The 117957-nt window shown below is 43.8% G+C and overlaps 8 protein-coding genes across 11 annotated transcripts; 2 read left to right on the top strand and 6 right to left on the bottom strand.

Moving 5' to 3' along the window:
• Window positions 1–5584: 5584 nt before the first annotated feature.
• On the bottom strand, window positions 5585–9154 carry ints15 (integrator complex subunit 15). Its single transcript, XM_053883778.1, has 8 exons — window positions 9054–9154; window positions 8395–8595; window positions 7810–8031; window positions 7486–7651; window positions 7141–7418; window positions 6834–7068; window positions 6725–6764; window positions 5585–5850 (listed from the first exon to the last, which is right to left on the bottom strand). Exons 2-8 carry the CDS (start codon window positions 8587–8589, stop codon window positions 5652–5654), a joined length of 1335 nt encoding a protein of 444 aa, XP_053739753.1. The 5' UTR covers window positions 8590–8595; window positions 9054–9154; the 3' UTR covers window positions 5585–5651.
• Window positions 9155–9750: 596 nt separating this feature from the next.
• On the top strand, window positions 9751–17051 carry rgs11 (regulator of G protein signaling 11). The gene is made up of 17 exons (XM_053883169.1): window positions 9751–9892; window positions 10021–10117; window positions 10244–10294; window positions 10980–11086; window positions 11229–11280; window positions 11339–11397; window positions 11463–11539; window positions 11607–11688; window positions 12847–12915; window positions 13266–13289; window positions 13349–13410; window positions 13654–13767; window positions 14715–14830; window positions 14911–14998; window positions 15201–15339; window positions 15652–15734; window positions 16587–17051. The coding sequence occupies exons 1-17, from the start codon at window positions 9830–9832 to the stop codon at window positions 16711–16713; spliced, it is 1410 nt and encodes a 469-aa protein (XP_053739144.1). The 5' UTR covers window positions 9751–9829; the 3' UTR covers window positions 16714–17051.
• Window positions 17052–17506: 455 nt separating this feature from the next.
• Window positions 17507–23945, bottom strand: pgap6 (post-glycosylphosphatidylinositol attachment to proteins 6). The gene is made up of 13 exons (XM_053883167.1): window positions 23794–23945; window positions 23043–23226; window positions 22767–22968; window positions 22492–22619; window positions 21814–22079; window positions 21424–21743; window positions 21255–21351; window positions 19780–19894; window positions 19564–19706; window positions 19312–19490; window positions 19103–19249; window positions 18928–19044; window positions 17507–18852 (listed from the first exon to the last, which is right to left on the bottom strand). Exons 1-13 carry the CDS (start codon window positions 23852–23854, stop codon window positions 18505–18507), a joined length of 2307 nt encoding a protein of 768 aa, XP_053739142.1. The 5' UTR covers window positions 23855–23945; the 3' UTR covers window positions 17507–18504.
• Window positions 23946–24682: 737 nt separating this feature from the next.
• Window positions 24683–26218, bottom strand: LOC128769448 (leucine rich adaptor protein 1-like). Its single transcript, XM_053883173.1, has 3 exons — window positions 25835–26218; window positions 25379–25563; window positions 24683–25125 (listed from the first exon to the last, which is right to left on the bottom strand). The coding sequence occupies exons 1-3, from the start codon at window positions 26006–26008 to the stop codon at window positions 24816–24818; spliced, it is 669 nt and encodes a 222-aa protein (XP_053739148.1). The 5' UTR covers window positions 26009–26218; the 3' UTR covers window positions 24683–24815.
• A 10913-nt stretch (window positions 26219–37131) lies between these two features.
• Window positions 37132–48235, bottom strand: LOC128769447 (phospholipid phosphatase 3-like). 2 transcript variants are annotated; one of them, XM_053883172.1, is made up of 6 exons: window positions 47946–48235; window positions 42953–43107; window positions 40051–40331; window positions 39916–39973; window positions 39674–39850; window positions 37132–38900 (listed from the first exon to the last, which is right to left on the bottom strand). In XM_053883172.1, the coding sequence occupies exons 1-6, from the start codon at window positions 48076–48078 to the stop codon at window positions 38772–38774; spliced, it is 933 nt and encodes a 310-aa protein (XP_053739147.1). In that variant the 5' UTR covers window positions 48079–48235; the 3' UTR covers window positions 37132–38771. The 2 variants fall into 2 exon arrangements, with proteins under 2 accessions (XP_053739147.1, XP_053739146.1); XM_053883171.1 differs by lacking the exon at window positions 42953–43107 and adding an exon at window positions 42226–42383.
• A 286-nt stretch (window positions 48236–48521) lies between these two features.
• On the bottom strand, window positions 48522–54237 carry si:ch211-188c16.1 (uncharacterized protein LOC562677 homolog). 3 transcript variants are annotated; one of them, XM_053883164.1, is made up of 18 exons: window positions 54095–54237; window positions 52628–53477; window positions 52367–52552; window positions 51213–51723; window positions 51032–51141; window positions 50945–50970; window positions 50836–50876; window positions 50713–50757; window positions 50519–50654; window positions 50276–50435; window positions 50072–50195; window positions 49979–50010; window positions 49623–49686; window positions 49394–49431; window positions 49255–49321; window positions 49088–49186; window positions 48893–49006; window positions 48522–48824 (listed from the first exon to the last, which is right to left on the bottom strand). In XM_053883164.1, exons 1-18 carry the CDS (start codon window positions 54101–54103, stop codon window positions 48755–48757), a joined length of 2682 nt encoding a protein of 893 aa, XP_053739139.1. In that variant the 5' UTR covers window positions 54104–54237; the 3' UTR covers window positions 48522–48754. The 3 variants fall into 3 exon arrangements, with proteins under 3 accessions (XP_053739139.1, XP_053739141.1, XP_053739140.1); XM_053883166.1 differs by having other exon boundaries at window positions 49394–49428; XM_053883165.1 differs by having other exon boundaries at window positions 50519–50651.
• Window positions 54238–54433: 196 nt separating this feature from the next.
• Window positions 54434–59299, top strand: c8a (complement component 8, alpha polypeptide). Its single transcript, XM_053883168.1, has 11 exons — window positions 54434–54632; window positions 54721–54832; window positions 55027–55174; window positions 56051–56198; window positions 56325–56514; window positions 56810–56992; window positions 57930–58170; window positions 58233–58364; window positions 58425–58582; window positions 58651–58876; window positions 58957–59299. The coding sequence occupies exons 1-11, from the start codon at window positions 54514–54516 to the stop codon at window positions 59106–59108; spliced, it is 1809 nt and encodes a 602-aa protein (XP_053739143.1). The 5' UTR covers window positions 54434–54513; the 3' UTR covers window positions 59109–59299.
• Window positions 59266–117248, bottom strand: LOC128769768 (complement component C8 beta chain-like). The gene is made up of 26 exons (XM_053883743.1): window positions 116842–117248; window positions 96555–97102; window positions 87828–87967; window positions 82829–82927; window positions 78880–79011; window positions 78384–78503; window positions 78148–78186; window positions 75114–75179; window positions 73472–73531; window positions 71738–71785; window positions 71502–71610; window positions 69366–69980; window positions 68172–68263; window positions 67856–67920; window positions 64566–64703; window positions 64354–64495; window positions 63795–63942; window positions 62870–63011; window positions 62652–62784; window positions 62375–62572; window positions 62072–62312; window positions 60718–60846; window positions 60493–60656; window positions 59902–60055; window positions 59563–59634; window positions 59266–59473 (listed from the first exon to the last, which is right to left on the bottom strand). Exons 2-26 carry the CDS (start codon window positions 96622–96624, stop codon window positions 59319–59321), a joined length of 3471 nt encoding a protein of 1156 aa, XP_053739718.1. The 5' UTR covers window positions 96625–97102; window positions 116842–117248; the 3' UTR covers window positions 59266–59318.
• Window positions 117249–117957: the final 709 nt, after the last annotated feature.

Below are 117957 nucleotides of genomic sequence, written 5' to 3'. Positions count from 1 at the left end.
CAGAAACATCATGTCCCTGTACAGAGGAGAGAGAGCCAGTACATTGGTAGGAAGATGTTGAGGTTGGAACTGCCAGGCAGAAGGTGGAGAGAAAGGAACAAAGAGGAGATTTATGGAGGTGGTGAAGGAGGACATGAGGTCTGTAGGTTTGAGAGAAGAGGAGGCAGAGGACAGGGGGAGATGGAGGAAGATGAGCCGCTGTGGTGACACAGTGACACATGAGTACATATATAAGTACATAAAAATAAAACATGGAGTATTGGGGAAAGCAGAAACTAGGAATACAACCCAGATGCATGTACTGTCATACATAAAACAGAACGGAGGAAGCGTTTTGGTTGGACCACCACTGTTAAATTATGCTAAGCTAGACTATGAAATCAAACCAATATATGAAACAAACAATATATATTATATTGCATATTTTTGTTTTGCAGACCGAAATGTATTCTGAATATTCTTTAATTTAATTGAAGAAGCAGACGACAATATTATAACATGAATCAACTTCTGCCTATATAGGCTACATCAGCATAAAGTGTTGTTATAGTAAGCTTATGATAACATTGTGCTTTGCACTTATCATAAAATACGTCTTAAATTTGTTTTATACTATTCAAAAAAAGAGACGACTGAGGGCAAAAAGTCTTACTATACGCAATTAAATAAAGTTCAGTTTACTCTCATTTTTTTATGATTCTGTGTGTCAATCATAACAGTGCTGGATAACAGGATAACAGAACTATGGGCAAATTTTGTATGATATGAGGATTATTACAAGATATTTTAAAAATACATATTTTTATTCAACAGAAATTAAGTTGTCTGAGCATTACACAGTAATATAATAATATTTAATGTGATGATGGCAGAAAAACAGAATAAGGAATATTTAAAATAATAAACATAATAAAATGAAAAAAAGGAGGGAAAAAAAAAACTGTAAATTGTAGTGACCTCTCCAGGGCTGCTATAATAAGGGCAAAGAGCTGCATGTGGGCCCCAGTCCGCACTGAGGCCATGTCTGGTTTGAAGTTAGATTTCAGCTGCATGATACAAGACAAGCATTTGTTTGTGAATCGTGTTTGGCTATTTATGGCAATTGTTATTGCATTTTATGTTCTATTGTGACAATATTTCATTGCTTTCTCCTGAATTAGAAAAGCATGACCCACTCTACACAACCTCACTGAGGTTTAACCTCCACTAACAGAGCGTCCCCACAACATTGCCACACATTTTCTTGCTTGAGTAAACAGACCAATTGTAAGGGTTGTTTATGTCTGCATGGAAAGGAAGATTTAATTTGGCGCCTGGGCAAAGGTGATGTAACACTCACAGACCCTTCCCACAGTGCTCACCTTGAGACGAGAACAAACATCAGACCAGGACTGTGGAGAGCTCTGTGTGACTGAACCGCCTCTGTCCGCAGCTGTGAAAATATGTGTTACAGCAGTTTGGTTTAGTCTGAGCCCTGTCCAAGGAAAACCCAAGCTTTCTGGAAATATTTCCGCATCTGACATTTTGTCTTCCTCCAATTTGACACCTGTTATACAAACCAGTCCTCCATATTATGTGCTCTGTCACCGGACATTAGAGGCAGACGCTGTGGCTGAACCAGCGCCGCTCTGATTGGGCACCGCACTAGGCAGAGGCAAGTGTGTCGCCACTTGTTGTCAATTATTAGTAGATTTAGTAAACGCGCTCCATCCCAGAAGGTTTTGCAACTTATTTATGTTGTAAATATATTTTGTTCTCATTTGTTATTCAAAACAAACAGACATCTGTGACCCTGTAATTTCTCTCAGGGGTAATAACATGTTTACGCCAAGGCTAAGCTGCTAACTTGCACTTTGTCCAGGACGGTCACTGGGTGGTCCCAGATGTGCGTAGCTCTGGACCGTCCCATCTTAACTGGGGTTGAAATAAACACACTAGGGTCAAAAACTGGAAATATCATTGTCCAAGTTTGGTTCTGATATCAGACGATAGTAGCAAGAAGCCTGGCTAAAATCTGGAGGCTAAACTGCAGCTTTTTGTCGAGTCCTTCTGGGTGGTTAGGAGGAGGCCCAAATACTTGGGTTTTGAGGTTGACCTGGAAACAGCTCCATATCCCCATAGAAGTGTTTCTGGAGGAGGGAAGCGTGGGCCTCTATGTTTTGGCTGCTGCCTCGGCGACAATAAGCAGACGACAGAAATGCACTTTTTACATTTATTTCTTATGAGACTATGATACTGTATACATATATATATATATATATATATATATATATATATATATATATATATATATATATATATATATGTATATGTATATATATATATATATATGAGTCAGAATATATATATATATTCTGACTCATATATATATATATGAGTCAGAATAAGCTTTACTGCCATGGTCAGTCGGATCCCACCTAGGAAAGTGCTTTGGAATAAAATAAAATAAAATAAAATAAAATAAAATAAAATAAAATACAATAAAATAAAATAAAATATTGACTGTGTTAAACTGTGAATTGCTAACTGAACCAGTAGCTCACCTCACTGCCTCTCACAGGACCGTTCAGCCAAGAATGCACACAATATATGCTGCCCTCTAAGACGCGCCTCTAACCATCACAGAGGCATTTAAGAGAATTTATCCCACTCCCAGTTACCCAGTCTGGTGCTGTATATCAGCTTGCTGTTCTAGTTACCTTCAGGCCAGCGCCAAGAAAATGTATCCCTCTCCCAGTTACTCATTGTGGTGTTGTTCATCAACTTGCTGTTATAGTTACCTTCAGTCTAGCGCCAAGAATTTCAGCAGGTCAGACTGTGTTAAAGGTTATTTGTGCTGTCTCCTCCATCGATGTCGCCGTTACACAACCCCTGCATGTGTGCTTTTATTAGCCCAGTCGACTTCAGATTTAGTCAAGACCATCAGCAAAAAGTTTTATTTTATGGAACATTTTTGTTGGACACTTGCTGTTTCTTCTTCTGGAGATGACAGTGGGAGGAAACCTGAGTGCACGGGAGAATAAAGGAGGAACGTACAAACCCCACAGAGGAGTGTCCGCTTCAAGTTGCAGTCATAACAACAGTGAAGTAATCTTTATAATTGTAAGTACATGGCATCAACGTGTCAGAACTCGAGGATGTGAGAAGCAGAAGCCTGCAAGATTCCCACGTCAAGTCACCACTCTGTTAACTCTTGAATCCAAAACACAATTATAAGATAAGGCTTTTGCCAAATGTCAACGTTAAAAAGAGCACGACAGCTGGATGTCACTACGGTGTAAAGTCATGATTTTTCAATTCTGACCCACTTTTTTGGGGGGAACAAATGAGTGATAGTTTTGATTCATGCTTTTTCCTCTTCAGACTTAAAGAGCCTCTGTCTGAAGCTAACTATTGTTTTAACAGGTGATTTCATGTTCCGCTGCCCTCCTTCAGGAAACCACAGTCTTGCAGCTGCTGACACAGTAAACCTCCACGCACCTGTGAAATGAAGAACCGGACCTTTCTCAAAACCCCAAGGTTTCCTCCTTTTAAGCTTGGAACTCAAAGGACCAGAGGTGACGGACTCAGCGGGTTAAACTTCACCTAACCGGATCATTTATTGGCGAACACGGTTAAGTTGCACTTTAAACATCTGCAGAGTTGAAGGAAAGTCATTCAGTCAGTCTTAGAAATACTGTCACCTGCAGGCTCAAGATGGAGGCGAACCAGCAGACATACAATGAATTATAATAAAAATATACAATTGATTTGATATTTAAGGGGTCAGTTTCAGGTTTACAGACGACATTACTTCACAGTTCTTTTGGAGCCTATCCCAGCTACCCGGGGTGACAGACAGCTGCATTATATACAAAGACTCTCATTCACACATATTTAGATACTTTACATTAAATTCTTCTTAATATGTTTTTGGACTCTGGGAGGAAACCAGGGTTCCCAGCAGATAACCATTCAAGAATGAGGATAAGATTCAAGCACAGAAAAGACAGGGAAGAGAATCACTGACCTTTATGTGGTTGGGCAAGATGGCTCAGCACTAAGCACCAAGTGTAGTCCAGTTCTATTCGTGTGCTTTAGTTTTTAAAAGATGGAAAATTTGAATAAACAGAAGTAATAGTTTCATGGAAAACATTTTTAAATAGCAGGAAAATGTATACAGTAAACGAAAAACAAATGTGTTTTTTCCTACAAAACACAAATACTTCTGTATTTTCACCGCCACCTCAAGATCTTTATACAATAAAACAAGCTATATATCACTATGAACTATGACTTAAAAATTGATGTTCTGGTTAGATGTGATAGACGGATATTTTCAAAATACTTTTCTTTACTCAGGAAAATCTGACTGACACTGAAATCAGACTGTTGTGACTTGCTCAGTCGAAAGTCGAGGACCTACTGCAAACATAAACAGAAAGTGTAGCCTCATTGGTGGCAAACAATTCATGAGAGGGCAAGAGGATTTCATTTTATTACTCTTACAGATGTCTTATTGCGCAATACTGAACTGGAAGATGATACAACTCCATCACAATGACAGTTGAAATCAGTGACAACACATTTAAGAGGAAATTTAAAAACTGCTCTGCCCTTTAATACACACTCACTTTTATTGCGTGTCAAACACAGAGCACTCTTTGTTGAGGCTGTTCTATAAGTTAATAATTAATCAGTTGAGAACGATCTCACCGCTGTTTTCACCATTTAAAAAAAATCCAGCTGGGATTTATTGCTTCTGAATTCCTCTCAAGCCACTCTCTTAGTAGCTTTTCAGACTTTCGTACTTCGACTATATCAGCGGTCACCACCTTCTACTCACCTAAACTACCACATCACTTTCCCCGAAGAGATACGCTTATCACCCTCCCTCCCTCCCCCACGTGCGGGAGGTGCAGCATCTGCTTCACAGTGCAGAGGAAACACAATAAGCCACCAATAGGGTGATGTGGCAACTGCCACTTGCAACCAGAGACACACGGGTGTCTTTTAAAAAGAGTGATACACATCCCCCCCGACACGCTGTTGGATAAAGGTTTACATCAGGGCAGTGCTTCTTCAACATAGCACAGGGGCCATACAGAAACTGAGAACCTGACCCAGTAGAAATGCAGATCATCACGGGCCTCATTGCCTTGGACTCGCCATAAAATTGAGGAGAGCTGCAACTCAAAGCACTTATACCCATTAGCGAATACGCAAAGCTGACACTGGCTGATGCAACTCTCTTCCGGCATGAAGCAAGCAGCGCCACATCAAGATTCGATCGTCCTTTTCTGCCGAGCTGAGGGGAAATGATACGCTATCTGTGTCAACACGCAGCCACGCTTGATGCTGGGGACGGCTGCGAGTCGCTTTAGACTGATCAATGATTACATAACAGCTCGTGCTGGTGGGGAGCACTGGTGATGCGTCGCTTCTTTAAAAAAAACAAAAACAACAAATAAAAATAATGAAAAAATGAATCTGGTTCCTGTAGGCAGGTGGCTCAAGCGTTTGACCAAAGTTGACAACACTGACCTCTAGTGGTTATCAAAGAATTCACGCATTCAAGTTAAAGTAAAAAAATATTTATTGGGAAACATTTTCACCTCGGACTTTGACCACTCTTCTGAACCAGTAAAATGCACACATCCACAGACACGTCTTCAGTGAGCAGGTCTGTAGGGGAAGGGGATCCCAGTCATAAACGTTTGGGCAGGAAACTGGGCGTGTGATGGGGTGTGAGGCGTGTGGGGGGGGTGAGAGGGGATGGGGGAATGAGACGCGTGTGGACTGAAGGCCAGAGGAGGAGTGTGGATGTTGTTATAGTAGATCACTGGACCCGACAGAACCAACTGAAGCAGGCTGGATAAACACACAGAAAGACAACATTGAAATTGTAGTCGCAGGCAAACTTCATGCAGGGACAGAGTGACCCTTCGTAACTTTAAAAAAATACATATTATTATTATCATTTTTTATTGGATAAGAGAAAGAAATGTGTGGATATGAATATCTGTATTAGGGCCGCAATAGCACTGCATGAGGATTGAAACTGAACTGAAGTGATCAGCTCTCATGGTGAGCTAAACTTCACCCTGGACTCACACAGCAGTTTGCAGCAGCCACACATGGTGTCGCACCTTGTGGTGACACGCACTAGAAGCGGTTTTATGAGTGGATGCGGTAGACGTCAGTTCACTTAAACGCATGCGATTTGCAAAGCCTCAATATTGAGGATGCATTTAAAGTGACCAAAACAAGTAAAGCAACACTGTTTCCACAAAGCTTACGGACACAGACCAAACGGAGTAGTACCAGCAAAAACCATAGGGGGTGGTGTTGCTGTCGCTACCCGATATGTAGGTACATTATCAGTACTTCCTCCACAGTTGCCATGTTTGTTTTAGAGTGGTCATAAACTTAGACTGTGGGCTGCTCCCCCTGGTGGAAATATTAGTGAACAGCAATACAAAGGCAAAGCACACACGTAAGTATGTGATCAGGGAACAGATTTTGAAACTGATTTTGTTCGTAAAGGGAACATAAAGGGGCCAAAGTGGCACCAAAATGTTTTTCAGCATGAGTCAGGGGTCAGTCTGGCCACTCCAGAAAGTCTGTCTACTTATTTAAGAGATGTGTGCCAAACCATTTATAACAAACAAACAAAATTCTAGTGGACTTAATATATGTTTCGTTGACAACAGAGAAAAGGGATTCACTTCTGAAGTGAGCTTACTTGTTGTGTGGGAGGCGGGAGCAGATGGAGCGTAGGTCTTCTGCAGGGATGAATGACAGATTGAGAAAGCCTGCTGGTTATAGTCAGTTGGCCCTTTAAGCTGCCTCACCTCTGGAGCAGAGCAGAGCTCCGTTGGCCAGGGCCACCTGCAGAGCCTGGGCCAGTCGATCCAGAGCTAGCTGTGATGGAGGGTGAACATCCGGTGATGTGTGAATGTGCTTATCAGCCTGGTCCAACAGTCGGGAGAGGTCAGAGGTCAATGAGGCCAAGGACTCCAACTGGAGTAGCGCAAGGCGACCAAAGAGGCCTTTATCATTCAGTATATTTGGTAGCAACATTAAGACCTGAAAGAAAAATACGATAAACTCATTAATTTTTAATTAAAAATGACGAGTTTAAACTTAAACTCAGTTTACCTGAAGAACACTGAGATGGAGAGCGGAGAACAAGGGAGCCACTTGCGGATCACTCCCAGCGTTCCCGTTTGTCAACCCCTGCTTCTTGTATCGTTTATACACCAGCGGCGCTTTGACGCACCAGCGGACCAAACCTCCTAACGGTGTGACATCGAGGGAGCTGATAGGCTGGCTGCCGGAGAGGGGTGTGTTCAGGAAGCTGATCAGGACCAGGTGAGGGTCTTCTTGGATCCATGATACGATCATCTGGAGTAGTTCTAGCGGAGGGGTGAGCTCCTCTGTTGGTGCCAAAGCAGGGAGGAAAAGCTTAGTATTGGAAAGACGTTTCAGATTCATCAAACTCACCTGAGGTGAGGTCATAGAGGGTTGTAACTGCAGCGATAAACTGGCAGCAGAACCGGGGACTTGAGCTGTGGATGTTCTGTAGGGTCGATACTGATCCCGGTAACATGCTGCAGTAGTCGTCTACAAGTACCTGTGCCAGACGCACGCAGTACACACGGTGGGTTCTCTGTGAGGAGAGGGGTACACAAATGATGAGATCACAAAAAGACCCTAAGACGAAAACCATAAGTTGGTTTTCGTAAGGTGTTAAATGCAAATTCACATGGCTCAACTCAAAACTAAATAGCATTGTGTTACGATCCCTAGCGATGTCAGACGGCTCACCTGTAACCAGGTGGCGGCGCATTCCAAGATGGGAACTCTGCCTACAGCGATCGCCATGGAAACCAGCTTGCTCAGCAGTCCCATTCGGCTCTCGTCTGCCTGGTTCCCTTGGAGGTTGAAGAGGGCGGAGAACATGAGCTGCCGAACAGCATCGCGACTCTGCTCCTGGAAACAGCTGCACATGATTTCGAGAAGCTGGAGTTCCTGGAGGGCGCTCATTCTCTAAAAGGAAACACATCAACAGTGGAATTAAAAGTGGTAGTTCGAATAACAAACAGTCAATTTGTATCATATTTTCTTTCACCTCAATTCTCTAGTCACCGATAACTTGCTACATGTTTTTGCATTTCTGTTGACTACTGAAATGAATGTTTATTTCTGATGAATGCAGTTAAACTGTTTTACTTTACATCAAGTGCTGCAAATAATTTGATACCGCTTTGTGGTAATTTCATACATATTTATCTTGACAGACATGATACCGCTTCCTTTGCTCCATAATCTTGTAAACCTAACTTCTTCAACTGATGGTTGATAGCTAAAGATTCAAGCCTACAGTACTGCAGTAAAAAAATATCATCTTACCCGTGCTGTTGCGTTTCTGTCCTTGGGTGAGTGCAGAATGAATTCCTCCACCAGGTCCAGAGTTTTGGTATCAACCTGAGGAGGCTGCCGGCCAGACTGCAGCAGATTGCTGATGTAGATGTCCAGGTGGTAGAGCAGCTCTTTGGCTGCACTTAAGACATCTCTGGGCAAAAGTGACTGGCGGATGTCACCCATCTCCACCTGAATCAAATACAGTATTAAAGTATAATAAAGTGAATAAATACATTAATTCATGAACGGCTGGCTTGTGAATCATACACGACACAATGAAAACGCACCTGTAAATTAATAAATAAATTATTATTATGAGGGGAAAAAATAAAATAAAACACTGTTTTGAACGGACAACTAACACTTCAAAGACAAAATAATTGTTGAGCAAATCCAGTCTAATCATCCTCTCGCCACAGAGCGATTTAATCCCAACATATTTAACATGACGTTGGAGCAAAGAATCCGGAGTGGTTTGTAACAGTGGTTATTTACCGATACTTCTACTTCAGCGCTTCAGTGAGTCGCTGCACAGCTAATGTTAGCCTTGCGAGGTGATGAATTTGTATCGGACGTAGACAGAATATCCGCTTACGCAAGTTGGTAGTTACATTGTAAAGAAACCGTGCAGATTTTTAAACTCTCACCTTGTGAAAGGACTATTTATAGAGGGGCTAGGAGATAAACGAGCCGGTGCCGACGATAGAGCGGACACAAGCAGCGACGTCTTCTCACTTCCGGTTTGACGGCACGGCGAGACGGACAAAAATAGTTCGAAGCGCAATAACCCTCCTTTGTGTAAAAACATTCATCATTTTTGGAACGAAAATACATTAATATGCTTGAGAACAGCGCAATTGCATGTGAACAAAATAAACGTTAATTATTGAAATACTATATTTAATTTATTTTATGTACAATAATTAAGTACAGCCATTATATAACTTCAAACATAACAATATAACAGCTGGTTTTTACGTTTGTTTATCACGTTAGATGTAATTCAACGCCTTATTGAATTAAATTCTTCCTAACTAAAGGCTTGTGCGTATAATACACAATAATGTAACATAATATAATATTGGATTGATGAAGGAATACTATTTTTTTCATTTGTTTCTATATCAAAATGTGTTTTTAATTGAGAAATACTTTTCACAGGTTAGCGAAACAGCTGGAGGCGTTTTTTTAACGAGAGTATATGGGTATTAACGACAGCGATACTAACATGTTGTGGCTTGTAGAAACTGTATGACAAACTAAAATTCTCTAATCCCTTCTTATCTCCGCGGGGGCGCGCGTGTCGGGCACACACGCGCCAGATGAAAAAAAAAAAGAGGCGGAAACAGCGGTGCGCGTTCATGACAGCACTTCAGACTTGCACTTTTGTCGTCCCGCCGAGTAAAAGCGAGCGGTCCGCAAGATGACCATCAATACTGTGGCTAAAGGAGGCTGGCACCGGGAACAAATGGCCTGCTTCAGGAAGGTAGGCGCCGTTATTCAGAAGCATGGCAGATGTTAAACAGATGTTACAGCGAGCCAATATCACCGAGCAAGAGCGGCTCGTCATCCCGGGCGGCAGCTTAGTTGGAGTGAGTTTGTGTTTCGCGGCAGATGGAGAAAGTGATCGTGGCCATGCAGGACCCAGACATGGGCATGAAGATGAGGAACCAGAGGCTGCTCATCACGGTCATCCCCCACGCCATGACAGGTGTGTCTTGTGATCTCCAGGTGAAGACGTTTGCCTCTATCTGGAGCTTGTCTTCTCCCTGCTCGTGTCAGTTATTTACAAGGGAAGGAGAAAGTTTCTCATCCTCCGTGTCTGTGGTGTCGACAGGGCAGGACATAATTCAATGGCTGATCCAAAAATACAACATCTCCGAGGAAGGTAGGTCCAAGTGTGCGTCTCTGGAGGACACTCGGTGTCAGCCTGAGCGCCCTGTTGTGTGAGTGTGTTGCCAGGATATGGTGTTTTCCACCTAACTGAAGAGCGCCTCGCGTGCGTTGAGGGAGCAGGAATAGGTGGAGCCCCTCGGGCCTTGGCTTTGATTAAAACAGCCAACGGTGGAGCCGTGACCCCGGGAGACCCTGCTGACTAATTTAGAAGTCCTCTGGTGTCTGAATCTTCTGAAAATGTGGACTGAAGAGGGGCAAGTGCGAAGTCAGGTCCCCAGGAGAAGAGCCAGAGAGAGTGTGCGGAGGGTTTGATTCAAATGCATGGCACAGCTCTGTCACTCACAAGAGAAGGTGAATCATCGGTTCATCTCCAGGAAAACTTTGAAAACAGGAACCTCACTTCACTTGTACGACGCAACTGTTTGCACACTTTTAATTATAAAGTAATAATACAGTAATACATACTAACACAACTGCATAAACAACCGTGGACTATGATGACTCCAGATTATATAGTGATTTTTAGCCAGTGGGAGAATGAGAGTTAGAGATTTAGCAAGGTGAAGAAGAGAGTGCAGGCATGGTGCACTGCTGGAGGGGATTCAAAAGTAGCCCAAAAGTCTGGTCTGATACCTGAAAACCAGGGATGTTCTCAAGCACACCTGGGTTCTCCACAGAGGCCCTGCACCTGGGGATGATGTTGGTGAGATACGGCTACATCTACCCCCTCAAAGAACCGAGATCTCTGGTGCTGCGCCCCGATGAGTCGCCCTACCGCTTCCAGGTAAATCAAAGTCAGCAGTATTGTGGTAACATCACTCTCCACCACCTTCTCTGCACTAGACTTTAATCCTTCAACCATCTGTGCAGTCTCTAGCCTCCCCATCATCTCCGTAACCATAAAGAAAGGCCTCTTATTTTTTCAGACTCCATACTTTTGGACGAGCACGAGGTGGCCCGCGACTGAGCTCGACTATGGTAAAGTAAAAGCAAACAAATCGCATGCGGTTCACTGATGGGACCTCTTCATCTGCAGCAATCTACCTGGCCAAGAAGAACATCCGCAAACAGGGAGAGCTGATGGAGTATGAGAAGGTACTTCTGCTGGGATGTGGACGGGCACTTTTGTTGGATTTTAATAACACCTCTGTGCGCAACAGGAGCGCTACAGTGTGTTACACAAGAGGATCAACCACACGTGGGACTTTGTGGTGATGCAAGCCAGAGAGCAGCTCAGGTACCTTCACCTGCCTCCATGTACCTTCACACACACGCGCCTATTGTACACACTTATTTATCTCCAGAGCTTCGAAGCAGAGACGCAAGTCAGACCGCATCGTCCTGGAATGCCAGGAGCAGGCCTACTGGCTCATCAACAGACCTCCGGTACGTCCCGATACTTTCTATTATTGCTCTGTTTGCTCTTGTCAAAGAGCTCAACATGAAAAAAAACCCTACATGTATATAGAGTGTGCCATCTAGTGGGTGAAAGGCAACGCTAAATAAGCTCTACATTCATTTTATCTTCATAATGGGCCACTTTTTTTTAGCTTTAGCAATATTCTTAGCTGTCAAATTCAAGGGAGCTATTTCTACAACAGGTGGCGCTAGCGTTCCAGAAATGTCTTGAGGAGCAACCTGTTATCTGAAACGCCGGCGAAATTCAATAATCTGTCCCCTATTCCATCATAAACCACACTGCTTTAGTTATTTTTAGTGTATCTGCCCTGTTTTAATCTTATGTATTTATTATTTTTAATGTCTGTTTTATCCTGATTTTACAGCTGTACAGCACTTAGTGACAATTGTATTGCTTTTTAAGTGCTTTATAAATAAATATGGACACGTCCTGAAAATTTCATTGCAATATGATCATCTGTTTTTGAGTTATTTTGCTAACAAACAAACAAAATATAACGCTTGTATAACCCTCTACTTATGTGGTAGTTGGGGATACAGCCTCGAGTTTGTATCACGACGTTCAAGGTGACAATGAAAGGAAGTTATAAAAGGTAAGGGGAGTGATAGCCGCCATTTTAGTGGGGGAGTTACTGAGTTTATGAGAACAAGTGAGGGGAGGAATATGGAGTGTTGATCTTTGCCCTCTGGCTCAGCTCCTCTGCCATCAAAAGTGCTCCTAAGTTCCTTCTGTGATGTTCTGCCGCTGTTCCCTCCTGCCTCCTCCATGAAATATTCAACCCCGATGGTAAAAGCCTCTGCAGGAGGAGAGAGAGAGACAGAGAATGATATTATTAACTCGTCTTTGGCGGCTTATAATTGGTGAAGTGTGGAGACGTTACACAGGAAAACAGCAGTGCTGCCGTGGAGATGTGGCGAGAAGGAAAGGCAAAGTTCTTTTTTCTTCCTCTTATGAATTAGGAACGAGGGCATAGGCAAAAAGAAAGACAAACCTGGGAATAAAAGTCAGAGCCGGTGGAGTGGAAAGCTCAGGGAGGGATAAGTGCTCACGCACACGCACGTTCTCCGCAGCAGCGGAAGCACGCACGCGAACGCGCATCTTCAATATGTCATTGTCCCTTCCAGCCCGGGGTTCACAACGTCCTGGACATGGGTCTGGAGAGGCCCAACAACTTCAATCTCCGAGCCCCGCTGGTCAGTGACATCATCCTCACCTCCCCATTAGATGCTGACTGCTAAAAATATAATGTGATAATCTGTCTGCTGTCCATCTCATCTTTCCCCGCTCTCTTGCTTAACCCCGCCTCCTCTGCTGCTTGGATTGTTTGAAAGTAAGTGCTGCTGCACTGAAATACTCACAATCACATTAAAATTGTATCACCGTCCTAAATGGAGGTGAAGACTTTGCTCCAAATTCTGACGTTACAGGGGCATCTCAGCTCCATATTTTTGCCTTTTCCAGTGTAGAAACAGTGCTATATTTGCTCATTTTTTAGTAAAAATGTGACCTCAAATGACCCCTCTTTCTTTTTTAACAGCTATAGAACAGTGACTACTACAAAAGAGAGGTACGCCAATCTGACCGTTGTCGTCGTGAGTACATAATAATTCAAGTATTTATTTGCAGATTGAAACGTGCAGACGTGCACTCGGACGAAACCGTGTCAAGTCCTCCATCTGCCTAGAAGGGTGCGTGTCTGTGCGACTGCTGCCTGAGCTCCTATTAGAGTGTGAGGTGTGGCGTAATGCTTTGATGCCCCCGTGAACTCTTCTGCCACACACACACACACACACACACACACACCAGTTTCAGTGCTTCCACTATTAAAGCCACTAATGGATGCTTCCTGAGGCAACTTGGAATTAGTGGCCATGGCTCTTATGATCTGTTGCCCTGATACAATAATACTCTGTGTGTGTGTGTGTGAGCAGTTTTGTGAAATATAGCGAGCAGTACCAGAACCACGACCCCATTATGCAAGGCTGCCTTCCCAGTAATCCTTGGATCTCTGATGACACCGCCTTGTGGACAATGAATGCAGAAGTGTAAGACACACACACACACATGCACACGCACTTCTTATCTTTCATGTTTTCCCCAGCTTCCCACCCTTAACCTAACCAGCCAAAACAAATGGCTTAACTTTAACCAGGTCTCTAAACTGACCTTAAACCCAGTTCTTAGTTATTAGATGTTTTAACTATGTATGGCTAAACAAGGACATACACACTTGGAGATAACTATATATAACAATGGTGACAACGGGCATTACACTTGTAGCCATGATAATAACTTAGGCTGCAACAACTAGCGTTGACTATTATATGAGTCGCTGATGGTCAAATGTGTCGAAAAGTTGTAACGTCATCTCGCGCTCTTCTGTGCAAGTTAGCACCAACCGCAGTAAGAGGCTAAATAACTGAGTCCAAGGGGTGATCGCAACCCAGTCGCAAACCTTTCAACCTTCCAATATTTATAAATATTTTCCAACATCTAGCACAGTACAGGTGCTTACAACAATTTACATGCATTTTTTTTATGACTATTTACAACACTGCCATCAGGCCAGCCGATAAATCGGCGACTGGTCGACTATTGAAATTGTTAGTTGCAGCCCTAATAATAATGATAATAATAGTTGCAATATAAAGATAATATGTCTGCAACAAGGTGTTCATAATACTGTGTTTTTAGTTCTAGTTTTATTTGTGGACCCCTAGTGGTGGGGCCACAATCCCCACAAGTGGTGGGGATTTTATTTTTGTATTTTTCCGGTAATGTCCTGGCTTCAGCTTAAGATGAAAAAAAAAAAGACTTTATAAACCACAAATTACGTTTGAATTACTGAAATGAGTCATATTTTATGGTAGTAACAATGGGAAGTGTTAGCGATATGTTAACATCAATCCAGGGTGCGTGTTATTAACTACAACATGTAACTTTGTCTTACCCACGATAATCGGTTCAGTGTTTATCGGTACATTTCCGACAGTGTGCCCACACCGACGCGACTTCGAGTGGAGCGCTGGAGCTTCAGCTTCATGGAACTCCTGAACGATCCCATGGGCCGAAAGGAATTCATGACATACCTGGAGAAAGAATTCAGCGGTGAGAGATCGCAGCCGCCATCGTGTTGCCTTTCATCGTCCTGCCGGTTAACCAAACTGCTGAATTCTCCCTCTGTCCAGCTGAGAACTTGTGCTTCTGGCAGGCCTGCGAAGACATTCGACACGGAGAGTCCTCCAAGATCATCGAGAAGGTCGATGAAATATACAAGTATGTTACATGCTACATTCAATAGCACTATGCAGAAGGAGTTTTGGTGTTTCTATCCTGAAAACTTAAAACTTTATTGGTGATGACAAATATAATATGGTTCACAACGTATGTGACGTTTTTTTCCATATATTTAAGTAATAGAAATGAATGCATTAAGCTCAAGCTGCAGCCAGGTGCTGAAACTCTTTTGTGGCGTCAGAAACTTCCTGGCTCCTGGAGCGGCGCGCTGGGTCAACATAGACAGCAAGACCATGGATAAGACTCTGGAGGGCATCAAACACCCTCACCGCTTTGTCATGGATGACGCACAGATGCACATCTACTTCCTCATGAAGAAGGTCTGGGCTTCGTTCTTTATTCGCTGACAGACAGATCAAAGCACCTTTGTTTTTTCAGATGAACAAAGTTTGAGCGTGAAAATTTTAAATTTAGACTTTATCACGGACAAAGGGCGTCACTCTATGCTTAGACTAAAGGAGAGCCATTTATAGACGCCTCATTTAATAGACATGTCTCAGCTATTGTTTGACTTTTGACCCTTTTGACCCTGAGTTTGACACCCCTGATTTAAAGGGATGTGAAGTAATGATTGCCTCACATTAAACCGTCCTCAGTGCACATACATGAGTGACCTTTGACTGTCCCTCCAGGACTCGTACCCACGGTATCTAAAGTCAGACCTGTACAAGAACAAGCTGGCCAAAGCCATTGTCCCACAGGAGACCAAGAAAAGGTGAGGAATTTATGATAAAATGAAATATACAGTGGTACCTCGGTTTTCGAATGTCCCGGACTTCCAACAAATTGGAGTTCGAACAAAAATTTCGACAAATTTTTGCTTAGGATTTCGAACGAAAATCCAGAACTGGAACGTCCCGGAAAAAACATAACATGAGCGGACCGATCAGCTGACCCACGCCGCGCATTGTTATTGTGTATAACGCAGCCTCTGTATGCAAATGTGTCCTGTTAGCTACATTTACTGGCTGTTTTTTCTTCATATTGAGGTGTAAAACCTTTCCTGTCTCCGCACTGGACCGTGGTAGAGTGTCACAGGGGAGCTGCTCGCCCTCCACACCTCCGAGGCTGGAGCGCTCACTCCAGGGTTTGATGTCCTGTTGTGGGCTGGAGCTGGGACAGGGATGAGGCGAGTCTGGGACAGAGCGTGACTTGGTTTATGACTTTGTCACAGCCAAACTGCACAGAAGCGCACATTCAGAGCTGGACACGCACCGGGCACCTCTTCACTTCTGGAGAGACGTCACTCACTCGGCAACCCCTCCCACATGCAGCGGCCACACACATAGAGGAACAGCGCACCTGCAGCAGACACTCTACATTCACTCCTACAAAAGTCTATTTTAAGGCTTGGAACGCATTATTTCTTTTTCCATTCATTGTAATGGGAAAAATCGATTTCGAACAAATCGCTTCTCGAACGGCCGTCTGGAACGGATTGTGGTCGAGAACCGAGGTACCACTGTAGTTGCAAATAAATGAATGTATTGTTATGGCAGAAGAGAAAAAAAAAATCACACTTAAATATATTTCCTGCAATGCAATCTGATGTTTGCACCGTCCACAGTGTGTTTCCCTTCATGAGGCGTCAGCGACACTCCAGCCCCTCACCAGCTCAGGCGGCTTCTCACGCCACAGACAACGAAGGCAGCGTCAGGGGCCAAGCAGGGACCAACGCGGCAGGTGGCTCCTGAATCTTTTTTTTTTCCACCGTGGCAACCGTCGTCTGCAATCAAGCCAGGTTGTCAGCATGACTGTAGAGCTTTCATCTTTAGATTAAACGTCTAATAATAACTGGAGCACCTCAGCAGGACCACGCAGAGAGGCTGGTTAAAGTAGGTACGGATGGATGTCTCAGAACTGAACTTGGACTCGGACTGTTCCCTCACCTGAAGCGATGACCAGCACCTTTCACATCTTCGTAGCAATACACTGTTGAGCAATAGTAATGTATCATATGACATAACCAACCATGCAGGAGATCTGGCTGTTGCTTCTGTTGTTCATCTCAATAAAGCATAAATGCATGTTATTCATTTGAGAACCTGTGTGAACAAACCTCCTCCCCCTAGTGGTTGTTTTCGATCAGTACCATGCGCCTGTCACCAAAATTAAGCATATTTTAGCATGAAACGTTGGATGAAAGCCACTGTAAAGTACTTTAAAACAGAGAAAATTGCAAAACATACATTTCATAAGGATTATTTGCTGCACAAAGTATGACACAATCGAACACCTGCTGATGCAAGATCCGTAACATACTGAGATCAAATTTTCTAATGGGGGAAAAGCTGATCAGGGAACAGTCAAACACACGCACATGTACTGCAACACGCCGCACAGGCACTTTCTACATTCCCCCGGATTATGATAATCTGCCTCACTCTGTTCTGTTCTGTTCTGTTCGACCCACTCTGAGAAAACCAGAGTGAGGAGGCATGGAATTCTCTGAATCGCAGGAGCACAAGGGAAGACTAGAACCATGAGTTAACATCTGCATGTTTATTCAAACTGAAACATGTAGACAAAAGATGCAGAAGAGCGGAGGCACTGGATTACACATTCATCTCATGTACGTGGATTTGCAACATGATCATGAGCCCGGATCACAGTTGAAAGGTCATGAGAAGGAAACGGACAAAGACAATGAAACAGAAAATCAAAATATATTAACACTTCTTTTACAGTATCTTTAAAAGGCAGATTCAGGGATCATAAAGGCCTCAGCATTTTAATAATCTATTTATTCAGCATCTGAGTCGGAAAAGTTTTTTTTTTGATTTGTCACATCTAAATATTTCATTTTGCAACAGTCAGCTAATGTAAGGCCGACGTATACAATTCAAAGTGCCATTGAATATCACATGAATAATAAGATACTTGAGTTCTCGTGTTAAATTTACAGCACTCCACATGTGGAAAAAAAAATCATAAGTAAAATTTGTGCAAAATATGGCAACTTATATTCATAATTACAGTAGTCTAATCCCAGCTAATAAATATGCAGTATAAATACACATTTATAAAATGGACCATTTAGACACACTATATTTGAGTTTTAACTTTTCAAGGGTCATTTTATTTATCTTTTTTCAAGTTATGGCTTCAGTATTAGTATTTGACTAATATGACAAAATGAAAATTAATATGTATAAAACAATCACACTTGCATTAGCAAGTCTTTATTTTTTATTTTTTTGGTATAAGAAAAAAGCCTTATGATTAAAAAAATAAAGATTTACAAAAGGACCCTTTTCATCTAAAGTGTTTTGTATAATGTACAAAACACCAGCAGGAAACATTCTGAGCTGAGGTCAAAGGTTGAATAAGGGGCTCTTCGGAGCCCCCAAAAGTGCAATGGTTTCAGGTTCAGTGGTATCATATTTCATTCCTCTTAATCTGTGATTCAGATTGATGATTTGGGGGATAAAATCTCTGTGTATTAGAAAAAGAATGTTTACATCCGAGTTCACCAACTTCATCATCTACGTGACCGTGTGGAGCTCGTCGCTCTTGCTTGGACAGAGTTTGTATCCACAAATTTTGGGCGACCCGAACCAGCTCCAGCAGCGGCGCCAGGTCCAGTTGAGTCTGCAGTACTCGGCCCAGCTGACGGCGCCCCCCTTCTTGTCCCGGGGTGGCAGCAGGAAGACCACGCAGGTGGCCACCAGGACGTGCCACAGGGAATGCGTGTAGAAGTAGTTGTCTTCTGTTTCGGCAAAAATGTAAACGCACACGCCGATCAGAGCGCAGAGGGCGCCGGGGATCAGGTAGAAGACCCATCGGCGCCAGGAGGGCGGGTAGCAGTGCTTGCGCCGCACCCCTCGGTACACCTGGGGCCAACAGTGAACACTTCAGGGTGTTTTTTGAAACACAGCTGGCCTGGAATTCACCCGCGTGCTACTCACCCACATGGTCACCATGACCAGGAAGGCACAGAGGATGGGACCCAGCATGTTCCACAAGCCTTTGCGGTCCAGCTGCATCGACATGGCTATCAGCAGAGTCCCGAGCATGAACAGGGTCTGCACATGGAGATTTCTCCTCAGCTCAGCGTGGAAACACGGGACATCGACCACTTACATATTTCACCGTGTCTGCTACACGGGCCATGCACAGGATGGTGACCCAGATGGAGCAGACGGACCCCAAGAAGTCACAGTACTGGAGGGCGTCGTAGTCCATGATGCACATCACAGCCACGCCCGGCTGGTCACAGGCATGGTAGAACTACAAGCACAAGGAAGTCTAGAGATTTTCCTTCACTTTCATGATGATGTTTGTGGCAGTACCGTGGAGAAAAACATAGTGAAGAGGTAGACAGAGGCCTCCGTGAAGTAAAGGCGGTGGGCGGCCACCACGATGGCCGGAAGGAAGCACAGGTTACTGAGCGTGAGCAGCAGCGTGGCGAAGACCTGGTGCGCATAGGACTGAGCGTTGGTAGCATCGGTGCAGCCCCAGCCGCTCCAGCCTGCACAACCAAACGCAGCTGAGAAACGGCGCCCCGTGTTTAGCAAACCGGCTTGTGTAGCTAGCTTTCATACCGGCCTTGCAGACGCAGGAAGCATACACGTAGCTGAACGACCTCAGGAGAGTGCACTCCCCGTTGGCCCCGCAGCTGTCGACGCAGGCACTGATGGAAACCTCCGGCACCACAGACACCACCGGCACGTCGCCGCAGTCGCCCCTGCGACACATGAAAGATAAACGACAAAGTCCACTGCTGCTCAGCGCAGAGACAGAGGGGTTTCAAGGGCTACCTGCTGCACAACAGCTGCAGACTGAGGTACCAGGTTGTCGACTCGGGGAAAGGCACGTGGAACACGGCGGTTGGACTGCTGCTGTTTATACTGACACCGAAACCTCCAAACAAACCTGCCGAAGACGTGATTCAGAATTAACGTGAGCGTGGTGTTGATATAGCCAGCCAAAGAGATTAGCTCTGATGCTAGCAAACACGCTAACATCCACAAGAACTATAGTCAGTTTCATTAGAAGGGTTGATGTCTGGTCTGCACAAGTGTAGCATCTTCTATCTCAGCAGTCAGACACTCTTCGCCCCTGGCAGTCATCCCAAGACTTTTTTGAAGAAGACTAGTTAGACTCAGTCTCCAGTTTTAACAGAAAATAAAGCATTTATCAACAATCGGACCACAGTATCAATGCTCCTGAGTGAAAAACGCTGAGTCATGGTGTAAAGAGGTTTAGTAGTCACAGGAGAACCTGCACCTTTGTTCTAAGTTCTTATAAGTCCTGTCACCTGACTCCTATCAATAAAGCACTATGTGAACAGTGTTCTGGATCCATCTCTTTGCGCTTCTTCAGCCTCTCATACCTTTTATCTCTATACATTTTGCAGGACTCTTCTGCTCCCGTAACTTCTAGATTTACCTCAGGTGTTCAAGTACATCTGAGCTAACAAGAAAGGAAGAAAAAATGTTCACTAAAAGCTTCTGCTAACTAGTATTTAATGGAAACCCAAGGTAGATAAAAACTAGATGAAAAAAAACGTAACTTGAAAAAAATACAGAAAAAAATAAATCATTAAGTGTGGGGGAAAACAAACTCCATATATTGTGTATATTTTGTTAATCACACAAATGTTTGGAGCACTTTCACACTAATAATATATACATAACAGCATGACATGCTTTACTGATCCAAACAACACTCTCTAGCCAATATTGATGCACAAAGTTGCTAAAAATACCCACTAACCTGTAGCCTGTATTTATGTGGCCCTTTTGAGGTCATACTAAAATTATATGTTGTAATTTTCTTGCTTTTTTTTTCTCTTTTAGCCACGACCAACACTTCAGCAGTAAATGTAGTAATGTAATGTCATTGCCCATACATTGAACGAATATTGAAAATACTTTTAGAAATAAATTGCCTTTTTTATCTGGAATGTCTGGTCCATAGTTGTGTTGATTTATATTTAAATTAAATGCATATAGAATGAAATATTTCAATAGGTGTCATGGCATATTTACACTTGTTAATATCCTTACTTATATTGTATCTTTAAAGGTCAATTTTGTCCTTGTTACTTAGGGATATATTTTGCATATTTTTCCATCATATTTTGTAGTCATTGCTGTCTTTCTTTTGATGATGGCCCCTCACAACCGCTACAGTTTCTAATGTGGGCCTTTTCGAATTTGATTGCCCACCTCTGCCCTATAAAGATTAATTTATTTACATGTACAGCAACATGTGGGTGATGGTTTTGCACCTGAGGGGCAGGAGTCCGGCTGGTCCAGCAGCAGGACAGGGACTCTCGGAGAGAAGCAGGCCACGACAGAGCTGCTGTTCGCCAAAGTGACATTGGTCTGCAAAAAAAAGAAGACAAGACGAAGTTATAAGTCATTAATAAATGGCTTCACTAGTTGAGTTTGACTCACGGTGTTGAGGGTGAGCTTCAGGTTGAGGGAGCCACCGGTAGACTGAGCGTGCAGCGGGTACATGAGCAGAGTCGGATGTGTGCTGGTGACGCTGACCTTGGGCCCCTGAACAGGTGTGAACTTGTGAGACAGAACGTCCAGCTGTTCATCCAGAACAGGAATATTCCATATGCATGAGGACGGCTGCAGAGGCGCAGACTCGTTGGCAGCTACAAAGGAACTGTTGGCTGCTACTGTGGAGTTACTCAAGCTGCTGCTTCGTCTCAGCTTGTTGAGGTCATCGTCTGCTGCCAGTCCCAGACTTTCTGGCTTACATCCCACTGCAGAGGACATTCATACTGTCATGAAATAAATTGTAATATAAAAAAGAAAAAGAGTCTGAGTGATCACCTGTGTAGTCTGAGAGGACGTTAAATTCAACAGTCCGAGCCTCTTGGCTGCTCTCCACGACGACTCTTAACCACGTACCCCAGGGCGGATTAGGAAGCACCGCGGAGCAGCTGAGCCCAGTGCAGTTGACACTCATTAAACCCTCAGTGAGAGAGTCGGAGCCCAGCCTGAGGACCAGCAAGCAGCTCCCACCAGCTGGTTTCTCCACCGACACACAATTGGACACAGAAACTGACAGTGAAGAGGCAAACTCTGGAACATAAAACCTAAACACAGCAGAGGAGACACAGGCTTTTAACATTAACAGTTAAGTTGAAACACTGCAATAAAATTACATCTAGTTTCAGACCGCTTTGCTAATGCTGATCAGGACATCAAGTACTTTGAACCACACTCACAAGCAGTGTGGAGACGCCGTCCCAGACCATGTCACCCCTGTTATATATGCGCCATAGGCTTTTAGCTAGAGTGCGTCTTGGACTGCCAGTGCCTACATATATAGCAAGTGAGATATAGAGACCTTTATAGGAAACATATAAAATGAGGCTCACAGGTAAATGGCTGCAAGAGCGACAGTAGTCAGTTCCTAGGGCTCAATTCTATGGTTAGAAAATCCGCCAGCCGTTAATAATTGTAGCTGTTTCTCTGCAGTAATGTGAGAGAACAGGATTGTCTTACTTAAGGCGTGCAGGTGCAACAGGGGATGCTATTTGTTGAAGGGCCACGTTCTTCTGTAAAACAGGTGTGTCCACTGCTCTCCGGATTGATAGCAGAGGTTGGAAGAAGTAAGTACAGGACGGAAATCCCTGTTGATCAAAAGTAATATGAAGAGAAGTCACAGAGAGACGACAAACACAAGAATGAGGATATGAAGCTGATGGAGCGCTTCCTCTGGTTGAGCAGGTTCTGCTGAAGCACAGACAAGTGAAAGAACCGCCACCGTTTCAACTGACCTTCTGCTCAATCCGCCCATCGTCTTCAGGCAAGTGAGCAGCAACGAACCAGTCGCCTGGTGTGGGATAGGAGAGGTTGAAGGTTGTGGAGCTCTGAGATGTCACTGAGAGTGTCAGATTAAGACAAGGGGTCCATTGAGTTGTATTTGGAAACACTAGCCCGAGTGGGTTTATAACTGGAGGGGCACCAGCTCGGAGGTGGCTGAGAACAAGACAAAAAAAAAAAAAGAGTAAGACCGAGACAACGCAGAGAATGTTCTTCATGAAGATTCTCACATGAAGACTTTGTGTTGTCCACAATTAAATCCCTGACTCTTAGCTGCCAAGAAGACCCAGCGAGCAATGGCGGTGTCCTCTGGTACGTGAAACCTCTGCAGTCTTACGTTGCCATACCACCCGTATTTAGATAACCTCTGAGCTGGTTTGGATGAAAGCTCAGAGACGAATGTCACCTGTCCGTCTGAAGGAAGAGATTTGGCAACAAATTCAACACACATTTACTTATCACTTATCAAACTTTAAGCCCAAATAATCACCACAACAACATTTTTTTATGGGTAAACAGTCTGAATCTCGTATGTAAGGACCTCCGTGTTCACCTTTAATTTGCATTCTTGAATCTAAATCTAAATACAGGAAGCAAAGTAATCAGATTAACTGCAGGGGGTTATTAGGCAATGTGGAGTTTAAACACAACTTTGATGGGTGTCGGTTAAACAGTTCTGATATCTCGAGGAGTCACGAATCATAAGTCATATACTCGAAGTCAAGCGTGTGTTGAATGCGCTTAATATCAATTACAGCACACTTTTACAAAGTAAAAGGAGCAACGCAGAGTCAATGACAACGGATTTTAAAGAGCTACACAAATACTATTGTATTTACTGAGCAGTCCAAGCTTACAGTCTGAAAAAAAGGTTGTATTTCACAGATGAAAGCGAACAACATCGCTGCCATTTACCTGAACCGCAACAGTTAGCATCAAGGCTAGCGCAAGACTAAATGAGCGAATATAATTGTATCTTACCGGCTGCCAATGTTGACGCCAAAGCGACAGAGAAGAGAACACACAGACAAAACAACTCCATGGTTCTTTTTCAAGTGGGTGAACCATTACATCGTGCTTCGGTGAAAACACGGACGGAGCGGCTCTTTTATCATCCGCACTTCCTGGTTCAGATGTAAATACATGACGTCACAGGCACCGATGGGGGGCCTGACTAAAACTACGAAAGTAGTTAAAGGAGATGAAAAGGGTTTTGTTGTTTGTTTTGATTTTTCTGTTTAATGGTGCCAAAACTGACGATGTTATTCAAGTTGTTTGTTTTAATGTGTTATTTTGTTGATTTACTTTTCGCAACGCATGTCTTTCGTTTCGTAATGTTTAGCGTTCTTTTTTTAATGTCCAAATTTTCCGATGTGGCAAGAATAAAGTACCATTTGATGTTTTACCTTGGCTTAGATTTAGCGTTTGTTGCTAGAAACATGTAACGTTTTGATCTTAAAGCTATATTTGGAACTTAAATGGCTCGTAAATGTATCTCTGCAATCCAAACACACTTGAAGTCAGTTGACATGATACTGTCAATACTATGTGATGTCATCTAAAATATATGTAATATCCCAATTTTATTGCAATAAACATTCACAATTTCGAGGGAAATGGCTAAATGAAATTGTTTGTCGGTTATTTATTTATTAGCTACTTCTGTTATTGTTGGGTTTTTTTTGTTTGTTTATTATTATTATATATTTGTTCATTATTGCACGCTGTTCCAAAGCACTTTCCTGGTTGGCAGGCTCCTCACTGACCTTGGCAAAAAAGCAGATTCTGATTCTAAATAATGAGAGACAATATTAGATTAGAGATTGTTTGAAACAAACACATTAATTTGGTTTTCAGAATAAAGCTTTTTATCATTTTCAGAATCAATTCACAAAAAAACGTCTTGTAAAATGACACAAATTAAAAGGAGTCATGTGTTTCCACACCATACACACAGTACCTTAGTATGAGCACCATGCCAACCACAATTCATCTTTGGCAAATCATAAATAAGTCACATCATCCTGAGACTCCACCCAGCACCACTGGGCATCATAAGCCAGCAGAAGCGCTTCTTTGGACAAACTGCCAGAATGTTCCTCCATGTTGCCTTCGGTTGGGTTGTCTCTCCCATCTGCATGAGAGACTCTGAGAGACCTGAACAGAGCCCCCTGAAGAGGATCAGTGAAGTTCTGAGGGCTTGTTGATGAGACGGCGGGCGGCTTGTGTGAATGGTCTACATCAGTAGGCGGTGGCTGATCGGCTGACTCCTCCTCGGTCACATCCTGGAGGAAGGTCAGACTCGGGCTGTCTCTGTTAGGAAGTTAGGACAACTATTTAAAACACTTGGATCGTCATTTGGCATCATCCACGAGGCAAAATTCTTTAAAAAAAAATCTAGATCTGATGCTTGAAATAGAGGAAAGGGTGTCAAATTGTCAAAAATCTGTCAGTTATCCCCCTTTGTCACAAACTATTTGAAAGCAACTCAGCAGTTTCTGCTGAAACCAGAAATGCAACTAAACTATACACACCAGTTTAGGCTACTATAAGAGAATAATGGCACCTGCAGGGGGACACTGAGGCCCCTGGCTCCTCAACTGTCACCAAGCTGCTCAGGCTTCCTGTCAAGCTGCTGCCGTGACTCGCCAAGGCGCCCCTCTCCTCCACCAGCCATCGCACCGCCTCGATGCCCTCGTGAATGGCCACCAACTGGCGCAGGATCCTCACGTCTGTGCACCGCAGCGCCCTCTGGTGGTCAGAAACTGCATGTGAGTTGGGTCCACTCAGGGGCCATTGTGAAACACGAGGGAGGAGCGTGCGGCAGGAGAGCAGGAAAGGTCGGAAGCCATCTGTCACGACGACTCAAAATGATCAGATTAAGCAGCTCAGAGAGTAATAACAGTGTTCTGACATTTCAACCGCGCAGGAATCTGGATGACGGAACAGGTCGAGCGACTTCCCAGAACCTTCAAAGAAAAAAAGGACCTTCAAAATGGTTGGATTGAATCGTAATATTTACCATATCTTGTTTTAAGTTGTGTATTTTGTCAGATAAAGCGGAGTCGTCTCTCTCTTCAGGACAATCGGTCGCATCCTTCATCCATGTCAGAAGACAGTCCGGAGTTTTCCTTCCCACTTTCAGCTCTAGTTCTTTTAGATCCAGAACTGAGTCGTTGAACATCTCCTCCGCCATTTCTTACCGATGGAGAAACTTTTCTGCAACACGACTCCCAGCAGGTGAATCAAACGTCCAATCACGGCCCTCCATCCCTGCGTCCAGGAGCCCTCGCGGTTTTCACCGACATGACCGTCGTAAACCTCCGATTTCCAGCTGACAGAGTGAGTGGTGAAAGCGCTGGAAGAGAGCGGCTCATCCGCTGTCACAGTTCAGAGGTATTGCTGGTATGTGGCCCGGAGCGCGATGCTGGAAAATGGAGAGGCTCTTTTGTGCACTCGTCAGACAATAGTGGGAGTTACAAAGTCGAGGTCACATGAAGAGAGAGCCGCCGCGACACGACGACAGAGCGAGGAGGTCAAAGAGAGAATGACTCCGACAGAAGGTTTGACCCCTGACAAAACATCAAACTCTCGTCAAACGAAGTTCACTCAAGCGGTGAGGATTGGAGCCTCTGGATCAGGTGGGGATGAAGATCGCGAGAGTTATCGAGACATGGACCTGTATGTCTCCAGGACCCAGAGACGTGCAGGTCGGATCAGAGCCGACCCTTCTCATCCTGGACATGGACTGTTTGTTGCTCTTTCCTCTTTTATTTTATTTTATTTTATTTATTAACAGCACTTTATTTCTATTTATATTCTATTATATTCTATTCTACTATATTCTATTTATATTCTATTTATTTCTGACCATGGATTCTATTCTTATACTGATGCTGTGTATGTACAGGAAAAGAACACTAGAGGGCAGCAGAGAAAAGGTTATGACTAAGAAAGGAGCCTGCGCTCGGGTCAGGTTTGGGAGCGCGTTAGTATGATATATTCACACGCACGCACGCGGACAGGAACAATATGAGAATTGAGTTAAAATACTTTAAATGCTATGAAAGACCAAATACAGAGTAAAAAGATGGGAGAAAAGATGTTGCCATAGATATTAGTTATTAAATATGCTGAAGTAATCAGAATTGAAAAATAAATACAAAATAAACACAATACATTTTATTTCCAAATCAACACACACAACAAAATTCACAACATGGTATCTAAAGATTAACTAGGTTAAGTTAATAATGGAAGAAAAAGAGTGACTAAATTGAAGGAATAAAGGACAAAATTCAGTCCATATATAAAGCTACATTGAAGTTGAATTAATATGATCATTTGCATTGCAAACATATTTAAATTAAAACATAAATAAATAAAATCAATGTCTCAGAGTAACTCCATGAGGGCTGCAAGTGGCCCCCGGGCCACGCTTGGCCTGTGTGAAGTTGAGAATCAACATTCAACCTCTGTTTATTGTCAGCAACTACAGTGCTCAACTCAAACTAAACTAATGTCATATGGAAGTCGGGGAATGCAAATCATCTCACCCACAGATGTGGATGTTCTCAAGGTTAGAGCCAGATTGTTTCCACCTCTGGGAATATTCCTTAGCTCTGTTTTCTGCTGGGAACGGCTCAAGTTTCACTAGGGAGGCTGTTAAACTCTGACTAACCCTGAAAACAGAGCCTGCATCAACACGGTGAGTCAGCCATGACACAGTCGCTACACTTTAGTGGACAAATTCTCCAGAACTTTATGACGGATATTCCCGACTGCTGTGAGAGGGCATCATTCCTGACAAGAGCATCTGGTAATATCCTGGACGTGAAATAGCGGCGGGGAACTGGAGGAGCATTAACAACAGGTCGCTGCAACCTGCTGGGAGGCTGCGGGGTCTGAGTGACCCTGAGGTCGGCGGAACACGACACGGCGACTAACCATAAAAACGCACCACATGGGGAGAGCCGTGTCTTTCTTTTACGATTATGGACCCCTAATTTCCAGTTTTAGGGAAATCATAAAGCTGAACAAACATTAAAAATGGGTATAAAATGGTGAAATGAGGTTGCTAAGGGGGAGATACGATTTTATTGCTTCAACTTTTGCGAATAATGGAGGAGATATTTGTGAGCCAGGCAATCCTTCCCTCAAGTCCAAGCAATCCTTCTCTGTCAGCGAGCTCAAATTTAGTGCACCAAACTGATCATTGCTCGGGTTAATACACATCTGACAAGACTTCAGATGTTAGTTTTCCCTTCCAAAACGTGCTGCCAGTGGTATCTCATTACTCTCTTCCGGATGTTTTGGCGATAGCATCACATTTTGTAATCTGGTTCACTTGGAACTAGTGTTCCGGTAACCGATCGCCTGTGAGGGGAAGTCTACAGGGGCGTAAACTGGAATTTACCTATTTAATCAAAATGAACAGGAGGAAGAATCCAACAGGAATCTCAACTCTCTGGTGTCGTCATAATCTCTCCACCACTAGTAAAACAGCAGTAAGTTATCTGCTTCGAAATCGCAGAGCCTACTGAGTGAGGACGTCACGGGAAAGTTGGATGCCGGCCAGCACAGGAGGAAGAGGAGGACAGCAGAAGAGGGGTCAGGTTAAGTAGAAAGTGCGTCAACAGCAGGAAAAATCATCCTGGAAAATTGTAGTGTCGACTGAAGTGACGTCTGAGATGGAAGAACGGCTCTGTGTCTGGGGTGAGATGTCAAACTCAGGATGAGAAGCTGAACACCAATAGATAGTGCCTGGGTACTGTTCTCCCCTCCTTCTGTATTGAGGCATATTTATGCTCCCTTTACCTATGAAATTCTACCTGTCCTTTTCAAATGTTACCGTCACTGATCACATGCTTCCACGCATTCTTTACATTGGTATTGCTGTTCACCAATATATCCACCAGGGGGAGCAGCCCAGAGTCAAAAGTTTATGACAATGACACGCTCCAAAACAAACATGGCGACTGCGGAAGATATTGATAATGGACCTCGTGCACAAAAGAGGAAATAGAGGCAGCGTTGTAGGAGGTGCTGGTTGGTGAGGCCACTCAATATATTGTGACTGGAGGACGGAGAATTTCGTGTGCAGCACCATCCAAAGACCAACGATAACTAGCGACAACATTCACAGTAGGTAACAGAAGACGAGAACAGCTTTGACAACCACAAGCTTCAAGTTGTGGTGGAGAAATAAGGGTTATAATATAAATTCAGCATTACACTGACTGTATATTTTAGACCAGTAAAGGTCACATAATGATGAAACGCAACAACAGAAGCCCTAAATAAACAGTTAAGGCTTAAATTTAATGGAAAAAATGACAAAAAATATAAAAATAAAATTAACTTAAAATTATAAAACAAGGAGAAAAATAAGGACGAAATGTAAGTACACCATGGTGTTATATCCCAATATGTGTTATTTGACTTCATCTTATTGACATTTTATTTATAGATTTTCAATAAAATAAATGTGGTATGTATTATTGATCTTTTCAAACTGTGATATCATTGCCCTTATTAATTATTATTATTGCTTTAACCATTAATACAATCTCATCATAAAATATAACTAAATACACTTAAAAGGGGAAAAAACATGTTAAAAATGTGGCTGTAGTTTTGCTGTAACCTCATGAGGGCTGCATAGATACAGACCAAGGGCCACATGTGGCCCCCGGACCACACTTTGCCCATCTGCTATTTTTTTTCTCTCATTGAGTTTGTGATTTGACAGTATTGCTTCAATAAAAATGACGCCCAATATTTGCCCCGACATCACTCACATCGCTCAACAACTGGGTCAAGTTCATTTACGCATATAGACGTGCAAAAAAAGAATTTCCAAATGAGTCCAGGAAATCCTTGCAGGTTCACACAGTCTGCAGATGGTCCTCACACGCGAGCGGTGCAGGAACTGAGGAATTACGCAGCTCAATTAGGCCAAAAATCACTCAGTGGCATGCTCAAGTTCCTGAGGAATAATACGCCCGCAAGTATGTAAATCCTCACGTGTCAGGAGCGCAGTGAAAAACAGCCTCGCCGAGACCTCGCCGGCGGAGTGACCTCACTGCTGCTGCCGCAGAAGACTGGCAGAGGAAGATGTAAATAAAAGCAAACTCTTAGTTAATAACTCTTCATAAATTTAGAGAAAAGGCATCACGCTGCTCCGAGCATCTGTTCCCATTTAGGCGCCCACTGAGAGATGAAATGAGTGTAACAAGTAATGGATCTCAGATGTATGCAGGGGCCCATTTACATCCCCTAATTGTGTTTATTCTAACAGTGACATAAAGCGATGGCCCTGCAGACGAGAGGATGAAGATAAACACAGCAGTTACAGTAATGAAGAGAACCGGAGAAACACCAGGAAGCCAAATGAGGGCCATCCATAGTCCTCCTGCCTCTGTGATACGGGCTGAGCGTTGGATCAACCCGGAGCTGGAAGCCACGGGGGTCACACGGATCCACGAACATTAACATTCCGCTCAAGAACAACCGGAGGGAGGGTTGGAGCGGAGAAGCAGGAGTTTCCTGCCCGGAGAAGGAGCCGGCACCCGTCTGCGTCCATCACCGCGGGCTAGCGGCGGACATGTCTGTGCTGCTTGTCCAATTTTTATGTAAAAAATGGACAAATGTGAAGTCCCACCTGAGGACAGGGAATATTTGGACCCATCTTTCTTCTTCCAGGCAGTTATTGAGTTGAATGGTACAAGCAGTGTTGTGCTTTCCCCACTGACCTCTGTAAATGGCTGCTGAAATGGTGACGTGATGGCAAACCGAAGAGACATGGAGTAGATCACTATTCCACAAGCAAGCATGTGATCTTAAATTAGTGTCAAACTTAAGGCTCGGGAGCCAAACATGGCCGGCAAGTTGTTTTTTGAGGCCCACAAATTGAAAGTTCATTTTGAGTGAACTAAAATCTAGCATACAGTACACTCCCATTGCTGAGATGCTCATGCATGGATGACGTTGAGTTTAAATGGGTTTAGTGCAAGTGACAATACACGTGGAAAGGCGATGCACAAAAACCTGAACTTCCGGAACGGCTCCTTTCCCACATGGAGCCACATCCGTGCCATCATCGTGTGCCGCGTCGTGGCTGTCCACTTGCACAATTTTACTTGCGTGACAAGACTGCTGGGTCATTGTCCCATGCGGTCTTGGATACGGTCACCAGTAGTACCTTGTCTGCAGCGCAGTGAGGTCACGTGTGATGGGTTTTCCACATGGTGACGGAGCTAACTCCTCCTTCAGGCCTTCGATTATGTTTTAGCCCAATAGTGAAGTCCATGAGAGGGCGGAGAATGTACAAAATAGAAATGCTAGTTACCTAACTGTAACTCCAGTTCTCTGAAGTACATGCTTGAGTTTCTGAAAGGGACAATTCATAGTAGTGGAGGGCTTACATTGGAGGCTATAGTGAGTACAGTAAATCCTGGACTATAGTGCACATTGGATTAGCCCCACCCACTAAACTTAAGAAGGAAAGTAGATCTTGTTCATACAGAAAGGTCAGTGGTGCTTAAAAATGCATGACGACCACTTCTAAACTAGTTTTGAAAACAGGGTCCAGCATCGAGACTGACTCATGAAACAAACTGGGCAATGTTCTGAACTTGAATCATGAACTCCTCACATCTTTTATTGACATTAAGGCTCTCAAAATCCACTGTTTTCCTCCGCTTGTCTGAAGTTCCGACACCACAGCCGGTCTCAGCTGCTGCTTCTTGTCTCCGGTCCTCCAGGAGATCAGCTCTATATTGGAGCTGCGGACGCGCGGGCAAAACAGTGCATTTTGAGTGCTTTAAGGTAAATAAAACACCTGTGATTTCAGCCGGTTTGATGTGATGGGGCTCAATAGTTTGGCTGCATGACGCTCCTTAGCCTGTGAAAATCAACATGTTAGCCACAACCTTAGATAAGGGTTCAGAGAAAAAAGTAGTAGCTTGTAGTCGGGAAACAAGTTTCAGGGCCTTATAAGGGATCAACAATAGCAATAGCAACATCTGTCAGAGGGCTCCTACATACTCATAGAAATGGAGTTACATCCAGGTACCAAGTATAGGTCATTGTGTCTTGTGGAGCTAATACTTTTGTCAAGCAACTTTTGTCACTCTCCACCACCATAGCTTCGAATGACCTTTCTATTGCAAGTCTCAAATGGCACCCCGCCTTCTAGTGACGTCCGGCGCTGAAGCTACTGACGTCAGTGGGAAATGTCAAGAGGACAGTGTCAAGCAGGCAGCCCTCCAGATCGGACCCCCGCCGGCGCCTCATACCTGATATCTGAGGCCAGCTCTGATTGAGAACTTCACTTCCCTGACAGATGGGATGAACCCTCACCAGAAGGCTAGCGATAACCCACTGCTACCGCACCAGCAATACAGACATGCTTTTGCAGCTCTGAAGGTCACGACTGATCTCCTGCTGAGCGATGAGACAAAGCATGTGGAGAGGATCCAGAAGTAATAGAGAGGTACCTGAGGTTTAATGACAGAGGGAGTTCTGGCGTTTCTCAGCGTCGACAGTCAACAGTCAGAACACTAGCCTCATGAGGCTTTCCAAGTTAACTTGTTAGAAGCATCTTCATCTACTCCAAGTTTACATGAAACCTCCACATGATGCATCACATGACACCTTCCCCCTCACGTTTGTCAAATCCAGACCAACATATGACTCAATAAGATAAAGCGGTTTTGGCGAGGGGGGGCGGTGTGGGGTGGGGTGGCAGGTGAGCCCGTGTCCAGTATCAAATGTTTGATGAAGTCAGTGTTTAGGTTCTGCTCGGCCGTATATTCCTCTTGGCTCCTCTCCCGAGGGTCTACTCCAGCAGCACATGTGGAGGTGATTTACTGGGGCAGAGAGAGAGAGAGGTATGAGTGGAAAAGAGCCTTGAGAATTCAGGGATGGAAATCAGAACCTCGGAGGGGGTTGTTAGGGGGGTACAGGTGATGTGGATTTCTGATTTAATAACAACCATTATGAGTTAACTGTGCGCACATGTTCGGCTGGAATTTACCTGGAGACTTTAAAACAACCACAAGCGAGACAAACTGACAAGAAGAAAAAAAAATGAAATCACAGTATTGCACTCATTTTAAGAACATCTATGTCACGACTTTTAACTTTCGCGTGGAACGGATCAGCGCTGTTCTGTTTCAGAGACGACGCCAGGGATTCAAACTCCCCCTCGGAGTTTGCATATTTTGGACATGAGGGAGGATAGATGGAGAAAGAGTGCAGCTGCTGGACGACTTGAGGGATGGAAGGTTGAGGGGAGAGCTTGTGACTGCACATTAAACAGGTCCATTTCTATGTTTATCTGGTGGTTTATAAGGCAGGATGATGTAGAGAAATACTGGGCCATGTGTCCGGCGACGCCGCCGCAGCTGGAAAGCATGTTATAGAGATAAAAATTCAATATGTGTATGCTAATATTTGGTGCTCAGAATTGCACTGTAAGCATTTCCTGGACTGGGCAAAATGAAGTTACGTGTCAGGTCAGATATGGAAGCATGTGGTGAACCCACTCTTCCAGTTGGTTGGTGGAGAAGGAGCTGATAGAAATAATGGCTGGACTTCTTTGGGTTGAACTTAAAGTTGCTTGTAAGGTTAAAAAAAAACAAAACAGATCAACCAATTATTCTTTTCGCACACTTGATCTGAAAATTAATTCAGATTTTTTTAGAAACAGCCTCAAATGAGAAAATCCAGTTTTTAATTGCTTTTCACAGAGATGAGTTGTCATTTAAAATAAATACATTAAATGTACAACAAAATAAAATAAATAAAATAAAGTAAGTAAGTCTTCATCTACACATACTGCAAAAACAAAACATAAAAATAAATAAAAATAAAAAAAGGTTTCATGATGAGGTTTCATGAAACAGTGTCCTGATTTTCAGAGGCCACCAGATGGCGCTGTCTGCTGTAAAATGCGTAGACTTGAACAAGTAAACAATGAACAACAAACTTGAACAATGAAACCTCACATTGTTTTAAACCAAGAGCGCCATCTGGTGGCCTCTGAAAAATATAGCACTGTTTCATCAACCCTGCACTAATGTTTCATGACGCCTCATCTACCCATCACTTCTTCACACTTTATAGTACTTAGATTTGAAATTTAACTGAACTGTAAAATCCAATAGAATTGAGCTTTCAGTTGCACAGGAACCTCAGTCCACAACTCTAGTTTCCAAAAGATTCTACTCAATTCACCAAGAGGAAAAGTGCAGCACTATGAGTAGAACTCCTTGATGAAGTGAAACAAAACATTCCAAATGTGTACTTCAGGGCAGGAAGTGGTCAAATCAAAACTAAACTTCGCCAGTTTACAAGCAGCATTAGTGATTCTGGAATGTATTTGTTCCACTCACAGCGCTGGAATGTTTACAGTACGCACAATGTCGCGTGAGTAATCCACTTTTCCAGATACATTTGTGTACGGTCATTGGTGATTCATCCTGACTGGAGGTCCCCAGCCACGTGCCACCTTAGAAAAGTGAGAGAACTTGGCGGAGCTAGAAGGAGCGGGGCTCCTGAGGGAGCCAGCCATCATCAAGATGTTCCGCGAAGAGAAGAAAAACATGCCCAGAGGAGCCGTAATGAGGTCGCTTATCAGTGTTTGGTGGGCGTGCCCCACTTCCTCCCAGCTTCCCTCCATCTGTCAACAACATGGCGGATAGCACGACGCCAAAATCCATGAATGAGTGATACGTGTACCGCTCTCAAATATCTGCTGACTATTGCATTTCACTTGAAGCCAACGGGTTCACGAGCACTCACAAATAACCGGCTTTGAAGATCGCAGAGGAAACAACAACGGTTTTATCTGCGACCACAAGCGACGGCTTTCGTCCGCAGAATGTTAAGCTTCGCTGATCAATAAAGCCTCTTTTGGAGGGAGCTGGCAAAAATCGGGGGGGAAACAAACAGGCCTGTTGTGGGTGATGGTTCTGAGGCACATTCTCAGCAGGCTACAGATTTCTCGGGGAATCGAGGGCTGCTGGTGGCCTGACGCTGGTCAGAACTGGGTCACCTGGATAAACATGATGTCAAGCGGTTGGCGTTCACTTGTGAAAGTAAGAAAATAGCTGAAGAATAATGGGCGATGAGGCCATTTCTGGCTGCAGGGAGCGTCTCCATGATGTTGCTTCTGTCATGCATTAGTGCACTCGCCCGACAGACGTGTCAGGTGTAGCAGCTACGTTTCATATCTGCCTCATTGGTGCCTCCCGGGGCAGCCAAAGCAGATCCATCTCTGATGTTACTGCATGTATTTTACACAGGTTTCAGTCCATGTTATGTAACCCAGAGAATGAGGTCTGAGCTTGTACAGCACTCTCTTGGGCTTCCATAATACTTCACACGTGTGCAACACTGACCGCTCCCATGGCCAAAGACGCTCTCCATCCACTTTCTTTGTGAAGACTTGTCTGTCCTCAGCAAGCCCCAATCAAATATGGTGTCTCAGGACAACAGCATATCACTGCTTACAGTTGCGACTTGTGGCAGCTGCTTCACTGAGGTACTCTTCTTGACGTCCATGATGGATGACAGTGGGCGACGGGACTCACCACCTGACTATTCCATCCAGACAGTAAGCCTTTCCTGAGGGACCCCAAGAGGCTGAACTGAACTTTATGGGAACTATATAGTGGTATTTAGACATGCGCTTTTCCAATGAGTGATACGTCTCCATTGCGTTCTTCTGCTTTTCCTTTCGGCTTCTCCCTTCAGCGGTGGCCACAGCGGATCACCCTCCTCCATCTCACCCTGTCCTCTGCTTCCTCTTCTCTCAAGCCTACAAACCTCATGTCCTCCTTCACCACCTCCATCAATCTCCTCTGTGGCCTTCCTCTCCACCTTCTGCCTGGCAGTTCCAACATCTCAACATCTTCCTACCAATGTACTGGCTCTCTCTCCTCTGTACATGTCCAAACCATCTCCATCTAGCCTCTCTGACTTTGTCTCCTAAACACCTGACATGTGCTGTCCCTCTGATCTACTGCTTCCTGATCCATCCTGCTCACTCCCAGAGAGAAGCTCAGCATCTTCATCTCTGCTACCTCCAGCTCTGCCTCCTGTCTTTTCCTCACTGCCACTGTTTCCAAACCATACAACATTGTTGGCCTCACCACCCTTTTGTACACTTTCCCTTCCATCCTTGCCGACACCCTTGTGTCACACATCACACCTGACACTTTTCTCCAAAGATTCCATCCTGCCTGCACCGGCTTCTTCACCTCTTTCTCACACTCTCCATCGCCCTGGACAGTTGAGCCTAAGGACTAAAAATCCTCCACCTTCTTTATCTCTACATCCTGAAACTTCATCCGTTGTGTTCTCCGACTATATTGTGTCATCTAAGTGGTGCTGTATCTCTCTCTCGCTCTTCTCGCCAACAACAAAGAAGGTGGTACACTGATTTGCTAGCTTGTGCTTTGGAGAAGCTTGTTGTGTTCCTGGCGTCCCAGGCTGTGTTCTGCAAGTTGTATTTTGGAATTGAATTGTAGGTGCATGAGAGTGTGCAGTTTAGTATTTACTCATGCAATTTAATAGCTTGTTATTTAGGGAAGGAAACCATTCGCCAGTAGAAGACAGTTCCTCCCTATCACTACATACTCATCCACGTAGACCGTCTTTAGATCATCCTCAACAGTCGCACCTATCCTCTTTATCTTCTCAGTCGCCACATCCATGAACCGTATTGGCCGTCTTCCTCTTCTTCCTTAGCACCTAGTATCTCCATCCCAAACATGCACCTTGTCCCTCCTCTTCCCATGTCTCCAAAAACATCTTAACATTTAAATCTGGACCTCCAGTCCAATTGTCGATGACCTTTTCGTTCAGTTATCACCAGTAACAGCGAAATGCTCAGGGCCAGAGAAACGAAACACATTTCACAGCCAACGTAGCTAATCTGCTCTAATCTCATTCTGACTGCTGCACGGTGAACTCTCCCAGGTTATACTGCGAAGGCTCCGGGCTGGCACACACTGAGGCACCACCTGAAGACATTTTGTTCCGCCCAGACTGAGAGGAAGAAAAGATGCGTCTAAATGTTCTCATATGCGAATGCACTTGTGGCAAAGCTGCCGTTTATATTATTCCAGAGGACCACTGGGAAAAGGGGTTAAAGCTTGGAATGTTCACTATTTCCCCACAGGAAGCCGAGCATGGAAGTCTACCATCGCCCCACGCCCAGCTATCCATCGCATGCAGACTGAATTCCAGTGCAAAAGTCAAAGAACCTTTTCTATTGGCGAGAAAAGAATGAAAAACATCATAGCACACTCTTGTTTATCCATGTTTTATTAAAGGCACTTCACCCACCTTCCTCCCGATACAAAACGTCACATAGCAGTACAAAAATACTGGAAAGTATTTTCTTAAAAGTGTCAGCCTTCCCCTGAAAAGGCTTTGTTTTTCTTCTGTTTGAGAACCCAACATTCACAATGTGTCAACGAGTTGCCTCTCTAAGCAGCACATTTGACATTTACACAGGTCTCGACATCATAGTGGGCGTTACACACACATATGTACACAAAAAAGACAGACGTATGATAGACTATAGCACAAGGTACGGTGTAGTATGTCGAAGCACTCAAAGAGAGCTTCACTGTGAATGATAAATAGGTAGAGCGGTGTTGTGAGACAGTGGTTTTGAGAAGCTTACTTTCACAATCAGCAGGATTGCGATAAAAATAACAAAAAAAAAAAACTATTATTGTGCAGTTACTGTAAATATAGCTATTTTATTCCATTGACCTCAGCAAAGGTCTGTGCTCTATTTGTTTCCTTCCAGTTTTTAATTGCTAAAACGTTAGCATTAGCAATACTAGCTTGGGACTCACATTGAAATGTTATATGATGAAAAAACTAAGTGTGCATTATGACCGTTATGTGCCAAACGTTTCTCTTCACAAACCAGCTAATCTGACTAGCCAACCGAAGCAAGTATGACCGGCTCACAACAATTTGAAAAATGCAACAGTGGCATATGCAAAATGTAAGTGAACTCGTCCTTTGATGTGTCGCAATGGTCAGGTAGCCGCTGCCATTTCTCTTCTTCCTGTGGATTATGCTTTTAGAAACATGACGTCACGACTAGTCGACTGATGAGCCCGTTGGCGACTAAGTTAATAGTCGATTATAGTTGACTGCTTATTGCAGTTCTACTTATTTGTCGACTCACTTTAACTCGAGTTAGATCAATTTAAAACGTCAAAATTTCATTGTAGCGCGACCGCGCAGATGCTAACACCTTTATCAAACCTTTTAACCGCTCAGTGAATTATCCAAATTTAATCCGTGACAGGCGAACAACTATCTGCATTGAAAGCTATTCGCTTTTAGGGGTTGACAGTTTTGGGTTGAACCAAGAGACAGAAGCCTCTCGTCGCCAACTCAAGTCCACTGCACACTCAGACAGACACAAACACACACAGACATGTGACACTCGTCTGCATCGCACAACAGACGGTCATAATGAAATGGCTCAGCGGGCGCTCGTCCTAACCAGCAGAAAGAGGCCCAACACCCCAGTTCCACTTTTCATGTGTACATTCTGTTGAACGATCGTAAATGTATTAAAGCTTCTGGACACTTTCCAAAAGCTTCACTCCAGGTTGTTCAAGTGGTGACAAACAGTATAGAGTCGCCATAATAGTGCTATATAAAAATACAATATTTGTAAGAAAGAGGAACCTAGTACATCCTTCCTGTAAGTGAGGAATTTGTTAAGTCTTTTTCGTTGTCGGGTCAGCCACGGTGTCAACAGGTGGAGGCGCTGAGACAGTCATTTTCACTCCACCAAGTGTGGCGTCTTCAAATCCTCGCTTCATCTGGGCCGATGAATATTTCTAGTCTCAGTGACTTTGTAGTGATTTTTTACTTTGGTTTAGGGTTCATAACAGCCCGGTCTGCAGTCGTCCTCACGCCATGATGAGATGATTACTTCGCTCCCGGATGTCTACTGGAGGAACAAGGTCTTTCTTCACAGGGGTTGGCGAAACAGTGGAGCGTCTCCCTCGGGGTTTGAATAAGTCAGACACGTAGAACACCTGCAGGAGGAATTTAGATAAACATAAGTCTGAAAGAGAAGTCAGCGTTTAGCAGACCGATTGAATGCTTTCCTTATCCAACCAAGGGCAACAGCAGAAAGAGAGTGTCCCTCTAACTGGTAACCTCCATCATGACAACCGAGCTCTGTGACCAGGGTCCCCACATGGCCTCCTCCTAGCTACACATGCCGGGAACACCTCAGCACATTGACAACCAGGAGGAGACCTATCCCAAAAGATGCCCCTAAAAGATGCCTCTTTCCTGTGAAGAGGTGCAGTTAGCTACTCTGAGTCTCTCCAGGACGGCTAAGCTCCTCAGTCCATCTTTGAAAGTATCTTCATACCAAACGTGACTAGGCCTTGGGTCTAAAGTTGGTGGAACCTCAACAGGGCGGATTGGAGAGTCAGAATTGTAATCTACTGTGGATGTCGATTAAAAGCAAAAAAGATTTGGATGCCGCCGTTTGAGGGACCATCAGATCCTGCAATGGTGCCATTGTTACTGGCAGCAACCAATACAAACACCTTGTCTTGTCAGAGTTCAGATTTTTCACGCCACTAATGTCACCTGTAATGTGCGTTGAAACCTACTGGAGCTACCGCAAGAGTTTGTCGCACATAAACACACCTGGTTAGATCATGTTTGGAGTGAATGTACCTTAAAAAAATCAAACCTATAGTGTTGTTGTGGCGACGATGCGAAGCCATTGTGTTGACTTTCATTTTCTACATGGTGAACTAGACGACAGTTGAAGCGTTTGCAGATGACTCACTATGCAGTAGGCCACCAGAGCTCCCTGGACGAAGCCTGCGAGGACGTCAGTGGGGTGATGCTTGTGATCAGAGACACGGGACAAGCCGGTGTAGAAGGACATCATGATGAGGGTGAACTGAGTCAGGGGTCGCAGCAGCCGGGCCCCGTGCCAGGTGAAGCGTGACTGGAGATAGAACTGAGGACAAACACCATGAGTTCAGGCATGGACTGAATCAAAGGTGCTTGTAACGGTGAACTCACCACCAGGTAGAGCATGGTGTACATGGAGAATGAGGCGTGGCCAGAGAAGAAAGACTTTCTATAAAAGAAGGATCAGATGGGAATTGACAAATAATAGTAAATAAAGCAAAGAAGAATAAAAGATTTCCTTGTTACCTGGCCTCCTGAACTTTACTCTCCGGCCCTTGACACTGGTAGTCGGTGATGTATCCCAGCGAGCAGTTGATTGTGCTGAAATCCGGTTTGCACACGTCCAGGAAATGAGGGCGCATGCGACCCACCGACACTTTGGCTATGTCGGTGAAAGACTGGCTGATGGCACAGCCAAAGATGAAAACGCCAACCTGTCTGTAGAGGGCCGAGATGTACGGGTTCCCTACAAAAGACTTGGAGCCCTCGTTCAGGAAGTAGATCCTGTAGCTCTCCCCGATGATGATCTGACAATAGGAGCAAGGATTTAGTCTCCATCCAGTTTGAAGAAACCGTGCAGTGATGTAGCAGTTCAAAAGCAACTTATCAAACTTGTGACAAAGTGGTTTAGATTCAGCTTTCTTGTGCTTGGAATTGTTTACCTGCGCTGTTGCACACCTGAGAGAAAACACTGGGGCAACGTGGGGGGCAACCCAAACTGGCCGCTTCGAAGAATTTTCTCGAAGTATGTAAATAAACCACGGTCTCGACGATGGACGTATTGGGCACGTTCAAGGGGGAGGCGGACGGTCGTAACTCACAACAGCTGTTCAAGCTCAGGATCGCCCCTCCCTCCCCTGCTGTTGTCCTCCAGCAAATAAAAGGGAGAAGAAGAAATTCAGACGAGGTTTGGATAATGAAGGGAAAAGTGAAGCAGAAAAGTGAGAAGGTGCGTGAGACTGAAGGCGAGAGAAGGAATGAGGAGTGGAGTGGAGGATGGCAGGGAGAGGGGGAGGCGTCGCTGGTTCTAATCAGCAGAACTGCTGAGCTAGTCAATGTTTCTGATTCTGGTGGCCAGACTCCACCAGGCGCACGTCGGGGGCACGTTTGTTTTTCATTTCTCCGGCTGTCTCTCCGAAACGGCTCGGATTTCTCGAGGGACGTCTGGCTGTTTTCATGTTAGTATCTCGGTTTCATCAGACATTCTTCCAGGGGGCGCAGGAATACGTCTGACTCTGGGAAGCACTCTGCGAAGGGAGAACCCTTGAGCTGATTTAACAAGCTGATAGCGGGCCTGGTTTCCACCAGCCAGTCCTTTAGATCCAGGTCGATACAGACCAGCTGCTTTCATGGGAAAGAGACAAGGGCGCAGGAACATCTGGTTCCCTTTGTGTGAAGCACTGGGTGCTGATACAAAAAGACCATGTCAATAGCAAGGTATCACCCTGGAACCACAAAGTTAATACCCGGATCAGACCGTCACTCTCAGTTATACCAACTTATGCGGTATAGCCCAAGGTTTCTTGGCTTGACAGGGTGAGAGATGACGTGACTAGAGGGGCATTAAGAATCCCCAAGTTAGGTGGGAGACACTCTAAAAGGTCAGTCTACAGTCGGGGTAAGCGATATCTCGCCTAGTTTTGGAATCTAACCACTATTCAACCACAGCAATTATGGCATTTAACCGAACAACCATTGCGTCAACCATAATTACACAGGCTCCTAACGCGTTCTCACTATAAAACCCCCAGAGGCACTCAGCCAATACCATGTCTGCGCTTCATGATGGCAGGGGTGGCTTACAGTGAGGGCTAATATCACAGGGCAGCAAGGCACACTCCAGCGCTAACTAGACGCCCAGCTCAAAAGAACGTTGGAGACAAATTTTAGAACGTTGGGAGATGTAGAATGTGAGCGAAAACATGAATGTCTCTGTTCCCAATCTATTTTAAGAAGTTTCCCACTCGGAAAAAACCTCTCTTTCTATACCATCGGGTAAAGACCATATTCATCCAGGAGAGGCTTGGAGTAGATTCCTGTTTCCCCAGAGGAGGTGGCATCTGTCGGAAGAGAAATTGGTCCTGGTTCCTTGGGTGCCAGAACTGCTCAGATCGGGGATTACTCTTCACAAATTTTCCGCATCTTTGCTTGCTTACTTTGGGTCCATTAAAGAGGGGCACATGAATAAATCACAAAGATACATGGAAGTCATTTTAAGCCAGTGTTTTCTCTCAGTTGGATCCAGCAAACATCTGAAAAATTGAGCAGACTGCCGACTATTCATTGACTTTCTGACTAATAACAAAATTTTTTTTTTAATGGAAGTGACAGTGTTTACATGGGGGTCAGTCGGTGCTGCTAGTAACAGTGAATCCTGCTAACAAGAGAGTGATGACAGCATTAGTGAGTGAGGTGACTTACAGACAGGATGGTGATAAGAATGCCAGCAGCACTAAGCACACCATCGCTAATGGTGTCTCCGTTTTTGGCGGGGTACTTGATGGACTCGTCGTCGCAGTAAAACCCTCTGCGGTATGGCTGCACAGCGCTGGTCTCAATGACCAAGAAAGGCAGGCCGGCTAGTGTGATGAAGCGGTGAGCAGCAAAAGGAGAAAGGAGAGTGGAGGGGTGGGGGGCGATGGAAAGAGAGATGAAGATGTGGGGGTTAATGAATTGAACTTCAGTCAGGTTTTAGGTGCGAGCTTGAGAGAATGATGGAACATCTGGGGCTGGCTCACCCACAACAGAACAGCACTTTTGTTATTACAGAGGTTTTCCAGTGCGACGCACTTCAAAGGTTGACATCTTTTAAATGAGTGAAGACCTCAAACCGAGTAGCTTGGTTTGGATGTGATGCTCACCCATGAAGAAGGTCAAATCTGGCCAGGAGTAACTTAAACTGAATTGTATTTCAGCACTATAATACGGCGGTTTATATGGCTGTAAAGTCAACGATTGTGTTGCTGTGATTTGGAAAATGCTGAGTAGCACTGCAGCTTTCTACAACATTAACATCTAATGAAGTGCAACATGGAAAACCACAGATTCTGAGTCAGACCAAATGACTGTAGAGATTCATAAGCCAACTATGAGAAAGAGCCCCTCGTGATGCTCCAGCATTGTCTTGCCGCACCTTCACAGAACTTACTGAGACCACAGGCACAGAGACCCCCACTGCAGTCAGGACAGTGGTGGACACGGTGCTGCTCTTGTAGGGGAGTCTGATGCTGTCGTCGTCACAGAAGAAGCCCCTCCGGTAAGGTGGGAAGGGGGACTTGTGCAAAAACACACCCACAAGCAAAACTGCGAGTTGGACACACACCATAGAGGGAATCAGCATTCACACCAAAGAAAATAAGATGCTGTTTCACCAACCAAACAAGTGTCCATGTGTTTACCTTTCAGTGCCAGTTAACCTTCAAGTACAGCAACAGCAAAAAAAAGAATTGAGCGCCACCATCTGAGGCGCTATGATAAACCTCTCTTCCATTTTGCGTCTTTGTCTAGTTGAAGGATTTTTCCTCTCAGCCTTTAGTCACCTTAAAATCTGGGCTCTGATTGGTCAACTTGGTGCCGGAGTTTAGATTTTTCAACACCAGCTGAAAATGTCCCCAACATTGCTATGCAGATGATACTTAAGTGTTTGCCAAAAAGACCACTAAAAACTTAAAAGTGCAATTCAAAACACTTGATCCCAAATTGGGTGCAATTTAAACTCAAGATAAGAGAGAGTTGGTTATTTTCCTGTGTTCTCAAAAGAATGGGAGACTTTGAAACTTGAGTGCAAGCACCCAGGAGGCGACCAATCTTCCACAGATTTCCTAAAAAACCCCATTCAGATCACATCAAAGTGGTGTGTAATGAATTGTGAAGCTTTCAAGTTTAAGCAATTCTCTGATCTGCCAAAAAAGAAAGCACCACTGACTTTCCCCTCTCTCACACTCACTTCCTGTGTCTGAGCTGGAGGAGAAGTCAGCGCCAAGCGCTGCTGAAGCCGGGCATAGGGAGGGGGCACCATTTCTCAAACCAAATGTCAACACGCGCTTCAGTCGTTGAGCCCTTCAACCTCTCACGTCCACACACACACAGCTGACTGCCCTTTGAAGGTCCAGCTGGGTCCAGCTCAGGTTTCAGACGGCGCTCTGCCGCCTGATGGGAACTGAAGCGCAACGGCGTTCCCTTCCAATTCAGCAAGATTATTAACATTTTCATTCTTCTCCGTCAGACAAATATTATCGTGTAGATACAGACAGCTCCAGGCTCGTCGGTTCTCAGAGGTCTGGAGGCAGACTGGAATCAAAATGTGGCAACAACTCAAACCCAACATTGACTAGTGGACACTCACACTGGCCCCATATCACATACATCAACATGGAAGTTGAGATCATGATACTTAAGAGAAGAAGAAGATTTTTTTAAACATGAAATGAAAATAGGAAGAAGTACTTTTCAAAATTAATAAATCCACATTCCACTCCTTCAACGTTTCTGCGGATGTGTTGCCAATACTTTGGATAGTGGCATGAACGAAAAACGTTTGCTAATATAAGTTCAGTGTTGTGGACTTCTTTTTATAATTCATTTATCTTATTTCATATCGGTTGTGTTTATGGGTTTGTAGCATTTAGATAAGAAAAATCTTATGAACATGTAACTTTATTGAATGGACTATGTTAAATAATGTCAGACTGCACCAACTAGTGGGTAAATTGAGCTGAAGACCATGTGAGTCAGAGCTAAAACATTTTGTAAGACTCCCTCATACAGTGTGTATCTTTCCTACACAGAAGGAAGCAGATTGTGACATCAAAAATGCCGTAGTAAAATATCATGGACTAAAGTGTCACTGTCTAATCCCCACTGACAGGGTCAAGGACTTTAAACATGGGTTTTTTGGGGAAAAAAAAAAAGAAAACCACAAGAAGAAAATGTCAGATCTTGTTTTCCAGGGAGTCAGCCGGGGGTTTTCTTCGCTCCTCAATTCACTCCAATCCATCAAAAACAGTGCAGCCTCAGCACAGAGCGCAGCATCTTGGGATTTTCCCCAGGCCTATCCCCTTCCTCAATTCCTGACAGACACTCAGGTCCCTGGTCTGCCAACACCACACGACATTCAAAACAACTGCAGAAAACCATAGTGATAGGAAAAACTCCCTGCTTCTTGTGTCAACATCCGGTGTCTACACACGACTCTTGCTCTGCTTTAACAAGTGTAATTACAATAAACAAACTCTAATGACTGGTGATGAAGATGTGGTTACTATTAAATGAATCGCTCATCAGGTTGAGGTAGATGAATAAAAGACGCTGTTTAATGTTTCCCCTCATCAGTCTCGGGCAGCTCCTCTCCGAGGAAACCAGAATCAATGTGCAACCCTCACCTTGAATTGAATCCCCTCCATATTTGTGAGGCGTTTGCCAAAACACAGAGTGAGGCTATTAAAATAAACAGACACACTTTTTCCATTCGCAGGGATCTCTCAGTGTCTGGCACAGAAACTGTGGCAAACACACACAGTTGTTTTGACTGGTAGCACAACCTGCTCCCTGTCTGATGCTCGCGACAGAACTGACTTCATAGTTCCACCGGCGAGGAGAGAAAGTCCATCTGCTTTATTTTCAGGGAATGGCTGTTGACGGCATCACTGCCGCTGCTTTGTGAGTACTTTTATGCCACAAGACAACACAACAAACAAAACACTGTTCGATGAGGGAAACAACAATAGGATTAAACTGATGCAGGGAAACAACAACAACATCGAGGAGTTTATTCTTTTAATGGTTGCCCTGGTTGTCCAAACTGAGTCAACAGAGTTGTCAAGTCAAACACAAGTGGTCAGACTCAAAACATTATAAGGACTATTTGAACTTTCATCAGATGAAGAGGATCAAAGAAGAAGAAGGAACTTCCACCAACCACACTGAGACAAACCCTTGTGTGAGTGGAACTACTTTTTAGGCAGGACGCATTGGGGATACGTTATTTTTTCCCCCATTGTTTTTCAATTCACGCCTTCCCAAATCCTTGGGCACCACGAGGACAAGCAGTGCTGATAGGTAGAATATCTCTCATTAATTTTGAAAATTTCTGGACCTTAGCTTACCACTATTATGCTGTTATCACTGCTTAAAAACATATAACATCAGTCAGTGATTTATAAGTGTGATAACCATCATGGTGGGCTGGCTGTATAACTTATTGAAGTTGAATATAAAAGTTATGTAAAAGTCACAGTTATATTTTAAACAGCCTCCTTTGCTGAAAATGAAATAGTTTTCTTTATTGAAACAAGATCTGGTCCTCAGAGTCTGGTGTGTGCGTTGAGTAGGGGCAACACCCTCCTTGAAAATCCTTGAAAAATCCTTTGCAAAGACCCGAGCAACAGCACAGAAAGCAAATGCTTTGAAGAGAAAAGGGAAAAGAAAAGTGTCAGAAATATTAATAATAATCTCCACTCAGCTCTTTTTAGATTCCATTTTAAGTTAAGCTGCGTTCGAGACTAGACTAAAATAAACTATATACAGTTTATTTTAGTGTAAACTCAAGGCTAGCTGACACTGCTAGACATATTGTGCAACTTTAGGTTCATAAATGGAGGATCTAAACGCCAATGGCTGCTATGAACTCAACATTTGAGACAGTGCTTGCTTTCCAGGATACAACTGGGCAGCGCCACAGACACACAACGCCACAGATACACAACGCCTTGACGTTGGAAGTGCGATCAGAGAAAGGTAATTGGCAGCACCGGCCCACAATTTCCTCCTGGTGGTTTTCTGTGTCCCAAAAAATCCTGCTGGTTTGTTGACAGGCCTCTTCAAGGAGAGAACAAATGATGGGAATTCACCCTCCAGAAGGGTAGAAAAACATAGACAAAGCTGATCAGGGAAGATTATACGGCACGTCTAAGAATAGACGGCGAGCCCAGCGTGACTGGCAGCACGGCAGCGGAAGACACGCCAGCCTGGCGGAGGACTCCAAGGATGGTGTTAGGAGGGAACATGTGCTGCGCCCACAAAAACAACCTTCACCTTGTGTTTGCAGCTGTTGAAAACCAGAGCGCTTGAGATCCTCAGCACTCACGACTGACCTTTAAGCAATTCTCTTAATTGCCACACACAAACTGGGAGAAATCCAGATGTTCAGATCAAGCGAATTCCTGTTGGTGAGGAATGTCTAACGTTCTGGGAAAATATAACGAAGAGTGAAAGCTCAAGACCCAAGAAACGCACACCTGCACTTATTTGATAGCCATTTTACCCACTGTGAGCGCTTTTGATGTAGTTTTATAAACTGGTAACTTTATTATTTTCACCATGACACTGTCAGGCAGAGTGAAGGGTTTGATCATCCTTCATGGAGTGAGAGACATTCCTGAGCCAGGAGAGGAACCCAGTCACAAACAAGCTCTGAAACTCTTCTATATAGTTAATATAATATATATTATTGAAATTTCTAACAATAATTCAACTGTCAGTACATGCAGCAGAGTGACAGGTTTGATCATCCTTCATGGAGCGAGAGACGTTCCTGAGCCAGGAGAGGAACCCAGTCACAAACAAGCTCTGAAACCCTTGTATATAGTTAATATAATATATATTATTGAAATTTCAAAGAGTAATTCAACTGTAAGTACATGCAGCAGAGTGAAGGGTTTGATCATCCTTCATGGAGCGAGAGACGTTCCTGAGCCAGGAGAGGAACCCAGTCACAAACAAGCTCTGAAACTCTTCTATATAGTTAATATATGTTATTGAAATTTCAAACAATAACTCAACTGTTATAACACATAAATAGCTGAAATCGAAGAGCTTCACAGCTGTTTAAGAAATAGCAATCGATTGTCAACGCAATAGTAGTTTAAATAAAAATAGTTTGAACCAAGCATCTAATCGCGACTTTATCTTGAGATGGTTCTTATATATATATATATCTACACACACACACATATATATAATAATAATAAAAAAATAATAAAAAACAGAAGACAAAATTTAAGTCAGACTATGTTTAAGTTCGAATCCAAAAAACGCATATTTGTTTTGCTGGAAATTATAGAGTAAACCCCTATGAGGGGTCACTGCGGTGATGTACCGAGATGGACCGACCTCTCAGGTGAGAAGTTCGGTGGGTTTCTTACCTAAGAACAAACAGAACAGGTCCACTCCCACCAGCAACTTTCTCCTCTTGTGGTCTTTGCAGTTATTGTTGTTAAGGGTCCCGCCGTTCCTCGCCTCGGCTGCCATGCTTTTCTCACAGATCAGTCGTTGCATTTATAACTCGAAGGTACAAAGTGAACTTAGGAAAACTACCCCAGCAGTCACTGCTCAACTAGATTTCATGAAGTTACTTCTACAGACGCTCTGGACATTGGTTCAGTTGGGTCCAGACTTGTCACAATCGCTGCCCTCTTTCTTCTGGTTTCCCTCTCCTTCTCTCCTCGAGTAGTGGGAGACCAGTGACTGCCCCCTCACGCAGGCACTCCCCCCGTCACGCCCCTCAATTAAAACCAGATGGAGTTAGGGGGATCGAAAAGTTGCTTCACCAAGAGCTGACACAAAAACACTGGAATTTCATTCAGACAGAGGGAATACAATCTAAGCAGCCACACATTAGCCTGTATATAAAGTATTTAAAATTAGAAAAGAGGTGATGGACGAGTTCAACGTTACCAATAAAGAAATGAGTGATAACAAACACTTGTTTCAGTGACACATATTTATTAAAGCACAAACGTCCTACACGCTGAAAAGGTGACAGAACAATCGACTACCTGATCTAACTGTTCTCAGTAAAGGGTGAATGAAATGAAGCTCTGACAGCAAACCAAGAAAACAATATGAATCCAAGTGCAGAACAAAGTGCCGACACACCCAACAAAGACAAATTATTGATGTTGTTTACTAAAAAAAGGAGGACACTTCCAATTACTTAAATGCACTTGAGGGTTCAGAAGGAGTCTGCATACAGAGGAGGAGGCGGAAGAAGCTCAAGCTCTGTGAAGTCTACTTCCTGATCTCTGTTTGAACAGAGAGATAAAGAACATCAGTGACAAAAAAGTGTTGGATTTTATTTAGTTCCACTTACGGATACGGAGGCTCCTCGACGTCAGACAAGAAGTCTGTATTGAGGGAAGCGGTGTCAGAAAATGAAGCAAAATCATGACGAAAAATAAGGCAGGACTCACTTGGTGGATCAACACTTTGAGCCCGGCAGGAGAAAGAAGAGACACATTAGGTGAGTGGAGACCATGACAAAGGTTTTAGTGAGAGGCAGCAGTACTTTGTTGGTGTTGCTCCTTCACCATCAGGGATGTCATTGAAATCGTTCTTCCCATGCTGGAAAAAGATGGCGAGTTTCTGCAGCGCCTCATGTCTGGTCCTGAGCGGAGGAACAGGTATGCAGTAGAGCTACAGAGAACAGAAAAACTGACTTCCTGTTTGACCTACTGAGTGTGGAGATCCTCCAAGTTTGCGTCGCTGAGCGTGTGTTGAGCACCATTATGGATGCCACATGCTGTAAAAACAAAGTGGTGTCAGGTCACTATTAAGTTGCGCAAGAAGCGGGTCGGAACCAGAAGGTGCTCACCCGTCTCTGGCATGGAGGACATTTGCTGAGGGAAACTACTGGACACAAAGAAGAGAAACTGACCACAAAAATGAAGTAGTACACACATATCCAAACACATTTCTGCAGTGCGAGATTTCATCTTGTTTTGCAAAGGAACCGTGAATTAAAAACCTTGGTAGGCATTATCATAATTCGCTACGGGCCCCCTGAAGACAGAATCAAATAGCTGGCAACTTTTCAGTCTTACTGGCTTTCGTTTGAAGCGGAGAGCGTCTCGTCTTCACAAGCCCACTCCTCACTGTCATCAGTGACTGTGGAAAACAAATTAACTTGATTAAGCAGTGGGAATACTGATGATGGGATGTTGGCAGACGCGAGCAACACACAACTGCTCTCAACACACAACTGCTCTCAACACACAACTGCTCTCAACAAATTATTCTGGCTCAGCTTTGCCAACGTGCAGCTGAATTATTGTCACGGTGTGTTTATTTAAATGCTACTTACTTTGATCAGATCATTTCAACGTTGGCCTAGAACCACTTGCACAACCTGCTGTTAGGCGACGGAAGGAAAAAGCATGAAGCGAAAATGCTTACTTACAACTGCTGGTAAGAACGGGGTGACTGGAGGATCTGAAAACAGAACTGTGATCAGCGTTGGACAGGGATTACCACAGAGACGTCTAACAGGTACCTGCTTCCAATGCTGATGGTGTCTGCGTCCGGGTTCCCCCCTCGTCCAGCCGCCTGCGCCTTCTTTCCCAGCTCCAACATCTCCTTGATGTTGAGCTCCACGTTCATCACTGAAATGTATCCATCTGCAACAGAAGAGTCGATCGGTGTCCGAGTTAAGCCGTGAATTATGGAGTACTCTACTTTCACAACCACTTGAACCCACACTTGTGGTTGGCATCCCGCGCCAGCCATTTCCCTTTAGGACAGTTGGTGGTGCGGATGATGCTGACGGTGTCGCCGCTCTTGACAGGCAGGTCGTTCTTGCGGACTTTGTTGGCCACCATCACTTTGGCGTGGTACATGGGCTCTTCTTCACCAGTAACCTGAGAACCACATTGTATCTAGTTAATAAAAGGGAACGTCCTTTCTCCACTACATTGAGGTGGAATGCAAGTCTGGCTGTTACTTTGAATTTCTTTTTCATCTCATTTTCTTTCTTCTCTTTCTCCTTTTGCTCCTTTTTCTCCCTCTCAAGTCTTTGCTTTTCCTTCTTTTTATTTTCTTTATAGTCGGCGGTGTTTGGACTTTGCTGCTCTTTGCTGCTGTTAAAGTCATGTCAGATTAAAACAAAAAAAAAATCCATCATAAGCGCACACTTACATGTGATTCAGGCTGGTATGAACATGCTCTCCAACCACAGGGCCCCTGGTGACAAATGAAGTGAATAAAAATGAAACAAAAAAAAAACAACCTGAGGAGGTTATTATTAAAATCAAAATGTACCAGGGGTTTCGAGGCCACACGTTGAGACACACCTCTTCTTTCTTCCCTCGGAAAAAGCAACAAGCACAATCAGCAAATCAAGTAACCAACAGCCAAATCACCTACTTACCACTGGAGGGTTTTCTGCATATGGATCTAAATGAAAGGAAAAGGTTTGAGAGTGCTTCACTTGAAGGACAAAGCATGCAACCCTTACTCTTCACACTCTTTAGTTTGCGCAGGTGTTGGCTCTGAAGGAACTTATTGATGTTTTCCACGTCCTCGTACACGTTGTCACAAGCTTCATAGTAGTCATCTTGTTGTGAACTGGAAGGAAGAATGGTGCGCATAAGAGAAACAACACTAAGAGATGGAATAAGGAAAAAAAAAAAACGTACTGAGAATATGATTGACTCTCTTCGCTTAAAGCAGCGTGGCTACTGAGCTCTGCTTCTTCTTGTGAGGAGTGGCAGTCAACAGCAGATAGTGCAGTCTCATCCGGGTTGACTGGAGGGAGCGCTATCGCGTCATTGCTGTGACTCCATTCGCACATTTCCATAGATTCTGGGAGGTTCACTGGCTCTGGGAAGTTGGACGGATCCAGTGGGATGATGTTGGGACTGCCAAGATTCAGATCCTGAATCGTAGAACTCGCTGCAGGCTCCACATAATCGCAGAAGTCGGACGGCTGGTCCTCAAAATCAGACAGGTCGTTCGGCGGAGGACAAGTCAAGCTGACAAAGTCCATCGCCTCAAGTTCAAGTCCAGCAATATCAATGATTCCACCCTCGGCGGTTTCCGGCTCGGAATTCTCAAAGTCTGGGAACTCTGGGGGAACCAGAACAGAGCTGGAGATGGATGGAGGTTCAGGCTCCTCGGGAGGCACTTGGCTGGGGCTCGGAAACACTTCTGCGAAAAGAAACCAGAACCAGCAATTTAGCATACTTGAACTCTAACACAAACAAAAACGAATACTGATGCCCAAGTTAAATATCAACCTTCAAGGAAAATCGCATAAAAACAAACGTCTGTGGAGGTCGATGCAGAGGAATATTTGGCTTTCCAGACATTAGCCCGAACAATATACAGCACATTCCATCAGCCTTATTTTCACAGTATCACAGTTAGCAGCACTGTGAAATAGACTTAGATTTCCGATTGAATAAGAAAAAAATAAGAAATGAACACGGAAAATGATCACAGGCAGAGACTCAATACTGAGATAAGAGGCAAGAACATGAGGGTCTGCACGTCTGTGTGTTCATAGATTTATCTGATGGCCTGTTTTAATGAGGTTAGCATTTGTCACGGGCCTGAACAAATACATAATTGAGGCACGCTGTGAATGAGGTTTTGCTGCATGCAACTCATTATGATTTCCCCTGTTAGTTTTAAATCATTTCCACTGCCAGCAAGACAGGAAGAGATTGTGAAACTGGGGAAAAACTGCTTTCTTATAAACAGCGTTGCGGCCTAACTACACCAACAAGGTTTATTTAAATCACTAAAATATGATTTTCAAATGATGTGAATGATTACTATGTAAGCATACCTTTATCTTTTGGAGGATGAAAGCGACTGAGATCCACTGTTGGTGGTCTGGGGGGCTTTACTGGCGCCTGCCCGAGGTTCCTCAATTCAGGAAGACATTTCTTTGAAGGAGGTAAGAGCACGGCAGCTTTTTCAGTTTCCACAGGTGGAGGTCCAGGCTTATTCCAACCGCACGTCTTATCCAACTCTACAGGACGAAAGGTTGGATGGTTGGTTTTAAAAGGGGAAGTTGAATCGCAAATGTATACAGTTTAATACTTACTCCTTCCTGAGTTGTCGGCTTTGAAGAAAGGTCGGGCAGAAATGCAAGCGATGTGAGGAAGACTGACAGGCGGTGGCGGCGTCGGTAGGTCCCGGATGCTCGGTGGTGGTGAGGGGAATCCTCTGGCGCTGGACAACAAATCCGGTGAGCGTACGTTTTTAGATTTAGAGGAGATCAACATATTTCGCCGTGAAAACTTTTTCTTGGCCCTCTCCAGGGTGCTCAGAAATTTATTGTCGCTGTCGCAGTTTGTGTCAACAGCAGGAGGCGTGTGTGGGACGTCGGGGCTGGACGGAGGGTAATCCCGAGTGGATTCATCTCCATGTAGGTAAACGTCATCATCTGTGGACTTTTCTACAGAGGGTAACTCACAAGGAGCACTTGAAGGTCTGGTTGTCAGGTCAGCATAAGTGGGCTCATCAAAACTTTCTGGATAAATCTTTGACGCCTTGGATGATTTAAATGGAAGTAGCAACGTCTTCTTCTTGACCTTAGTTGATGGCAGGACATCTTTAGCTGGCTCTGTCACCGGATGCCTGGCTACATCGGGCTTAGGTGGTTGCGCAGGAAAGATCAGAGGAACGGGGTGGTCTTTCAAGGTCTTTTCAGACGGGCTACGTCCCTTAAAAGTTGGGCTTTTCTGAGGCTGTGGTGGGAAAGAATTGGGTCGTTTCCCTCCTGACGATCTCAGTCCATCTCGGATCATAATGTGTGGAGTCTTGTTCTCCGCTACTGGAGGGGGGAGGTGTTTGGGCTTCTCAGCGACGACGGGTCGGCTAGTTTTGGATTGAGCGTTCAGAGCCTCCTCTTGGAACTTGGCCCTCAGAGCTTTGACGTTGACTGGACCCTCCTAAAAGCAGAGATAGATTGACCAATTGGTATGTCGGAGGGCAATGATACAGGGCGAGAGAATAAAATGGGTCCAACAGAATGGTCAAAATTCAAATGTTTAAGCTCTGATGGCCAAAAAAAACAAAACAGATGTGGTGTCGAGACACTAACATAGAGCTTGAAGATGGCATGTATGAATGAAATGTATTATTATTAGGGAAACAAATAAATATATAATGTACATTGTTTAAGAATCAATCACTTTTATAAAAAATGTTTTTTTGCGGTACAATATCACAGGGACAACAAGCACAATGTTGAAGGTAAAGATGTGTGAGAAAAGTACAATTTATAACAAGAAAAATAGGCACAATACATTGAAAGAAAACAAGAAAAGCAGAAAAAGTTGGTGTAAAACTAAACATGAAGACGATCCATCCATTAATACGTCCACTTTAAATCGCTAATGGCGTAAATATAATCGTAAAGAGATGCGTATCATATAGCACGTCAACGACTGCGTGACTTCGACGAGCCTCAGCAAACACCTGCGCGGCTAAAAACATTGCCACCGTAGTCTCAGCTAACTCGCTTTTAAGTTGGTCTGCAAAGCGCAGAAGTTGTCAGACGACTTACCTCTTCCATAGCAGCTGTCTTTGTTCATCACTGTGCAACGTTGAACATTCGGAGAGTGGTCGCAACTTTAAACAGCCGGCGCCTGCAGCTAAAGAAGCTAACTGCTAATCACGAGCAGACGCTGGTGCTATTTGAAAGCGCCGCCACACGCATGCGCAACGTCCGCAGTTCAACCTGCGTCTTTTGGGGATGAAGTTATTATTTACATTTTAATATTTATTTGGCGTGTCGTAAAATATTCCAGAATTTGCTGAAACAATGAAGGCGCAAATTTTAAAATGTTTACAAATCCCACTGCAGTGGAACTTCCCCGGTTTTCTCCATCGTGTTTACATTTGATCAATGATTCACTGTGGTGAGACAAGAGAGGATATCGACGCTGCGGCCATGAATTACATGAGAAATTTCTGAGCTCTTGAATGAACATGCGCACCTCAGGTCCGGGAATAGCGTTCTACATCCTCATTCTTTCCTCCACTCCGCATCTAATCTCCGGTATAAATGTTTCCTGGAGGCAACCAGCAACTCCCGATCACAGGTACAGTGTTTCCTCATCATTTTCCTGGCAAGATATGAATAGTTCTGCATGCATTAATATGCAACTGAGATTACGGTTGTATGTTTAGTCGTGTTGCGGCTGCCAGGCGCGTCAGGGATGTAAACAGACCCGCACCTATCAACTGCAGACTGGGGAGCTGGTCGCCTTGGACCGCATGTGATTCATGCACCGACAAGAAGGTAAAAGTTACTGTTGAGCATAAAAAATATTCACGATAATAGCAAATTGAGGTTGTTCAAAATGCTTTAAATCAACAAGTCGAGCATAGCACGTATTGATCTGACACACACAGGACGATCAAATAGTCCAAAGGTAAAAATAAAAGTCCTCACATAACACTGCTACTAACACACTACTATTTTATGCCTCTTAGTTTCGTTTCAGACACATGGAGAGGCCATCACAGTTTGGTGGGTCGGTGTGTTATGAGACCCTGTGGGAGACACTGGGGTGTCCTGCTGCTACCACACAGTGCCTGGTGCCGGACTACTGCGGCCAGAGCTTCACCTGCAGAGAAACAGGCGAGATCTGTCACATCCACCCGGACACACAGCTGAAGACGAAACCATTTCTGCCATTAAAACTACATCTGAAATGCATATACAGTGGTACCTCTGTTCTCGACCACAATCCGTTACAGACGGCCGATTTGTTTGAAATATGAATCGATTTTTCCCATTACAATGAATGGAAAAAGAAAGAATGCGTCCCAAGCCTTAAAATAGTCTTTTGTAGGAGTGAATGTAGAGTGTCTGCTGCAGGTGCGCTGTTCCTCTATGTGTGTGGCCGCTGCATGTGGGAGGGATTGCCGAGTGAGTGACGTCTCTCCAGAAGTGAAGAGGTGCCCGGTGCGTGTCCAGCTCTGAATGTGCGCTTCTGTGCAGTTTGGCTGTGACAAAGTCATAAACCAAGTCACGCTCTGTCCCAGACTCGCCTCATCCCTGTCCCAGCTCCAGCCCACAACAGGACATCAAACCCTGGAGTGAGCGCTCCAGCCTCGGAGGTGTCGAGAGCGACACTCTACCACGGTCCAGTGCGGAGACAGGAAAGGTTTTACACCTCAATATGAAGAAAAACCAGTCAGTAAATGTAGCTAACGGCCACGTCAGCATACAGAGGCTGCGTTATAAACAATAACAGAGTGCGTCGTGGGTCAGCTGGTCGGTCTGCGCACATTATTTATTAGTTTTTTCCAGCTTTTTTCGGGGGCGTTCGAGTTCTGGATTTTCGTTCGAAATCTGAAGCAAAAAAATCTCGAAATTTTTGTTCGAACTCCAATTTGTTCGAAGTCTGGGACGTTCGAAAACCGAGGTACCACTGTATTTGAAACTGAAGAATCTGTTGCTGCTCACATCTGCTATTGCTGGAATAACAGTGCTTCTCGCTGGGCTCTTCAGGACGATGCATCAGCAAGACTCTTCGCTGTAATGGAGAGCCCGACTGTGACGACTTCTCTGATGAAGACAACTGTGAGAGCTTCAACCAGAGGCGAGACAAGTGCTCCAGTCTGCTGAGCATCCCAGGAGCAGAACAGGGGACTCAGGGGTAACCAGTCGTTCTTCAAACTACGCCAGCATGCTAGCTACCGTAGCCATTTCAGGAGCTGTGTTTGTGTCATCTACATTCCAAAAATCCATTCAAAAATATTGTTGGAAACTAATATTTTCGCAGCTACAACGCTCTGACGGGGGAGTTTGTGGACCGAGTGATTGACCCCCTGTATTTCGGGGGACGTTGCGAGTACGTCTACAATGGTGAATGGAGGAAGTTTGTCTATGACGCCTTCTGTGAGAACCTGCACTACAACGAAGACGAGAAGAACTACAGGAAACCGTACAACTACCATTCCTACCGTTTTGTGGTACTGTGGCTCCAACAGCTTCTCCATCTTTATTTGAAATTTAAATTAAAAACAGGAGAAATCGCAATAGAAGAAGTGGCACAGAAGACAGCTGTTGACACTTGACTACATATAGACAAAGATAACAGCATAATCCAAGCGTATCCAAATTGCTGTTGTCAACCCATCATTTCAAGTGAGGAAACCAGAGCAAAATATTCTATCATACTAGCAAAAAGCAAATCTGAGATGAAGAAATGGCACTAAAACGCAAGATATTGTGTTCCCCAAACTAATGTGGGTTTGCATGTCGCAGGCTGAAGCTTCGTCTGAAGGCTCACAGGAATACTTCCAGGACATGGTGAGCTTGCTGAAAGCTCGGAAGACCATGAGGTCATCAAATATCGGGGTCTCATTTGGAATCTATTATGTGCAAGTGGGACTGAGTATGAGCAAGGAGATGGAGTTTCTGAGAAACGTCTCGCAGTATAGAAGCCAGGTAAAGCAGCCATGACACTTCGACCTCCTCATGTGTTTTGAATTGCTCACCAAACCATAATGACTTTTCCGCACTGGAGTTGAGCTGTTGTTCATGCTGTTCTTGGGTCAGAATCAGATGTTGATGGAGAAGCTATTGTTTTCTTTGTTCAGAGTCAGAATCAGCTTTTTCAGCTTTTGCCAAAGTCATTGAGGAACCCACAAACTACTAAGTGCTTTGGTACATCGTACAAGAATGAACAAATAAAAATAAAAATGTAGACATTAAAAAATAAATAAATAAAAATGACAAAAATTAAATTAAATTAAATAAAAAAAATGATTGAGAATAAACATTAACAATAAAAATAACTAATAAATAAATCTATGTCAGTGCTTGTTATTAATGCTTAGTAATGTTATGCCAAGTGAAACTTAATGATCTGTAAATGTTAAATACCATTTTAGGCCTCTTTGTAATTTGTTCAAAACACAAAAATGTAAATGCTTTATGATCAGAACTCTGAAACTCTCAAAACCATCTTCAATTAAACTAAGGATGAACTTAAGTAAGACTTTTTTTCCAAAAGAAGGAAACATATTTATTCCAAAAATGATGGACTAGAGAACAGTTGAGTGAACTTTAAAAATCACGAGCACCAAAAAATATGAGGAAACTGGAGAGTTACACAAGTTTCTGAATTTTTTTTTTTTAATAAAGGAAAGAAATCTACTGTCAGATAAACTAGTCACTGGTTCAGAATTGACTACAAAACATAAAACGTACAATAAAACATAAAATAACTGTTATCTTAAATCGTTTCACTTCTATTTCAAAGCAATTCCTTGATATTTGTGAACTCTGAGTCAAGTTTCTGTAGTGTCTGTCCAGAGTGGGACAAACTGGCAACACTTCCTCCTTCCTTGTAAAACTGAACTGATTTTCCGTGGATTGTCAGGAACTTGGGTTCATCCGGCTTCTATCCAAAGTCCACACGGCTCACTTCAAGATCCGAAGCGATCAGTTGATGCTTCATGAGGATTTCTACATGTCTCTGATGGAGCTGCCGGAGCAGTACGATTTCGGGATGTACTCCAACTTCTTGAACACCTTCGGCACGCACTACGTCACGGAGGGAATAATGGGCGGCGCTCTGGAATACGTCGTGGTGGTCAACAAAACCTCCCTGGCAGAGTCAAGTCAGTCTCAGTGCCTTGTTCACCAACGCAGCCAGGCTAATTTTCGTCTTTGCTAAGTACAGAAATTGAGATGAAGCTGGCTGGTCGATGTCTCGGCGCTTCCCTCGGTCTGAGTTACTCTTCAGGCAACTACGAACGTTTGGAGCTCTCAGTGGGAGGCAAAGTCTGCAAGACGAGTGGCACCAACACGGAAGGTAGGACCTCCACAAAAGTCTGCTAACTTCAGAATAACCTCCGCTTGTTTTGGTCGGTAGCGGATGACTCCGGCTCCGCTGAGATCCAGGACATCATCACTTTAGTGAAAGGAGGAAACTTGGTGAGTAGTGGTGGACTTCTGGCCATCAGGAACGTTGAAACCTACAGGAAATGGGGGGCATCGATCAAATACAACCCAGCGCTGGTGGAATATGAGGTATCTTTGAACTCAAATTGGGATGTATGGCAGATAAGGCATGTATTTACTTTTTTAATCTACATTAGACGTTGCCAATTTATGAGCTTGTGCGACGGAGCACAGCCGCTGATCACGTTGGGGCCCGACTGAGCAACCTAGAGCGAGCCTGGGAGGAATACATGGGGCACTTTCACCCTTGTCGCTGCGCTCCCTGCCGGCACAACGGCATCCCCGTGCTCACTGGAACGTCCTGCAGCTGTATTTGCCAACCTGGCTACATGGGCCACGCCTGTGAGGAGACTCGAAGATCAGGTTCCATCCTCTCCTCACAGAAGAAATTCACACATTGAAGGATGTTCATGTAACATTTCCACTCCTTTTGGGTTCAACAGACACCAGAACTGATGGGTCGTGGTCTTGCTGGGGCGCTTGGTCCACTTGTGCATCAGGGAAGAAACGTCGCAGCAGAAACTGCAACAACCCTGCACCTGACGGGGGCGGGGCTAACTGTTTAGGCTCCTCCTCCCAGACCAAAGGGTGTTAAATGGATGCGAGAGTGAAGCTTGCTCTGCAAACTTTCTCAGCCTGCTGATGCTTCACATAGAAATTTTCCAGAGGCATTTCTCAATATACTTGACAAGAATTTAAAGGAATTTCCTTGCCATTTAATTTTGTCTTTTTTAAAAATTATGCAGCAAGAATTTGTTCACGCTCTTTTATTTTCTTAATGAGTCAATAAATTTATCTTTAAAACTCAGAAGCACCGCGTTGTCTCTTGTAGCAGGCCCGGACAGGAAAGGCCTCCGTTGTCGGGCGCCGGATTATCACACCGTCGACTTCTGGTCATTGACCCTCCACTGCATGACGACCACGACCCCCAGCAACTCCAGCTGCCATCGATGGCTACGGCTTAGAGAGGCAAAAGATCAGCCAAACATGAAAACACATTTCACTGTGAATAGAGTTACTATTTCAGAATGTACTTTGTGGGAATTTACTTTGTGGTCTTTCAGTGACCTCACAGCCGAGACCGCTGTAGCCGACTGGACACACACAGTCACATCGAGTGCCTGTTGAGAGGACATGCTCACATGTCAGACAAGAGGAAGTTGCCTTTTCAATATATATATATATATATATATATATATACTTTTTCCCCACATATATAAATGTTTCAAAAATAAATAGACAGATACTATATATATATATATATATATATATATATATATATATATATATATATATATATATATATATATATATATATATATATATATATATATATATATATATAATATAGAAACAGAGGCAAAAAAGACTGGAAATAAATCTCAGACCTCTCATGACCGCCACGCCATTGTTGAGGCAGGGAGCGCACCGACATGAACTGGCCTCTGCGAGGTACTCAGACAGCGCCCTCTTCAGGTTCCTCTTCAGGATGGCGTCGTTGGTGAAATCCCGGGAAGTGACCAGCTCAAACAGAGGCCTGGTCTAAAGACCCGAAAACAAAACGTCAGTGATAAAGCAGACTACATTGATAGCTTCAGTTAAACACGCACTAGTTTCACACATAGTGTGTTGGAATTATAGCGTTATTTATTATTTTTAGCATTTGGTCTCTTAAAATGATATTTACTATTTTATTTGATGCCTGAAAAACTGCTTCAGTTTTATTATTTTACACGTTTTCTTTCCATTTATCTGGCACATATTTATTCTCTGAGATATTAATCTCGTTGCATTTTTCATTTTAAGCACTAAAAAGAAAAAAATCCGAGACACTGGTCTCTGCTATTAACTGATAATATCACCTTCATATCCAGTTATGCTCCCGTGAGATATAACTGGAGCTGTAGTATCAGATTAGAACGTGTAGTAAATGGCTTGATAAAATAAATGGAGTAGCAATATTAACTGAAGAAATTTACCGTCCTTCGGACAAAGTCGGGGTTGTAACGCACGCCCTCGCCCCATAACTTCATCAGCTGTGGGGTGGGCAGCTTCTTTGACACTAAAGCGCTGATGGATTCACTGCTGCCGCCCCTGACGACGGCCACAAAGTCCTCCACCATCTGACCGTCTACAGTGTCCTCTAGAGGAGCACAAAACCCGATAAAGTCTGATGTTGACAAATGACTTCCACGGATTCTTACCTCCCATCTCGTTGAGCAGGCCGTCACAGGATCCACCCTGGAAGCCCACCGACACGTAAACACCAAATATATTGGCTCCAACCTTCAGACCCTGCTGCACACAGTTCTTGTAGTCTTCCAAGGAATAATCTGAAATGATAAGGTTGCTGCTTAGTACCGGTGTATGGTCAGTGGGGATCCAGATCTTTCTGAGGGGTTGAGAAGCTCGAAAGTCCTGTAGAACATCCCTTATATACTGTGAAAAATTGTAGCTACTGAGTGACTCGGCTATTTTGTGCGGTGCAGAAACAAATTGAATATGTATTTGTTTTAAATGTGTCCAGAAAGCGGAGGGCAATATGACAAAATGCATCAGGAATTATTTATTTACTTAAGTTAAATAACTGTTTTGATTTTATCACTTCTCTTTTGCATGATTTTATTGTAGTTTAGAGGCATTCTTTGCCTCGACTTGCCTCATAACAACAATGAGTCTTTCTATCACTTCACATTTTGGAGTGCGTTTATTTTGTGCATTTAGTTTTTCACCAACTATTAAACAACGAAGCAAATTTTGAAGTGAGATATGACATTAGCCGATAACTCTGTTAGCTGTGTGGCGTAGACAGTCTTTGGCGTTGCGGGTCCGACAAGGATCACTCCATCATTCTGTTGTGAAGGTGTGTGGTCAAGTTAGAGGGGTAACAGGTTTAAAAAACAACTTGAAGTTGCGCAATTGACTTTGCTGTGAGTGTGTGGGAAGAGGAGCACTGCACACACGGCAGCACTGCTTTGGCTGACGGACGAATTAGCGCATTAACATAGATCTATAGTGTATAGAAAGAATGTGACCGAATGGCATCATATCGCCCACCTCTATCTCCAGACAAAGGTGGATCATTTCCTACGGCAGACCTGGCAGTCTCTCACGGCACTCTAGTGTGCCAGGTTCTAGGGAACCGATCATTTCAGCTGTATCCCACAGGCTGCGTTCTACGGTTGGCTTTTGAGTTCCTCATCAGATGGCCTTTATTCGTCCCACGCTCATGCTTTGAATATCACTGTTGCCTCTTCCTACATCTAGTTGTGGGGCTCCTTCATTGATGGCTTTCAGGGGCTTCCTAGAATGGCTCTTGCCAAAGCATCTGGATTTAGGGCTCCAGTGTTGAAACTGCGCCTCTTTGTCATGAATGTCATGGCTCTTTTTGAATGGTACCCATTTGCAGCTTTGGGTCTGTCTACTTTTCTTGGGTCCCTTTATAAGATGGACCAAAGCCTGAGATTATCCCACTGCTAGCAAAGGGTCTAAGACGACCATGGCCCAGTTTTTCATGTTACCATCACCTGAAGGGTCCACAATGTACAACAGCCTTACCGGTTTTCTCAAGCTTTTCTTTGTTCAGGATGATAGTGTGTTCAAATTCCCCACCGAGTGTGGCTTCTGTGACATAGTGAGTCCCGTAGTCCCTGTAGATCTGGCTGTATTCGCCATAGACGTAGGACAACGGCAAAGAACGAAGTCGCTTCAGGAAGTCCGGGTGAAGCATGAGACCTTCGGATTTCAGCATGTACTGGGCCAACTCCAGCTCTGCTTTGGCCCTCACAAAACTGTTGGTCTATTGTGAGAAGCGAGTTAATATCGGAGCCAAATCTGTGACACATCAGGGCATCCAGTCACCTTGCCTGATGCTCGGCGAATCTTCTTGACCGACCTGGTGAATTTGGCATTGTTGTAGTTGTAGCCAAACTCAAAAACGCCTGGAAAAGAAAATCCAGAGAAAACTTGTGTTTGGGTCATCCGTTCCTTTAGGGTGTGGTCCATGTAGTCTGAGTAGGAATTGAAAGAGCTGAGCGTGAAATCGTACGAGCCCCGTGTCTGAAGAAGAGACAAGAGGCGTGTTCATTTTCACTTTTGTGCCATAACTATTGATAAATAAACATGAATGATTGAAGACCTGCATTGTGTACTGCTGCAGGTTGTGAGGCTTCCTAAACCTGACGTCCTGGATGTAGTGAGGCAAACAACTGCCTCCGTAGTATCTGTTGTCAAGCACCATTCCCTCCAGGTTGCTGTTCAGGACGTTGATTCTAGTAGGAGAGGGACACTTACCTTTTCACCTGAAGATTATTTGAATTCTGACTAACAATGATATGCAACTTTACTGTGACTCACCCTTTGGCAAGATTCTCAACTCCCCAATACTCCTCGGCCTCCTGCCTGCAGGGCCTCTGAACTCTTTGACACGCTACTTCATCGGACATGTCGCCGCAGTCGTCCTCGCCGTTGCACCGCAGGCCTCTCGGAATACAACGGCCTGGACACAGAAGTTTTACTACCATATCAATGTACTTCACTTGCGAAGCAGTGCTAGTAAAATATTTGTCTCAAAAATACAATTTCAATCTATCCTGAGTATCTAGCGTCTGTGTGCGGGTGTGTTTCCTCTGGACACTCTGGTTTCCTCCCACAGACCAAAAACATGCAAAGGTTACTCTTAAAGAGAGGTTTTCTCCTTCAGCATTTTTTTTTAAATTTAAGATTCCTGTTATACCCCGATGAGACGTGCTAACACAAGAACATTTTCATCATCTATAGAACATAAAATAGAGTAAAAACACCATCCAATCTTTTTGTCCGGCCCGTTCAAAATGACTGGATGGTGACAGATCTGCCATCATCCTAGGATCGGGAGGCGTGGCTTCGGGAGTTTGAAGAAAGGGGCGCGGGCTTTGGATCCATATTGCGGTCTACATAAGGTTTTTTTTCAGGTGCACATACCCTACTTTTAGTGAGTCTCGACCTCATAATGGACGAGTATTTCATAACTTAGCTTAAATGGAGAAGGTTCCAGAGAACAGCTTTGTTCCCCCCCACATCTGTATTTCCCCTCTAGAAAGAGGTTTTTCTGCTAAAATACAGGGCTTAAAATGGAAGCTATCATGAAGCTGCAGGATGCAGAGCGCAGGGGGAACTGAGATACATCGACAGCGGAATATTAACAATCTTCTTGTGACTTGAATTCATAAGCATCCTCATGCTGTGGAGGGGTTGTCAAAGAGGAGACCACAGCGAGGGGGGAAGCGGGAGTCTGAGTTACCTGTCTGGCTGCAGAGAAAGCCCTCGCACGGAGGGATATTTTCACACGTGTATCGAGCGGGAACATCACAGGCCTCTTCCTGCCGGCCGTGGAAATGGCATGGCTCCCCTCCAAACTGAGACGGCTGCACCAGTTTAGCAAAGCGATACTGCAGGAAAGACAAACACATAAATGGTCAGAAAGACACAAGGGGCCGCTTGCCAATATCCAATAAAAGCGGTGGAGGGGGTTGGAAGACGCTCCTGGGAGCTGTAACTGGCAAAATTACATCAGTGGGCTGTTTTCACTTTGTCATGTCAGGTTTATTAATTTGCTCCTGTGTAGAGTGGATGAGCCCGAGCTGCAAAGTACATCAGCGGAGACCTTTGGCAGCGCTGGAGCTTTTGTCCTTCCTCCTGAAATGCGCAGGCAATGACAATGTTCCACACCGATGTGGAGTCGGTATGATGGCCTTCATCCTGAAATACTACCTCGTAAACACCCGCTCAAATGGAGTGACCTGTTTGTTTGACCTCAGAAATGGAATGTGTCGAGGAAGGAGTGTTTAGCATTCGCTTACTCTCTTCTTCTGACAGGTGTCACATCGTGACCACTGGCTCCACTCTGACAAGACACAGTCCACAGGATGCACCTGCTGGCTGCCCACTGACCGAGCTTCACGTATGGTTTCCCCGTGACTCTTCACGATCCCGGCAATGCTGCTGCGAACAGGATTTCAAAACGGCTGGTCACACATGCACGGTTAGTGTCACAGGAAAACGTGAAAATTACCTGATCAGCAGCAGCTTAAAAGCACAGACAAGAAGAAGTCCAAAGCAACTTGTGTAGCTCTGCGCAGAGGACATTGTGATAGAATCAGAGCAACAACACTGTGCAAACACACACTCTGATCTGTTGAGCAGCAGAGGTGCAGATCAATACACTCACCGGGGGAAACCCAAACCTTCTGTCTGTGCTGTCTTTAACAGGATTTCAGCTGGTGACAAACAAACATCAGCTCGATAAATAAATAAACAGGAACGAATCAGGCTGCGCAATAAACTAAATCCCCAGTTGGTCACATGATTTGAGTCATGTTTGTCTGCATGAGCAGACTTTCAACTTTGTTCTGCCTCAGTGATTTTACAGAATGACACAATCCATGATTCACACGCAGTGAACCGTGCGCACGTCGGAGCGTAACCATTCAAATATGTTTTTGAGACTGTCATACACGTGATATCAAACATTCTTTATAAAAATTTTGTGTCTCTTTGAAACTATTTTTCATACAACAAAACAATGACTGGAAAAAGACTGGGTTGCGTTGTGGGGGCAGCAGTCTGAGCGAATAGGTCTAGTCATATCCACCACAAGGCAAACCTCATCCACGTTCATCTTCTGCATTGTTTTGCCATTTGACCTCCTCCTTTACAACACAGAATCCTTTAGAAGTATTCAATGAGGTTTCATGACACAGTGTCATGATTTTCAGAGGCCACCAGATGGCACTGTCTGTTGTAAAATGTTTGACTTGAATAACTAATTCAATGAAACCTCAGAGTTCAACCAAGAGTGCCATCTACAGTCGTTTCATCGACGCTGCAACACTGTTTCGTGATACCTCATTCACCCATTACTAATAAACAGGTACCCCCCTCTTGTCTTGCAGCTCCTTGGTAACCAAGTTTGTTTAAAAAAAAAAGCATCAGATCAGAAAAGTCAAAGAGAATAGTGGGAATCACATGATATTTTATTTGTGATTTAACAGTGTCATGGGTACAATGGGGAAACTCAGAAGTACAAAAGTCCATTATTCTCTTCTTACTGACAGTTCTCCATAAATAAAATTTACAAAATATTTTGGACTTTTTTTTTCCATACACAAGTCGGGGTTCCGGTCGTGATAATTCCATTGATTGATAATATATATTTATATATGTATATATAATGCTGCATTTGTCTGGACCGTTTTGATTCAGTGTGGGCGAAATGTTTCCAAGAGTGGAATAGAATAAAAAAGAAACAAAAAGAAAAAAAGCAGGAAATTCTTCCTGATATTTTTTTCTTCACACTAAAAACGCATTTGAAACAAGAGGCTTGTGGTTTATTTTTTTTTTATCACACTTTTCCTTCTCTCTAGAACAAACAGGCCAGACTTCAAATGTCACACAGATTCACGTTTCATACCTCACCGACCGAACAAAGACATTTTCAGAAATAAAAGTGGTGGCATGGACGGGTTGTCGTTTTAACGAAAGGTGTTGAAGAGCGGCGTTATGGCTGAGAAGCTCAGGGAAAGGGACTGGGACGATTCTTATTTACAAAATAGAAGTTTGGCAAGTTGATTTCCACGCCTTTACAAGTCTTTCCCGGCGTTTCGTAATGGCTCAGTGTCATCATTTCGGATTCACAGATTATAAAACAACAAATAAAAATCGAGGTTTTCTTCAGAGAAAAAAAGACGCTCACAGTTTGGTCTGATGTTTCCACATGCGAATGGTTGTCCACCAGCCGCGCCATCTGAGCTCAGTCTGCGCTGGTCACCGTGAACATCAACCACATGGGCTCCCAAAATAGACAGATGACTGAAGGGTTCAAATCCCTCTGGTTTAAGGTCACTGATCACTTCCTTGCTGAGATGCCGTTCGATTGGATGATTAAGCCACAGTCATGCGAGGGGAGAACAGTGTTTGGCCTCTGGTGGATTCCTCAGCTTAAAAACATACTGCCAAAATATCCTATGAAGGTTAGAAAAGAACAGAACAAGTCTTTGTAATCCAGCTGTGGAGAGAACCTGCGCTCCATCATCCCACAGCTGTTTCATGTCTGTTTTGGCTGTAAGAGCTTCAGTCCCTGCAAAGAGAGGAAGAAACATTCGACCATCAATAACACTGAAGCGAAATAAAATGGTGTAAAAGATAACTTTAATAGCTACATAAAACAGTCTTAATACTTATAAAGATAAAAAATGGACATAAAAATGCTTTGTGTCGACATTTTAACCACCAAAACTGAAAAAAAACAACAACACACATCCTATAAAATTTGTATCATAGTTATATTTTTTTCCCCAATTTTTATTTAAATATATATTTAAGCATCATGATATTTAGTCATTATGCAAAAATTACAATTAAAAAATATATAATATGCTTAAACATTTAATATTTGTTAAGTGAAAAAAAAAGTTTCACATCATTCCAGCATTTTTTGACACACTTATTTAAAAAAATATATATATTTAGAGTATAAGAGTATATATACTACTATATTAAAGTATTCTATTTATATCCTGGTCAATATCATTTCAATTATAAAAAATAAATAAATAAAAACAAACAAAATATATGCAGTTGTATTCCATTCACATGCACATGGAGCTGTTAAATTAAGAAATTAATAAATTCTTCAAATGTTATTCATCTATTTTTTTAATGTTCATCATTTCATAATCTGTCTTCAATAAAACATTTTAATACGTGTGGAAATCGATAATATTTAATTAATAAACAGCGTCATACTATATATATATATATATATATATATATATATATATATATATATATATATATATATATATATATATATATATATATATATATATATATATATATATATATATATATATAATTTTGCCTCAAAATCTGGAAAATGTATATCTACTATAGAGAAATGTCTTTAATTTCTTCATTTAACAGCTCCAGGGGAAAAGTTATCCCAGCTTCACCTCTAAGGGGCAACATTGTGCCTTTCTAAATTCAGAGCGGATTGACGCCGTCACAATGGAAGACAAATGGCTCTTAAAACAAGACCCCGCTCACCCCCCCGCCCCGCACTGGCATTAAAGCTTCCCTCGGCAAGAAGGAAGGAGATAAAGTAACACAAGAAAATATAAAGCTTATAGAAACAGACTTGACTCAAGACTTAATAGAAGGAGATTAAAGTGACATGGCGCAGACTTCAAGGCCCAAACGCAGGCGGCCCGTATGGAGAGGCTAATAAGAAGAGAGCGGGGGGAGGAGGGGGCTGATGAAACACTCACCACATCTCCTGTTCTCTAGCTGTCCTCCTGTGAGCACGCTTCAGTCTCAGGAGGCTCTCCGGCGCCACCTGCTGATGGAGAAACGGGCCCCTCCGCAGAGTCCTGAGGACCACATCCCAATCAATCAGTCGCGGAACATGGCCACTGCGATTTCAATTTGATCTTGTTATAGCGGCGTAATTACGGCGCGTGAATAATTGTCGACCTTTAACACCGAATTGATTCGACATTTCGCTAAACACCGTCACTGAATTAATCACATGACATTCGCCGGTGTGGCCGTGAGGACTGTAAATGGAAGGAGATCATCCCGGGTGAGGATCAATGGCGTGACCCTGCAGGGCGGGACTCACCGACTGTTCCTCCTTGGTGGCGCTGGGGTCGGCAGGAGTGGGGTCTGCAGGGAGGTCTGAGGCGGAGCTCTGTTGCGCAGCAGGAGTGGAGGCTGTGGAGCAAGAGGAGCTGTTATTTTGGAACCTCAAAATGGAGATAATAAGATGAGTAACCCCCAGACGCTCTGCGTATCATGAGCACACTTATTTATATATCGATATAAATGTGTTTTCTTTGAATTACTGCCTATATCTGCCCTAAAAACCACTGCATAGATGCCCCTCTCTGGAGAACCTGGGTGTGATAGTCGATCAACTGTCACTGCTGACTCATGCTAGCCCAGTGATTCTAAATCATAGGGCCGAGGCTCATGTTTGGGTCGTGAGCGCCCCCTAGAGGGCCGCTAAAAGATTTTATTTTATACCTCTGGGCTGTGAGATGCTCAGTTTTAATACACTTGCCACATATGGTGGCGTGTATTGTGTCATTGAATTGACTCGACAGCTGCAAATTCTTCATCAAAAGAAAAAATTATAAAGAAAGTGATAAAACTGTAAAAACTGTTCACCTGTTGGATCAGTTTTTAAAATGAATTTTATGGCGATACTTTCATTTACACTTGACTTATCTTCTTTAGAGTTTATTTATGAAATAAATATATAGTCTATGATATTTAGACATTGTTTTATTATATTCATTTTATTCAGAATTGTATTCATGACGTACGTTTTTTTTTCAATTTTGCATCAAGTGTATTTTTTTTCTTCTTTTTTCTTTAGTAAATTTGATGAACATGACTCGCACTTTTCGATGTCAAACATCTTTGAGCTGATCACATGGTTTCATGTTATTTCACAAGGTTTTGGTTTGTTAACATGTCTGGAAAAGGTGGGCCCTGAGATCAAAAAGGTTTAGAGGGTGAATCAATTCCCGTTTGCCACTAGTAGAGTAACACCAAACAGTCTGGCTATCCTCAGATGAGGAACTCAATCAGCATCTGCTTTAGCTTCTGCTCTACGACATGACGCTGAAAAATATGAACACCAACAACCATGTCCCATGCAGAAAGCAGCTTGATGGAAATTCTCCTTGCAAAAGGATCAATAGTCCTGAGTAGGTACGAGCCATATTGATATGCAGCATCTCCACAGGTCATCTCTGACATGACGTATCGAACTGTCTGCTGCAAGTGTTTAGGGAAGAAAAAGGCTTACGAGACTCAGTGGACGGCGACGTCGATGTTCCCGGACTCAACGTCATCCTGGACAGATCGAGGTCACTACAGCTGCCTTCCTCCTCCTGTGTGGGGGCTACAGTGGGAGGTGACAGCTGACTGCAGGTCAGTGTGTCCGGTATAATCATGAGGCCAGGAGTGCCGCACCGGCTCACTGGCACAGAAGAGGCGCCGGGCCTCACAACGCCGGACGTGGAAGGACCCTCGCCCGCATCAAAGTCCTCGCCCTCTTTTCCCAGGCTGACCTGCCGCGGCAGCGTGTGCTGGGGGCTGGTGATGGCCGACGACGGCGCTGATAGGTCGCACGCTTGGGGGCACATGGTGGTGATGGGGACCAGACCTTGGAGCATGGCGGCCGGGATGGCGTGGCCTCCCACGCCCACAGCCTGGGCGGGCATGTACGCCGCCATGGCTGCCCACTGCTGCTGCGTGGCGGGGAATATGTTGGCTTGGCTCCAGATGAGCGGCTGACCACCGGGAAGGACCTGAGCCACCTGGAGGGGCCCCTGCACCGGGAAGGCCAGGGTCTGAGCCTGGCCGGCGTACGGCTGCTGCGCCCACTGGGCTGCCTGCACCGGTCCCATGGTCATATAACCTGGCGGGAAAATGAATCTCTGAATCTGAAGGAATTGTTCTCAGAATCACAAAACCAAAACAAAACTACTCAACCATTTCCAATTCTAGTTTAAAGACGATATTAAATATTACATGCCGCTCCCATATAGAATCTCTAGAGTCAACATTTGGTCCCCGGATTCCCACGAAACGTTAATATTTGATCAGCAAAGACGGGGATGTTTAATTTACCGTGACAGAAGGGGAAAGTCGATGACTAAAACATTACATCTGCGATTGAACCTAATCTGGAGGAGTCGCCGAGGAGGACGGCCGCCATCCGTCCCATCCTCCCGACATTCCACAAATTCCTAATGAGCAGATTAGCACATTCGCACACCGCACTTAATGTGAGTGTAAACCGTTCAGTGACGTTTGAAGACTTTTAGTCCAATTTACATTTGGACTCAAAAGCTGACGCACATTTGGAGCTTGGAGAACAATCACTACTAATACTTTGCCTCCCGTCTTTAATTCAGAGATGGTTAAATAAAATAAAAAATGAAATTGCACATTACACCTTTAAGCTAAAAAAAAAATCTTTTATCAGTATTGCAGTGTTTTGCCACCATTGTGTCTGAATGTAACCCACCATAAACAACGCACTAAACTCACTTCCACCACATTCCAAATCTTGACTTTGCCTGGTTATGTTGTGTCAAATATGGCAATGAGCAGTGTATTTATTGTACAGGAAAGAGCACCATCTACTGCTTCTACTGTTTATATGGGATGGGAAAAACTACAGTACATCCCAAAATCGATATTAAAACCCTTCAACTGCCAACTCAAGCAATGCAAGGTGAACTTTTTTCCTCCCACGAAGGAGGTCAGAACAGCACTTAAACATCTATTATTTGATTGAAAAATTAATTATAGGAAAACTTATAATAATATTTTAAAAATATTTTGGTGCATTGTGTAGTAATTAAAATAAATCTGTAAATAAAAATAAATGAATAGTTTACTTATAGACATTTTCTGTATTTTATGTCATTTTCTGTCCATTTTTTCAAATACATATTATACGATTTATTTAATTTTTTTGTACTACAATTTTCCTGACCCAAACATTCACAATTTATATCTATAAACAAATGTTTCGTTTCAACAAAGCGATTCTTTAAATCATTTACAGAAATGTTCTTTTTTCTATATTAAGATTAAACTTATGTGTCGACCGTTGCTAACAATCATATCGCGATATTTGCGTAGAAATGCAAAAATGAATAATGCCCTCATGGTAATTACATATATTTATGTTTTGCGCTGAACAATTCTTCATATTTTCTGATAATTTCCCCCTCTTTCTACTTTAATTCACAGATAAGTACATAAAAGACCACCATTTTCAGTTCATGTATATTGTGGGGAGCATGCAGGATTCAAAGTAATGTAGTCGGAAGCATCCGTCTGCTGTAGCTGCCTGTCATAGCAGAAAATGCCCTCTACAGATTGTAAGGTTATTTATTTATCGCAGTGTAATACGAAGGAAACGCACCTGATGGCACAGACGTGGGGCTAAAGGGGGCATACATGTCGGCGGGATTGTGCTGCTGCTGGCGGCTGCTGCGGCTCGGATCGAGCGTGTTGGCAGGTGACGGAGGCATCTGGAAACCACACATACACACACGCAGAGTCACAGATGTCACTATCAAAGTCATCTAGAAGTCGACTTTCATATTTCATATACGACTGCTTTCAGTCACGTGAACCCATGCTTGCTTGCATACTCACAGACGGCGGTGTGGACATGTCGCCGAACAGATCGAAGTGGTTGATATTCTGGGAGGAAGCGAGACAGATAGTTACAGACAGAAATACTTTTCATTCAGCAGACAACTGAAGATCAAGAAGGGAGGAAATGAGTCTTAAAAATTCATTTTTTAAATTCAGTTTGCTGCTAAGAGACTTAGCATTGTGTTCCGATGATGACTTTACAACCCCAAATTTCCAATTTTATGTGAATATTTCATCGTCATTTTCGCAAAAAACGATCTACAAGAATTATAGCTCCTTTGACTTGGAATCTCAGGCAGATGGGGCTCGCTTATTACTTCCACGTGACACGGTAATTTGCGCAGTTCTTCTTCACATCTCGATGAGTCTCAATAAAACAAACTGCCGAAAAACCTTTCTGCACAATATGAAGCCCATTAGTCAAATCCAATATTAATCTTTGGTTCCTGCACAGATAATTCCGTCGGTAATTTGGCTGAAAGACGACTTTCTCATCTTTCTGCATAGAAACTACTCAAAGAAATGTTCTTTAATATTTAATATTAATTTTTTGGCATATTTTTGAGCCTTTATTAAGTATTGATGCTTGATCAACAAGTAAATGGAAAAAGAACCTTATAATAGAGGGTGCTGGAGACTAAAACATATTTAAAATTAGAAAATAAAACGTGTAAAAGGTGATCAGACGTGAGTCAGTCAGAGTCCAGGTTGTGCGCTTGTGAGATAAACCATTAAAGCTAGTCCCTTTTGTCATCCACGATATATTGACGGCCAATGACAGAGACTACGGTGCATGAAATGTCTTCAGGGCCATGCAGAAGCAGACAATGGATCACTAGAAAAGGCACGGAAACACACACAGGACTCACATGCTGCACACAGTCAGACACTTTAAATAATAGAAAAATAAAGAGGGATATCACAGCGATGGCCGCTGCTGCAACCACAGCAGCCATGTCCAAAAGCTGGAACATCGCGCTGGGTTGCCATTGAGCGAGCCAAAATTTAGGGGAAATAGGTAAACACTGTCTCTCCCCGCAGGCAGGGACGCGCGCCAGGGGAGCGCCAGACTCTCCGAAAGCTCCAACTGAATGAACAGACAAGCAGTAACACTTAGAGATATGGAAGCGCTGCTACTTAAGCTACCATGGGCTGTGTGAGTGAGATAGCGGAGGGGCAGTTTTTATCGCTCCGAAATGCTGAGCAACAAGCACGCAAACAGTCTTTAAAAATACGTTTAAGGTGAAGCACAAAAAAAGCTGCGTGATGGCGAGGAAGTCAAACATGGACTCTGCAGTCAGCGTGGAATGTGAATTTGCTGTGGACCGGATCGCACTAAAACACATGCAGCTCTGATGCAAACTCCTCGTGTTCAGAAGAAGAAGGAAGCGTCTACCCCCCAACGCCCCGTGTTGGACAATCGCCTCTCACCATCGGCTCCAATTTAGACTCCAAAAACCTTCCCCTTTAATGCTCTCTGAAATGACTGTCATGCCCGACTTTGGTGGACCAATCAGTCTGATCTGGTCTGCGGGCGGAACACGACCAGCGCAGCTTTGTTTCATCATCATCATCAGAGGAGTGACCTTCGCCTGACTCCGCAGCTCGGGGAGTTTAGCCAGCAGATCAGTGAGCTCTGAAGTGTGAGAAACTTCCTTCGGGAGGATCGAACAGAGAGGTTTGCAAGTGGAAGAGGAGAGAAAGAAAGAAGACAAAAATAAAAACACCTACAGTCATGAAATGGCGTTTTGGAACGTCATAGATCCCTTCCTTCTGCTGACTGGTTGGGACCTGCGTTGAATTGGAGGTCAATTTCAGTGTGAGAAGCACAGCAACATTTTTTTTATGTAATTATTGCTTCAATTTAAAGAGGTTTTGAGGAAGACTGCACTGAATTACGTTCAAAATTAACACACTTTTCACTCATAAAATAATTCACTAGAAAACAAAAACAGATCGTGTCTGAAGCATGGAAAATCTGGGACAAAATACCAAATATTTAAATATTTATTTTGGTTATATGTCTTGAAATATTCACCCTTTTATTATCTCTAACTATAATTTGCTTTGTCGTCTAAATGCAAACATTAACACACGTTCATGTTGAAAGACATAAGTCTACAGTGTGAATTTTTCAAAAATATCAGTTGAAATCTAATTGATTTATTTTATTTTTCCCTTATATTTATCATTTCAGCCCTCATTTTTTTACTGACTGTAAAAGTTAATTTCCAATTAATATTTTTTTTCCCCAAGTTTATGAAACGTAATTCATTTTAATTCAACAGGGAATGAGTTCATGAACTTTCTTTACCTCTGAGATACTGTGAGTTCTATTAAAATGTTTAAGCATATTGATAAACAATTAAATGCTTGCAAATGTGCTTTCAGTTGTTTCTTTAAATTAATATATATATTTTTAGCAGTAGTCGAAGTTTATTTCAACTCATAAAAAATACAGTACAATACATGAAATATACTGTGCATCGTGTGTGTAACAAACAAATATTTTTTTTGGCTTACATTAAAATTTGCAGTATGAATACTAAAAATACGACAGTATTTTTTTACTTAAAAAAAAAAAAAATTTTTTTGAAACTCAGATTGCGAAATCAAAACCTATAAATAAATATTTTTGAATTTATAAAAATAATAATGCAGTATGTTTCAGAAGTTACTATGTGACTGAATATTTCAGAGAAATTAAACTATTCCTGCTACTCTGCTCGCGAATGGAGGTTGAGGATGTCGTGGGTCCAACTATAAAAAAGCCAGTTGACATTCAGCATGAGCACGTCTGATGTACAGTTCTCTCTCACGGATCCAAGCGATCCGTTCATTTAACCTCCCCGCCTCCCCCCTCTGTTGCCCTCTCTCTCTCAACTTTCGGGTACAATTTCCCCAAGTCTATTGATCTTATTTCACTCTGACATCAAATGGCATGGGCGAGCGATTAATCTCCCTCTCGTTGCATCTTTCATCTTCAGAGCTACGCAAGATACAGCAAAAGGCGAAGAGAAAAAAGAGGAGCGAGAGAACGAGAAGGCGGGGAAGGATTAAACGACAGGACGAGTCCCTGAAGGCCATGCAGTACCTTCAAATGACCAGAAACCAAAGAGGTCCGAATCGTGGAGAGAGCAGCTGATCTCAACTTTAGGCTTTTTTAGGGCGCAAATCCTTTGAATTGGTTCCATTTAACTTGACCCCGTTTCATCCCAAACCTCCATCGGCTGGTTTAAAAATTCACCTTTGAAACTCAACATGTATCTAAACCTCCACAATTGTTTGCTCCTGCTCATTACAGATACATTTTTAATACACCGTTACAAGTATAGAAAGGGAGTGGGAAGAAGGGCGGTGCTGGTCATTGTACCTGATAAACGCTTTCCTCTGACTGGGGGCCACGGAGGGGTTCGTGTCCAGCCTCAAACACTATGTACTACAGAACAGAAGTAGTGGGCGAGACAGGACGATGAGGTCCAGAGGATCATGAGATGAGGGAGGAAGTCATAATACAGAAGGTCATCGTGGTCGTGGAACAAGGCGAGAACACAACAAAGCACAAAGGGAGAAGTGAGAAGAAGATCAGAGACGTGTGAGATGGGAAAATGGAGCGGGGGAGAGGAGATGAGGAGGAGGTGGGGTGGGGAAGGGAAAGAGCACAAGTATAATAGGTCAGGCAGAAGTTCAAGGCCCATTAAACAGCACCACCGCTTTAATTCCTAATCACGGAAGATTGATTCACTGTGCGAGTGAAGCCAGCAGCTAGTTGACACTGGTTTCTCCAACCAAAATCGTGCGGTCGAATCAGATCGCGATTGAATTCGCCGTCCGTTTCCACACCAAGCCAGCCTCCTCCATCTTCAAACCCATCCTATCCTCTTCACCTCCTCATTTAGAATGTCCATGGACCCAGTGGTGGTCTTCCTGTCATGGTTTGTGCTTTTACTCCTGTTTTTGTGTTTGCTCTCACCCCCTCCAGCTTCATGGCAGCGCAGCTGGTTCTCATTGCACTGATTGCCTCTGCAGAGCTTTATACACCAATCAGCATGTGCTGCCAGATGATCGTCTTTTGTTCTCATGGTACGTGCTCTCTCGATCGCTCTGTTCGCTTGTGACCCGGTTTATCTCTCTGTTTTGCTCTGTGTTCATCTCCACGTTCTGTCACCTTTGTCTCTCTTCTCACTCTATCTCGCTCTCCTATCGCTTGCTCCCTGTCTTTAGCTCCGTGTTAGCTTCCTCGAGTGTTTGTTTCTCGCTACTTTAGTTCAGCCTGTGAGCTAGTTATTTCCTCAGTTAGAGTGTTAGTGTTTCACCTCTACCAAGTGTCTTTAGTTTTGTATTAGCCTCGAGAGCTATATCCGAGTGTTTCTTAGTTGTCCCCGTTTTCAGGTTTGTATTTCTTACACCTGCTTTCTGTTTCAGGTTTATCCCCTCCGTTGGCGTTTGTTCTCCGCGCTCCGCTTCTGGTGTCGTCGCCTTCAGTTTAGATTTCTGTCTGTGTATTATATTGTGTTTACTGTCATAAATCTTGTGATTAACTGTTAACCTCGCTTGTCCGAGTCCTCTGCAAGTTCAAAGTCATCTGCTCTTGGGTCACCTTAGCTTAGCAGTCATGACACTTCCTCTGAGTCAAGTTGTCTTTCCTCTCCATGCGGTCAACCCTTCAAGCCTCTCCTGATGTTTCCACATGAGTTGTCCCTCTGGAGTACTGTACGAATTTCGGACACTTTTTTAGTCATCGAAGAAATTGTTTTAAGAGTCAACCAAACCTCTAATCTTGTGTTCTTGGTTGTGATCATATTCAAGGCCTCAGTTATACTTTTTAATTGTGACTGGTGGATGAGGGTTTATGAAACGCTGACTTGATGAAACAGAGGTCACCAGATGGCGCTCTTGGTTAGACATGATGTGAATTAGTTGAAGTCAAGTCCAAACATTTGACAGCAGACAGTGCCATCTGGTGGCCTCTGAAAACCAGGACACTGTTTCATGAAACTTCATCTACCCTTCAATACTCTTTAACAATACCTCGCCTTTCATCTTGTTGGCTGCTGTTTCCGCTTTAGTCCATTTTGTCATATGACCTTGGCTGAGCCCTAGTGGTGCACATGCACCAGCCAAATTTCCCTCCATGAGGAAACTGCCCTTTGTACTTTGGTATTGACCACAAATTCTAAGAAAACAACGTTGCTACTAGTCCAAAGTTACCAATGCAAGGCAGCCAGACTATCAATACACATTTTGTCAAGGCATTTTTGGATTGCTCACTATACTATTTGGTCATTGAAAACTGCACCATGTGGCCTTGATATTCACTTAGAATTGAAGCTGTTAACTTTAAAAGTGTCTTGCTGGACTGGAACCATCAACCTTTGCGCTGTTATGAATGTAACAAAGCTCACACGTGTGATGTTGAACAGAAAAGGACGACACATTTTGTCACGACAGACACAAGAAACGTAATTTATTTATGCGATTGTGAGGTCAACTGACCCGAAATGGGGACATTTTCCGCTGGTTTGTTTATCCAAACAAACTGATCCAATAAAGCTAAGTGGAGGAAATATGTTAATAATTTTTAATTTCCGCCTCAGCGCCCTAAAACGTACCAGGCAGAACTGAATTCTTTCTCTCTAGTTGAAGTTATCTTTCTATAAACAGGTTTACTTTTTCTTCCAAGATGACAAAGCCAGGATCCAATTGGTGAAAGAGTGGAGCACTCACAGAAGGCACCACAGAACCCAAACCTGACTCCATTGAGAACTTTTGGGCTTTGGTGAGACTAAAGCAACACTGGAAACAAAATCTTGTGGCATCGCAGAAGCTTAGAGAAACAATGCTAGCCAAAGATGGTCCAACGGAGGATTTCTGTTGGCCCGTGCAACTAGACTGCTGGCTCCATCTACACACCCACAATGAAGTCAATCTCCTTACCCGACTCTCCAATGTACTTCTGAAGCCTAACTGTATTCTGGAGTTTTGTCAACCAACATCAACAAACGTGAAAGCTGCAAATGGAAATGACTTTATGCAAACACACTTTCAAGGTGATTCGGGAGGTGGTTTGGACATATAGTAAGAGTTAGTGTTGTCTGTATTCAGTGTGAGCAAAGACACAAAACAGGATCATGTTTAGCCAAACAAAAGCACAGGGCAAAGAAAACAAAAAAAACAGAGGTTAACAACCAGTCAGGAGGGGCATGTGGTTTGGAAGGAAATCACTGACACAGATCAACGTAAAAGACGTGGTTGAACAACATTGCACTGGCAAATGGAAGTTGGATGGTTGAACAAAACTGTCCAATGTGTCCTGTGTAAAACTGGCGGACTACGGAACCCGTCTTATAGCAGCTCAATAAACATTCTCAATAGGTGCGTGAGAACAGCGTCTGCCTGGGACCTACCTGGTAAACCGGGTCATCCACTTCATCCTCCAGAATGGTCTGTTCACGGACAGGACAGAAGACAGAACATTGAAGACCAAACCACACACTAGTTCCTGTGCACTCGTGGTCTACACCTTCACAGATTTGTCAATGAAAGTTACAGTACAATACTCATGGTGTGAATAGATTCCTGGCTCAGTCTTCAAGTGTGATCTCGCCTTCACAAAGGAAACGGAAAGCTTGGATTGTGTTACCTGGTAGACCGCCTGCTCACACTGTTTGTCCTTCTGGGCTTTTTTCTCCATCTCCTCCCGCTGCTTAATGTCGTAAATGAGCGTGAACAGGTCACGCAGATCAATGATGAGAGGTTCGGCCTGGAGGCGAGAACCAAAAAAGTCACTTAAGAGAGCTGCTATTAGTAAAACAAAAAGTATGGATGGCATTTGTTGCACGACTGGTGAGCATCATTTCTTGAAGAAAAGTGCCCATCTGTAACAGCAGTGATGGGTCGATGAGGAACCGTGAAACAGTACAAGTAACATCCGACTTACGACCAGGATCGGTTCCAACCAACCGGTCGTAAGTCGAATGCCATTGCCATTGACTTGCGTTAGTTGTGCAAGACCAAAAATTTGACAGCAGACAGTGCCATCTGGTGGCCTCTGAAAATCAGGACACTGTTTCATGAAACACTTCACTACTATATCATGAAACCTCATCGACCCATCACTGGTAAACAGAGCAACTTACCGACTGTGCCGTCTTGATGGCCACAAACCTATGGTGACCTTCCTTGCCGCACACATAGCCAAAGGCGCGATGATCCCTGGTGTCCTTGGCGATGTAGCTGATCTCGTGGACCGAGTGGTGATGCAGGAGCAGCTGCAGACAGAAATTAAAATGTGAGGAAAAACTAATTTCGCCGGAGGTTCCTGCTTTAATGTGGCAGCTTAAAGCAACTGCAGCACAGTTTACCACAGCCAAAAAAAAAAGGAAAGTAGGTCAAACCTACTTGAGATGTGGGGTATTGTGATGTATAAACAGTGGGGGGAGGGCTTTCAAATTGCTCTGCATATTGATGCTGGCAGGCAGAAGAGTTATCCATGGTGGGCAGCGGTAAGACCTGTCAACCCCGAACAAAGGTTTGGAACTTGACGGGCGGGTGGGGCAGCAATAACCACATTTAATAGACATTTGCCCCATGGAGAGCCCTGACCACTTAAACAGATTAGTCTTCAACCTCTAATCCACATGAAAACATGCCCTTTGAATCATCTGATTGAAATATACTACAGAATCTGCAGATAGTTTGACAAGTATTACACGGAGGCAATGCAACAGGCAGCCTCAAGAACTGACTGAAATCAGTTGTAAACTCCACCTAACCAAATACAAGAGGAAAAAGTGATCGTTCTTCTGTAATTATATGCAAAAATAAAGAGAATATGATTCTGCGTACCGATGTATCCTGAGCAATTTGCCTGTCATATTCGTATTCTGGATTGCACATTAATCTCTGGCATTGTGTCGCGACACATTCAGCGGTGCAACACAGGTGTAACCTCACAGACACAGGTCAGGACAGGTGAAGTTACAGGATGCTGAGATAAAGAAGGTGGAGATGTACAGAGGAGAGACAGCCAGTACATTGGTAGCAAGATGTAGATGTTGGAACTGCCAGGCAGAAGGTGGAGAGGAAGGCCAAAGAGGAGATTGATGGAGGTGGTGAAGGAGGACATGAGGTTTGTAGAGAAGAGGAAGCAGAGGACAGGGGGAGAGGGAGGAAGGTGATCCCTATCGGCGACCCCTGAAGGGAGAAGCCGAAACAAAAAGAAGAAGGCATATATTGTCTTTTGCTAATATATGTTGCCATCGAATCCCTCAGTTGAAGTTATATTTATTCATTATAAAGTTTGGAAAATCCAGTCATGACTGCCGGACACACGTATATGGATTTTATACCAACACTGGTAGCATACCACGATCTACCACAAATGGAAAAGAGAAGATGATTCTGCGTACCGACGGATGCTGAGCAATTTACTTGTCATTCCGGCTCGCCCACCCGCATCCTGCCATTATTGGGGATCAGCTTTAGCAATATTAGTTGACACTAAACACATTCAGCATCGCGCCGCGGCAGCGGCGGCTAACGCCTGAGATTAATGTACAATACAGAGCGAATATGACGAGCCAGCACCGAATCAGTCAGATTTACAGGACGCGCTGCGTGGAAAGGCTTGCCGTGATCCCTCTTTCTATAATAACTCAAGAGGGATATTAAGTGCGGAGTGTTATTTACTGCCTGTAATCAGTAAATAACACGAGGAGCATCGGGGGGGGGCATATCCAAACCAACAAATGGCCTTGTCAAAGCCATTGGCAGCCGCTTCAGTTTCTATTACAGCGGCTGCTATCGCGCCATCACCCCGTCAGAGGCAAACACCATCAACGCTGAGATCCCAAACTCTTGGTTTGTCGGCAGGAGGTGGGGGGTCGGCAGCCGGGGGGCAAACACAGTTGCATAATTATCAGTTCAGTTGTAATGGCTGAGCTGAGGTGGAGCGCTGGTATAATTACTATTAGAGGCAATGATCATTAAGGGGGGAGCTGAGTGCTCATTATCAGTTGGCGCTGATGAGCAGAGCGGGCCAATCTCGCCAGCGCTGCGCCCCGGGACAGGGGGGCGCCGAGCCCTTCAATCATCCTTGAATGGAGCAGCGGGCCTCGGAGTTCGCCGGCAGGATGGAGGAAGTCAAGATGGAAACGGCTCGGCTGACAGCCGCGCGTTGCTCTTCGGGGCTCTCCGAGCTCTTTCCTAAAGCTCCCCCCTCCCCGCCCCCCGTCCTCCTTCTGGACTTACTGGGGGTTTATGCTGAACCACTTTCAATTATTGAACGTAAGCCCGGCGATTTTACGCCGCCGTGTTTGATTTCCATAAGCAAAAGGGGCAAGCTACTACATGAGATAGCGCCTGCCCCACAAGCTGAGACCAGAAGTTTCTGAGCTCATTCCAAATCATCCGCGTTTGATTTCAGGAAGGAAAGACGCACAGCTCATGACCGTTGGGGCCAAAACCGAGCAGGGAATGTATCCAGGATTTTTTAAAGTTAAGTTAATGTAACTTCAAATGAAGGACTCAACGGCACTTTCTACAGTATGTGAAACATTCATATCAGCAAAAGACTGTTTGTCAACCATATGACAACAAACACATTGCGATTGGCTGACGTGTATCATGTCCTCTTCAAACCAGGTCGTAGCCTGTACGTGTGAAAAGCTTGTTCATTGACCCACATTTTTCACTTCTTCTTCTACCATGGTATGTAATAGTCTATTAAGAAGAAGACATTTATTGTTCAAAGTTCAAGGTGGAGGTGGGACTGCACCAAGGCTCAGCTCTGAGCCCCTGCTTGTTTGCCACGGTGATGGACAGGTTGACAGATGAGGTTAGACATGAAGCCCCTTGGACGATGATGTTTGCAGATGACATTGTGATCTGTGGTGAGAGCAGGGAGCAAGTGGAAGATAAGCTTTAGACGTGGAGGTTTGCCTTAGAAATTAGAGGAATGAAGGTTAGCCACAGGAAGACAGAATACATGTGTGTGAATGAGAGGGACCCATGTGGACAGGCGAAGTTACAAGATGCAGAGATAAAGAAGGTGGAGGTGTACAGAGGAGAGACAGCCAGTACATTGGTAGCAAGATGTAGAGGTTGGAACTGCCAGGCAGAAGGTGGAGAGGAAGGTCAAAGAGGAGATTTATGGAGGTGGTGAAGGAGGACATGAGGTTTGTAGGTTTGAGAGAAGAGGAAGCAGAGGACAGGGTGAGATGGAGGAGGATGATCCACTGTGGCCACCGCTGAAGGGAGAAGCCGAAAGAAAAAGAAGAGAAAGAGAAGAAGACATATATTGTCTTTTGCTAATGAAGTTTTATTTATTCATTACAAAGTTTTGAAAATCCAGTCATGACTGCCGGACACATTCCACAAGTATATGCATGTTATACCAACACTGGTACCATATCACCAGCTACCACAAATGGATCAAAATTGGTAACTACTATCGAATCATCACAGCCCAACATGTACATTTAAAGTGAACTTTATTTATTTATTTTATTATTTAAATGATGCCCTGTTGCTACTATTTAAAAAAGTAGAATTTCTGCTGTAAAACTCAAACCAAGCGGGTGAGTTCCCAAACAATGTGAATTTGAGTTTACTTGCTCCTTTTGGTAGTTAGATAGGATCCTGAAATAGGTAGTTCCTCAAAATAAATGATGAAATGAAGTCCATCTTGTCCGTTACTAGGTAAAAACAGACACCTGCGTCACATGCAAAATTATTTTAATGGGGATTTGTGCCTGACGTGGAAAATATAGTTTATATATTCTTAGATGCCTCCGATGATATGAATAGCTTTCAAAAAAGCGGCAGATGATTTCAGAAAAAAAGTCAAGAGGAAATGGCACCCAGTGATCCACTATCGATTTCATATTTTTAGCCAAAAGTCGATCAATAAAAGCCTCTGAGAAGCCGGTGGCGAGCAGCCTAATGTAAGAGTAAGTGAATAACTGTGCGACGCCAGCCCGAGCAGCTGCTGCGACATGCTTCGTGCTAACACCTGCCCTCACAGCTGGAGGGGGCTTCATGGTGCAGCTCTGCCACAGGGTCATGCACCGGACCAAATATACTCACCCCTGATCGTTCACAGTAAATCTTGATCCCGCCGAACGAGACTGTCAAGAAGACTCGCTGCTTGTGTTCGCCTTTGGAACGTGCCGACGAAGCCATTCCCTGCAGGAGAGCGAAAGACAAGACATGAGCAGATGAAAGGAAGTGAGCACAGAAGGAAAGAAAGGGAGCCTTCCTCTCCTGCGACGCAGGTGAGCGGAGCTGGGGGAACGGGTGACAGAGTTACATAAGGTGTGGTATAGGACAGAATGTGCTTTCATGTGTCTTAACGCTCCGATCCCAGGGGAATTCACGTTGCCTTGTGCAGCCAGTTGTATAATAATCGCTGCTCTTTCATCATTGCATCTCTCCGCCTTTTGCAAAAGTAGGTCTCGACGTGAAATACGCCGCTACAACAGCAATAAGGTGAGATTCGCTGAGAGAACAGACCGAGTTGCTGACCGACGTGCGGCATAATGCTGACTGAACTTTCCAACGCTGCCTTTGAAGTTTGTCTTTCCCATGAATCTGAGTAGCTCCTCGCTGATGCGTATGTGAGAAAACAATTAATACTTCCACCGACTTCTTTTTGATGTGACCCGTGCGCACCTTGGAGCTTTGATGGAGCAAAGCCTGAGATGGAAAAGAGGAGTCCCGATGCTTGACAAAAACCTGACGATGGGGTGACCTTCTTGCAGATACAAACTTGATCCATCAAGATGAACATCTATGAAGTGAAAGAGATTCATGTGGAAGGTTGCGGTGAGCTCCATTCCTTGGAGAGGCTGTCACCATCGCCCCGATCAATGTGCGAATGACAGTGCACCCTTTCCCCTACATTGCCAAGGGTACCGTCACTTCAGTTGTTACAGGGCTCCTTCAAAGGTCTGTCCACAGACCTCACAAGATTGTTCACCGGTCACTTGCACTCTGTTGGGTCTGTAGAACAGGTTGGTTCAAGTCAAACTTTCCTCTAGTATGAGCTGCGAAAGGGTTTTTGGAGGGAATGACATTGTCTTTTGACACATAGATTTTACTCTGAAGTTGTAGCGCGAGACGATTGAATGAAAAAAAAAATGTTGTCCTTTATGGTCCTTTATCAGCAGTACATTATTCATATCACCAATTCATAAGGTGGCTCCGACTGCTCCTCGTCAGGCATACAGTGGGCCATTGAGGGTATGGTTTGGGTTAGGTACCGTAATTTCTGGACCATAAGCTGCTACTTTTTTCTCCACAAACAAATCACAGGCTTTTTATTTACCTTAAAGCAGCAGGTGAGATCAGCTGTGGTGTCGGAACTTTGGACACACGGGGGAAAACACATATTTAATGTCAATAAAAGATGTGAGGAGTTCATGATTCAAGTTCAGAACATTGCCCAGTTTGTTTCATGAGTCAGTCTCCATACAGGACCCCGCTATCTAAACTAGTTTATAAGTGATACTTGTGCATTTTTAAGCACCACTGACCTTTCTACGGTGCAAACAGCACCACTGCACCCGCGGTTTATATACCGGATCGTGCGACAAAAACGGAATGTGTTCACTTCTAAGTGGCAAAGTGCTGAAATCTGTCAAAGCGTCGGTGGCAGATGAAAAGAGTTGAAAGAGGGAGTCGTGAATTCTGAACACATCCCGACAATTATTACTTTTCATAAATGTCTTTTCAGCTGGTGAATGAACGGGACTTTTGTATAACTTTTTCTTTGTGTTCACTTTTGTTTCAGTCTATTCTGTTTGTATTGAACATATTACATTTAGCTCTAATTGATAATGAAGTCATACGATTTATGAATCATTTTTGAGCGTGTATGAACAAGACTTCTTTTCCTTCTGAAATTTAGTAGGTGGGGCTTATATTCCGGTGCGCTGTGCAGTCCAGAATCTTCGGTATATACAGTATTTATTTATTTACCTAAACCTAACCCACAACCCACGAACAAAACTTTTTAGGTTTGCTATCAACAACTTAAAAACAGTTGCAGTGTTGCATGAAGATAATAAGTAACACAGTAATAAGTGGAGGTTTCAATTGATGTGGGTTACAGAAACACTGTTTCAGTAGGACTTTACTTTGCCAGAGTGCCATTTCGTGACTACCTTGTCAAGCCACTGCAACATTTATTCCTCGAGTGCACACTAACACAAATGATTCGTTTTCTGTTTTTTTTGTTCTGGTTCTCAAAACAAACTTTGAAAAAACAAGTTGTTATTTTGTTTATTTTGTAGTTTTGGTTTTATTTTGAAAAGCAAATGGTTCTGCATTACATCGAAAGTACAAGAATGAAAGAAAAGTACTGTAAAGTGCTAGGGTTGTGCAACAAATATGAGATATGTGAAGCCCATGGTTATACTTTATTTGTAATCTTAGGTGACAGTGATGACAGCAATTCATTCTGCAGCAGATGAGTATGAAGGTCCTGCTCCTGCAGCACAACAAACATGTCGCCCAAGCAAACAAATACATTGTGATAACAGCTCATGAGAACCCGCCTCACTTACAGTAAATGATATTATCAGTTCCATATGTTTGCTTCAATGAAACAAGACATTGGATATCAATGTCAGTTCAAACCTGATCACTATCTGGAGAAAAAGTGGATTTGCGGATTCTTGTAAAAAGGCATGAGGAAAGAGAGAGATGAAGATAGATGAGAGAGAAGGGAAGGGGAAAGGGGTCAATATTGGTTGTCAATCAGAGATTGGCTTCTGCATTTGGTGGATTAGTACTCAAGGCAGCGAGCGGCGGCTCAATAAGGACCCTGTCCCCTCTGTTATCCTCTGCCCAGATAATAGCTGGTCTCTATTGACTCGAAGCGGCAGCTGGATTGTGACTACCGGAGTCATGCGGAGGGCATTTCGGAAATGTCAGACACAAGCAGGGCAGAAGTACTTCTATTGAAGAGACTGTATACTGTGGACTGGATAAGGGGGCGAGGGGGGCTTGTTCTCTTATAGAGGAATTTGTCCCTCAACCACCTACATCAAACATGTTTGTCACAGTTTCACTCCAACAAAGAAGGACATAAATGTAACGTTGCGTCGGATGAATGTTAGAGACAGCTGAAGCGACTTATTTGAAACGTCGTTCCCAAGGCTTTCCTCCATTACGATGTGACCAAGGGCACGTTTCTCATCAAAAGAGGTGCAAAATAATAAAGCACCCCTCACATTGAATTAATTCTTTTTTGAGCACTTCATTTTCTCTGGATTAATTTTCTCATTAAAAAGAAATGTTTAATATATTGCGCTGGCCAAGATCACGAGGAGCTCACGCTGCTTGAGCCAAACGTCGGTTTGCTAAGTCTATTGGTTTGCAAACTCTGGCAATTTTCCCCATTCATAGCAATAGAGTTTGACTGAATCCATTGCGGCGGGAGAAGCTAGTCATTTTTTTAATTATTATATGGGCGGCTATAAATGAAAAAAAACACATTATAAATGAGAGATAATAAAAAGAGCGCAGCCGAGTTGAAGCTCCAGCACCGTCTTCTGATTAGTTCCTTCTCTTTTTCAAGACTCATTCACTCATGTAGTTGTCACTTTCTTGCGATCCATTCTGGGAGTCGATTTCAAGCTTCTTTCTTTGGAATTTCCCATCTGGGCAGACCACTGCAAGTCAGACGTCTTCACTTGAATCCTCCCTTCATGTTCTCATCCATCAACCTCACGGCTTTTCTCCCTCTTCATCTCCTACATCCTTCATTCAATGGGCCATACTACGGAACACCAGGAGGGCCAAAATCAGGGAATAAAAGTGGAAAGGAAATGCAGAAAAACATACAGAAATAAAAGTGGATAAATTCATATCCACTTCCATGCGTTTCCTCTTGTATGTCCTCATGTTGGTGCTGGTGCTCCATACATTTCTCACCGTTTTCACATAGCCTCCACAAGTTTAGCCCAAATTCTCTACTTTCTCTCCTCAACATCTGAAGCTTCACTTTCACTTTTACTGTACAGTGAGTCGGAAACCTGTTTCCACCCTGCCTGCACTCTCTTCTTCACCATCTCGATCCTGACATTACTTGCAACAACATTCCCCATGTACTTGAGATCCTCTGGTCCTAGTATCTCGAGCCCTTTACTTTTGCTCGATGCATATCACAATATCATCCGCAGACATCATTGTCCATGGAGACTCCTCTTTGAAGTTGTCAGTCAGTCCATCGCAATAGCAAACAATCTGATGTTATCCTCCTGTCATCTTGAATCAATTTAATTTTAATTTTAGCGTCGGGAGCGAGCGTGTTTGCTCAAAAAATATTCGTAAATCATACGATATGTTCGATACAAACAGAACAGACTGAAACAAAAGTGAACACAATTAAAAAGTTATGCAAAAGTCCCGTTCATTCACCAGCTCAAATGACATTTATGAAAAGTAATAATCGTCGGGATGAGTTCAGAATTCACGGCTCCCTCTCTCAACTCTTTTCATCTGCCACCGACGCTTTGACAGATTTCCGCACTTTGCCACTTAGAAGTGAACACATTCCCGTTTTGTCGCACGATCCGGCTCAGAGGGGAGCAAAGGAATGTTATCTGGGTCACAATATCACAGTTTGCATATGCGCCACAAGTGAAACAGCGTGGACTTTGTTGTAAAAATAGCAAGTCGGGGCTGACAAGAGAGGAAGCAAGAGAATATAATTTGGGGGGTTACTGGTTCTGCAGCAGCTCATTAAAAGTTTTTTTTGTGTTTTTTTTTTTTTCCCTCCTGTGGTGAATTTCTTTAGGCGCTTTGGAATTTAAAGCAACGACGCCTGCCAGGTCAATATGCCGTACGCATAATAAGAAGTCTGACAATGTGGCCGTACATTAAAGGGTTCCACTTCACCCAGGGTTTGAGGCAGCCACCACGATGCAGAAAATAACACCCTCAGACTAGTTTGTTCCGTCTGGTCGCTTCATAAGTGAGCTTCAGTGAATCACGCGCGAGAGGAGACAGCTCCCATGACTCACTCCTAATACAGACCTGCCGCGGCTTCTGTCTTCCTCCACACGAAGAATGTCTTTACCTTCAGCTTCATCATGGAGTCCTGGCACAGCTTGTCCCCACGTGCCGCCGTCACCTCATCGATCCCGATCAGCTTGGCCTTGTAGCGCACGCCATCTCCACGGAAACGCTTAATAAGCCCGCTCTCTGTCCTGTCCTGACCTGCAGCGGCAAAGCAAATGAAATAATGAGCTCAAAATCAAAGCGCTCAGAGAGACTCCTGCTGAAGGAAATGTGTAGAGATGCCTTGCAAGAGGAAATGAGATTATTGACGTTGGCCTGAGCGGCCATAAATATTTATAGAACTGTAAATGGAAAGAAATCAGGAGCAGCAACAGACTGGGCTGGAATATTGAACTTGACATCACAGAGTGAACAATGTACCGCGAACACAACTGCTATCTCTTTCTCATTGTATAACTTCAAGTGCATTCATTCACCTGCAGTACAGCCAGGAATGAGTGGAATTCACAAGTGACACAAACATCATGGCGCGACCTTGTCTTGGATGTTTTTGATTTCCTTCTCAGGTGCCTGAAAATATGAGGTTCCGGCAAGGGACCACCTGTCTACTTAAACTGCATCACCTCCAGACGAGCAGCGAGAATGAATTTGAACCCAATTGAAAATAAAACAATTCAAAATAAAAATTATTTTGTTTGTTTTGTTTCATTTAATTTGTTTCTTTTCCAAGATTAAATTCATATTAACAAAATATATTTTGATTATGTACTTTCTACCTATAGTAGTGTTTAAAAAAAAAAAATTCCATAATAAATAATGAAATAAATAATTCAACAAAAGAGATAAAAAATACAAAAAAAGAAAAGAAAGAATAAAAGAGTGTGTCTGAGCATGTATCTTCAGGATATTGTTCTGCTTTCTAATTCTCAGGGCCTGAACACAGCACACCTTTTTTTAAGGCAGTACAGGACATTTTGCCATTCTAAGCAATATAAATTAATCTTAGCGGTTTTGTTATGAGATAAATTTTATTATTTTTCAAAATAGATAAATAAATAAATAAAATAAAATAAAATAAAAACCCTCTTCCACAGACAATAGCTGTCCCAATTTTCATCAATACTTTGGAAGTTTCATCATTCACTGGTGACATATACAAGCCGGATTTGTATTATTGATTTTTTTCAACACACACTTGCGTTCTCTTGTCATAATAAACATCTGTATTCATCATAAATCTTCTCTTGCCTCATCTCTTTATCTTTTTTTTTTTTTTTTTTAAATGAAAGCACTGTATTGCTTTTGAATCATTTTGCTTCATATAATAAAGTACAACACATGATGCCAACTTCATATATATATATAATGCTATTGGAGTTAAGATGGGGAAAAAGAGAATAAATCCACCTCTCCACCTGTAAACGTCTTGTTATCCTTTAGAAGGTCAATACAGTTGAAACACCAAACTCTGTTAAATGAACGATCAATGATGTAATTGGTCCATTGATAGTCCACAAGAATGTTAGTTCAGTCCAGAAACATCAATGTGGTGCCGCACAGATGAAACAGTCAGTGCAAACCTTCACTGAGTCAGATTCTCTATCTACAGCATTTGCTTAGACCTTTGAGGATCTCACTCACGTCGTTTGGTTCAACTGTTTTGAATGCAATATTTTACATTGTGACAGTCAATGAACATGAATTCATGCTAACTCCATCGTGCAATGAAAGACTGGGGGTCCAACCCTGCACCCACGGTTCCCATGGGTGCTCTTGCTGGGGTTTCTACACTTGAATAGCTGCTATTGGGGGGAATCATCTCGGTCGAGCGCTCGCTCACAATCCACCCGGCGCTCCCTGGGTGATGGATGTTGGGCGGTGGCTGGATGGTGGGGAGCGTGTGTCTGGATGGCCTCTGGCTCTGCGCTCGCTCTCGCTCCTCCCCCCCTGCAGATAATTCCATCACACTGTGCATTGGCCCAAGAACCACCTTGACACTGACACCTTTCTCATTCTGTGTTGAATGGTTTGGAGAGCCGGGGGGCGCCACGTCGTACGTCAATGCGTGACGTATAAACCACCCCCATATTATCCACGCAACTACAAACTCCCACATTCACACAGCAGACAGAGAAGCCTTAAAAAAATGAAGGTTACCAGCACCTTGGAGAATTTAACAGTTCTCAGGCTCCTTACGCGTTCAATTCTAGGTCAGCAGCCTGTTCGCTGCATCAGTTTACGGCTCATTGAAGTGGCTGGCTGAGCTTTGTGCGGGACTTTAATGGATGTTGCCACTACTCCAAAACAGGCGTATTCCACCCTCCAACATGACTCCAGCTTCATTTATTACATCACTAATAGAACTCTGTCCAAACATTTTCTCCCAAATATAAAGGAGGGAATTTTGAGGTGACATTAACGGTGTGGAGAAAAAAAGAATGTTAGGCTTGTGTACGCACGCTCGCTCACTAATTCATGAGGGTGCAATTCTCCAAAGAGGGGGAAGGGCCTCGGACGCCAAAGTCATTAAAGTCTCAGCAAGAGGATGTCGAATCTTGGTCTGATTCTGACTTGTTTCCGTGCCAAAGCATCGTGATTCTTATTCACAGATGGTGAGCGCATTGAAACCAAACAGTTAAAAGTAAGTTTCGGTCCACAAGCAGTAAGGTCCTGTAACTGTAACTGGTGTAACTGGTACTGTCTGAAAATTATCACAGCATTTGCAAAAGATTCAAAATGATGCATCGCCTTTCAACGGTTGTCAACTGTATGTGGCTCGAACTGCGCCAAAGCTTGCCGCAGAAGTGGCCCACATATTTTTGTACCGCACCCTTGAGTTGATGCACGTATGCCCTGGGCTTTTATCTAGTTTGTCTCGATAGAAGACAACTTGTGATGGGTAGATGAGGTACCATATATCACAGTATTGCACGGTTGATGAAACAGTGTCATGATTTTCAGTGACCACTAGATGGCGCTCTTGGTTTCGAATAGATGTAAGGTTGCATTGAATTAGTTGTTCAAGTACAAACATTTTACAGCAGTCAGTGCCATCTGGTGGCCTCTGAAAACCAGGGCACTGTTTCATGAAGCCTCATCTACCCTTCAATACTGCGTCATGAAACCTCATCTAGCCATCGCTATAGGTAACTCAGGACAGAATTTCCCTCAGCACCTCTGAGCTCTGTAGGGTGTTCAAGCTCACTTTGGAGGGGGAGGAAACACTTCAGGTACCTGCTTCACTCAGTTGTTTTCTCATCTCTTAATATTCCATGTCACTTTCCAAATAGTGCTCTGTAAAAACAAAGCGGTTTCTCCCATCCACAGCAATCCACTGAGAACAACCTTGGTGCATGAAGCTTCAGTCACAGCCACAGTAATACTAGCGTAGGAGCATAAAAAATGGTGGAAGGAGACGTTGGTGTTTACCAACAACCAGGGTCAGCTTTTACAATGAGTCAACAGTGAACTAGAAATTGTCAGAGACATGGGAGAGTGACCATGGTCGCGCTAAACAGTCCAAATGCATGCTACAGTTGTGCGCCGGCGTTGTGAAGTGGCAACATGAGGAGGGAGAACCGAGGCAGTGGACTTTGCATTCAGTTGCTCCTCTTACCTGTCTACATGGCTCCAAACAAGAAGATGGATTTTACAGTTTAAACCCCTGGAAACCCGTAACACATGAAGAAAAACATATGAATATAAATTCTCCTCACCTTGCAGTAGGAAGTGTTATGTATATTATTAAAGCCAAAGCGTGAGATTCCACTATCAGAGCTTCTTCATCCACTTCTTCAATGATCTTCAACAGTTGTAGTACCAATGTGTTATAACACACCTAATATGCAATGATGGTTGCACCCTGAAAACAGAGCAGTGGTATATATGCGGAGATAAGTAGTATAAAGTATTTGCCTCAGATGCCGCCGACTCAAACTGCCTTTATTATACAACATAAAACTGAGCTGCTCCAGTTGCATCAAAAAAAAAAACGACTGTTGTAATTCGGCGTAGCTCTCACCGACAAGCTTTAACCAGATGTTCTTTGCCATTTGTTTCTTTCCACGCGGCGTGCCAGTTCTCTTAATAACACTTCAGCAGAGATTTGGAGGTTTATGCGCAGATCTTAGGGAAGGAAAACGTAGGGCCTTGCATACCCAATGAGAATCTTGACACAGTGGCATAACTCGTATGCTACGTGCTCTGGGTTCAGATCAAGACAAGCGAGTGCGGCGCTGTATTTGAAGACTAAAGGGCTGCGAGGCATGCTGTTTCATGTTGCTACACACCAAGAAAGGGGAAGAGAAGGTGTGGGTTGTAAAGAGGAGTGACACAATCTCCCCTGGCTGTCCGGGATTTACAATTACACAGGGTCGAACGGCCCGTCTCCCGAGTCCAGAGCTCTGAATTTGTCTGACAGAAAGTGGCCTGCAGGATTGCGGGCTGTTAGCCTGCATCTGGGTGCATCCAAACATAGCACCACATGCCTGCCACTCGGGAATCCTGGGAGTCGGAGATCTGTCTGGAAGAAACACAGCCTGTGCCGGACCTGAAGAATTCCCTACCTGAGACTCAAACCCTGACCATAGAGAGACAATTACCGCGATCCCTGTTTCACGCTGTTTGAGCTCTGCGTTCGCAGCTTTAGCTCTCCCACCAGCCTAGAATGGGGACAGTGAAGGGACAGATGGCAACAGATGGAGAGTCAGAAGTGCCCCTCCAGATATACTCACTTGGCAGCGATGGACTTTTTGTTGGGGATCTTGTCATCATGTGAGCTTAACCTATTACCTTTTGGAGTGAGTATCCACTCATCTCATACCGTGAACGTCTGCCAGCAGCCCACACTCCCGGCTCACATCCGTCCACTGGTGTGTTAGCAATGCGCCTGTTAATGAGGCTTTTCTTAACCACAACTTAAATCAATATTCATTCATATCGCTTCTCACACACTTCAGGAAAAACCTTGTGTAATGGCAGTTCCGAAAAAAAATTCGAAATCTTTTTTAAAGTTTCCAGAAAAATAGGAGGATTCATTTAAACATGGAAATTGTGTATGTAAATGTCCACAAAGCGAGCGTCTGGCCAGCGAGGCGAGCTGTATGTTTTAAGCTGCAGAGCGGAGAATAGATGTCTGAGGACGACAAATCTGTCCACGCCATCTGTCTCGCTCGCGCACGCAAAACTCTCATAAGCTGCCGCAAACACACTGACACACATTTACCAACAGCAGCACGTGTTTCCCGGGACACTGACGCTGGTGGGGTCACGTCCCAGCACGGCCACTGATCGGAGGGTTTGTGTTTGAATAGTCGGAACCATCATTGTAGTGGTCGGAAAATTGACTGTGTTAACAGGTAACTACTGTATCAGGGTGTGTCACAGAAGACTGCGGTCATTTTTTCCATGTCCTTGAAAGTGGCTGCCAATGAAATGTTTTATTTATCCTGAATCGGTTGCCTCTTCTTAAATAAAGCCATCCCTCGGTTGCCACTGTTCTGTTCCGGAACTGTGAAGTCAAAACCACCTATTCATTTGAATATATTTATAAATATGAATCATCCCCATGGTCTTTAAAACCGTTCCCACGCTCTCCCTTCCTCAAACATGTCAAGGCCAGCATCTTCCTCTGGTGCTTCAAAATAAATCCCTATTGTTCATAGAAGCCCACGACATAATGACAAATATTCCATGTAATCTTTGTCATACATGCAAGAAAAAGTGAAATGAAATGTTTTAAGGTAAGTTCTGGTACCTACTCAACCACCAGCAAACACTTCCTGAGACACACTAGTTCCCCGTCCATAATTCTGTGTTTTTCTTTTGTTTTTGTTTTTTGTTTTCAAAATTCAGCCGCTGAAAAGATTCAGCCGAAATTGGTCCAAAAGTGCATTTTCATTGTTCATACAACATGGGCGAAACCAGTTGTTGTGATGCTGCTGCAAAATGGACACCACCAACAGTTCGGCGGCCTGGAGTTGTTTCTGAAAAAGGCCAACGAAGAGTGGTACGTAAGATGTGTAAAGCTGCATCTGCAAAGCGTTTCTCTCCGTTGCACTTGCTGGAAAACTGTGCACAAACACAGGTCTTGGCTGCATATCGCGCTACGTGCAAACTCCTTGTGACAGTCAGGTCACAACAGTGTGTCTCGATCGCAAGTATTATATGTATTCTTGCCCCTGTCAAGTCACTAACCACAGAGAGCATCTCCTTTGATGCCTTTATAGCAGACAGTATGCCATGAATTGCAGCGGACCATGCACGTCTAGTGGCGGGCCACAGGACTGCGGCCTGCAAATGGCCTGCAGGTCACGGGTTTGAGATCTTGACCATAGTGAAAACAATGACAAGTACGCTTTTTTTTAGAGTCTTCATTTGTAATAGGCATATTATAAAAACACCTTTCTACACCTGTCTTTGTTGTCATAATCCTATATATAAATGTAAAATGCTTGTGACTTAAATGCACTTTTTTATCTTTGGACAACCAGTTAGAACCACTACATGATTCATGAGTGGTTTAACCTTTTGAATTTTTAAATGTCAGAGCTACATGATTGTTTTCATAATTTTGTTATTGATTCATTATTTGAAGATTGAATGGTACTTTATGTGACTGCATTGATTTTTCTGAGTTAAGCTCACAGTCAGAGCCATAAATGTTGTTGTGCAACTGATAAAATAGTTCTTCTAGTGTTTTGTCTTTCAGTTTCCGTCAAGAATTATCATTTCATTGCATCCCTAGTAATAAACTCTTGTTGAATTATACGGAAACACTGTGATCTAGAGGCTGATTTAATTTGGAATATGTAGACTTCCACCTATAAATTATTCATTTCATACCGATTCACGCTGTATATAGTAATGCAGCAGACCTGATGTGGCCCCTAGACTTTGAGTTTAAAGACAATAAAACCAACCCTGTATCAGCAGCCAATCTGGTGTGAGACATCACTAGAATTTTGCCCTCAGGCTGAGGTCAGCACAGTATTAAATAGAGCCAACTAGATCTACTTTGTTTACCCCAAATCTCAATTCCTGCTTCTAAAATCAAAGCATAACTTGGCCGACCGAATGGCATTCCACAGTGAGGAAGAGTGATGAATTGGCTTTATGTCTTGCTCAAGGGCCAAAGGGAATTGAATAGGATCTGTTGAAAACGGACAAACACACTTTCTCCGTACGTATGTGATGACCTGGATACTTGATCACGTCCTTCACCTGGCAACTATCAGGAGACACCTGACGGCATCCATTTGCGTGGGCCCATTTCCATTTATATGGACCTAAATAGCGACTTGTAGCGGCGTCCCCTGCAGCACAAGTGATTAACATGCTAAAGTCAGTGCGCGCTGATCGCCCGCCTTTGATGAGCCGCGTGGCCACGTGTGTAATAGCCCCCTCGATTTGCACTGCCCCCTCCACTTAACTCAAATCGATGGGCGCTCCTCCAGCACGGCCATTTATCTGAGCGTGCCGACGGAGACGGTGAGGCAGCCGCCGAGGACCCGGGCGGACAGCCTCGTTACGGAACCCAGATTTACAGGAGGCGCTGGAGTGCCTATCTGCGTGGATGACAAAATTTGTAAAAGAGATCTTGAAGAGTGCGACGGCAAATGAGAAAGTCTCCTCTTCTCCCCACAGTCCTCACCGCTCTATCGCTTCCTCCACCTCAGCCAGTTCAATCCCATTTCAATCTCCTGGCGAACACTTCGTGGAATGCCTCGTGCTATTACATCACTTATGTTGTTCATCAAAGCGACAGGGTGTGAATTACCCTGTCCGTGACACCTAAATCATGCCGCTACCGAAAACCCCGAGGCTGCAGAGAATCGCTGTTACGACAACTGGAACCCTGAGATGAGATGGGAAGCCTGTGGGCCTGCGTGTCCAAGTGTTTCTTCACTCTGTGGCTTTAATTCTTCCCAAACATGGCTCCCAGTAAGTGTAAAAACTTGCTCGTGTCTTATTTCATTTTGGACCTTCGCTCCAGATGGCGCTTCCATTGTTCCAAGTACTAAGACCCTTTAACAGAGCTGAGTCAGAGTCGCTGAGGGTTTTTTTTTTTTGCTTCACAATCTGATCCCTCGGTTTGGCTGATGAAATTCTTCCAAAAAAAAAGAAAATCTCAGTAGAGGCTGCCATGAGTATGGTGGTATTGAACCATACCATGCTGGTTACATGGAAGGGCCAGAGGGTGCTGAAGCCTATCTCACCTGACATTTGGTCAGAACCATTGTCAGTCCGTTTCAGGAAACACGGCGTCTAAAGACAGTGGCACAGTCAGACCTGCTGTCAATCTAGAGTCACGACTGTCTGGACTTGAAGTTGGGAATCTCTCCAAATCTGCCCTCCCTTTTTTTTAATACTCACTCCGGTCAGCGGGGGCAGTACAAGCATAACTGCCGTTTCAGGTTGACTAATTTTACAATACAGATGTAGTCACAGGTAGACACCCACCCAGCCAAGGCTCACCGATGCAGTTGTTGAGTTATTTTTTCCTCCATATACTGAGAAAAAAAACTTGTTTACTTGCTCAATTGTTCCCACAAACAATAAAACTCCACCTGCTGTGCATCCCCACGAGAACTCATCCACCTCCCATGGCAAGTCCAGAGCCTTTTACCAAAAGTGACTTCGACCCCAGGGGATAGTCCATCATGTCAGCCTTCCTAAGGTCCGGGCACTAACCAAGGTCTGCCTAGATCAGACCAGTTATTTTAAACCATGAAACGTTCTTGGACAAAAAACGTTTTTTTTTACATACATGACTCTTCATCCTTACCTTTGATCCTCCTGGACTCCCGGCGCTGGCTGGTTTTGACACCCGGTTGGATCTCGGCCTCCGCTGACATCCTCCACTAATGAGTCCCTTGTCCTGCTCACAGCAGATCCACCATTGGTCAGCGGCACTCTAGCTATTCCCCCAACTCCAAGCGTCCAAATCCCGCCTGCTGCTCTTTTTCACACCGAAATCCCTTCCAAACACATGAGGAGAAGTCTCCGCAGCGATTAAAGATCCGGCATTTACAACCATCCGTCCTCACTGGCCCATTGTTTTGAAGTGAAGCTCAGAGCCGGGGGATCCTCACAAGAGCAGATTTGACATCTTCTGAAGTGGACCTGTGTATCTCTCCGTGAAGGTCAAGCATCACATGGTACACTGTTGCTCTTTGCTGAAGGTCCACCTATGGCTCAGGACTAATCCCCCTCAGGGGAGGCAGGGACATCGATTGAATCAAATATTGTTCTTCACAGTGTGTCAGAAGTGGATCTGGAGCTTCGGTGGAGTACTTCAGATGCTGCCCGATAGCCCATCACGGATGCTCAACCCTGCAAGAAAAGAACACTGAGGTTATGGATAAGAAAGAAGAGGGGTTCTTTTCTGAGCAATGCAGAATGCTAACAGACACCTGAGCCGAGAGAGTGGAAGGATGGCTCCTGGTTTCAGGTAACCTTTTCAAACATCTGTTTTCGCCCTGATGAATTGTCCCTCTGCTAGTGACCTCATGTTTTTAGATGCTGTTTTTCCTCCTCTGCACACCTGATCAGCTAATGGCGCTTACCTCCTGACATCCCCTTCTGTCTTGCACTTGGACTTGGAATTACTTCAGCCCCTCCTTCTTGTGGGTCATTTGTCACCTTGCATTGATCCCTAATTATTCCAGAACTGGGATTAATCGGCCTCGTACGGCGGGAGAACCAGTCTAACAGCCTGAGGGACGTTTCACATCGAGTCCAGTTCACCCCCTGCTGTGCAGCCTCGCACCTCTGCGCCTCACACAATGTCCTTTTTTAACTCATTTGGAGGTACTATGAGCAAAACTGCACCAAACCAAAACAGTACCAAACAAGAGGAGCCATCATCACTCTGAAGTCAGCTCAGATATGAAGTAACGCCTGACCTCCACCAAGGCTTCAACTGAACGTGGTGTTTCTCACAGAGTGCGTTTTCATGTTCACTTTTGCAAGAAAACACGGTCTTTATTTATCCACGCTTCTGCAGTTAAAAGAAGTGGCAGAGATCACCAATGGTTGAAATCCAGATCCAGGCGTCTGAATGACTCGCTGTTCTCCTCATGAAGCGCAATGGCACATCATTAGAATCATGTTTAAAACTAGTTCACTATCATTCAACCAAACACGTAGTCCTGGTCTGCTGCGTCGTTCACTGACTCACGTTCTCTGTCTTTAAACGCGTGCCGGTGAAAAGAGATGAACAGATACTGTTTGTCACGCTGCTTATGTAATTTCCAGCCAGGTCATATGTTGTGAGCGTTGAAAGGGGCCACCAAACCCAAAGAAAGGAGGGTACGAGAAAATTACAGATAAAAATCAAGTGATGACATTATGAGTGACTATGAAATTACACTTTAAATATGCACAGAAAATGTTTGATTTAATTTAAACCACATTCCATTTAAAGTATCTCGATGTGTCATACATTTTAAAATATATTTTCAAATCGAAGTATTTTAAGGGACAAGAAATACTCCTAAAATAGTCAGTGGAAAAGACGAAAAATAAAGAAATACAATCAAACAAGAAAGTTAAGTTTCAGTTGCATCATAATGAACAGTTTTATAGTTTTACTCTGACTCCAGGAGGGCCACATAAATCCAGTCAGAAGGTCGCACTTTGCCCAGGTCTGATCTAGCGCCAGTCCAGCCTGAAACAAGCACCTCACTTCCCAGGACGTCGGGTGTCAAGTCCAAGATCAAGTCCAAAACCTGGGTTGTTTGTGTTCCTATTTTGGACTTTTGAGCTGAATGGACTTTTTTGCGAGAGACACTGGTGTGAACGACCCTAAAGGATAAGCCACACAAGAGCCCAACATTAAAAAAAAAAGCTAACACCTTGTATTAGAGAACACGTATTAACTATTAATAAAGAAATTACTTGCTTAGCGTTTAACGTTTGTTGACCGCTCCTGGGTAAAATGTCGACACTAATAATCACTTTACAGTAAGTATAAGTCTATTTACGGTAATATTTGCTCCCTAATCTAAAGTGTGACTAAAAAATATACTGATATTGACGCACATTTCAAGTGGATTTTGACCGTAACTGAGCCACTGAGACTGAAAGAAAGCTAGACGTTAACCAACAACACTACTCCAGACACGTGGTGCGCCAGCTGCAAATCCTTGATTGACCTTATACAAAAATGAGGATGTATAATCCCGCTGAAAAACAAACACTAACAGATTTTTCTCGGACCAATGAAAACAGGCAGAGTGAGTAATCCTCCGTAGTTGTTTTTCAATTGAGCTAAACACTGTATTTTGAGTGTGTAATGTATAAAGCACCTTGCACTCCTCCTTCAACTCCCTTCCAACAGATCATTCCAGCTTCATCGCCAGTCCTCCACCTGTCTCATGGTCTAGACATGAAGGTCACCATGGTGATATGTGGAGGGCAAACAGCCAATAAATTGGTGCTGGACGGGTTGAGCATAAGTGATGGTGAAGGTGTTTTCCGTGCCACCAAGGATCACATCAGGATGTAATTTTCATTATGCTACGGCGGAGATGTGCTTCATTGTGCTCCACTGAAGAGCAATTCAAAATGAGATACAGCTGCTTTTCCGATACACTATCTAGGTCACCCAGACTCCTGAATGTGCTCTGTGTCGGAGCAGATCCCACTGTCTCCTACGATTTGGGTCACAGTTAACAAACATCACTCCTTACTCCAGCGACTCTCAAACGCAAAGCACCACCTATACTTGAGAATTTCTTTAATTTCCCCATATTTGTTGAGATCAAAAGTCGTTCCTAGCGTCTGTTTGATTCGCTGATGCTTTTATTGGAGTTCACATATTTGGTCACGACTGGATGTCTTAACCATAATTGGCTCGGTAAACAAAAAGCAGGCATGCTGTGAGGCAACGTGGCATCCTCCATGAGCACATCCATCATGCAAGATATTGATTTTGTTGGGAAGAATGTGATGTGTTTTACGTCGCAGGAGGCAGAGTGGGTTGCTACGAGATACATCTCTTACAATTCTGGTTTATTGGGGGCGTTTATTCTTGTGCTGCCTGTCATTACTCTCAAGGTGGTGAAGTCACCGTCTGGAGATGGTCGACAGGTTATGCCTTCCTTCTATGTAAGACAGCTCATGTTCGTGTACCAAGTGTAATGATACATACAGAAACCTCATTGGGAAAAAGGTTGCCTATACAGATGAATTATAAAGGTGTGACAAGGCATCTTAGAACAGACAACCATGTGGTGGAACTAGCGCTGAAACGTTCAGTGAAAGAACCTGCCCTTACAGGCAGGAGTGAATACCACATATAGGGAGGTGACTGACTGATCTCTTTTGCATCAGACAGTTGCCTTAACTTGAATTTGGAATTTCTAGTCTGCAAACGTCAGAGGAGTTTCTATTTGAAGAATGGGCACCAAGGAAACCATAAACTTGATCCCTGTGGAGGCTCGCCCCTCCTAGGTTTTGGTCTTAACTCGGTCTCGCATCCTCTAAGTCTTGGTTTTGTCCCTGTCTTGATGTGCTCTGGTCTCTGCCTTGACTGTGGCTCACATATACACTCGGTATCAGTGTAGAGATTTGTGCCAAACTCGAGGCTAAATGCCGCTTGCCAAGCTGCTGTATGTTATTTTCGAGTGCACCAGAAAGTTCCTTCCAAAAAAAGATGACCTACAATCACATCAATGAAAAAACATTCTGTGGTTATTATGTATTTAGACACAAACTGAATATATAACCAAATATAATATACATTTTGCTCGGCCTGTGACAAGGACTGTGTTTCATATTGTGAATTTGGCTTGTTTTTGATGGTGAAAATTTCAAGGTGGCTGACCATGGAAGTCCATACTACTAACTAATATTTTCCCACGTTGCTTTTTTTTTATCATATTCTCACTCTCAGGTCATCAAATATCGACTATTGTGGACTTCCCAGAGTGATGCTGAAGCCTTCCGCGGTGCAGGCCAGCACATTTTAGGCTTATATCCTCACTTGTTAGGCTTTCAACTGAGGCACATGTTCCACCTTCCGCGGCACATACTGACGCCGTGGGCACTGTGTAGCGTAAAAGAAAGGCAGAGGTTGGGGTTAAGGTGACAATGGTGATGGAGAATCTTTTTGCACTGGTGAGCATTTCTTTGTGATTGTTGGTCCTTAAATGAATCCGTGAAATGACAGGAAAATAAATGTTTTCTAATAGACCTGCCAGGAACAAGAAGAGAATGATCTTTGTCGACGATGGATGATGCTGGGATGGTATTAAAACAGAGGTGTCTCTGTGTATAGCAGTTGTGTAGAGCAATATTGGAATATGGAGCTAAAACTTCAGTGAACACATTTGTTGCAAGCATCTTGGGAAGAGTCGATCACAGCACCTGTAAATCAGATCAATGTTGAGATTACTTTAAGCTCTTCGTTCCAGTAAGTACGGCTTCCTCCTGAGACTGGCGCTTAATAGACTGCACAATCAACCTCATATTGTGAGACAAGCCTCCGTGCGCACTGCTGCCGATGAGTAACACAGGTTGAACAGTCATCTATCACCAGATATGGCCAATTACTCCACCATTCAAGCGAGTCCCCGCGGAGGGTGAAGCCTTTTCTCCCTAGCCTGTTGGTGGGCGGTGTAAAGCGGGATGTCCCCGCGCCCTGGACCATGCACGTCTCCTCTTGGCAAAGGCTGGCGTGGCCCCAGGCTGGTGGACCATGTGTTCCATAGACCTGCTTTGGCACCTAACAGCGGTCATCTTTCAGAACAAAAGCCCCCCAACAAGCTTCTGGAGAGGGACACGTCTGCCGCAACCTGGCCAAGCATGTCTCCACTGAATAGCCCCGCTGTGTTTCCGTGTGTCACCTCCAACAACAAAGGCCCATGACCAACTGCGGCACTTTATCTTTCACCTCTTCTGATGCTAGTTCCCCATCAGAGCCTTTGTCACATCAACAACAACGTGGCCTCACGTGGCCTTGCAGGTGGCTGACAGACCTTGGATTCCACAAAAGGTTAATTTATACTTGTTTGACTAATTCGATTCCTGACTCGACTGCCACATCGGACCTTGTGGATCAACCGTCACTCTTCTCGCGGGCCACGTGACCATGTGATTAGCTAGGTTAATTGTTTTCAGCAGGGTCATGGCCAGAACAGACGTGGAAAGACAGGAACACGAGCTGCTTCCAGAAATAGCATTAGATATGAAAAGCTATAATTTGCTCAAGCTACTTTGAGGGGTGCGTGATTAAATGTGTTTCTCTAATCCGATTGTTAATCTTTTAAATGGAACTCAATGGGAAACCTGGTGGAACTGAACTTGTAAAGACCATTGAGACTGACAGCCGCAGAATTGACCAGAGTTGACTATTTGCTAAAGAAAATTGTTTCATCTTCCGTATAGTTGTCTATAGTTAGTAATATTTTTATGTATACTGACACACACAAAAGTATTCTAAAGGTGTGATAGTGTCTTTATAAGCTCAGACAACATAGCATCCAAGAAATGTGGGCAATATGGGAAGCGCTAACAATATTAGCTCCTTAAAATAGGGTACAAGACTTAGTCAAAAGCTATTAAAAGTTTTACATCTTAATGCATAATGGCCAGTCAAAAGGTCTTACAGTGACACTTTACTCGCCTACAGCGCACCCTGTGTAAGAAGATTTTGACTCTGACACTTAAAAATGAATATCGCGTAGAAGCTAGCTGCTGCTCGTGGTGGAGGACTATGCTAAAAAAGCTAGCATCCCAAGTGCCAGCTGTATAATCCGTATAGTCATGAATACAAATTGTTTGTTTTTCAATCCTAGTCACACAGTCATCTAAATAGGTTTTAAGTCCAAAATTGTGACTACATGAGCTAAATTAGGTTGTGAAATCAGACGGAGCGTAATGAAACTTTACAATGTGGCATGAAGGACAATTCTTAAATCATGAGTTCACGTGGATGGATTTTCGTGTTGGAGATGTATCAGCTAAACTTCAGTGAAACACTTTCCTGCTGCTTCTCTGCCAAGTCTTCCAAAGAGACCTAATAGCCTTGGCGCTAGGGCTGTTCCCCTATGGCCCATTAGTTAGCTTCATCCCGACAAGATTGAGGGCCTCCGACGGTGGAACAGTCGAGTGAGTGAGCAAAATGAGAGGAGGGCGAGTGAATGCATACGAGTATTCCATTTGGGCATTTTCTCTTTCGCCATTTACGGGGGAATCAATGTTTCAGGTTCAGCAGCCACAGCTGAAAAGTAAATGAGTGTCTTTACATAGCGCAGGGTTGTGTCTGAAGAGGCCTCAGAGCCGCACACTCCACTGATTCGTACTCAGCCTGCGAGGGGAAGATCTGCCCTCTGAAGTGTTCCCGCATTATCCATTTACCAACTCAGTGCGGGGATAACTACGCCCAATTTGGAGGAAAGGAGAGGAGCAAAATGTGTGCTCCGAGACATAAACACAGACTGTCTCTGTCTCAAACATCTTCCATATCACTGGTGAACAAATGTAAGAGTAGCATGCCTCCCTACTGAGGCATTCCCAGGTCTCTCCACCCAGTCCTGGGTCTCCTCTGAGTTGGGTATGCTCACAGAGAGGTGTCCAAGAGGCATCCTAAAAAGATCCTCCACTAGCTTTTCTTTATTTGGAGCAGCAGAGAATCTTCACTGAGTCTCTCTCAGATATCTGAGCTCCTCACCTTGGTGACCCATGGGATGGTACGGCTACCCTTTAGATAAGAATGTCTAGGACAAAAGAAGATTTTGGGCAATAAAAATCGATATTAAACTTTACAAACATGTTTCATTTTCTTCAGAACAATACAAGAGTCACACACAGATTCATTTTTCAGACATAACTGATTTCCTGCGTCTCCATCCTTGAACTAAGATACCCGTACTCAACGTCTTCTTTGTCGCTAGTACAACATGGAGTCGGTTTGGAGCTTGATCTAGGGACCGTAGTTTATACGTTTTTCATATAAACCAGTTAGAGAGACGCATGTTGAATAGTTGGCCCCCCAAGTCGCTCGCTCTGTCTCAGAGTAATAGCTAGTTCCCCTCAAAACCTCCTCCATCATCCCGGAGGTGCCTTTTATATTCCTCATCTCCGGAGGTGGAGAGAACTGAAGCGGCCTTTTCGTGATTCTGCGCGGACTCCTGACGGCAAACACCACACTTCTCTTTATAGTCCAATCTCTGATTTGCCCTGAGGATTTTCTCCCACGTGGTTCACTCCTCTACCACCTCTATACTTGTCTCCCTCCCACCCGTGCTCTCCTGCGCCCTCATTTTCTTTGTCTACCTCTCCCAGAACATAATGCCTATTTCTGAGGAAAGGTTGACGTGTGGTCTGGTGCGCTGCCTTGAGCTGGGATCGCCCAAAGAACGATGAGTCACAAGGAGTCTAATGAATGACACAAGAGGGAGTCGATACACCTTTGAGCTCAGGACGTACCACTGAGGGGGAGTGGGTGAGAAGTTACGAAAAGGATTGTTGTTCAGCCTTGTATATTAGCATATATCACATCACCTGGTTACAGTTAGCAGAAAAACTTCCCTCACAGCTTCACACTACCCTCATGAGAGCTTCATATAAACATTTTGAGGGCTATTTTTACAGCACATTCAATATAAATATGAACAAAAACAAGCTCCACCCAAGCCACTTTCTGTTCAAGGGACTTCCTGTTTGGGCGATAACATAATATGGTTCAGCCATTCAATGTAGACATCACACCCATACAGATTGTCCTTATGGTTCATGCACAGAGAATACTCGTTTGTTATGTTTACTGGAGGTTCCATTGAATGACTGAGGGTTTTTTTTAAAAATCCCAGCGTGAAGTGCCAGTGTGATGTCATCATGCTAGTGAACACACACTGGAGAAACGGGCAACAAAAACTTTAACACTATTTTGACAATACGTTAGAATTTTTCCTGTTAAACAGACTAGCAGGCGACATGTTGCAGGATGTTTTGCGTACTTGGTTGGTACTGTCCTTCCACATTCTGCCCGTATATTTGATCCTAGCCAAGCACCTTTAAAACGTACTTTGAAAAGTGCATATTTTTTCTCCTATATCTGTCTTGCGTTTTGTGTTGCCACATTTGTTTTCTGTTTCTTCCTGTCTTGCTCAGACCTTGTTACCCAAGGTTAGTGATGGGTATCATGAAACAATATTGCAGGGTTGATGAAACACTGACTGGATTTTCAGCAGCCACTAGATGGCGCTCTTGGTTTAGAAATGCTGTGAAATGATCTGAGGTTTCATCGAATTAGTTGTTCAAGTCCAAACATTTTACAGCAGACAGTGCCATCTGGTGGCCTCTGAAAGTCAGGACACTGTTTCATGAAACCTCATCTACCCATCACCCGAAATTGTCAAGGACAAAAAAAATATTCTTATCTGTCATTACAAAAACCACATGCCTCTGTAATTTGCAGTTACAATATTAATGCATTTGAAGCGTAATGGGATGCGCAGTGGTGCCGTATACTATTAAACATACATGGGCTGCTGCTTTAAGAAGTATTCATCTACGGAGTTACGAACTGCTTCACTGTTCTTTTTAACCGAATGACTTAAAAGAAACGCCGTGTCGGGAAGATAAAAGTTGGCACGATCAAAACAGCTGCGCGCAACAACATTACGTCCGCCTGACAGCCAAACTGGAGCTGTGGGGAAGTTCCAGCAAGATACTGTGACAGTCTTGTGTGATGTTGTCATGAAATGACAACCAGAACACACACACACACACACACACAGAAAGGTATTTTCTTAGCATAAACCCACTAGCACAGTGGCACATATTAAAGACGCCGTGTCGGACTGTAGAAAATATCCGAGGGGGGATGGGGATGAGGGGAGATGATGGATTATGTATTTGGCTGTAAGCTGAACAAGAGGGGGTCTGAAATATTTGGAAGAGCAGACTCTTTTAATCTTTTCACCCTAGATTATCTGCCTGCTGCAGGAGAAATTGTCGTTCAGATGGAAATAAAGTGTTAATGTCTTCAGTCCGAACTGGACTGAACTTCAGTGAGGAGAAAAAACTGGTAATACTTTGAGCGAGTGAGGATCTTTTTGCTTGCTAAAGATTCACGCTGGTAAAACGCTGGTCGGTAGATTATCTTCAGGACAGCGTCACGTGGACGCAGAAGTGCCTTTGCTTGAGTTGGAACCGCGGCGTTGTCAGAAAGAGGCTGGGGAGAACAAGATGCTGTTGGAAGAAAACAATGCCAGCGAAGAAGCGCTTTATTAGAGTCCTGTAACCCATTTCCAGACAGTTATCCTCAGTTTGAATGATCCCTTGGATGTAGCATCTTTTATGTGAACGGGAACGCTCGGTACAAATCTCAGCTAAATGCCCCTCAGAAGTGAGATCCAATACAGTTCCCTTTTCACTTCCTGTCATTGATTCAACAAGGCTTTACAGCAGCCACATCGAACAAGTCGCCCCTTCAATGAGATGTATTTTTACAGCCGCAAAACACACACGTTTGGTTTTCGAGATGTCTCCTCGCTGGGCAGACGGATACTAACACAGATTTAACTGACACTTCAATGACAGCGCCTTTAAAATCGCTGCATCAGTCTCACTGAGAATTCATTTAAAGATCTTAATGGTTCCTCTTATCACAACCCATGTGTTGTAATATATTATTTTTATTTATTTTATTTTACTTTGCAGTTTTATTTGATCCATATTCATGACGTGTTTTCATCCTCACTCAGACAAAAGTGTTCCAGTGAGTAAGGCAGGTTGTCCAGCTCATAAAAATGTATATTTACTGCCACTCCTTAAACAGAAAATAAAAGTCAGAGCAGTGAGTGAAACCAGGCACCTGGGAGCCAGCTTTAATAAAAAGCATTGGTGTGTGTCGTCTGCCATTTTTGGATTTAATTTCAAGCTAAACATATGGTGTTGGAGCTCTTGTGTGGCCCCTGGGTGGGAGTTTGACACGGTGTAAGGGTCTCATATTGCTTTTTGTTTAATGATTAGTTTATTTTAAATCAAAATATTGTCTTTCCCAGCCAGTTAAAAAAAATAAAACACTTGTTTCTTCACGCTAAATCACAGGTGGGCAAAAGTACGGCACGGGGGCCACATGCAGCCCTTTACCTGAATTCAAGTGGCCCTCACAACTTCAGAGTGAAAGGACAAATATGATTTAAATTCTAAGTAGGTTTTCAAAATAAATAACTATTATTTTTAAATCATATTCAGGTTTCTACCACTTCTTCCATTATTTTTTTTTTAAGTAATTCACCCAAAAAAAGAGTTCTTTCAATATTTATGAAATTTAGCAAAATTGATTAAATAATACTACATAATAATATAGTAGTAAACTAACAATGGAGTTAATGTTTATATATATATATATATATATATATATATATATATATATATATATATATATGAACTTCCGTCCTTCAGTCTTTTGGCTTGATGGCCCCTAACAGGAAACAATGTGGCCCCTGAGGAGCCCAAATAGTGACAACACCGACCATTTGTCAATATACCACAGTAGACTATAAACGTCCTCCGTGAAGAGTCGTGTTTGCCGCCTTCTGTTGTTTGGTGAAATGCCGAAATGCATGTTTTCACTCCAGTGTTGTGATGAATCAGTCGAACCCACATTACGAACGCGCGACTCGCTCACTATTCCCGTGATCCAACGCGTAATTAGCGCATCTCACCTCGACATCTCTCATTAATCTCACATGAGTGATTAGGCTGCTGCGACGAATGAGACCACAGGAGGTGTGAAACTGGGTGTGAAACTGTTGCCGTCCTCATATGTTATGGCACTCTGGAGAGGCTGGGAGGGCTGGGCGACGGCGGAACAGCCCATTGGCAGCTAAGGGTGAGTGTTGGAGGGGTCTCTTGTCACAATGGCAAGGTCAAGATCCAGCTCCGGCTGCAGGCATGCGATGGCCTTTTTCTTTTTGAAACTGTTTCTCGGGTTGTTGCGCCACAAACTGAAGGCACCGAGTGACACTTGGAAACTCTTGATGTCTGATTAGAGGCAAACATCAGGGTGGTCTCCAGCTGAGATGCTCTGATGAGAAGCGATCTAACGGGTCTCGTGCGCAGACGTCATGCGGACCCATGTGTCCGCGCCAGGCGCTGGCTGCTCAGGGCAACTGTACGTAGAAATAAAAGGAGAATCACATCAAACTGCAGGTGGCAGAATAACAGGGACATTTGTTTAACAAAAGACTAGAGAGACATGTTGAGCAAGAGTTGAATGAAAAGCAATCCACCAAGAACGTGCTTCTTTGCTCAGGTACATGTGCGTGGTTTAAAGGAGTGATTCTTAACCACAGGGCCATGGTTGGGCTGCAAGCGCCCCCTAGAGAGCCGCTGTGAGACGCTCAGTTTTAATACACTTGCCACATATGGTGGAAGTAGTATGTCAATGAATTGACTTGACAGCTGCAGATTTGTGACAGTTACCAACTATGAAGAAGTTCTTGACAAGAAAATATGATAAAGAAAGTGATGGCGCCCCTAACAGTAAAAATTGTTCACCTGTTTTTAAAATTAACTAGAACATTTTATGGCGATACTTTCATTTACACTGGAATTGTCTTCTTTAGAGTTCATTTATCAAAAAAAAAAAGAATTGTATTTATCATGTACAGTTTTTCCAATTTTCTCAACAGTTTGCATCAAGTTTTTTCTTCTTTTTTTCTTTAGCAGACTTGATGAACATGACTTGCACCTGGTTCTGCTGCTGGTGGGACTTTTCAATGACAGATATCTTTACTCTGATCACATGGTTTCATGTCATTTCACAAGACTTTTATTTACCAACCATGCACCATATCAATCCTTGATTCATGGAGGTGGATCTATTGGCAATGATATTGGGGTATTAAACATAAAAATAGGTGGAACTGAGTCCTTTTCTAGATTCTAAATCGGTTGGATCATGGATAATATGGAACATTTAGTACATGAATGAAGAACCTCTCTCTATTCATCTGCTCACATTTGAAGCATCCCAATCATGACAGGTAGTTGGAGAGGCCACCTGCACACTGTTACAGTCGTGCTTTCATTGGTGAGCCACTCTGAGGTCCAAAAATAGATAGGTTTAGAGCCTCTGTATGAGACCACGCTCGGGTTAGTGACATTTAAATGTCCTGCACCAGAAATCACTTTTTTTTTTTACTGTAGGTTTGCTGTAGCTTTGAAATGACTTTGACGTAGTAATGGGTCAATGAGGTTTCGTGACACAGTATTAAAGGTTAGATGAGGTTTCGTGACACAGTATTAAAGGGTAGATGAGGTTTCATGAAACAGTGTCCTGATTTTTAGACACTAGATGGCACTGTCTGCTGTAAAACGTTTGGACTTCCTCACAGCATTTCTAAACCAAGTGTGGCACTGTTTCACCAACCCTGCAATACTGTTTCGTGATACCTCATCGACCCAACACTAGTTTGTACAAGTCCCATAATGCACTGCAACAGTTGAAGCTAATTTCAATAAAATATAAAGCAAAGTACTGTTGTGTATGGCTGAGCACAACTTACATAAGCACTTTAAGGCTGTACAGGATATATACACCAATATCTTGTCTTTTCCATTGGCTTGGTTTCACCCTCCAGTATTTCACCCCGTCTCCATGAACGAAAGTGACATAATAAACGTTTATAGGATGACTATTTAGCTACAGATGAACATCTCCACTTCACTCAGAAAAATGATTTAGTTTGCATCCATCACTTCGGATCAGGACTTTACGTTTGATTCTTACAAGCATAAATGGTCCCAGAAGCAGAGAAATCACTGGCTGAGAAATATGCATGATGAAGGGAAATCTCCAGAGAGCGAGTCTGATCGCTCCTCCAGGCTGAACTAAACATCTCCGTTACCTCCCGGGGGTTGAGAAACTCCCCTCCAAATACGTAATGACAGATACAATATTGAAATTGGGAGCAAGATATTAGATTATTTTCTGAAAGACCAAAGTGTTATCAGGCGCCAGGTTCGGAGCGCCCCCGCCCCCTCACCTCCCTGTTGGGTGGATAGAGGTGGTGCGGGCCAACAGGATGCCACCTAAGGGCTTCGCCACTCAGAGGTGATGAATGCTCTGCTCCAGTAGTGCATCTGTGAGAGCAGATGAATGGGGAGGAGAGGCTGATAAATTGGGTCACGCGAACATTGCGTTTCTGGGTAATGCGGTGAAAACGCTGGCAGAGTGCTGTTAGGTGGCTGCACGTGTCTACAACTGGGGCACCAACTCCACCACAATCTCCAGCTCCACTTGAGCGTCTCCGATTGAAAAAAAAAAAAATCCATCAGGAAAACCATTTTATTTCCATTGTCGTCTGGAAAACATAAATAATCTATATATTTGCATGTATTCGTTTCCAGCATTTCAAACAGACTCTTTAATCCAGATCTGTCTGTTCATGAAATTCTCCTTTACTGGGTCACACTGCCTTTTTTCCTCCGTGATAAAAGACCCAACACACACATGTAAACAACTGCTAATGAGGCGGCACAATGAAACACTTGACAATGGCATGAGCAAAGAAGGCCATTTCACAGTGAGCTGTTAATAGAATATGAACATTATAATGTGGTTCTGGTCCAGTGCGGATTTCAATCCAACATCTCTCTGCTTTTGGGGTCGTTCTACAGGTTAACCCTTTATGGAAGTAACACATCTGAATTGATTTGAGAGAGCGTTCACACCGACACAGCTCTGTGTTCAAGCTGGTTCAGAACCTGAAACGTCATATTCTCTGTTTCTGAAATGAGAATCACTGTAATTTGTGGACTATACTACTTTTTTGTTGTGGTCTGAACAGCGAATGACGTAGCTCATATATGGATTTTTACAGGCTAAAGGTTTTTGCCAACATGTCTGCAGCTCCGCCAACAGAATCGATTTCCTGGAGGACCGGATACGAGAAGCAGCAGGTGAGACCGGCTGTGGTGTCGTAACTTTGGACACGCACCTGTAAACAACGCATTTTGAGCACTTTAATGTCAATAAAAGATGTGAGGAGTTCATGATTCAAGTTCAGAACATTGCCCAGTTTGTTTCATGAGTCAGTCTCCATGCTGGACCCCGCTTTCTCAACTAGTTTAGAAGTGATCCTCATGCATTTTTAAGCACCACTGACCTTAATAATCTGGAATTTACGGTGAATTAAATATACACTTCGTTCACTCTGGCGTTGGACTGCTACATGGATACAGTCACTTCAACAAAACTTTTCTCAAAACTCTTGTTACCGTCTTCTATGGCTTCATCATCTGAAGTTGCAGTTGCCAGTGTGTTGTCTATTCCCACCTGAGTGACCCTCCCACTTGAGTTCCACTTAAACCAGTCTGAGCGTGGGCTGGTTTGATAGGAAACGCCAAGGTTCTGAGTGTCCCGAGCAGCGCTGGTTGACCTCTACAGTCTATGTGAAACACAGGCAAGTCCTGTGTAAAGGTCCCATGTTACGCTAATTCAAGAGACTTTCAAAATATTATTTACCAGAGTAGGATGATCGTTCAATCTGAACTAGCCTCGGTTCAGGCTGACCACACCCACTTCACATGATTGGTCAAAGGAGGTGAGTTCAAAGTTCAACAGAGAATTGAAGAGACACATAAAGCAAGTGTCTAAGTCACAAAACGGTGAATATGTTTTAGCATAGAAGAAGAAGTGTATGGGTTCTATTAAAGAAGTGGCTGTATGGGGATTATATATATATATATATATATATATATATATATATATATATATCGAGAGAGAGAGACATTAGACCGAAATATGAACTGAATATGAACAGAAGCTTCTCAGCAGTTCTATTTCATCTTAAATTTTTCGTGTTCTATAGCATGTATCCCTAGTAAAACAAGTCTGATATATTATTAGCTCAGTAGTGGCCAGTAAAAGTATACCACATTATTCATATACAAGGATGAAGCAAGCGTAATTGAAGTTAACTATATTAAGGCAGAACTATTGAGAGATGAGTTAAGAGAAGGGCCGAGGAGATGAGGCAGGTCAGAGAAGCACAACAGTCTCACCACAGATGTGGTCGGGAGGAGGAAGTGTGTTCCTGTAATAACAATGCTCTCTCCAATGTCTACTGACTGATTCATACGTTCTCTGTTCACGCCCCCGCGACTCCGGGCGATGACATCATATAATGTTTGACTTTCCGTTTGTGGGTCGCAGTGGCTGGCAGCGTTGTTTGATGTGACGCGTGTGCTTCCTGTCACTTTGCCTGACTGTCCGACGTCCGACGCCATGGCCGGTGGCATTCTTTGATAGTAGATTAGCAGCCGTGTCCTTTCAGAGCTGGGAAATGCCAATCAGAGACTGTCTGCTCACATGTTCAGATGCAAATGACTTGTGTTGTGTTTGTAATGACACTGTTTCTCTGCAGCGTGGCGTGTTTAAATCCCTGTTTCATCTTCCGCTTTAATTGAATTAATCCCAGGTATGGGAAGGAGCGATTGTGAGGGGACGGAGATAGGGAGGGGGGGGAGGGGGGGTTGCCTTGGCACAGATAACAAGACAAACTAGATTTGAGGGCGGATAGATCTTGTCGGCAGCGCACGCCGCCTCTTGGCAGCCTGAGCAAAGTCGATATGAAGCGAGGCCTCTCTCTTACTTCTTAAGATTTACAGTATTAGGAGCTGTTCGGCCTCACTCGATGGATGAGCATTTTATACGGCGCCAACTGGCGCTACATGAGTTGAGTTGAAGGTCATTGTGACTCATTTCCTGCTCAGAAGGCGGGTGCCGGGTGACTGCTTCTGAGTTTTACTTGAGAGAAGACAGACTTTAGAGGAAAGAAACAGAGCAGACGGAGAGCTACTGTACCACTCGCTTCAATGTATAAAGGCAGTCTGGAGGACAGTTGGGGGAGTTGGTACAGATTGGTGTATCACCTCAAGGCATATGGCGGGGCGCCACATGCCTCCCAGCTAATTGAGTCCTAATGAATCATTGGTTTGGCATGCTACATGTCCCTGGTGATGCCCGGTGTCATTGATGCATCGGCCATGCCGCTCCTCTGGAAAAAAAAAATGGCTGAGAGTGGTCGAAAAATGTTGGCGAGCTAAGGAAATCTTCAGTCGCTCAGCAGATGTTTGAGGCCACCCGGCGCCGTACAGTACAAGCCACTGTGCGATGGACTGACAAGTCATTACTCGACGCTGTCCGGGTCGTTGCCTCAACATGGCACATGCGATAAGAGGCACGACAGTTGCAAAACAGTGAGAGTCAATGGCCCTTGACTGTCGCTCCAGTGGAGTTAAATACATGTGAGATGATTTACTAGTACGTCACTGGCCAATGAGGGTGGTGTCGGAAAGAGTGAGTACTTTGACGTAATAATGTCTGTTTGTCATTTTGGCTTTCATGAACTCTGAATAGAGAACCATGCTGCAGCTCTACTAGGACATGGGTCACCAGACTCGGACTGTGAGCCATTCTCACTCCGAAGGCGTCAGATATTGAAGGCTGTCAAACCGACTTTTTTTGTCCCGCGTTAACCCAGAAGTCAGCGTTCAAACTGATTCAAATGTTTCTCGTCCCACGACATCTCTCGGGTTTTTAGCTAGTAGGGCATCTGGGCATCTGCAAAACATGAAAAATGGACGCCCGATTCTTGACCGTATCCAGATTACGCTGGTATATGGCTACGGTGGAGAATCGGGCGTCCATTTTTTCATGTTTTGCAGACGCCCAGACGCCCTCCTAGCTATAAGCTTAGCTCTCATTCAAAAATGATAGGATAACATGACAGTCGTATTCTCTCATTGAGTTTGACACATAGTGCGGAAAATGTGGCACCACGTGAGGCACCAGAATCATACTGGGAACTTTATAACATCATGTGACATCAGAAAGTGGTGTAAGATCGGAACCATAAGGGACACCACCCCAAGGGACCCAAACCCTCTCCATTCTTTTTTAGCGCCCCGGTGAGGAACTACCTACTGTGTGGCATCAAGAAATGCAGAGGGAGTGAAGTCACTTGAGAGCCTAATGTTACGACATGCAACACATAAGGACAAAAATCTCTGCTTGACGAGTCAATATGTGGCCACTTGGAAGTGAGAACAAGTCTGAAAACAAGGTCGCACTGTGGGCGAGTCAAACACATTCATACATTTATAACCAAAGGGCCACATGACAAAAAAGGCATGTAACTCCAACCTTTATTTTGTAGGGGTGAAATTCAGTCTTCTTATGATCAAGCAGTCGGGCCTCATGCTGGACATAAGGTTTGCCCTGGATTGGTTGTTTACCTCATTACGGAATCTAGTTCAGTCATAATGAGGTTGAGCACGTGTGAGTAGTTCCCAGCCTGCTTACATAATGTCTCAATGACCATTGGCCCAAATCTAATGAATCCACGTGAAAACAGATCAAAACTGGAGCAGCGAGAATCTTAATTCCGTCGCGTTCGGGTTGACCCGTTTCCAATCCCGTCGCCGAGCCCGAACCCGGCGAAAACATTTTCCAAATGAAATGCTTATCTTTTCAATTTCAGGTTTCATATTCGGCCAGACGGCTTCGGGGAGAGTCATCAGCCAGTGTTGTTTCCATCACATTACGCCGGCTTGTTGGAGGTGAAATCTTGTGTTCCTTCGCCGACTCCGCAGCGATTTCTTAATCTATTTTCACCGCTTGTAGCGTCAGCCTCCGCCACAACCCTGGTATTGCTCTCGCGACTCACCCTGCACCTGTCATGTTGATTCCACTCACGCGGGGGGAACATGTGCTGCATTCACTTGTCTGTTAAACCCCGCTATCTCTGCGATCGCTGCTTGTTTTGGATGGGCTGGTCGACCGGTGTGACCTCCGACCCGGCCGCTGCTGCTCGGGCCACATCTCGGCTAATGAATCCGGGTGACGTGCTGAGACCACGGGCAAAAAAAAAAAAAAAAAAAAAAGAGAGCACCGACACAATCTTGGTAGCTCATTAAAAATACGAAGATTAAATATTCAGGCTGCTCCAGATTCAGGCTGGAGTGAAGCTAGTGCAACCTGTGTTTCGCTGTAGCTCCAGAAATCTTCAGGGTGTTCAGGCAGACGTGATTCAACAGCAAGTATGAGTCTTTGCTAAGTATTTGAAACTCAACTGAAGTGAACTCACGCATATTGCCCCCTACAGGTCGAGTGACGCCGAGGTATCTGCTTCAAAAAGGAAGTTTGTGGCGTGACGTGAATAGCTTGGATAGGCAGTAAAATCTGCTGACTATATAAGAGAACCCCTCGACCTTCGCTCTCACACATTTATGGGAAGAAACATTTCCGTCTTAATGGGATCAGAAGCACTGTATCTTCCACATACACGCTCAGCTTTACTGTCAGCAGCTAAATTAAGACTCTGGCTCCCACTGAGGGACCCAACAAAGAAGTCAGTACTGGAGATTCCGCTCTCTAGTGTTTTGTTCAGATCCAACTTAAGCCGCTCGTCTCACACTGTTCCGCGGAAAAGTGTCTTGGGAGGACCACTGGAAACAGTGCTGAGTGTGTGTGTGCGCGCACGGCGTGTGCCCCACAATTGAGCCACGGACACCAGCTTATAGGGTCTATTGCAGAAGATCCCCTGTAAGGAGATTACCCAAATCAGTCTGGGAGAAGTTGGCATTGAACCCTGCCTTGTTTGTCACAAACAAACGCTGACCTTTGTTTATATCCTATCAAGACGCAGTCATAAACATCTTTCCTTGTCGGACGGTGAAATGGGATTATATCAAGATTATTTCAGGATGTTTTCTGGGAAGAATTAAAGACTTGCGGGCGTTTCATTACCAACATCTATTGTAGTTCATGATGGCCTTGTGTCTAGAAGTGTTTCACTATTGAGCTGTGGAGCAAAGCTGTTTCTGAGAGCAATAGGCGACACAGAAGGACTCATGGCTACATTACAAGTGAGGGTTAGCTTGTCAGCAACACAGCTCTATAGCACTGGTAAAACAAATAACGTGGATTTAAAAGATAAAAATAATTTAGAAAAACTTGTTTAGAAGTTAACTGAGACTCAGCATTGCATAGTTAACACGAGTCAAGACGCATATATATGAAGAACAATGGCCTTATGATGCGAACACTCAGTCATAACTCAAGGTTTTCTTACTCTCTCTGTTGCCCACAACCAAAAGTTGGTGGTCAACATACAATGACTTTGTAACTGTGAACATAGTTCACTTTCATCAGTTGTTTTTTGAATGGTGAAACATTATAGCGTGAGCTTCCAAGTCTTTTTTGCTTACAATCTGGGTGAGATATTCTCAGAAGTATAAACTTAAGTTGACACCTACTGACGTCTTCATGGAGCACATGAACACAGGACCCACGTCAATACTCCTTCAGTTCTGTCTACTTCCAGCTATGACATGATTTTTTTTTTAATTTTCTGAATTGGCAGTTATCTATTTAAATTCCTTTGACGCGTCTTGGTGCGTCCCGAGCCTGATACAATCTGGCGCACAGGCCCAGGATCGGTCTGCGCTAACTGCTCCCCCAACTCTCCATCCACAGGTCCTCACGGCCACCACAGCCCAAACCTGCTCTCCTCTCATCATGTCCCTCAAATCTAAAATCAGCAGGTCATCCTCGGAACCACCGCCGCCACTCCGTCCGGACCAGAACTCGCTGACGCGCAGTCGTTTACAGATGATTTAGCGCTGTTGCGGTAGAGCCATAGGAAGGAGGGGGCGAACACAGCTGGAAACGACTGTATTTTACACCGATCATGATGTTTGCTCACGACTGAGGCGCTTCATGTTCGGATCCCGGACGGAAATCCCGATCCAATTTATGCGCAATCGGGACAGCAGGTGATTTGACAGGCGACCGGCGTTTGCGCTTTAAATGGCACCGCATCCGAATCGGTGGGAGACAGTCCAACACATGGACACTTCTCGTCATCTCCAACAGTATTTCACTCTTATGTCCGTCATCTGCGTTCAAGCGCAAAGCTCCGCAGTCCGTTTTCAGTCGGCGCCGGCGCATCCCATAAACCCTGCCTCTGTGAAAGACCCGTCCAGCTGCACGGTTCTGGGAGACTTTGGGCGCAAGAGGAACACATAAGAGAGATGCCACTCACCTTCTCTCAGGACCCCCCGCATCAGTGGCCCCTTCACCAGATGCGTCTACCACAATCCATTGGTTAATTCCATCCTCCGGACACGCTCGAGACAGAAGCGCCTGCTTCTCACATGTTCGGAATCGGGTCCATCATTCTGAAATAAATCCCGGCTGTTGCTTTCTCCCTCTGCAGTAGTGAAGTTGCCTGGTTACCCCTGTTTCTCATTCAAGGAGGCTGAAGCTGCGTACAGCGGCCAATCACAGCAGCAGCCCGAGAGATTAACTATTTCTTGGCTCCACTATTCCACTTTCAGGCTGAAAACCAGGGGAGTGGGCGGGGAAACTGGGCCCCCGGTGACAGGGGAAAAAATTAAAATGCACGGAGAATAATGTAGAGAGAGAGAGCGAGAGAGGGGGGATCCGTTAGAAAGAGAATGTGTGGCAAGGGGGAGGGGACTGAGAGGATTAAACATTTTTCGAAAAAATAAAGGATGGATGGGAGGAGGGACCGGTTGACGCTTCTCACGACCACAAACAAGTTAGCTGCAAGTGAGATTCATGGGGCATGAGATGAGAGCGCAAAGCGTTGCATCAGTCCACTTTTCTTGTGATTCTAGATTAGCTTGTCCCCCCCAAGATTGGACGGTGCCAGAGGATGGAATAAATAATAATCTAAAAAAAATAAATACACAAATATCATTCTTTAAATTAAATTTCTTTTTTTTCATCGTTTTAAATTCATATAGTGAATTCACAATTCACATAGTGTTTGGATAGATGTTCCAGAGGCGACAGTCATGAGGGTTATATCTGTTTGCTGGCCTCATATATATATATATATATATATATATATATATATATATATATATATATATATATATATATATATATATATATATATATATATATATATATATATATATATATATATATATATATGGTAAATATAAGGAGTGTTTTCGGCTGTTTCGCCAAGACAACAAAGAGGCTTCGGCAAAAAGGTTGAGACACATCTGAGGTATATATATATATATATATATATATTTTCACGTGATTTTAGGGAAAGATTCGTGGCTCTTTTCTTCACCAAAAACATCTAAGTGACACTGACATATACACCAACCTCACCGTCACA

This window comes from Synchiropus splendidus, chromosome 13, assembly GCF_027744825.2.
Source record: "Synchiropus splendidus isolate RoL2022-P1 chromosome 13, RoL_Sspl_1.0, whole genome shotgun sequence".
NCBI lineage: Eukaryota > Metazoa > Chordata > Actinopteri > Syngnathiformes > Callionymidae > Synchiropus > Synchiropus splendidus.
This window is presented reverse-complemented; position numbering and strand designations above follow the sequence as displayed.

Excerpts from the sequence above, each read along its gene's own strand:
- LOC128769448 (XM_053883173.1), bottom strand. The coding sequence starts at position 26,008 with ATGGCGGAGGAGATGTTCAACGACTCAGTTCTGGATCTAAAAGAACTA. Across the intron at positions 25,564-25,834 it reads ACAACTTAAAACAAGATATG|AGGGCGCTGCGGTGCACAGA; the intron begins GTAAATATTACG and ends TCTGACCACCAG. Across the intron at positions 25,126-25,378 it reads GCCTCAGTGTCCCCCTGCAG|AGACAGCCCGAGTCTGACCT; the intron begins GTGCCATTATTC and ends ACTTCCTAACAG.
- LOC128769447 (XM_053883171.1), bottom strand. The coding sequence starts at position 48,078 with ATGCAACGACTGATCTGTGAGAAAAGCATGGCAGCCGAGGCGAGGAAC. Across the intron at positions 42,384-47,945 it reads CCTGTTCTGTTTGTTCTTAG|CCGGCCTGCCTTTCTTGGTC; the intron begins GTAAGAAACCCA and ends TCATCACACTAG. Across the intron at positions 38,901-39,673 it reads CTCTGGTGGCCTACTGCATA|GTGTTCTACGTGTCTGACTT; the intron begins GTGAGTCATCTG and ends TTCCTCCTGCAG.
- pgap6 (XM_053883167.1), bottom strand. The coding sequence starts at position 23,854 with ATGGAGTTGTTTTGTCTGTGTGTTCTCTTCTCTGTCGCTTTGGCGTCA. Across the intron at positions 19,895-21,254 it reads GCCGGACTCCTGCCCCTCAG|GTTTGTTTGGAGGTTTCGGT; the intron begins GTGCAAAACCAT and ends CGTCTTCGGCAG. Across the intron at positions 19,045-19,102 it reads TAGCAGACACGGTGAAATAT|ACCCTGTTCATGCTCGGGAC; the intron begins GTAAGTGGTCGA and ends CTCCATGTGCAG.
- c8a (XM_053883168.1), top strand. The coding sequence starts at position 54,514 with ATGAACATGCGCACCTCAGGTCCGGGAATAGCGTTCTACATCCTCATT. Across the intron at positions 56,515-56,809 it reads ACCATTCCTACCGTTTTGTG|GCTGAAGCTTCGTCTGAAGG; the intron begins GTACTGTGGCTC and ends TGCATGTCGCAG. Across the intron at positions 58,877-58,956 it reads TGAGGAGACTCGAAGATCAG|ACACCAGAACTGATGGGTCG; the intron begins GTTCCATCCTCT and ends TGGGTTCAACAG.
- ints15 (XM_053883778.1), bottom strand. The coding sequence starts at position 8,589 with ATGGGTGACATCCGCCAGTCACTTTTGCCCAGAGATGTCTTAAGTGCA. Across the intron at positions 8,032-8,394 it reads ACAGAAACGCAACAGCACGG|AGAATGAGCGCCCTCCAGGA; the intron begins GTAAGATGATAT and ends GTTTCCTTTTAG. Across the intron at positions 5,851-6,724 it reads TCCCGCCTCCCACACAACAA|CCTGCTTCAGTTGGTTCTGT; the intron begins GTAAGCTCACTT and ends GTGTTTATCCAG.
- rgs11 (XM_053883169.1), top strand. The coding sequence starts at position 9,830 with ATGACCATCAATACTGTGGCTAAAGGAGGCTGGCACCGGGAACAAATG. Across the intron at positions 9,893-10,020 it reads AAATGGCCTGCTTCAGGAAG|ATGGAGAAAGTGATCGTGGC; the intron begins GTAGGCGCCGTT and ends GTTTCGCGGCAG. Across the intron at positions 15,735-16,586 it reads CCACAGGAGACCAAGAAAAG|TGTGTTTCCCTTCATGAGGC; the intron begins GTGAGGAATTTA and ends CACCGTCCACAG.
- si:ch211-188c16.1 (XM_053883164.1), bottom strand. Across the intron at positions 51,142-51,212 it reads GAGAGTCAATCATATTCTCA|TTCACAACAAGATGACTACT; the intron begins GTACGTTTTTTT and ends TCTTCCTTCCAG. Across the intron at positions 49,187-49,254 it reads TTGGAGGATCTCCACACTCA|GACCAGACATGAGGCGCTGC; the intron begins GTAGGTCAAACA and ends TCCTCCGCTCAG.
- LOC128769768 (XM_053883743.1), bottom strand. The coding sequence starts at position 96,624 with ATGTCAGCGGAGGCCGAGATCCAACCGGGTGTCAAAACCAGCCAGCGC. Across the intron at positions 79,012-82,828 it reads TTTACTGTGAACGATCAGGG|CTGCTCCTGCATCACCACTC; the intron begins GTGAGTATATTT and ends TTCTGTCTGCAG. Across the intron at positions 68,264-69,365 it reads GTCGCCGTCCACTGAGTCTC|CCTCCACTCCTGCTGCGCAA; the intron begins GTAAGCCTTTTT and ends CTTGCTCCACAG.